The following is a 141,645-nucleotide window of genomic DNA, read 5'->3' as shown; positions in this document are numbered from 1 at the left end:
ACATTAATGACAAAAAACAAGCGGTTACACCCACAATGAGTTTAATTATAAAAGCACGCAATTAAATATATAATCCATTCTTAGATTATCTATACATATATAAAAAAATAAAAATTATAATTATAATTATATTAATTTTTAAAAATATGTTTTGCACGTATACCCTATATCTATTCTAATTTATATGCAAGGACGGCTTTGTATGTAAAATGTGGGGCATGTGAAATCTCTATGTAATATTTTATGTATACATTTTCTCAAATTAACATAATAATATTTGTTTGCATTCATACTATAAAATGGCTAAATTGTGTAATTTATCTACAAGACTAGGACTGTTTATGTGTTTGAAGTTTTTAGGGATATAATTCATCCGTTTCTATTTTCATATGAATGTCATGTGGTAAGGTCAAAATGACATAACAATTCCGTGTGGAATTTAACGAAATGAAAAATGAGTTGGATATGTCCAGAACACCAACCAATTGCCCTAAGGGCATAACTGGGCGAAAAGTGGACGACAAAGGCATGAGTGAGCCAAACTTTAAACAGAATGTATATCTACACATTTTTAAATAGTTTTAGGGCATATTTGACCCTTTTACCTTTATTTTATAATTTTAAAAGTCAATACTATATTATTATTTTGATTTTGACTTTGTTAAAAAATTAGAGAAATAACCAAACAAAATTGATAAATTATATGCATATCTTTTTATGATTATGTGTATATAGTTTTTTATGAAATTTTAGATATCTTATATATGTTCTCATCAAAATTATTTATAATATAATGATGTTTAAGTAAATAGAAAAAGACTTAATAGTCCCTGAAGTTGATTAATCATCCCATATATACTCGAAGAAGACATCCAATCAATAACGCTGCTGTCAACCATCCCAATAAGCATTGTCGTTCTTACCACGAATATCATCGTCAAGTTAACTATTAATATCAACCAACTCCATCATAACAATCATAATCAATTGTCATCATCACACGAGTTAAAGAGTGTACATGGATCGAATAGATTTAAATTCTTTTAAATATCAAATTAAATTATTTGTGTCGAACCTTTTAATATATAAAACAAATCAATAAAAGTAATTGCTCGAATAATAAGCACTCCTCACTTTCAAACACGAAGGCCGTGAGTTCGAATAACCTAGGAAAGAGAAAGCTCAAGCTCAAAATACTTGTGAGATGCAATTAGGGACAAATATAGGTGGGTGGCAAGTTTGTTTAGTTGTGAGATGGCATCAAATTGCATACAGTCCTTTCCATTCAAAAACACACTTAAAGCTTTATGACAATGAACTAGCTTTAATTGTTTATATATAATATAAAGATGACATTATTTTATGCTTGTTAACAACCTTTGACTATTTTTGAGATGACATCAAATACTTTACACAGTACTCTCCATTAATAAAATATAATCCATAAGTAAAGCATATATATTTTCCTCAATTGGCTAAAATATTTCATCATCTAAATGCTTGCTCCTTACTACAAGAGGAGAAATCCGAGGAGACACAATATCTCATGAACTAACTAGTTCATGTGTTTTAGTGTATGCTGTGCCATGATTTCACTTAGACATGTTGGATTAGAAATAGTTGTGTTTAGAGATTAGAGTTCATAAAAGACAAATAATGTTGAAACATTTGTAAGAGGGGGTGGTTATAGCTCTTTCTTGTCCAAGTTGTACACTGATGTTTGATGATGGTAGGGACCTTAACATTGCAAGAGAATATGATAGTGGAACTACAATATACACAAGAAAAAAAACAGTTGAATTGACCCTCTTCCATTACAAGTGCTGCTGGATTTATCCAAAGAGAGTAGCAACCAGCATGACCTAGTCAATAGCCATGTTCTTTTAGGAGGAAGTTGGAGGCGTTAGGCTGAGATGGGACATCGCGGAGCTGATGGGACAATGTCTCTAAAAACCAATTTCACTATTAGAGACAAATCTAGGGTTTGAATACGATCATGACACCACCAGCGATAGACGCATGTACACTAATGGAAGTGGTATCACATGACACTGCTTTTTCAGTCTATATTGTATAGATTGAAAGGGCATGTTTGATAGAATGCTTCGGAGGTGAGTTATACAGGTATTAAATTCTTCATAAATAACAGAGATCCAAATAATATCACGTTTGGTAGCTAATATATTCATCATGCATAACTCTTACCAGCTACCAAACTACCCACTTTTTAAGGTGTTGGGCAAATCCAATAATAACCCACTTTGCTGAACCTTGTATGTCATTGATACAACCAAATTAAGCTCAACATTCTCTAAGGTAAAGGCATATAATCAAATTCATCACACTTGCAAGTTGACCAAAACGAGCCCACTAGCCAAACACACATTTTAAGCTGTAAATATTCCAGGATTAAATTCCCCATGTTACAACATGACTACCTAAAGCACCTTTTTTTCCTTTTTGGATAACTTTCCAACCTTCACTGACAAGTTTACAGTGATCTATTGGAGGTAAATCCAGTCACAAGATTCCCCATCAATCCAGAATATGAACAATGACATCCACATTTTTCCCATATTGCATCCTTTTCTTGAACTAGCCGGAGCTAAAACTAGCTCTGGAATCTTGTACGCTATATGGAGCCAAGATTTCAATCAAGAAAACCTCTCTTCGACTCCATGTTTGCTTACTAATTTTGATCCTCCCTTGGATCAGCTTTTTCATGTTTGGTCAGTTCTTTTCCAGAAAGCTGGTACCTTGAAGAAGTAATTCATCAAGCTGTTTGGAGGACAAGTTTGACTACTTATCCCCAGACAAGCTGAACTAGCTCCGTAGTACAGCAACATATAATTATTACATCATAGGAAACTCCATCGAGCACCTCATTTCATCATGACCGATCCTTGTTCTATGCAACAAGTGAGTTCTGGAGAGGGTAGAGTGTACACAGACTTTATTACCTCTACCTGAGGTTTCCTAGAAGACCCTCGGCTCAAAGAAAGCATTTAGGTTAGCGAGGATAGGGCAAGCTACAATAGTAAGATAGATTCAACCTTAACATTAATGTGGTGTTGCATGGCTACCTTAAGCAAAGGTCCCATGCCTCCATGGATTTCAGGAAATGCTGGCATAACAGTATGTTATTCATGATGTTTATAAGCTGAGACATTCTATCAAATTAACTATCACAATAGTAAAATTGATTAAATAAGCCCTCCCTATATAATTTTTCTTAAGAGAAAAGGAAGCCCTCCCTATTATATGATTAACCTTTTGAAGCATGGTCTTCAAAAAATGCACAATAACGCCAAGGAACAGATTTTAGTATATAAAACTATGAAGATCAGAAAAACAGATGCCCAAAAATCTCACAGGAACCATCTGAAATAAAAGACTAATCAATATAGAAGGAACTCGAGTGATCCCACAAAGATGCCATCACCAACAGCCAGTACGAGGCATGGGAACTGTCATATATTCTGGAATAAAATGTCTAGAGCATGTATCTCATTTATTACAAATTTAACAAAATTTCTAGGAAGAAACAAAAATTCTAGGTGCTGCAGCTTTCGATTGATTAAATACTCCAATCATCAGATAATTATACATAATTTACATGATTTTAGTTCTGGTCCTCAGAAAACTACAGCTACATGCAAGCCAAATGAGGATGAACCATGCATCACGTAAAATTCAGAAAGAAAGTAAGTGTCCAACCTACTGCAACTGTCACAAGAGGGCTTCTGCTATGCAATTGTAGTTGCAGATATCTATGCCCTCATGTGATGACAGTAGGCTTTTCTCTTCCGGTGAAGTCCTTTAGCTTTGATATAGAAAGCGCGAGATCTGCAAAAGATATCTAGATAAATTTTCAAGGAAAATGGGAATATTTCACAGTTGACCTCATAGATGAACAATCTAACCTATCAACGGTTTCAATGCAATTTGAGCATCCATGTCGTGTTTGGAAACATCCGGCTCAAACTGTTCGATATATATTCTGACTGTTGCTCCAGCAGAGCCAGTACCCTGCAAAATTGAGATCTCCAGTTGATTCCACGTGATAACTACAGCGTGCAGTTTCCAGATAAAATAAAAGAGAATGGCCACAAGAACCCGCATATCATAATAAGATATTAGTCCCTCTGTCAACTGGAAAGTCTCATTTACCCCTTTAACATGCTTTTAAAGATGAAAATTTGATAGAACACTAGTAAGAAATCATACAGATTTTTCCACGTAGTAGTTTGAAATAAATGGATTATGGCGTTCGATTTAGTTCCAGTTATTTAGACTTCAGATTATACTACTCCTGTTTTCAGAGATTTAACATAAGGAGTCGTAGCATACCGATAGTCGAAAGATGATCCGTGATCCATCACTAAAAACAAAGCGAACCCCCTGTTTGGATGCAATACTTCCATCGACCTGAGAAACACGCAACAATTAATTAAAAATTTCAGGAAGATGGTTAGACATTCTCATTCCTGAAAAATCTCAGAACTTACAGGATCAGTATAGGCGAAGTCATCAGCAAAATCTAGGCTATAACTTCCTGCAGGAGAATCTTCAGTACTTAAAGAACTTAAATGATGTGAATCCTGACAGCTTTAACTTGAAAATGAGAACCTACCATACTTATCACCAGCCTTGCTTTTAGAAATCAAATCCCGAAGATGCTCGATCATGTTATTTGCTCCTTCTGATTCACATTCCTGGTCAGAAATTACGACAAAGTGTTGCAGTTATTTATCTGGCCAATCAGTAATCCACAAATCATTCCAGAAGTCAGAAACTGAAATAACTGCAATAAGGTGTTCCACAGACACAAAAAAGTGGTCACATAACAAAATGTGCTTACCTCATAGTCATATCTCGAAAAGAAGTTCCTTCCATAGGTGGCCCAATGCTCCTTCACAACATCAGCAACAGAAACCAATATCTCCCCTGATCTTTTGTCCTTGTTCCGATATGCAAGTATTGAAAGCCAAGCTAAAACAGCCCTGTCAGTTACAAGTTCAAAAATTAGGACCACAAAGAGTTGATAGCTGTTATATTATGCTAAAGTTTACAACGTAGCAAAGAAGAGACTGAGAAGAGCAACAATTCATTTTGGTAATGCAAATTAAGAGAAGAATCTCTTAAGACGAATAAACTCTCATATTGCAAGGACTCCAGCAATATCCACTGGCATCATTTTAAATGAAATGGAAGAGTAAAGAAACAGCACTTTCACAGGATGAGGGTTGAGAAAACAGGTACAATCAACAATATCATCACTATATTACAAACAACGTAGGAGATAAATGTTCTCATTCTTATTTGCCTTTTGCCAAAGCATCAAAATGAAGCAAGGAAATGAACCTATCCGAAGCAACGTTTAAACCAATTTGGCAGTCGCAAACTACTTAAAGAATCACTGGTGAACATGTTAACATACCATATACCATCTTTTTCACGGATGTGGTCAGAACCAGTCCCAAAACTTTCTTCGCCACAGATAGACAATTTTCCAGCATCCATTAGATTACCAAAGAATTTCCAACCAGTTGGCACCTGAGGGGCATAACTTGAGAAGTATAGTTGAACATCAAAAATTAAAGAAACAGTAAATAAGTTCTAACCTCAAAAAAGGGGAGGTTTAGCTTTTGGGCAACGCGATCTAGAGAACCGCTAGTGGGCATTGATCGAGCCAAACCCTACGAGATAAATTTGTCAAATTTGAGATGTGTAAAGACCAAAGCCAGAGTTGCATAAAAGGCTTAAGTGCTTCATACCTTAGGCCCGGACTGGAAATATGGAATAGCATCTTGGGCATTGGCAGCAATAATTGCAACAGAATCAGATGGAGTAACAAAAAAGCTTCTTCCAAGAATCATGTTTCTATCACCATCTCCTGTGTAAGTGTACAAGTGAAAATCAGACTTCGGTTGCAACTTCAATATGGCAGAACAACGTTGTGTTCTGTTGTTTTAGCATCAACAGAAGAGCTATGGAGGATGAGAAGATTGCACAATATAACCACCAACTTGGCGTAGACATGATAAGACTTTCTTATTATTTAAGATGCGAAAAATAGAAAGAAGTTAATGTAGAACTCTTAACTTACAGCTAGGAAATAGATAATTAGGGCACAACTATTTAAGTAAGCTGACATGAAGCTCAAGACAATGCATCATTATGTTCTTTCTCATCCCTCAATATCCTCCATCTTATTTCTTGTCAACATGAACAGTAATTAATCAAATTATGCCAGATTTGGTTCCATGCCTGCTTTACCTTCATGCTGACTGGGTTTGCACAACAAACTATTTCCCCTTTCTCTTTACAAATGCTCTTCAACAACAACAAATGGACACTTCAATGCTACTTATCGTACTTAATTCCTTAAGGAACTACTCCAAATGAAACACCCCACACACAAATCTTAGACTAATTAAAATTCCTATTTATATTTTCCATTTTATGAATACAACTTTCTGTTTGGCATTTTTATCCGCATAAAGAATCACAAGCCCCACAACGGAGGCTCAACATTCAAACAAATAAAGATAAGATTCCAAGTTGAATTTATCTCTTTTGTTTAATTTATGCAAGAGAACAGAATAAAGTTTCTTCATTTCAGTTACAAATTTAACATTGTTCTGTTTTTCGTTGTATTAAAGGACATTGCTTTTAATTCTTTTTTGGAGTTAGAATATAAACAAACAAAACATCATGATTTAGCTTATGAGAAGCAAATGTGTTTTGAACTTAATTATATAAGTTATACAAGGCCCTTTTGTATAACTTATTAGCTAGAAATACAAGTTAAGATATAGTTGAAATATTAAAGAAAATGTCTTAAGGAGATAAATAAGAAAAACTGGAATAGTTGGTCTTCTAAAAACGCTTCTAAATCATTTCTAAACAACAATACGAGGAAATCTCCAGAGGCATTATCATGTTCATGTGTAATAGAATTAGAAATTAGAACTCCTAATTTGTTTTGATCAGAACATTTTCATTTTCATTCTCCATATAGAGCCATGCGCAGACTAGTGAAAGAAAGAAGCAATCATTGTAACCAAGCTCTCAGCAATGGTATAAGCATGCAATTGAAAGAATATGACCACTCAATGTTGTTGAGGCTAACTTCTAATTTCCCTCCTTTGTTCCTGGTCTCTTTTCATTTCAGAGATTTTGAGGTGGAGTGGGGTGGGAAGAACGGATGGCCTCTAACTTTAATTCTCTTTTCTAATTATTTTCCTTTCATTTAAGATTCAAGAATTTAACTTCAGCCAAGCATATTATATATGTTTTCTGAGACAATCAGGTGAAGTGTTGCGGCAGAAGGTTTTTGAGCATACCATCACTTGCAGCACCAAAGTCTGGTCCATTCTCTCCATACAGGATATTCACCAAATCCTCAGCATACCTTGACCAAAATAACTAAAGTATCTTAGTTCTTTTCAAGAAGTTAAAGCACAACTACTTCAATAGATGCTCGTTACTTACGTAAGGTTAGGGTCTGGATGACCATGTCCGAAATCTTCCAGTGGCACTCCGTTTGCAATAGAATCCTACACGACATACATAGATGATAAAGCTATAATCAAGAACAAGCAAGATAGTTCAATACCTAAAGAAAAAACTCCAAAGCATACATACCAGGCTAGCTCCTAGTTTGTCAACAAAAATGGGCTTTGCATAAGCCCCTGTAACTGCATGCATGGCATCAAATACAAACCTGTCAGCAGCATCAGACATTAACAATGCATAAGCATGAGCAAAGACATCCAGCGGATGGGGGAGGATAGGAAGAAGGACAGCCTAATCCCAATTTACTAAGCATTGAGATTAAGCAAAATATCCAGGAAGTTATTGTGCTTGCACAAAATGCAATACCTAAATAATCACATTTGAACTAGTACAGTCAGTTAAACAGTGATCAAAAATAATTACGTTATAGTTCCATATTACCTTAGGAATATAATTATGCTAACCGAAACTAAATTCAGTAATTATAATCTTGTAAAAGAAATTAGATATCTGAATAAAAGTGACTAGTACCAACAACAGTCATCCATTTGGAAAACAGTATAATAGAAATCATTATGAAACTAGGGATGAATAAAATCCAAAAATAATACAGGGAAAATATAATTTAGCAAATTAAAAAAAAAATGAACAAAAACAGGGTAAAACAACACACCTGAAATCTGGTCGTGAAACAAGACTTCTAATGAGTGAAAAATCAAATACATTCTGCACGTTATCAGTGAAGTTATACATATGTATCATGGAGTTCATTTAAAAAAAAAAAAAAGAAATTTAAACTTTTTAGGTTACTCACTTCCATTAGTTCCAAATAATCAGCCACAGGGTCAACCACCTCCACACTAAAATTTCCATATTTTGTAACTCCAAGTTGAGAAAGATCAACATCAGGAACGTCAGCAATTTTTATTTCAGAAATCTGCATAGCCCTTATGAAACAAGGAATTCAGATGTTGAATCATTTACCAATGAACTATAACAAATTTCATACAGCTACCTATATTGTGTATGTCTATGCATATATACCACTACAGAACCTTGCGTTGAATCATAGCAACAGTATGTCTTCTAATGCGGAATAAGAATAGCACATTATTTAGCACAAGGTGATGGAACCGTACAGAAAGGGTGTTCCCATAGATCTTGTCTGTGATAGACTCGGGAGCTGGTTGGCCGCTGCTATAATTGAACTGGAAAAAAGAAAATGATAATTAGAAATATTAGGTTCTTGGAATATTCAATTTAGAGAGGTCGCATATCAGAATTCAGAAAGAGTCAATCTAAGAAATTCAATGTGGAACTGGCTTTTTGTAAAATAATAAAACAAAGTTTAACTGTCTATTTCAGCAGTCAATGAGACAGGTAAGAACAAGCAGTTCAAGATATCTGATACATGTTTTCTAACAAGATATTTTACCTTGATACCCCAATCATACTCAGGACCACCAGGGTTATGGCTTGCACTCATTATAAAGCCACCATTTGCCTGCGGATTCAACTTTAAGTGTCATTCAATAATAGCAAAGAAAAAGCAAACAAAAAAAGAAAGCAGAATTGTCACCTCTCTTTTCCGTATCACAGCAGATACAGCTGGAGTGGACAGTATACCATCCCTGCCAAACACAGATTCTTCATTTATATATATCAACTACTTTATTCTCATTGTTTGATAAGAGCACAAAAACATGCATAGAACTATGCAAGAATAAAGGAAACCCCAAAAAAGAAACGAAACAGTTCTTCCTATATGCTAACACTTGAATAAAAAGTGGAAGGATATGGACTCTCTGAACAGATAGCATTATCGAATATTATCATAAGGATTAATTGCAAGAATATATGGCTCATGGAGACTGTTATTTATTACCACATGTGAGTACAATGAGCTAAGCATTTCAAAACTAACATTCAGAAACACGTGGAAACATATAGCAATAAGTTGAGAAAAGAATTATTTCAAGCAACAATATCGCTAAGATGTGAAATTTGAAGAATTCATTCGTGCTAAAAGTGTAACTTGGGACACTCACTTGCCAACCAATATTTTACCAACACCGTTACCAGCAGCAATTTTAATGATTATCTGCATTGTAGCTTAAGATGCATTAGAGATCAGAAAACCTTGCATAGTCTTCAGGAATGAGGATACACATGAAACACGAAACATATACAAACTTGACCACTACCTGTGCAGCTTCTCGATTGAAATATCGACCATCACCTCCTAAGACCAAGAGTCCATTCTTATAATCCTCTAACGGCAAAGAATTAAACAATGCCTGTATTGAAACATCACAAAACAATTGCACAAAATTGATTACACTAGGAATTCAATATCACCACAAGCTCAAAGAATGAGAGGAACCATACCTGTATCCAATTGGCAAGGTAATTGTCCTGCATAAACACTTTAACCTATAGACAAAAAGAAGCACAAGTCATCCAAATGAACAGTAAGCAATAGAAAATTAAATAAACCAACAACAATACCAGTGTATTTGCACAAGAATGGTAAAATATATGCAGCCTTACCCCTACCTTAAGTGGTAGAGAGGTTTTCCTATTATTTTGGCACACCTTCACCTAGGCGGAGTTCACTCTGTTAGGATGGTTGTTACGTATTATTTCATAATGTATCATATTGTGTTGTATTGTATGGTACAATACTATTTTAATAAATACAACATTTGGATAGATTGTATCGTTCTCCATCATTGCAATATATCATATATCAACAATTTGAATGATAAGCCTCCAAGAAAAGTAAGACACGGGATGTAGCTACTATGAAAAAATAGGATAAAGGATAATACATTAAAATGTGATAGATGAGAAGAAAGTATTAAAAGTACACACCAAATCAGTCCTTACACAAAATGGGATGAAAATGAATTTAAATGATACTACTATACAACAAAATCTATCGAACAATCAATATTTGAACTAACAATACAGTACAACCGGTAACAATCATCCAAACAAAGCGTAAAATTTTAATAAAGCCAAAAGAAACCGCACCTTTTTGCGTAGACCACTGGTACCGGTCTTTTGACCTTCAATAGGCTTGGTAGGAACTGATTTGATCTGGCATTCAATTAAATCAAATTCACCATCAAATCACAATAAAAGTATATACACATTATATAATATAGGTGTAATTAAATACCTTGAGATCCTGAGATTGGGCAACGGATGTAGAAGGAGATGATGGAGAAACAGAGGATGCACTGACAACGAAAGGAACAGTTGAAATTGTTCGAAAACAATATTTGAAGGAACACAATTTGGGGAAACTGAGAAATGACAAGGATCTATGGTGATGATGAGATGAAGTGATCCCTGAACACAACGATGGAATTGAAACTCGTGTGGATGCTAATGCACTCTCCATAGCCATTACTGAAAACAGAAGAAGAAGAAGGAAGAGGAACTATTGTATAGTGAGCTCAATTTAAAAATTAAAAATAAAGTATTCAGTATAGATGAAAATAGGGGATATTTTTAAAAATCTAATGAGATTCAGCAGAATTGCATAGCCGCCACATGCTTTATAGATTGCTTATCGGCACAATTACTTATGCTTTATGCCACCCGCTTCACGTGAACTTCCTCTTTTTTCTCAAAATTTTAAAATTTGCGAATAATTCCTAAATAATGAAAAATATTAAATATTTCAACTTAAATAGGAATAATTCCTTTTTCTTCATAGAATTTTTCTCTTTTTTTTTTCATTCGGTTTTTCCGGTAATTGGGACTGATTCAGATTTATAAGAAAATATAATTATTTTTTATGTTTAGCATTTAGTATTAATTTATTTGTTTTCAAACACTAATTAATATAAGAGAATTATATTAATCATTATTTCTTAAGAAATGTGTAAAAAATCAAATTTAAGAGGAAATTTTTCAAAAATATATAATTTTTAAAAATATTTTTTGTCGAGTAATTCGATATAAAATATATAGAATATTATACCTAGAAAAATTATTTTATTTAATGTATCAACCTTGTGTAAAATTATTTTCACATGATTTTTTTTTCTATGTATAAATCTTTTGCTTTTTTTAAAATCAAATATATGTTCGAATATAATCTCAATTTTTAAATATAATTATATTAGAAATAAAAAATCAAATGTTGGTTGTATCAAATAACTGTTTTTATACCTAAACACTTAATAAATACTGTCAAATTAAATAAGTTCGTTGTTCATATTTTATAAATCAATTGAGAAGACATTGCAAATCTTTTTTTTTTCCTATATACATGTACTATACAATTTATATTTTTTTGTGTAATATTATATGAAAAAATTTATTCAGATTACATTAAAAAAATAGCGATTACAAATTTATTGAGATTTCAAAAAACGTTAGGTAATTAACGATCCATATTTTTCGAGGGAATGTTCCAAAATGTTGACATTGTCCACTAATGATGTACAAAGTGAACGGTCCATATATTCACAACCCAAACATTCCAAATTGCCAATATTCTAATAATGATAACTATAATTATTTATTCATAGTTTACAAATTACGATAATTAAATCATTTTAACAATCAAAAATAGTAGCAGTAGTGACCAAACTGGTTATGCATGCAGTAGTTAATAAGTATGTTTTTTCTATCTCCATTAGTAAATAAAATACATGATATCTTAATTTTCATGAACAATCAAATGATGTTGAAAATATACTATATTTAACACATTTTAGTTGTTTACAAAGCGAAGTCACCTTTATAAGAATTTTTCCAATAAAAATATAGATGAAAATTTAATTATAAATAAAAATAAAATTATATTCATTTTTTTTATGTGTTTCGAAAGATATGATAATGAAGAGACAATTTTCTTGAAAATGAGGGCATATAAGTGATGGAAACTTGGTGAACCACTTGATTTATTTGCCCGGTGATGTGATTGTTTTTGCCCCGTTTATTATTATTAAATATTATATTGTAAATTTCATATAATTAGTCACATTCACAGTTAGTTAAGTAGTTAATTAAACCTATCAGAGTTAGTTAAATTTCCTTTTTTACTGTGCAGTTAGATTAGATGTTTTTCCAATTGATTGTATATATATAATATACACTGATCAATAGAAGAAGGTTAAGCTTCATATTTCACATATCAATTTCATCTCTCATTTACATATGCTAGAAATTCATACTCTTCACATGGTATCAAACAATTTTGAATCTGAGGTTCTCGTTTTCTACTTCTTTGCTTGTTTATAGTTTGCTATGTAATTTCTGTTTTTTCTGTTTTGGATCCATGGAAGTTGCTGCTAATTCCAATCTATCTGGTCTGGAGCCTCACATCATATGACTTTTGATCGATCCATCTTACACAATATTACCTTGTTGCCCTACCCAATGTTAATTGTTTTACCTAATGGCTATAAGGTTAAGGTGAATCAGATTGATAATGTAACATTAAAACCTATGATCAGTTTATAAAAGGTCTTATTTGTGCTATCTTTTAAGTATAATTTTATCTCCATTCACACCCTAGCCACACATTCAAATTGACCCATCAGTTTTAACAAAACTCTCTGTCTCAAACAGGTCCCTTTAATGAAGAGGTTTCTGGTGCTTGATAATGATGATGATGGTCTCTACTTCTTATGTCCAAGTTGCTTGAAGAAAACTTTTACTTCATAGTAGTGTTTTCCTCCATATAATTTGCAATGATTGTAAAGCCAACAATTCTTTTTCTCATAAACAATGTACTACTTCTGTTAATAAAAATATATCTTCTTTATCTGTCAATCATTCATCCAATTCTACTTCATATGGTTTTAATTCTCATACTTGTACTAGAAACAATATGGATATTATATGGCATAACAAATTAGGACATGTTCTTTTTGTCAAGATGAAGGATATTTCCAACATTCATGAAATATTTTTCTCCAAACAACCCTTTATGTGTTTCATTTGTCCCATGGAAAGGCAGGAAAGATTAGCCTTCAAATCCAGAACCACATTTACTTCACACATTTTTGAACTACTCCGTGTTGATTTGTGGGGACCATATCACTTAGTCACATACAATCACTTCAAATATTTCATCATCATTATAGATGATTTCAGTAGGTCCACAAAGACTCAGTTGCTCAGTTCTAAGAGCAATGCATTACAGGTTTTAAAAACTTTTATTATTATGATGGAAAATCAATTTGAAACCGTTGTGGAGGCAGTAAGAACAGATAATGGCCTGGAGTTTGTGAATTCAGAAACAACCAATTTTTTTCAAAAAAAAAGGATTTCTCCATCAAAAGACTTGCCCTTACACACCACAACAAAATGGAGTGGTGGAAAGAAAACATAAACATTTACTTGAAACAACTAGAGCATTACTTTTTCAATCCAAATTCCTTGTCCAGTATTGAGGGGAATGTCTTTTGTGTGCAACATACATCTTCAAGAGAATTCCCTCAGTTGTGCTAAACAATGTATTTCCTTATGAAATCCCATACAAAAAGAAACCTATTTACTCTCACATGAGGTGTTTTGGCTGCCTTTGCTATCACTTTGTACCCATTTCTCATAGAGCTAAATTTGAACCAGGAACTACTCCCCATATTTTTGTTGAGTATCCTTGTGACACAAAAGGATATAAGATTCTAAATATATCCACAAAAAGAATACATGTTTCTAGAGATGTTATTTTTCATGAGAATATTTTCCCTTTCCATGATACTTCTACTTCTAATTCAACTCCTTGTTTTATTGATATCTTAGATACTACTAATATGCATAGCACAACACATGTTCAGACTGTATGACAGTTCAAATGTTATATCTGATCATTCACCTGATCCCATAATTTAAATCCTTTCACCTTCTGTACATGTTAATACACCCTTTGTTACCCAAGATCAGGCACCTAGAAGGTCCACTAGGTGTTCTAGACCTCCTATTACATGAGTGATTATGTTTGTTCCATCCCACAACTAAAGTCATATGTTTCCCCTACCAACACTATAACTATTAACGCTACCACTTCCCTCAAAGCCCTTTTCTCCAATCACCACCACATGGCTCACAATGTTCTAATTCCTGACAGTCAAGATTTTATAAGAAATGTTTGTCTTGACAGGAAACCTACTTTATATGAGGAGGCTGTTGTTGATCCTGCATGCAGATGACTATGACATAAGAGTTTGATGCCTTATACTCTAATCATACTTGGGATTTAGTTCCCCTTCCTAATGGAAAGAAAGTTATACTCTAAAAATATTCATATTTTCGTAATTAAAAAAAATCAGTTTTTGAAATAACTAGATGTGTCATCCCGTTTATCCCATTCCGTTTCATTTCGGTCTGTTCCGGTTCCATCACGATATATAGTGGAACGAGACGGAACCGAGTATCCGTCCCGGTAATTCCGGTCCGGTTCATCCTGGTACTGGTCAACGAACCGGTCAACTCGTTTCGTTCCGGTTCGGTACCGGTTCGTTCCGGTCCGGTGGTCCCGCTCCGATCCGTTGCCCAGTCTTAGGTACTACTAGAGGTGTCAAATGGGCGGGTTGGGTCAACATTGAAAATATTAAAATGGGTTGAATAGAAATCAATAATTTAACATATTGATATTTAATTTTTATAATTACAATTTCAATTTCCGCTCAAGATTTTTTTGTTAAAAAAGGTAACAAATGGATGGATAAATAATAAAGGATGTTAAACAGATAATAATTCATACCTTCAATATAGGAAAATATCTTAATAAAAAGTTTTAAAACGGGTTGTAATTGGAGATTGAATTGGGCTCGATTGAGAATTCTCTTCAAATGAGTTGAGATTGAATCCAATCCAAATTATCTTGAACTCACCCCTTAAAATTCTGGACGGATTAGGCGAATTACCTATGTTTGGATTCATTTTTGACATCCCTAGATACTACTATAGGTTAAACGAACAAATAAAACAACTTAGCAAAAAATGGGTTGAATTTGTTCTTTGATCGGTTATATAACTCGTTACCTAAACTATTTTCACTCAAATAAATTCAAATTAATTTGGATCTTGACCTGATTATTGTCTTAACCTATAATAAACAACCAAAAGTTTAATCTAAGCCCCAATTGTCCCTTAGTTCCTAAACTATACACAAATAACACAGACCTTTTCGTGTACTAGCAAAAAGAAATTTTTATGAACAAATATTTTGGTAGAAAACATTTCTGGGTCATTGTTGGCTTGCATTAGGACAAATAATTAATATCCGGGGTGAAATATCGGAAAAACTAATACGCATGACTTTTGAATTGTAGCATAACATTTTAAATTGCTAAGTTGATTTTATTACGTTTAATTAATAGTATTTATACATGTTTGGTTCCTAATGTAGAAGTCTACGAAACTAATGCATAGTTTAATTTTATTTGGCGCATTCAACCCTTCAGTGTTATGCTAAGTGCCAACATAAACTTATATATTGTTCTTTTAATAATAATAAATAAATAAATAGAATATGAAATAAAAGTAGCTGTGACGCTCGTCTCCACCGCCCTGTTTATTTTCTTGTAGTACTATGTTTAGTTTGACCATTTTTATTTTATTAATTATTATTTGTGAGAGATAATAATTTTTAAGTCTAGCAATAGTTTAGAGATAAATTAATAATCTGCATCAAATTAGAAATATTTTTAGTATATTTTTTTTATTAATAATAAAAAAATAAAAATTATCGTCGGTTATCAATTACGAAACAACATATGCAAGGTGGATATTGTCCTTTGAGTATACATTTTTAAAAGTAAAAAAGAAACTAAATTGGAATGGGAGATCGGAGAATTTCGAATCATGTTTGTTATACGAACTTGTAATCTTTTACCTAATTGATAAGTGTTTAATTTTTCATCTTTTAATCCTCTCTCTATTTTTCCTACTTCATATATATAAAAGAAAAACTCAATAAATAGCTTGTAGATAATAAATTTTGTAATGATTCATTGCTAAAAAAATTAATAATAAATTTTGTTAGTTGATGAAATTTATGCTGCAAAAAATATATGTTGCAGTGAATCAGATTACTTTTTTAATTAAATGTTTCAAATTAAAATGTTACGTAATTGACGAGTAATATATGATTGATATTAAAAATAAATAAATCAAACACCACTCATGTCCTTATTCCTAACCAATCTCTGTTTATAGAAGTAAAATGCGATTTGCAGAAATTTGAGAATATTGATCCTCATTCTGCATAAGAAAATTCCGGTACATTTCATGCCGTGTCGGTGTCAGCAAGGTACACCAAAAGTAGTAAACAGGGTGGCAAAAAAGAGGAGGATTTAGCAATTTGTTGATTTTTCCTTCTTTCTTTCTTTCTTGTCAACTTCAAAACCCCATCGGCTCTCTTTCAAGGTTCCCCTTTCTTTCTCTATTAACGCCTCTCTCTGAGTTCTTGTTGATATTTCCAAAGACCCCATTTTTAACACTGCTCACAATATGGCTGGCGAATCCATTTCAGGTTATGCATCTTCTATCTCGATGACGAATGCATGATTTGACTTTTTTCTTTGTTCTTTCAGAAGTTTGGGTTTTTAGTAGGCTTATTTGTCACTATCTTGAATCTTGTTTAGATATTCCATCTTTGTTGTTCAATCAGGATGGTAGTTAGGTACATCATACTTCATGTAGTTGACAATGAATATTGGCAAAATGGGTCATATTTTTTTTTTTTCTCTTTAAGTGTTCTGTTTTTAACTTTTTTATGGTGTATCTTTGCAATGACTTCAGATATTCACAAGATTGGACACTTTCTGCTAAAAAGAAAGAAAAATGCATTGATCTAATTCTGAACTACTTGTTATAGTTTATGAAAACAAGGATTTATTAGCTACAGTTTGGTTAATGCACGCCTAAAGTGAAAGCTGCTACCTGCCTTCCTTTTCTTGAATGAAATTAGTGATTATATTTGTTAGCTGGTGGGGCTGTATTTTATTTAAAAATAAAACTTTTGATGCTTTCAATTTAGAAGCTTTCCTCATTTGATTTGTTTCAAGAGAGCTTGATCATTTGATTGTGTGCTCTATTGACAGAAGAATTTGGATGTTTGCAGGCAATTTAAAAGACCTTTCCTTGAATAGAAATGGTGCGGTGTCAAAGAAGTCTCATTTAGTTGTTTGCTTTGGGGAGATGCTCATTGACTTCATCCCAACTGTTGCTGGAGTTTCACTTGCGGAAGCTCCTGCCTTTGAAAAAGCTCCCGGTGGTGCACCTGCTAATGTTGCTGTGTGCATCTCAAAGTTAGGGGGTTCATCTGCTTTTATTGGAAAGGTATAATTTTTTCATACTGTTCTACTCATCAGATGCAGTAATTGGATCTTGTTTGGACGAAGATGCTCCTTTTCTTTTTTTTGTTGGGGAGGGTGGGTGATATGCTTGCTCTAGCTTTCTGAATGTTCTATAAGCACATGAGTGATATTGGAATACAAATTTCTCATAATAGAGGCGTACCTACTTTGAATTGTTGAAGTTGTCCGTGTGCTTTTTTGTTTAGTATACACAGAGCAAGAATTCTTTAATTAATAGGTGAGTAAATATGTACAAGAACCACGCAATGCATGAGTGATTTTGGAATACAAATTTCTCATAATAGAGGCGTACCTACTTTGAATTGTTGAAGTTGTCTGTGTGCTTTTTTGTTTAGTATACACAGATCAAGAATTCTTTGATTTATTGGTGAGTAATATGTACAAGAACCATGCAATGCAATTGTACTGTGTAATGTATAGCATGAGAGCATTGTTTCCTCTTCATGTACTTGTGTCATAAGGATACTTAATTATAGTTTGAATCAGTAATTGTCTTTCAATTGTTGAATTTTCAGGGATCGTGCCTAAAAAATTAGATTTTGCTCACTCTGAAATAGAAAACTGAAAACAGATTTCCTTATCAGTATTTTATGCAAATCGCTATGCTAACTTCTTTTTTCTTTCGTGTTATGTCAAGAACAAAATATTCATAACAGAAAAAAATTCAAATCGCTATTTTCTATTTTTGAGAATGTTAAGAATTCTTACCATTCTTTCTTAGAAAATGATTAAATCCTACTGCTGCCTTCTGTGAGTGCATACATGTATAAATGATCTTTCATACTATTGGTTAGGCTAGCATACAGTCTGCTTAGTCATATAGATACAGGAAGCTGATTCGGTAGTATGTTGGTATCATCATGCTTTACGTACATTTTGCTATCCAACTAGCTCTCACGAGAAGAAGTTGGGATAGTGCTTGCATTACTATCTATATGTGTTGAGACTCTGTCTATGTTATTCATTAATCAATAACTGGATCATCTTAGTCATGTTATATACTACTTTTTTGGCTTATTCATCTTGTGGACTGAACCTTTTTTTCCTTGCTTCTGTACTGATTGCATAATTCTTATTTGAAACCTTTGCTAAGCCTTAATTGGCAATGACTTTAAATGTGGCCTATGGATAGCTTTAAGATCTGTGCATCTTTAATTAGGTTGGTGACGATGAGTTCGGCCGTATGTTGGCTGACATTTTGAAGCAAAACAATGTTGACAATTCCGGCATGCGGTTTGATCATGATGCAAGGACTGCACTGGCCTTCATTACACTCACAGCTGAAGGTGAGCGGGAGTTCGTGTTTTTCCGTAATCCTAGTGCTGATATGCTTCTTCGGGAGTCAGAACTCGATGTAGATCTTATTAAAAAGGTGTAGCTTCCTCCTTATTACTTCAATGCATATACGTGTTTTTCATTTAGCTTCAATGCAAAATCTTACTAAAGGCATATTAATCATGTCCAGGCCACCATCTTCCATTATGGTTCAATTAGTTTGATCGACGAACCTTGTAGGTCAACACACCTTGCTGCAATGGACATTGCCAAAAGATCAGGTAGCATACTGTCGTATGATCCAAACCTGAGATTGCCTTTATGGCCTTCAGAAGATGCTGCTCGAAGTGGAATAATGAGTGTATGGAACCTAGCAGATATTATTAAGGTATTACTTTTTCACAACTCGTAAGTGCTTCACCTGCTAAGTTCACTTTGACAATAAAATCTGTATTTCTGCATGCAGATAAGTGAGGATGAAATTTCATTCTTGACTGGAGCCGACGATCCAAATGATGACGAGGTGGTGTTGAAGAGGCTTTTCCATCCTAATCTGAAGCTTTTGCTTGTAACTGAAGGTTCAGCTGGTTGCAGATATTACACCAAGGTATTCTTATCCTATTTTGTCCACATACTTCCTTTAATTTCGTATGAAAATGAACTTATAATGCTTAAAGCTGATAATTTTACTACATACGGCTAACATCTTTATTACTCTGAAGATGAAAATGTCTCAGCCTCCCGGGTATTGAATTTTGACCAAATCGAATTTTATGTTATGTATACAGTACACTTTTGTACTTAAATATTACTATTTTTGAAGTTAAATGCATAAACTACTGAGATTTTGTTGACTTAGTAACTTTAGTTTGCCACTGGATTCTGACTCAATTGATGCAGGAATTCAAGGGAAGAGTAAATTCGATCAAGGTAAAAGCTGTTGATACAACTGGTGCTGGTGATGCATTTACTGGTGGAGTTCTCAAGTGTCTAGCTTCTGATGCTAGTCTTTATCAGGTGCATGAATTTTGATATGAGCAAAAAAGGCCTTAGTAGTTTTCACATTGTTCATGCAGAATCAAATTATTTTTCTCTTTGTCATACTTTCTTCCCATGTTAACCGTGGTCCACCATTTGGCAGTGTTAAGATAGGTAAATATAAATTGTTCTGTTCTTTCTAAAACCCATTGTGAAATCTTCAACCAATTGTGCACTCTTTTTTCTTTTATTCCCCTAATTCTAAAGTCTAATTACAAGTTCTTAAATAGGAAGAACCTCAGAATTTTGATAGTTTCAAATAGCTGCTTGCTTGCTTCATACCGACTGTTGCAATTTGAACTGTGCCCTCTGGCTGAGGGCGCAAAGTCACTGCTTTCACAGCTGTATAGTATTTTGATTGATGGGTGATTTGTCCGCTCATAGTTGATGGTACATCCAGCAAGTAAAGATCCTTTTTGCTTTTACAGGTTTCAATTGGTCTTTCTGAAGATTGTTTTGCTTTCACCGTGTAAATGGGAACATGGTGAAAGATACTAACATTTCCTTATACCGGTCACTTTTTCTGGTTATTGTTTCCATATTTAGATCTCATCATGTCAGCATTCACATGAGTACGTCCTAGGACGTGGAATACCGGGAGATAGATTGATTGCTTCACTTACATTTTAGTACATCTCATTGATTAAATTGAACGTCTAGTTCCTAACTCTAGAAATCCTTTTTTATATTCTTGGCAGGATGAAAAGCGGTTAAGGGAGGCTATCTTTTTTGCCAATGTTTGTGCTGCCCTGACAGTGACAGGAAGAGGTGGAATCCCTTCCCTTCCTACACAAGATGCAGTTCGACAAACTCTTGCCGAGGTCACTGCATGAGAAGGCAGAACAAAGTTTTGTTCTCTTCACACTGTATCTGCATTATTCTAGATTTATTTTCACAATGATCGATTTATTTTGTTTTCGTCTCTGGCATCTGTTGGTCGGTTCCTCTCTTTGGAAAGAAGTTGCAGCCAACGAGACATGCAGGGAAAAATAGGGTAGCGCGTCTTCTGTCAGTCATGCAAGGAAATGCTGGAAAGCCTTTTTCGCTAAGTCAAAATACAAGCTGTTATGTCTCCGTTACATATCTGATCCTTGTTACGGATCCATCAGAAGCCAAGATAGTGAAGGTTGTTAACATTGGTTATTGAGATTTACTGCGTGTAGAGAGAAGAACAAAAGGTGGACATGCATTTAACGACTATCCAGCTTTTGTTTGTTTTAATATGTTTCCTTTTCAAGAACCTTTCTGTTTTTGTTTCCTTTAAAGTGTCTGTATTATAAGGTGACTTCAATGCTGTCTTGATTAGAAATCAGCAGAACAAAAAATATTACTTATGCAGTTATGTGGTTTGATGTACTACTCAGAAATCAGAATAATATGAGTCTCATACTGTTGATCTCTTCCATCATTTGTGAGTAATTTCTTTTAACAACTTTATCAGATTAGTACATTGTATTTGTGCAAAAAATTGTTACCCACCAAATATCACCAAAGGCGGTGCGGGTCCGTTGGATTAAAGATAAAATAAAAAGAGTCATAAAATTTGAGAAATCACGTTTTATACAAACTAGAAACATTTGCTCAGTGCCAACAACGTGCATACGATTGCCATATGAAGCAGCAATCCCCACTAAGTATTCCCCAAATTCAGCGAAAGGGCGTACTCCAAAACACTTGTTTTTCGGAATTAGGATTCCTTCTACGTGAATACCTCTCGACAACTTCAACTGCCCATATCCCCTCTTTTAAGCAATCAGAGTGTTGTTGTTTCAATGGCTACCGACGCCAGTTCAGATCGGAATGCTACAGCCGCAGAACCTGTACTGCTACCGGAGATTGGGTCCGATGGTATTGCTAGGGAATCACCGGTTATTGCTTACACCGAGAAGGTCCGTCTCTAATTTATACACTCTAACAATCCGTTGCTTGCTTTTGATATGCTATAAGTTACTGTATTACACTTGTTGATTGTTGCAATGTTGTTTTCCAGATAATTGAGGCAGAGCAGCTTCAATTAAGAAAGTGAGTTGACTGCTTACTTCTACTCTTATGGATCTCATGTTCAACTTCAATAGTATTGCATTGCGTGTTCCTTGTGCCATTTTAGTAGTTAATGCCTTTCAATGTTACTCAGTTATCTTCGTCAGAATGAGTTAGTGCTGTTTCTTACTCTTCGTTCCTCACCATGTGTGGATATTAGTCAATGTCAAAAGTTTATCAAGGATTGTTAGTTAACAAATCTGAAGTAATTAATATAACACGGTTGGATTCGAGGAACACAAATGATTGTGGAAGAAATTCAGTGGAACATTCTGTGATCTATCACACAGCTGGATAGTAAAAGATTCTGAACTTGAACTGTACTCTAATGGATTTGACAGTTTTAACATCTGTTAAATGTAGATTCTGAAGGTGAATGTGATGGTAAACATGAAAAGGAAAACACACAGACAAATTATATTGGACCAGGCTAGTATGTAAAGCTCATTTATGGCTAATAAACTTGTGCACAAACATGATCCAAAAACCTTCTTTCTCAAAGAGAATTTTGATGAAAAGAAAAGAATTATTAAAATTTAATTGCATATAATTTCAAAAAATGGAATCCATGAAAGTGCTTTTCCTTCATTCTCCCAAATGAGAACATCATGGGATGGAGAGATCTTGAAAATTATTGTTTCCGTGCACAGGAAATCTCTTGCATCCCAGGAAATCCTTGTTTTACAGATTCTGTCTGTTCTGCATATTTTTAGTCCATGATCTTAGTTCCATATATCCAGTGTATAGATTGTCAGAGGTATCTGATTTAGACCAGAATGTAATAGGGACCTGAGATACTGTGGAAATCATGGTAGTGTATATTCGCCTGTAATCATGTTATCACCAGCATTAAAGTTCTTCTCACATCAGAGTACGCACCCTAGGTTTTCTATGCATAATGATTTTTCTCCTCTGGTATATCCTGCCAGATATATAGATGAAAATTACTCCAAGATTCGTGATGTTGAGAAGGAACTGGCAAACCTGTCAATGGAGATGAAACTTACGGCTGGGCCTAAGAAAGCAGGTCTGTGCCTTGTCTATGCTACTTATTTGTGCATTAGTATCTTATAATTGCAGCTGATTTATGAGCTTTCCTGTAACCTTCAGCACTTGAACACATGAGAAAAAAAATAGAAATGTCAACAGAGAAAATCTGTATTGCTAAGCAGAAGGAAGAACAAGCACGGAAGGTTTATCTCCTCTCTATATTCTTTTTGGTTTTACAATCTTTTATCTATTTAAAAATAATACTGATTGAATCCTTACCTCTCTGTTTTCTGTTTTTCATATTTAACACTCAAAAGAACTTTTAAGATATATTAACAAAACACCAACCTGTTTATTTGATAAAAGTGTTTCTTAAAAGCTTTAGCCAAACACAAATTACAAGTCTTCCGAAATTCCATTTTGAGAAAAAGTCATTTAAAGATTAGCTGATATTTGACACTTACCCAAATGTGTAAAGTTGGGTTTGTATCAAAACTACTTTTTGATTTTGAAAAACGTTACTATGTGGAGATTTCATGTTCTTTCTCAAGAGAAGTCGGGGAAGAAGCAAAAAAAATGGTGCCTTGGCATTTTTAAATTACTTGCATTTTAGTCCTTTCCTTTTCAAGCTTGCATTTTAATCAAAAGTGACTTTTTGTTTCTAAAAGCTTTTTTTTTTTTATAAAGGGTTTCTAAAAGCTTTTTTAGTGCTGGATTCTTCTATTCCTTTTCCTAAAAGGTCAGGGAACTAGCAAGATAACGCATGACGATGACTGGGTATTTTACAGCTTTGTTTCAACTTCCAGTTTGAGGGTGAACACATACTTAGCACTTGCAACATCTCTCCCTTTATCTCATCATTCCCTATCTCCTCAAGATAACGCGCTTTGTAGAGCCTCCAGTGACTACCTAACCAACTAACAAATCCTGCCATCTGTCTCTTTAATTATCACCCATTGACTATGGATTTTCAAATTATTTTGGATAACATTCAGATAAAATGCCACTTTTTGTTGGTTTGGCATAATTTGTTTTGCCTATTCTTTCATAGAAAGCTATGGTCTGTCGACAAGGTCAGGAGGAAACCACTATATGTTGTTTCCTTTTTGTTCCTTCTCAAATCTTGGTTCCTTCCTTGAACTTCATGGGTGTTTGCAGAGGAAAAAACCAGGCTGCAAACCGGTACTGTGAGCAATAGATGATAGTATCCTCTATAAATAACTAGTTATTCATTCCCAAGAAGATCAGATATAGGATAATGAGTGTCGAGTGAAGTCTGTTCTGAGGCTACTTCATATCCTGTACTTTCCTGTCTTAGTGATGACCTAGAGAAGGCGTTATCCTCCTCTCAGTTTCCTACATTTCAGCTTACAGTGAGTCTAACAAGTATTTGCTTGTTTTCATCTCTTGCAATGATTTTGCTTCCATAGTAGCAGCCTTTCTCCTGAATGTAATTTCACCAATCAAAAAGAAATAAAGAAAAGAAGGGAAAAACATAACAACACATAAAAAGGGAAAAATACTAAAGGGAGAGATGGAAGACGAGCATTAGATCTGTTACTTAAAGGAAATTGTAATGGACTTCTAAAATTGGTATGTGATTTGCTTCTTCTTATCTGATTTTATCTCTAGGCATGGGAAGCAGCATTAAAAGCTGTTAAGAATGAGGAGGATTTCAAGCAAAAGCTTTGCGAGGACTTGAATAATCTGGTATTTTGCTTTTGTATGTTTCTTGTTTTCATTTACAGTGTTAGATTGTGTGAATCGTTTCAAGCATCGTTACTTTTATAGGTTCGTGAAAGTAGCAACACTCAGCTGGCTAGATTGGAGGAACTGAAAAGGAAGCTGGAAGCTTTAAATCCGAGCAGAGCATCCACATCTTCTGCCTTGGTAAGAAATACTTAATTGGGAATCTTTATGAGGAGTTCACTTGCACTGTATTTCTCCTACTTATTTTCTAGATGGCTACTAGTTCTGTTAGCAGTATGATGTCACCTTTTACGCTGTTGTATTTTATCTCCTTTTAGATGTGTGTAAATTGAGGAGCTGATGATGTTCTTGACCTTCTATGATCCTCTTAGTAACTCAAAGTCTTCGACTAATTTAAGAGCCCAGTAACAAGCAACAAGATTAGTATATGTGGCAGCCAACGTGCTGATTCAATATAAGAATGCCTACAAGAAAAAGGTGGCAGAGGCGAGTTCTTCAAGCATTTGGAACTTGCTTCTCTATTTAATCAATATGGTAATCTTAGATTGAACATGTAGAACAAGTGTAAATTTTGGACTGGAGCCAAATTCTTTTACTTGATTTTCTCGTTGCTTATAAAAACTGATGTATTTTTCAACTGAATGTAGAGAATTATGAGTTGGTTCTTCTTGGTTTTTGTCAAAGCTTCTGCTGCTTCTTTGTTTCTTGATGAACCTTGTCATAGGTGGTTACTCTGTGAAAGCAGTATTTATTTTTAAACCTGAAGAAAGCTACTTGGCAGCACTCAAGATTCATTGAACCAAGTCCAACTTATTTGGGCTTGAAGGACAGAGTTCCCAAGCTGGGCAAGTTGGATGGACTATGAGATTGGATTAGCTTGTGCGTAGAAAAACAGTCCCCAGAATGCCCCAATTTGATCAATGCTTTAAGCCATTTAAACACTCCCTTGCAAGAGGGATGACAATGTTGAGGGAGAATGAGCACAATGTAGGCCAGATAACATACTACGACCCTGTAGCCAAAACTAGAAGCTGAAACAATCCCCCAACTGTTTGATTGAAATCTTTATACTTCAAGATAAAACTACCATAGTTCCTTGTGCTTCTTTTTGCTCCTTCCATGATCTTTGTTTTTGGAGCTACAAGACTAAAAGTGGCCCTGAAAATCTGGATGATATGATGCTTCTCGTGTTATCTGCTTAATAATGCTTCCTAACCAGAGCTGCATAAAACTGATGGCCCAAAATGTTCTTAGGATCTGAATTCCGTGGGACCTGCACCGAGCAGTATGAATCGAGATGTTCCCTCAGTTCAAGGTTCACAGGAATCATTAAATGGATCATCTGAAACTACATTTAAAGAAGGAAACACTGGAAACACTGCAGCAGAAAATGGACAAAACCAACAACGTGAAGCAAGAGGGAAGAAGAAAATTAATGCCCAAGGAAGAGGGAAGGGAATTGGCATAATACCTAAAAGTAGAGGTGCAGCACCACCTGGTTGGACAGGGGCTGGGTTTGATGTGGATGGTAGAAGTTGATCCAGTTCAGTTTCGATTTAAAAGGTACACTTGCTGATCTTAATTGGTATAATGTCTAGTACAAGCTTTGAAGTAAACTATCTTTACTCCCTTCTATTATGTGCTGTTTGTAAAATGATGATACACATATTCAATTCGGAAACATTTCTTGACATCCTATAACTAATACCTTGAGTTATAACATTGCTGGGACAACACTACACTCAAAGACGACAGAAAGCCGAAAGGCAGTCGATATCCTCTGTACAGGGTAGGTGAATCATGTTATTATTCTACATTGTTTTTAAAAATATACGGACATTCTCGAAGGCAAGTGATGCCCAGAAAGAATTCAAGTCTGAAATCCCAGTATTTGTCGGGAAAGACCTCACTCGCACGTAATATAGTAATATTTAAGGCTCTTTTTGCAATAGGCCGGCGAATAACCAATCTAATAAATCTTTCTGGTTGGATTTTATCAAAACCTCCCCCCCCCCCCCTTTTTTGTTGGGAAAGATAACAGCTAAGTCCCTTTTGTTTAAGAAATTTTCTAGTTTGTTCTCGACCTAGTTCAGCCATTTTGGAAGTCTAATTTTCTAGTTTGTTCTCGACCTAGTTCAGCCATTTTGGAAGTCTAATTTTCTAGTTTGTTCTCGACCTAGTTCAGCCATTTTGGAAGTCTAACTTCCTGGATAAGAAAGACAAAGAGAAGATTTGAATAGTTAGTCCCGACAATCGGATGGGAGAGGAAGAGGAGATTAATGATTTGAAGAATGTTGCAACTTAATCTCATTTGGGGTCGACTTTTTCTTGGTTAGTGTGGATGAGACAGAACTTGACTTCCCCTCTAGATTACTAGAGTAGTATCACTCATGATATAGGTGATAGATGTCCTTCAAATTGGGCTTGAAAGGGGGTTAACTGATGCATACAGCTCTTAGTCACTGATATTTCAGTATTTTAATTTACTCAACTTTGTTAGGAAGTATAAACCACAGAACACCATCTGCAATGTACTTTTAGATAAAAAGAACCAGATGATTTTTTAATCTAATAATCATGTAGCAAATACATTGGTAAATGTATGCAAACAAGACATTTATAGAAATTCATGACTCGAGATTTTTGAGTATATTATGGTAAAATATGTCTGATTATTGCATACATTTTGGTTAAAATATATCTCGCATGGATATTTGTAGCATGCCTGAATAAGTCCTGTTATTAGGACATATGCACCTATATGGCATGCAAAAGCAAAGAAGCGGTAATATGTATGGAGTAGTCATTCAATTTAATGAAGGTGATTGTTACTTTTATCTTCTCATTTTTCTCTTTATTGTTTTGTATTATTACTACATGCAGTCCATGATTTCATTTAATAGATGCAACTTATATATAATAATTGCATCTTCTGGTCAAGTAAAATTGTAAGACATTTGGGGTTGAATATAGAGTTAAGATGAGCTGAGCTCTGGAGATACAAACTCAGTTTGGGTATTTGTTACGCGAGGCAGGAGTTGAATTCGATTGGGTAAATAAATTTTTACGAAGTCGATTCAGTTCTAGTGCATGCATGAGGCCAGTTAATATTGAGCTCATCTATGAACTTGTCCTTGAGTTTGTCTAAGCTCCAGTCCAAAATTTACACGAGTTCTACATGTTCAATCTGAGATTACCATGTTGATTAAATAGAGAAGCAAGTTCCAAATGCTTCAAGAGCGCTTTCTGCCACCTTTTTCTTGTAGGCATTCTTATATGTTTGTAAATATTTGTGAAAAAACATACAAGTATATTAAATGGAACCTGTAATATAAGCAGCTCTGGGTGCCACTGATTCATGTAGTCTGTTAAGGACTCAAGGCTCTTCATTTCTTTATGTTCTGAATTCGATTCCCAGTGCAGGCATTCAAGTAATTAACTGATTTTATCACCAACTTCTAGGCCCTCACCTCACTTTCCTCTTCTTGTTCTTTTAATTCTCCATTATTGCTGCTTAAAAAACTTCTCCAATTTCTCCTACTTCTTCATCATATTTTCTTTTTAATTTATTTATACCAACCATATTTTGTTTCTACAGTTAAGGTTACTTCATAAGAAGCTTCTTTTGACAAGTAAATATGAATTATTTTATCCAACAAATAATTTTTTGTCCTTTTGATGACGCTACATTGATATATCTTGGAATATAATTTGAGTTCTCTTTCTGATGACGCAACAGGATATATAGTTTGAACAGTATTTTTTTTTGGTTAACTTTTGAAAGATCAAAACAGTTTGTTTACCAGACGTGTTGGGTTGATTCTCTCATAGATTGAAAATATGAAGCATTTTGTTTTGCTAACTTGATAATTAAGTTTAAGGTAAAATAATCTAAGCCAAAATTAAGCTATATTTTTAGCAAATTATCTAAGTGGATGCACTCTTTCATGAGTTTGGTTTTTGCAATTTTCTTCTACTCTAGAACTTAAATATTTAAATCAGGTGTAAATAAAAGCTGAATCAGACAAAACTTATTTGTCTATGTACGAATAGAAGAGCTAATCCAGTTAATCCAAAATTAATTGACCCGACCCATCGTCTATGTATTGCATACATAAAATAGTGATGCCCGCAACCTCCAAATCCTGAATCGGCCTCCGGTCACATGCAATAGTGCCACAATTTATTTTCTTGAGAAAACATCCTTGGCTTTCTTCAATTGTCTCAGGAAATCGATGTTTTGGTTTCCAGAAACTATCACAACCTTCTTTTTGTTTTCAAAACCAAAATAATTGATTCCAGAATTGAAGTGCTTTAGTTTTGTTGGAAAAAAATAAAAACAATGGGTCCTTAAGGGTTGTTGGGAATTGGAAACCTTTGGTTAGAGAGTAAGTGACATTTTTTATGCTTGCAGAGGAAAAAGATTGGAGGCCATGTTCATGACTGAATGAGTCTAGTCGAGCTTTGCTGAGCTAGATTGTGATTTCAAGTGCAGTTTGTTTAAGGACTAAACTGGTTGAGTCAAGTGGTACAGAAGGGCCATCCTTGTGAACATGGTTCCCGAGATGAATAATATAAACTTTTAGATGTCACTCTTGTTCGTAGCTCATTATCTACGGATACAGTTATACTTGGAAAAATCATGTGACACTAGCTAGAAGAACTGCTCAGCTTGTTCGCCAGTAGAGGCTTGATTATATGAAGGTGTCAAATAAGACTGCTAGTAAGACTCTATAATATGCCGTTAGTAGCTGATAAGTAAGATTATGCTTTGGTCATGCCACAACAAATTTCTTCTCCTTGTTTTCTATTGATTTTGAGCTATCAATTCTTTTCTTTTTTAGGTAATGGTGGTACTATGATATTACACTATAGTGTAGTTTTTTGTTTAAGAATATCAATGCATGACAAGGCTCTGTTGCTACCCACTCCTGCTGCAGCTGTCCTTGTCCCATTTATTATAGTGGTCACGTGCAAGTACATTGCATTGTTTTTGTTTCTGTTCTGCAGCTTGTGAGGTAAAATCTCGTCAATTTAGTTACTATTTGTGTAAGCTAGTTATTGAATTCCTAGATTGGTATACCATGGTGGAAACGATTTGGTAAGAAAACTTAACCTGACTCTAGGTGAACCTTGCATTTCCAAGATAAAGGCTAAATATGAATCTTGAAGTCCATATCTTGAGTAAACTGATTAGTCCTTATTCCGGGTAACTTATAGTCAAGCCCACTGTTTTCTAATACCCAAGTGGTGTTATGACTCATATGAAGAGTGGACACAGACCAATGCTTAATGACGTTTCAGGCAGTTCTCCAGTCTAGTAATTTAGTGATCCCAGTCAGATGTTAGTTGGATGTGACAGTAAACTTTGTCTTATTTGGGTTGGGTTGGTTTGTGCATTTACATAATAGTACCTTAACTAGTAAATTCATGTGGTACGACTAGAGTAGAAGCTGAGCATATACATTAACAAAAGTCAAATGTTTGGCCTGATGGTAACAACATTTTGTTTTTGGTGTTTGAAGTTTGCTTTTGGACGGACGACTTGTTTTCTAATTTCTTGCAGTGATGGTTCTCAGTAGGGTTCATTTCTTGACTCTTGTAAATAGATGTTTGCTTTTGCTAATATTTGTTGATCTTTGTCACAAGGCAGTCTTTTTACGATTTCTTACTGGCAGGGCAGAAAAATTAGGATTAAGCTTCATTACCTCCATTTCATAACAGTGTTTATTTCAAAAAGTTTTGACGTTTCAAAAAAAGAAAGACACTATTACTTGCTGAATTCAGTTGAGGGTCACTCCCTCCATTATCTTAAGCTTTCAGTCCTTTTTCATTTTTCAAATTAACTTAAGTTTTTAATTTTTAAAATATTCTTCTAATTTTATTCTTTAAGTTAGTATTGGGATTAGCTATTATAATTAAAGTTTAGTTATTTTTTACAACAATTAATAAGGGTAAAAATGAAAAATTATGTTCAATTTATACCCTAATCCACTTTTCTTAAAGAGTGTGAAACAACTCAAAGATGAGATTTAATAGGAACGGAGGGAGTACTAATTAAGACACGTAAGAGAGAGAAATGATAATTTAGATAACTATTATCTAGGTAGCAAAATAAGTGTTATCACTAAAATTCCCTTTTTATTAGATTTTTTCTTTTTTTAGAATTGAGCACTACACTATTAAGATTTTAGTTCTTTAATGTAAGGGTATAGTTAGAAAAATTATGTGTATTGAATTTATAAGACGACATTTATTTTTAGACTATATTTTTACAAAAGCGACACTCATTTTGGAATGAAAAGGAAGTATCTTTACTAACATATGTGTTAATTAGTCCATACACTGGGTGAGAAATTAAAAAAAAATACTAATTTCTTTGTCTTATTTTATATGTTAATTTTTAATTTATATTTGCATTAAGAAATAATGTAACTTTATCTTTCTATCCTTATTTAATGTTTTTTAAGTTAATATAATAAATGATGAATGCTTTTTCAAGATCAATTAACTATTCGATCAAGAATATAGTAGGCAAAATATGCTAATTTATACATAAATTTACAAAATGACAAGTATTGTGATTCAATTATTTATAGAAAGGGATGATATATAAAAAAAATCGGAGGGAATACATAGTTTTGCTAGCTAAATTTCATAATAATATTTCAGTGATGGTACCTCAGTATAGTTTTGGTAGATAAATTTCATAATAATATTTCAGTGATGGTACCTCAGAATTCAAATTCACCCATCAATTACTGTAGCACTAGAAAATAGAAATAGTTAATGCTTTATAATACAATAAATAAGATTGTCCTTTTTTATCTACAATCTTAGCTTCTGTTGCTGCCGATTATGATGGTGGCTGCCAATCTCCCGCAACTCACGTTTTTTGGCCTCCCTAACAGTAGTGCCTGTTCTCTGCTCTGCAAATATTTCAACATCATTACTGAAAAAAAACTTTAAACTGCAACTGTTTCTCCAAAACTATCTCATTAAATTGAGCCTAAAGCCATAGATACAGGTATGAAAAAATATATATATTTGCCATGTGCCTCTAATTCTTTTTTTTTTTTTAATCTGGTGTACGATAATGCTCCTTCTTTAAAAAAATGAATTCAAATTTGAGATGTTTGATTAGTGTTCGTGCAGTCTCATCCACACCACCATGTGCCTCCAATTCAATGAGCCACTTCTGCCATCTGCATTTTGCATTTAATTAGACGGTTATTAGTGCAGTTGTTTAAGGTTTCTCTAATCTCCCAACGTCTTTATCCAAAATTTGATTAATAATTGTTTGATGAGGAATCATTAGTGCTCTAACGTTCACTGAAAGAATTAATTAGGTTCAAATAAAGAGGTCATTTTAATTACTTTGTGAATTAGAGATTTGTTGGTTGACTGAGCTAGGATCTGTGTCACTAGTCACTACTTGTGTAGTAAATAAGTTTGGGTATGAAGTGGAGTTTCTGGTAAGGTTGGATTTTTTTTTAATTTTTTGGCCTGTTTGGCCAAGTTAGCAGGGTGAGAAAGTCAGTTTTTGAGAGAAAATAAATGTTTCTTAAGACTAGAAGCTAAGAAAATTAATTTTTCCTTAAATATATTTTTTAAGGGGAAGAAAGTTTACTCAACAAATACGTACCTGAGTTCACTTTTGATTGTCATGATTTTTTTTTGTTTTTAATTAAGCTAAAGGGATTTTGACTAACATTTTTAATCATATTGATATGTCATAATTATAATTTATAGTATTTTTCATATAGTTTTTGAATATATAATTTTTTTGCTTAAAATATCGAAATAATATAATCTAATTTAACTTTAAAAATTAACTTTCAAATGTACAATGACAATTAAAAGTTAATAAAGAGAGTATATTATTGATCAACTTTTTACAAAAAAATTATTGATAAAAACAAATTGTTTCAACCAAGATATGAACTTAAAAAGAAAAAAGAACACTAAATTTAGAAGGAAGGTTACAATTATAACCTAGAAAATGTATCCTTATCTGATAGTATATAAATTTTCCAGAAACTTTAATTTATTTAATTGTTAGTGATCATTTGATAGCGCAGAGAGGTGGGATGAAACATTTCATTTTGAATTACAGAAGGAGAGTGAACCTAGGAGATCCTTGTATTTATTTATTTATAGTTTAAGTTTTTTTTTTGTGTATTTAAAATTAAAGTACGTAAATATCAAATTAAATGATTTAATAATATAGTTTGTAAAATAAACATATGAGATCCTTGTAAACATAATATTTTACTCAAATAGTAAATACACATGTGAGATTATTTCCTACGGGCAAATCTAGAGTCAATTGAAGTTATATGTTTGGTAAAACTTAATTATTTTTGGCAAATTCTATACGTGTGTAAATAATATATTCAGCATTCAATAATAAAAAACCGTTGTGATTTTCAAAATTAATAGTTGAAAAGGTACTTGGTAGAATATTTATTATGTATCAGCTCATTATACTGACACCTGGTAGTGCACTTCATAAATAATTTTTTGAAAAATGTAGTTAGGTTGGTTATAGATTTTCTGGTTTAGTCCAGATTACTCGATTAAAGTTGAATTTCACGCTAAAGTGCTCGTTTAAGGATAATGTTTTTCACAAGATTATTTTTTATATATATTATAATTTTTAATTAAGAGTGAAATAGTGTTATCACTATATCATAACCATTAACTATAGTTATGCGATTATATTGACTGCTGATTTCGTCTTTTATATTTGTCTTCATTTAGAAAGGGGAAAAGATGGTCATACATAACTCAAATTTATTGCGTAAAATACCCTCTTTGGAGTCTTCGCCAAAACTGAAACTCAAAAATGTCAAATAAATTCCTTTTTGGTACTATTTGTTTATTATGAGTGTGGGGTGTGAGCACATAGGGACGAATTTTCACATGAAAAAATGTCACGTGAAAACAGATTATTCGGGTAAATTCGATATGTTATTATTAGTATAATTCAAAAAATATATTTATTATTATTATTATTCATAATTGAAAAGGATTGACTGGTAGACTGATTGAAAGCTAATTTTAATCTCACTTATGCTACACCTTTGATAAGTTAAATTGTACATATTGTTTCTTAAATCACCATCATAATTAATGTCAAATTGATATTTCGTTCTTATCTTAAAAAACAACGGTACATTCTTTTTTAAATTCTGAATTCATCTTTATATATTATATAGGCGTATATATAATCGAATTGGTTCGAATTTTTTAAATATCAAATCAAATTATTTGTGTCCGATTTTTAAATTTATAAATCAAACTAAACGAATAAAATTCGGATTATGCAACTTTGGATTTTTTAGGGTTTTTTTCGAATTTTTGGGGTTTTTTTGATTGATTATTCATAGAACTTCAAATATTTCTTCAGTTCTATCAAAATGCAACTATCTAAGGTGTTTTCTCAAGTAAATAACAAAAAATATGATATGATTAATGACCATAAAATATCCAATAAAATAATAATAATAAATCGCGTAAAACAAATATTGCAAAAATTAATAAGTCATAATGAAATTGATCATAATTTAAAGTACTAAATCATGCTAAAAATAAGTTTAGTAAGTAAGAGTTACATGACTAAATATTAAAAGAAAGTAATATTAGATCATGTATTTTAATGTCTAAATCTATGTAAATCTAAAAACAAATGTTCAATATTATTGTCATTTGTAGTGTTGAATTGATTTTCTTTTTGCATTAGTATTAATTTGATTTTTATTTAAACTTTTTTATAATTACCAACATGTATGGACTATAATCTTTATTAGATTATTAAGAATTTTAACTTCCAAACATAAAATAAATATATTAAAAGATAGAAATTATGAAAAAGTATAAGCGATATTTAAAAATTATATCAAAGTAAGTATTTTTACGCATAAATTTTTTTTAAAAAATTATATATATAATGTCGGGTTGATTTGGTCTCGGATTGATTTTTTTTAGTTGAAACCAACCTAATCCAAATATAATCAAAAAAAATTTTCAACACCAAACCAAATCACTAATTGAATTTTTTTTTTTAATTTAACTCAATTTACGATTTAATTTAATTTTTCGATCGATCTTGTACACCTCTAATACCATACATGTTATAAGTTAAATTCCTTTTTTGAAAACTGAGGCAAGGGAGATAGCAATTTGGAAAAAGTTAGAAAAGGAGGAGAAAAAGAAAACCTTAAAGTAATCACAATTTTTTTTTTTTTTTTAAGAACAAGGACAAGAAAGTATATAGAATTGGCTTGTAGTGGTTGATTGAGGAATTTCATTTTGAAAGAAAGATGAGTGTACTGCTGAATTGGACCTATTTCAGGAAGAAATTTTCTTCTATAGTATGATGAGCAATTTCTTTTCACTTTTGACAGATTTAGCCAAAAAAAAAAATAAAAATTGACAGAGATAGTTGATGAAAAAACAAAAAGCTTTTTTTTTTTTTTTGTTATTTAAATTTTCTTTCTGTTCTCTTTTGGCAAGGCTAGGACTATGTGTGTGGGTCAAATATCAGGTCCTTGAGGACATAATTAGTGTAAAAATTTATTGTTTTCTGCTATCACATCTCTATTTAGGTACACTAAAGTTTGCTTGGGTGTTTGTACTTTTGTGGCAAAAGTTTTTAGGGGAAATATTTTTGAAAGAAAAATTGCATCTTCACAAAAAATTATAGGAGTTCTAATAATTCGAGAAACACTTTGGTGGATTAATTAGTAAGTACTTCTTTTTAGTTTCGTCTTGAATTTGAATCATTCTGGATATGGAGTCGCCTTAATTTGATAACACGATAACTTTTTGATACTAATTCCAGTTTAGTTTAAGTTTTAATGTGCATACCGAATATCAAATAACACTGACACACCATCTTAAAAGCAAACAATTACCCTACCCTTTTTGTAGTAAATCTTTTCTAGAATAAACATATATATATATATATATATATATATATAATAAATAAAAGAGAACCTTCACTAGAAAAAACTATTCTAAAAAGTTGTCAAAGTGAAAGTAAAAGTATATTGTGTTTCGGTGAAGTGAGCAAGAAAGTGTAGATGAAATTAAAGTTTATAAAGATTTCAACTTTTTGTAATTCAAAAGCACATTTTTAATTATAAAATACCGTATTAAAAGAAAATTTTACGTACTACCTTTTTTTTTTTTTTTAGGGAAAGCAAACACAAAGTGAACTTTAAAGTAAAAACTGTGTTTGTGTTTTGACCTACAGTACAAGTTCTTATTTAAAATCAGTATATAAAAATAAAATTCCGAATTATGATTTTAATTTTAAATTTTCAAAAAAAAAGAGAACTATTCGAGATTTCTAAATTTTTTAAATGTAAAACTTCGACTCATAGCTTTATATTTTGTAAAGATTGCATACGACTTGAAAAAGGTTACTCCTTTATAAAATTATGTATATTTGAAAGTTTTTTAAAAGAATATGAAAATACGTGATTTATCAATATGATGTCTTGAAATATTCTGATATACATCTTAATTAGTAGTATTAGGTTTTTTTCTTATACTAATTTTATACTAATTAATGAATTGAACTTGTACATATTAGTTGTAGTAGCTTAATTGTTGTGTTATTATGAGAAACTTTAAGCTCATCTTTCCATAAAAAAAGATTAAGAATCATATCATAATGATTTATGATTTGATTTCTCTTTTTGATGCAAAAGTGAGTGGCTTTACCAAAAGTAATGACGTAACCTTTTACTCCTTGTCTTGTTATTTTTGTCTTCAAAATTATCTATTGTACCATGCAACTCTCCTAATGAGGCCCCCCTAATGAAATATTTAAATTTTTAAATATCAAATTAATATTAATCAAATTTAACTTTCGAAAAATTAAAGGATTATTTTGGAACGGAGGTAGGGAGTAACTATCAACCTCATATGGTCCCATTATAACGTTTAATATTTGGACTAAATCGTCTGGGTTTTTTTTGTTCTTTTAGCGTGTATTTATGTTTTATCCCTTTTTAATCGAAAAAAAATATTTTTCATAAGAATTTCTGTATTAATTTTTTTCTCGAAAGATTATCGTTCAAGAAAATCATATTTGAATAAGGAATAACAAATTTGCAACTGATAAAGATCTGGTGAAACTTGTAGGTCATTGGAATTTGAACAACATGACAGTTTGAAACATTTTGAATTTAAACTATATTTTACTGTCAAAACAATTTTTTGAACAATTTAAAAAGGATTTCCACTTGACACTGTAAGCTTTTCATTATTTTATACATATATTCAACAGAATCAACACTTTTAATCTAAATTTTATATTCATATTAAATAAAATAAAAAACTCATATAACAGTCATGAGGTAATATAGGATGTGACTAACCACTATAGAAGATTGTAATAAAAGCAAATTAATGAGTTGTTTATTGAGATATAGTAATAGTAATTTACATTAGAGAAAAAAGTAAAAAAAAGCAACAACTCCTATTATTTTAGTTTTAATCACTACACTTCATTTACTTTTTTTCCAAGTAGAACGAGTCAATTTATATTGGTCCCCTGACCCTTAAAAAATGAATTGGCATCTCATCACGTGAATTACCCATGTGACCCAAGTCAGACCTTGTTCGTTTTTTCTACATCATTACACAGCACCATCATCATGCAACACTTCTTCCATAATCTCACGTTCAATCTCACACACTATACTTTCCACTTCTTCCTCAAAAAACACACTTCCACCAATTTTCATATCTCTCTCTATCAAAGCATCAATATCTTCAAGAACTTGACAATTAGCTGAGGGAAAATCTTGTATTTTCGAGCACAATGCGTCAATCAGTCCCTCCCCGTTCATCGATCGATGCTTGAGATTGTTGTTTTTGATCAAGATATCGACGAGGAGCTCGTCGACGAGGTGGAAGATCAACTTTCGATTGGATCTGAGGGTGGAATTATGTGTGGTGGAATTGAAAAGTTCCAAGTAGTGGAAAATGGAGGGGTCTAGTGGGTGAGAAGGGGAGTACCATTTGGCTAAAGAGATTGGACTACTTTTGTCGAGACCCGTACGTTTTAGTATTCTCTGAATGTACTGGTGATGAAAATTGAGCCCATCAATGGAAATAGCACCGTTACATTTGTCGCGGTTTTCTTGGAGGGTGGTGAGTTTGTAGTAGTACGAATTATGGCTCGAACTACTAGATAACTCTCTGCTGCTGCTGCTACTGCGCCTTTTCGATGGATAAGTATCTGATTCCTGAGACTGTCGCACAAACAAACATGACAACCAAATTTACAAAGAATAATTTACGTACAAATTTAACTACTGTACATTTTGAAAATCTGGCTTAAAATTGGAACAGAGAGAATACTTGATATTGAAGTAAAGAAGATTAATATTAATTTAGTACCTGCTTGATGAGTAACTTGGTGGTTGGAGGAGAAGGGTCTTTCTTTAATGGCAAAATAGTTGGAACAGTACTGGTGTTAACAAGTTGATTTGACAATGGAGTTTTCAGCTTGCATTTCTTCTCTGAGAAATTTGCTTTATTTGTTGCTGCTGCTGAACGAACAAATAGCTCTTCTTTCTTGCTCCGAATGGCATCGCAAGCTTGCGGTGGCTTCTTTGGAACAAATTTGTCGCACTTTCTTTGTTGCACTTGGACTTTTGGCGAACTTTGAGGCTTAGGCTTAGTGACAATTTTTGCAGGTAATGATAATGTGGTAGTCTCTGAAAGCGGAGATAATGGGGAAAACTTGGGTGAATGAGAAGTTTGATGTTTAGCACTAGTACTCTTGGGTTCCAAGAATCTGAACCTAGGTGAGCAAGAGGGAGTTGTTTGTTTGCTTGATGGAAAATCATCGTCATTTCCATTGGATGGTTTTTTTGGTTTGAGCAACACAACTTGATCATATGTAGCAGCTAATTGATTATCTTTTCTCCTTATACTACTACTCGTGTTGGTAATGTCATGACCAACTTTTCTGCTGCTGACACTTTCTTTAACTTGCTTCACAATCTGCCTAGCATAGTACCCTGGACTTCTCGTTTGGTTATCATTCTCTTGTTGATGAAAACTCCTCCTACTGTTCCTCCCCATTTTCGCAGTAGACGAAGAATCTGAAAATTCAAATGCGTCACCCATGTTCTCTTTATTAATTTGAAGAGATAACCTGTGATGCTGGTGGCGATGATGATGATGATCTACATCTGACCTTCTTGCTAAAGATATTCTCGGGGTCTCTGGTAGTGACAGAGTACCTGTAGCGATATCACTACTTTCAAAGCTACTGAATCGTCTTCTGTTTTTACTGCTGTTATTGTTAACCAACACATTCTTTGACTGTGACTTTGTATTGCAATGCGTTGAAATTGAAATGCGAGGTGAGTTATTGTTTTCAGGGAGGAGATCAAGGCCCATTAGCCTAGCTACGAGTGTTGGGGTCTTGGTCCCCGCCGGTGAGCTGCTGCTACATTCTGATGATATACCATAATCTGTCCTTGTTCTTGATCCTGATGTTGACACTCGCGGTGATCTCGAATCACAGCTTGTTCTGATTTGAATACCTACCTGAAATATAATTATATCTCTATTTTCAAATAAAATAAAAATTTGCCTCAACTGAACATGAATGAATTACAAAAATTAAAAAAAAAATAAAGTATCTTCTCTCTCTCACTACAACATTGGGAAGTGAAAAGCTTATTATAATAATATTTTTAAAGAAGATAATGAAGGTAACGGTTACAATTAGACTAACCGGGATATTCAAATTTTGTTCGTCCACTTTCATGGTTGATGAAGATGACAATGAACTTGATACTGATTTCCGTTCCGGAACAGCCTCATCTAACTCCAAGCTGTTTCTTGGTGCTTCAACTCCTGAATTGATTTATTTATCGATAAAAGTTGAGATTAATCAACTTAAAAGAAAAACAAAAAAACTAGAGAAACAGAAAAAGCATGAATATAGTCAAAATTTCTAGATTCGGTAGTAACGATGTATACCTTTGAGTAGAGAAGGGTCTTTGTGATGTTGAAAGAAAGAAGGATGATGATGATGTTGCTTGAGAGAGCGAGATTGTTGGTTCAAAGCTACTTGAAAATGGGGTAAATCGAAGATTTGGAAACACATGCAACCAGCCGGAGAAGGTGCCGCAGCTTCATCATTAATAATATTATTCATGACTTGTTCTTCTCCTTTTGTTTTTCTTCTGCTACTGGATTTACCACTCCCACTGCCCCAGTATAACCACTCTCTGCCCATTTTGTTTTTCAAAAAAAAAAAGAAGCTGGATACACAACGAGTAATAAGAATAAAAATGACAATACTAGAGCGGAAAATGCGGATCCATGAAAGGGATGAGATTTGAGTATATACCTGGTGGATTGAAAAAAAATGCTTTGTAAGAGGGGGTTTGCAGTAGTCACTCACTCCCAAGCAAAGAAATAGAGCAGGAGGAGAGAAGACCAAAGACCAGAAAAAAAAAAAAAAAACTAACTCTATCTACTCTTGGGAATAGAAATTCAAAATCTCTCTCTATGGAGGAGTAGTAGTAGTATTGGGTGAAGAGAACGATATGCGGTATAACGAGGCAATGGCCACTATTCTTCAGTTGCGCTTTGTGGGGTTTTAAATACCCGAGGTTTATTGGGGATCTGCATCTAATCTAATAGAGTAAACTCCCTCTTTCTTTTTCTTTTTCAAAATTATGACCTACTTTATTTATCGCGCATAAATCTCGTAGCGTAAAGATCTAAATTATATTTTATCCCTCTTTTTCTTTTAACCATGGTTAACATAACCTCATATCTTTAAGTTCTTACGATATTTGTCTACTATTGATTTTATTTGCTTTTTACTTGTTTCCTTTAGTCTCAATTTATATGATATATTTTATGTTTTAAGAGTTAAATAATTTAAGTTTGATAAAAAATATTGTACATGAAATCTTCAATCTTTTTAAATGAAATTTATGTATTAAAAAGTATTACTAATCACAATTATTGATAATTCAAAATGTTTATACGATCTATGAAAAATTTAAGATCAAAGATTAGACTTGTTTGACTCTTGAAATTCGTAAGATGACATATAAAAATGGGACGGAGGTACGTAGTACTAAATTATAAATAGAAGGGTGATTTATTATATCACCTTTTTTAAATATTAATAAATAGATTAATGCTAAATGGACAAAAGAATTTGGTCAAAAATTTAGAAAGTATATAATATTTTTATTATTTTAAAATAAATTGATTTTTTTTCATTTTTAATTGACATGTATTAAAGTTAAAAGAATAAAAATGTTTAAAAGGTAAAATAACATAATGTGAAATATGTTATTTCATCATTCTGGTCAAAATGATTTTTCCTAATAATTATATTATCTTGAAAAATATAATAAAAAAGTATTCATTAATTTCATAAAGACGACAAGTCTTATCCCGAAATAGGATAATGAATATTTATTATTGGGCGGAGTACTAAAATGAAATGAAGGCAGTATATAAAACTCTTTTCGTTTTAATTTATTTTTGTGATTTTGACTTGATATAAAATTGGAAAAAAAACTTTTGAATGTAATTTTAAATTTAAAATACATAGAATGTATTAAAATATCTTTTAATTTTATAATTATAAATATATCAGATAAAAAATAAAATAAAATAGTAATACAAAAACTGAACTTTTTTTTAAAAAAATCAAAAGTAAGACAACCATCTTGAAACGAATAGAGAAATAATTTGAGAGAAAAAAAATGTAGGATACCAATATAATTTTAAAAACATACACTTCCATTGTAACTAATTGGATGTACTAAAAAATATATTCTATTGCATCTGGGAAGGAGCTGAGAGGAGAAAAGTGATGGGGGATGTCATATGCTACTTGCTTCTTTACTTTTATTTATTTATTTATATTTTGAACTTTATGAGTTACCTGAGAAATATAAATTGTTTATTATATTTATTTTTGTCTACTTTTAATTGTTTATATATTTTTAGAGTTGAATTATAAGAATTTTGCTAGCATTTTATAATATATTTTTCATTATATTAATATACAAAAAGTTATAATTTATAATGTTTTTCACAAGTTTCTGAATATCTAAATTATGCATTCAGATATAGATAAGTATATTTTAAATTTATTGTATATACCATTTTTTTTAATTTTGTGCAGTACAAATATATATTTCGTATTGAGATTTTGATTATTCAAAACGGGGTCTAAAATTTATCTAGAAGAAGACAATGCTCATAATAGGATTTGTTTTTATCCAAAATACTAATAACAAAATACAATAAAATTTATATGATGGAGTTTATACAGTGTGCACAAAGTGTTCACCTGAAGAATAAAAATTATAACAGAGATTATAGCCTGCACAAAGTGTTCACCTGAAGAATAAAAATTATAACAGAGATTATAGCCACTTCAAATTGTATTTAAATTTAAAAAAAAATACAATAAATTATATTATTTTATCATAATCCTTATCAATTAATAATAGTTATTTAGAATAATTATTGGATAGTTATGTGGGGAAGGGGAATTTTATCTCTTACAACAACTAGCATGAATATAATTTTTGAGGTTACTTATGTGAGACATACTATTAAAAGTTGCCTATTATAATAATTATAATAATGTAGGTTGTCATTTTTATCTAGTGTGGTAAAAAATCTACACTATCATTGTCAAAATTCAAACTGTATAAATCATTTTTTTTTTGGGAATAATAATCCAAATTCCAAACCTTAAATAGATCGTCTACTTGGGCGTAGTTTTCGAGTACTCTGCATCAAAACAAGTATACACTGTTCTTTTCAGAATATTCAACAAAATAAATTGAATTTCTACACTTGTCTTAAATAATATAAAATTATATTTATAAAAATAAATTTTAGAAAGTTACATAAAGTGAGGGGAAAAAAAATAAACCTACTTATCTTATGCATGTACACTTGATATTTAATGCTATACTATTTTGAAAAAAAGTTTAATTTCAAGAAATGGGACCAAAACTATGGGACTTGAGATACGGACTAGTTATTAAATTTTTCAAATTGAATAAGAGAATTAATAAATAAATAATTAAAATGATATTCATAATTAACCACATAGTGTTTTTCCCCTTCACATGTTATATATATATATAATCATTATAATCATATATAATTTACTCCAACTTGTAGAGTTTGCCATGAATGCTCTCTTCTAAGCAAATACATGTTGAATAAAATTCATAATAATTGTGTCAAGTAACAAAGAGAAATCATAATTATCGGCGTGCCTAACATTTTTTTTAATTTCGATTAAAAGGAAAGATAATTGCATTAACATGTGTGACAAAAAATTATTTTTTCTTAAAATTAAGCAAGATATTCACGTCTAAATCTGAATAATATTTTAGTCGTTAATTTTATTTCAACACCTAAGGCATATATATATTTTATATATAAATAAATATTTATTTATGTGAATACTTTTTTCATTGTTTTCTTATTATTAATGCTAAATTTTATTCAAAATATGAGAGGAAGATAAATATTTTTGTCACGTTTTTTTTAGCATAATTTAACATGTCATTGTTTGCAACAAATTTTAAAGTGATAGAAAATAAATTAAAATCACAAATAAAATATGAATAAACATGATTGCAGGTACAGTTCTGTTGATCAATTAATTCTACTCTTCTAAGATTTATCCATGATTCAAGACATTGATTCTACTCCTCTAATATTTATTCATGATTCAAAAACCGTTAGTGACCTATTTCTCAAACTAAGATAATTTAAATTTGACCTCTCTGTATGAATAATCCATCAATTTGTTATTTTTGTCGCGTTAATCCCACAAAAATGTATAGTAAATAAATTATGATTTATGAATATAGATTAAGCTGACACGTTTGCATGTGAGATTCCCGACAATTTCTAACTTTTATAATGACAAAAGTGTCCCTGTCACAATGATGGGCCTTGGCCCACAAGTTGCGAAGACTACTGATGTGTGTGGGCTTATTCTGGGCCTCTTTGGGCTTCTACCAATAAACTTCCAAAAGGCCCACTTAGGACCACAGCCACGTGCTTGTTTTCTATACTCCTTTCATAATTGCGCTCCTCCAAATTATCACCGCCTTGAAAATAGAGTGAAGGAGTGTTAATAATAGGGCCGGTGCGAATTTATTGACGATGTAATCTCTTTGTAAAATTAGATATTTTATGTATATATAATTTTTTTTATATGAGTATTATTTTGTTTGTTGATAACATTCTTATAAAAAGATTATCTGATTATTTGTAAAGTTATTAAGAGCTAATTCAGGAGCACTCGTCGTCGAAAATTAAATTGTATGTATATGATAAATTCTATACTTAAAGGATATATTTAAAGTTGGATACACTTGACATAAGTATTGCGTAAACATGTCAAATTTTATATTTAAAGAATATATATTTAAAATTTGACACTCTTGACATAAGTTATGCCTTTAACGTGATATTAGTAATGTTCAATTAAATAAAAGAGTACTTTTAGATACCCTTAATAAAATTTGTTGTACGCGGATGTTTTTAGAATTGCCTATGGATGGAAATTACTATGAATTCAACAACAAATAATGGGTTCTTTCAAACCCTATATTCATAGTAAAACATTCACCTAATTTTTATAAATATTTTGATAAAAAAACTTATCATTAAAATATCATAAAATTTAAAAAATTTGACAATCTTCTAGATCTTCCTTTAATCATATCATCAAGAAGAAAGATTAATCAAATCTCTACTATAAATCTTCTAGATGGTTTTTTTAAATATATCAATTTTATTTTCAAAAAACTAAAATTGAAATTCTCATATTTTAACGACAAATCTGGAATAAATAGTTTTTGGTGTAAAATTTTACTGGTACCTATTTATAATCCTTTGAGGAATAATTAGCTCTGCAGCTTCAACATGCTCCATACGATATTCTTGTACTATTGGATAAGAGTATAAGATGTGCACAATAATATCTTATATTTTTTTGAAAATATAATGGTCGATGATTAAGATATATAGATAATTAATAATTAGGTAGTCAAGTGATTTCTTCCTCTAATATAGGAGAGCGTGGTTCTAGATTATTAGAGTTATGCTATAAAAAATTTACTCGCATTGAGTGTTTACGTCATATTAATTTAATTTTTATTATTATGTGATTTAGTAAAGTAGGACATATGTTAATTATTTAAAATTAAGTAAAATAAATTATAAAATTAAACACATGGCATGCATATATTGGATTGGTGTAAACACCCTGTGAGGATAAGTTTTACCGGTTATACTTTGTCGTCTATTTATCAATATTATTATTGTTATTCTATATTTATTCTTTAATTGTATTACTATCAATGTTGTATATTTTTTTTGTTGCGATCAGTATGTATTTTTTTCTACGGTATGTTCATCATAGCTTTTACTTCTTTTTTTTGGTCTAATTAACCTATTCTTAAAAATATTATTCCTGAACTTAGGGTTTATCGATCGTAAATAACCTCTCTACGTATAACTATCTCATTTGCAAAATCGCATTGGCTACATTGTCTTTGAAGGACAACTCTAACTATATAAGCTATTTTTTTTTCTTCTTTCAACTTTTTGCTAAAAGAAAAATTAAGAAACTTGATCAATTATGCCGCGAGAAGAAACTACATGAATTTAGGTTTTTTTCTTAATTAATTATGATTACGATAAAGCGAAAGAGAAAACAATTTTTTACATTGAATAATAATTAATCATATTTTAAAAGAAAGTATCAAACACATAATTTTAATATTTTGTACTTCTTTTTTAGTACTTGATTCAAAAACTTTATGATAAAAGCCTAATCTAGGTTGGAACAAGCTAGATAAGCGCCCAATTCAAATAGAAACAGACACAAAGCTCCAAAATTTCATACTATAATCCGTTGAATCTGGAAAAAACTTTGAAATTATTTGACTTAAAAACAGTAGTATATATATAAATAATTAATTTGGAACCTTATTAGGATATTTTTTGTTTTTATATATATTTATATATATATATATATATATATGTGTGTGTGTGTGTGTGATATTAATATTAGATTTGACATAACGTTCAAATTACAAAATTCTACCGACATACGAGGATGAGATTTGACGTCTTCACTATTTGATCTTTTTTAGCTATCTATGGACCATCTTCTTTGTCTATTTCAATCACTATACAAATAAATAAATTAAATTAATTTAATTAATAAATATCAACTATAAACTTGAAACTTCATAGCTAATTCATTATTAATTAAATAGTATATAGGTAACAAGTTTTTTTTTATATTGCTGAATAGAATTAGCAATCAATTTTGTTGTTTAATTATAAAATTTAATTTATCAATCACTAACGGAGTTTTAGTGAACCTTTATCGAGCTGCGATGTTAAATTATACGATATTTTTGAAGGGTTTAGTGTGAATAATGTTGAGTAATTTCCCTTAATTTTTTTAAAATCATAATTGATTTTTCTTTTTTCTAAAAGAAAATACAAAGTTTTGTATTTGACTTACATTAATAATGCAAGGCTTTGAGGGGTTTTGTTTAGGAGAGGAATTTGTGTAAAACTCTTTTAATTTCGAGTAAATTTATTTAGAGTTATTTCTTTCGATATTGTGTACTTTCTTTTATATAATGTATTGCTCATCAATCTTCTCTTTTTATGGATATATGTCAAATTATAATAATGTTTATAGCTTTTTTGATATATTTTTCATTATCTTTCTACTTATAATTTTTCGAAATTTGCGTTGCTATTTGCTAACTTATCCATATATGATATTAAAAAGTAATACTCCTCCATTAGTCCCTTTTTCAAATCACAAAATTGTTAGTTGTACAACTCCTTCTATAAACAAATGATTCATCGGTTAGAGTAACTCATTTCTTACGTTACATTTACGTTTCCATTTTTTTTGAATTAAGTAAAATATTAATTAAAAAACAAACAAACGTTTGATGAGTAAAATGTATACTGTGGGATGTTTGTTTTGTTGGAATATGTGAAAGTAATCATAATTCAACATGAAACTTTAAGATGAAGCTTGTACGTGAATCTTTACAAACTTTGTTACAGCTAAACATTAGCTTATTATAAAAAAAAATTTACGTGTCTAAACATTAGGGTACATTTCAGAAGAGAATCTATGTATATTCAATTACTTTCATCGTTTTAAAATATGTGGGCGGTTTTGAGCTTTTTTATTTATTTTTTAAAACAAGTGATACTTCACATTATTAAAAATGAATTAATGATGTCTTTTTAAAATTTATAGATAATTGTATACAACCAAGAAACTATTTATAAGAAGTTATATTTTCATTTGTTTTACTTTCTAGTAACGAATAAAGGAATATATGCTCAAAAACTAAAATTGATCCCTTATTTGAAAGAGGTGAAATATACAACTATTTCTATATGATATTGATAATTACAATAAATTTTTTTGAATTATCCTTTTATTTATCGTGAATGGCGAATCATTACGCATAGTATACCCGATCGACGTATTTATAAAAATTTGAAATAGCTACTCTTTATGAGCAAATAAGATATATTCTCACTCTCATGTGTAAAAAATTCAATTTAAAAGTTATTGACTTGAAAATCAATTTATAAATTTTCTTAATTCTTATGAAATATTATCTGTTACAACTGCTCGACTACCCATCAAGTACAATTTTTACATTGTCAATTTATTGGAAATAGTTATGGGGTCGCTCATTATTAGTTTGTCCTTCCCCAAATCCTATATATATAACATATAAATATACTATTACGATTGTAAAATGTAAATATGTTTTTTCACTATATGATATATATGGCCATTAGGATTTATAGAGAAAATATTATGTATTTTTTCAGAATATATTTAGGCTGTGGACAGTGAAAATTTCTTGCTTCATGAGAATTCCGACAATTACATGAGTAATTATTACCCACTAAATACTACAAATTGTTTAATTGATACTCTCTGATATTATTTATGATAATTTTTATTTTTAGAGTTAAATTATAAAAAGTTTGACTAACATTTTAAGATGTATTTTTTCATCATATTAATATGCAAAAAATTATAATTTATAGTACTTTTTATATAGTTTTAGAATATCTGATTTTTTTTAAAAATATCAAATTAATGTAATCTAATTTACTTTTGAAAATTAATCAAATTGACTTTCGATAAGCACAACTAATTCCGAACGGAAAGAGTAGTGACGTATCACTTGCTTTATTTTTCAAGCTGCTGCTGCTGCTAATAATAATAATAAAAATGTTTTGGTAACCAACCTTTTTGAAAATTTATTTTTTAAAGCCTATTTATCAAGTAGGAAATATCTATCTTGTTTCCTTCCCCTATTATTTAATCCAAGAAATTAAGAAGAAAACAAAAAATAGAAACGTTGCAAGATCCATCTTTACTTGCATTTTGAAATTTGAGAGTTTGATTCCCAGTAGAGACTCAGATTAAAATTTGAAAAATTAAAGAGAGTATATTGGATAGAAACTTGTAGAGGGAAATAATAATGAATATCGAAACAAACGTCAGGATCATAAATAGAGACGACACATTCGAATCTGAATATGAAGAAAAATATATGTGATCTTTAAAAATAATTCATTTAATATTTGAATATGTATTAATTGGACTCCGATATAAATATTAAACATTATTTAAAAAACTTTTTTTTTAAAAAAAAAAAATTAACAGAAACAAAGAGAGACATAACATATCTGACATATTATAAGAGAATAAATTTATATATAGGAGGAGCGTCCGCTACAAAGGGGTGTCATAGGGAGGGGCAAACAAACTTGTCGTCATTTGAATCATTGCTTTCTTAATGTCAGCATATAATTCAAAAAGTAGGCCACATTTTAATTATTAACCTTACACCATGGAATGAATACAATTTTTTTTTATTAATAATATTTTTCTTTTTTTTAAATTTTATACGAGTATATACGAATTAGTTATATATGAATTAGTTGAAGTTTAAAATTTTGATAATAAAATAAAAAGAAAGTGTTTGAAGTGGGGTGGGGGCTATTTCTTATCACACAAAATGACAAATGGATCATTTTGATTATGTTGATCGGTGTTATAGATCGATGATTTGCAACTCTTTCTACATTTATTAGCCATTCTCTTTTAGAACTTTTCACCATTTTAGCCAAATTTGATATAGAGTTAGTTCCTTTCTTTAAAATTCAAATTCGTTTATTATAATAATAAAGTTGCTTATCAAATGTTTAATGATTCTATTTGAGACAATGCACAGGTATCCCCTTCAATCTAGTCCAAAATTTCAATAAGATTTATTACCTCCTGGGCTTATTTTATAAGTAATTTTCTATCCTTTTTCGGCCTATGTGGCACTACCTTGGAAGAAAAAGTCAACTAGCGATTGACCCACAAGGTAGTGTCATATAGGCCGAAAAGGGATAGAAAATTATTAATAAAATAAGTTCAGTGGTAATAGGATCTTAGTATAGTATAAGTGTGTCGAGATTTCGAGTATAAATTGAGGGGTACTTATATATTATCCATTGCATTTTAGTTTGGTTTGATTTATAAATTTAAAAATTTGATACAATGGTTTGGTTTGGTATTTGAAAAATCCGAACCAACCCGAGGTTGAAAAACCCAAAAAAATCTGAGTTTTATTAGTTTGATTTGATTTATAAATTTAAAATTTTTGCACGAATGATTTAATTTGATATTTGAAAAATCCGAACCAACCCGATCATATACACCCCTCCCCCGACCCTAACCCAATAGACATTCAATGCTGAGAAACCACACAAAAATGCCGTATACAGAAATTGAAGAATGAAGAAATAACAATCAAAAGCTCCAATATTGTTATGTATTAATTATAAATGATAATAATTAAAATATATTGCCAAACTCAGTAATTATTTATTAAAAGTAGTTATTCTAGTAATTTTTTTCTTTAAAAAATATGTAACAATTGGACCAAATCGGGCAAATTTAGCACAACTGGGCTAAATATGGTGAGTTAGATTGTTGGGTGCGGCCCACTTACCGTTAAAATGGATGTCCTTGTAAAGATTTGGGTACTATTTTTTGTTTTTCATTTAGATCTTTTAGGTTGCATTTTACTTACTGATCTTCTATATATATAAAAAATGATATAAATAAAATAATATTTGTAATGGACAGTAAAAAATGTCATTAAATATGTCTACATATTCTTCTGTATATTATGTATAGATGTTGCTTATATATATATATATATATATATATAAAGAAATTTACGTAGTATTCATAAATAATTAATTATGCACCTAGTTATTATAGAAAAGTCATTACAAAAATCAATAAATTTTGAATTTTGAATTCACCTATAAATTTTATAATCCATTATAAACCAAAAACAAACTTGTGATACACTCAAAAACAATTGAGCTGTTTAGAATGTTTGAAAAATAGAAAGGAAGTATACTATAAATACATGAAAAATAGAAAGAAATAGGGGCAAATATTACACTCTTATTGTAAGGTATTATTTATTGAATTTTGCAACTCCTTATGGTTGTAAATAACTGAGAAATCCTAACCTCTTAGTCTAAATAACTGAGGAGAACCATAAACAAAATATGAACAAATGGTCCCATTGTCCCGGTCGGGGCGGAGCCACGTAGGATTGATGGGGTGTTTAACTGATTTTCCTACAGCGAAAAATAATATTATAACATATATAGTTAAAATTTATCTTTTAATTTAGTGTAATATAGAGTAGAGATTGAACCCATTTTGCCTTCTCTGTGTACTTCTTCGAGGTTTAAATTCCTTTGACCAAAAAAAACCCTAGCTCAACCACTGATCCAAGCTACTATAAGCAGCGCGTTTGAGGAAGGCCAATAAACAATTCAGTCTCCACTTCCCAACTCTTTGTACTTTGGCTACAATTTCCCCTTTCTTTTGATTGAGCTGGTGGTGTTGATGGTGGTGCTGGTATGGGTTCGGGTGCAGATGCTGACTCTGATAGCATTGGCCTAAGCCCGCACTGGATTGAGAAATATTTTTTAATGTAAAAAAAAAAACATAAATACAACAATTAGCGTAACATATAGTAAAAGGAATAGTTTGAATATCCTATAAGATAAATGAACATATGTAAATCATAATGACTCTTCGATGTATGTTATTGGTATGTATATATAAAAAAAAAAAGGTTGAAATTTGTGTTATTAAACGTGTTCTAAAATATAAAAATTTCTAGAATTCACATTATATTTGATTAATTAAAATAACAAATATGAGAGAGTTCACCTTTTCACGTAAACTTGCATTTTGTTGGAGCAATAGTCTCTCCTGAGAAATTGCATTTAGTTCATAGAATTAACATTATACCAATTAGTAAAAGGCCTAAAATGCATTAAATTATATAATTAATTGTCAATGATCATACCTTTGCTTTTAGACTTTCTATTTCCTCTTTGAACAATTGAGTCTAGAAATTAAAATGAGAAATTAAAGAATTAAGGATAAATAATTAAAATTAGTGTCAAATATTGAATAATATTGAATTTAATTAGTACCTTTCTAGCCCTGATAATTTTGAGGGTCCTCTCCAGTTGGCTGTCAATGTCTTCTAGTTCATCCATTGAACATGACCCTAATCCTTGCCCCATTAGCTTCCTAATCAATTAAAAATTTCCCAATTTAAGTAAATAACTAGTTCTTCCGTTCTAAAATAAGTGTTACGAAAGGAGTAGTAAATTAAAAAAATGGAGAACCGTTTAGAAATTTCGAGGATCTCTATCTTCTTCGCCATATTAGCTGTTTCATGCTTCAAGTTCTGCAAAAATGAAATCAATCAATGGTGTATCATTATCGGATTCAAAATCAAGGAAGGTGTCAAAGAATGACAAAAGTTCCATATCGGTGATAAATGAGATGGGTGGACTCCTTATAAGGCTTGAACAATCCTCCTCCTTCTGAGCTAGCTTTTGGGGTGTGAGTTAGGCCTAAGACCTAATTTCACATGGTATTAAAGCAGGGTCTGTCTCACCTGATGTTGGGACCTCAAAATCAAATTACCCACGCACCAGATGCTAAGCACTGGGCATGAGGTGGGGTGTTAAAGAGGGATTCAAGGGTTTAAAACCAACTAACCAAGAAATGATTTATGAGGTTTAGAATTTTCCTAGAGATGATTATTGATTGAAGCAGAATGGGACATGTACATATAATTTCATTTCATTCTTTGCTAGCTCTACTATATGAACTTCCTTGAAGAGATGCACATATTTTTTTGACCATTTTAAAATATATAAGTCATGGCTTTTCATATTATTTTAGACTTTTCTTCACTAATTACAAATATTCTGATATAGCAAAATTTTAACAGTCCATCTTCAACTCAATGTCATGGATATATTTGTTGTAAATTGTGATTTAGAGAATTTCTTGTGTGTAAAGTCTAGAACAGCGCATCTTCATAGATGCTTTTATTGCATAAAGTTTGAGTAGTCTAGAACTACTTTTGTACTTAAAGGCTAATCATATTCAGAAATCAAAGATCACTTCAATTCTCTAATTTTGCATTTTCTAACCGAATATCACAAACTAATCAAAAGTGTGCTCGCTCTAACACCTTAAGCTTAAGCTGGTAGATGACACAGTCACAGACTTCAACATGGTATCGAAGTACATATAATAAAAAGAACTTCCACATGGATTTTTGAAAGATTTTCCTTTCTCTGAGGAATGAGGAATGCCGGTTTATCGGAATCATCTCATTAGCTTTAAGAGTCATCTAAGTAAAAGAACAACTACCGACACCAACTCTATCTTAACGATCGGTAAAGCCTTCTCTCTAGGATATGGCACTTCACTGCTCGGAGAGGAATGAATTCTTCTCCAATCCATCTCTTCCTTTATTTAAGTTGAGAAAGAAGTCAATCACGTACACGAAGGTTGTGTAGTCCCCTATATTTACATCCAGATGAGAAAAACAAAAACCTACTTAAATCTTCTCACAAGGAATCAAATAGATCTCTAACTCCTCCATTAAGCTATGTCCTTTCTCTTTCATGTAGCTTCCAAAGTCCCACTCCTCCTTAGACTGCATTGTCGTACTTCCATACCTTCGCCTCCATACCATGTCTTAAGGTCGATCGCCCCTTAGGCTACTAGTGGAAGCAAGCTAACCCTTAAGGCTGAGATATATTGGAAGAATGATCCAAATAATCTTTAATATTTTGAATTCAAAAATGTTTTTGACCTAATTGTCAATATCATAGCATTAAGGACACTTAGTGATATCCAGTGCTTTTTTTTCAAATGACCGAACTCTCATAAATGATGCAATACTGTATTTTCTTCAAATGACCGAACATTCATAATGCAATACTAGGGGTGATGGTAGTAGAAGTAGAGAGTATTGGATTAATATATAGAGGTTTTGAGCAGACACATCGGTTCGTGAAAGAACATGACTATTATGAAAAGTCTTTTATTTACGAAAGAACATGACTCTTATGAAAAGTCATATGTTCACGAAAGAATATGACTCTTATGAAAAGTCATATGTTCATTAAAGAATATGAATCTAAAATTTTTGTCAGACCTTTTGTAAAATTTTGTTTCAAAAGATGTAATATTATAAATGTGTGAACAAATAAAGGTTAAGATCCTTAAACTATGCTTGATATAACAGGGGCATAGCAACAAACTCCATAATGCAAATTATTACACAGAGGTTGAGGTAATTCTTAATGTAATAAGTAAAAGTATATAGTAACAGGACATAGTAGCTAATTTCACCTATATGTATATTCAAGTGGTGGAGTCAATTCCCTAAATGGTCAACCAAGTTAAAGAGAATTATTTTGAAATATCATTTATGTTTCATTTAGCACCAAAATATCATTCAACTATCACTATTTTCCTCCAAATATACTTGATACTTTAAAATCATCACTCTATCCTAGTTGACATGACATGTTATTAAATTTTTTTTTTAATAATAGACTAATTTAATTCATTGAACCTATTTAACTAAAATAATAATCATATTATTACTTTATTTTTAATCTATTAAGAATAAATTTTTCTACTTAAAATCTTTTATCAAAATTAAACTTTTTGTTTTTTATGTTATGAAGAATACATTTTTGAAATGTACTATATTTTTTTAATTTTGAATACTTATAAACACATACATTCAAAAAAATATTTTTATACAAATTACTCATTAAATCTAATTTACATCAATTAATCATAAGTTGTATAATAAATCAATAATATCAAAGGTCAATAACTATTACAAGAATATTAATTGTATATTTTGCAATTCATGCTTCCGATACTGCTTTTTTTTGAAAAAAAGAAGAAGAAAGTGAATAATATTATATTTTTTTATCCATTAGAAATACTAAATACCTCAAAAATCTCCTTAAATTCTAGTTGATATGCCCTGTCATTAGATAATCAGTTTAAAAAATAATAGACCTCTTTAATTCATCAAACTTATGTCTCTACAAAATAAATATATAAATTACATGAGAATTTATGAAGATTATAAGAAAAGTAATTTAAAAAGTCTAGTAATTTTATATATCGTCACCAAACAAAATTCTATGAAAAAATCTCTGTATGCAATTATTACCTGATAATTTTAAAATTCCTAACTAAATTATCTGAAAATTTCAAACAATATTTTTAATAAAAGTATTAGATAGATTTGTAAGTTTGACAAAAAATTAGTAAGAAAAAGAAAATTATTATTAACTTTTTTTAATTGAATTTATTTTTATTCTTTTATTCTATATTATATTATATTATAACTTTTCATACAATTAAACATCAATAAATAAACTAATAATTAATTGAATTTACTAATTTAATTCAATAGTATGCATATTATATGAGATTAATATACTGATAAATAAAGATCAAAATTTCATATTCTATAAATATTATTCACTTATTATTTTCTTTTAAAAAAGATATTATAAGTATGTATTGATTTCAATGTACCCAAATAACTATTTTTTAATAATTAATTAATTTTTAATATTATTGATTTATTATACAATTTATGATTAATTGAAGTAAATTAGCATTCATGAGTGATTTGTATATCAATATTTTTTGAATCTATGTGTTTATTAGTATTTAAAATTAATGAGATTATAGTACGTTTTATAAAAACGCATTCTGCATAACATAAAAACATAAAAAGTTTAATTATGATAAAAGATTTTAAGTATGAAAATTTATTCTTGATAAATTAATTAAAAAAATTAAAAACAATATGATCATTATTTTAGTTAAATGAGTTTAATGAATTAAATTAGTCTATATTAAAATAAGACTTCAATGACATTTCATGCCAACTAGGAGAGAGTGATGCTTTTGAATTGTCAAGTATATTTGAAGGAAAATAGTGATAGTTGGGATGATATTTTGATCCTAAATGAAACATAATTGATATTTTAAGATGATTCCCTTAACTTGGGTGACCATTTGGGTGATCATGAAAGAACATGACTATTATAAAAAGTCTTTTATTCAGAAAGGAACATGACCTTTATGAACAGTCATATGTTCATGAAAGAACATGACTCTTATAAAGAGTGATCTCTTAAGTTCTATGAATGTAAAGACTTTCTAGAAGTAGCCTATGAAAAATCTGTATGTATAAACAAAGAGTTTTGTTGTATCCTTGAAGAGAATTGTTTATATTACTCCAATGTGTATACGAGCAATAACTCAAAAAAAGTGATTACACGCCTCAAAGCCATCTTCTTCTTCTTTAATTACATTTTCTACTATTATTTTTCTAAAAGCTAGTATGAAATTGATTGGACACTTTGATCGCCTGCCTTCTTTCAAGCCCTACTTAAAAGGCTTGCTTTCTTAAAAAAAGTTTTCTTTATTAAGAGCCCTTTAAGAAGCTAAGCTCCTTCTTTCTTCCATGAGAAAACACTACTCAGTGTGATAATGTAGTCAAGTCAATAACAATCAAAGTAAAAGTTTGATTTATAATGATAGTACAACCTTCTTGTGTCAAGCCCCCCACTCTTTCCTTTCCCTCTCTCCATGGCAACTCGAATAGCAGCCATGGCTGCTTCGCCCTCTCCCCAGCCTCTGGCCGTGGGAGAGACAAACGTCAACCTTGATATAAAATCACCCTATGCAACGATCCTTAAACCACAAAAAACTATCCAAAACCTGTTAAAATCATACTAAAGCCCATTGAGTTTATCAAATTTGCTTATGGAAAATCGTTGTTATCCGAGTTGCAAAAGCTTTTACCAAAGCAATTTGATGTTAAAGGAAATTATAATATTGGACCAACTTGATTTTCGTCACCTTTTGATTAGGTTTGATTCATATGAGGACTTTGTACAGGTTCTATCAATTTTTTACGAATATTTTGAGTTTGATGGTGAAGAGTATTTCTTCAGAATTTTTCTGTGGACGCCATCATTCAACCCTAAAGAGGAAACACCTAAAGCCTGGGTACGAATTTCATTGCCAGAGTTACCTACAGATCTCTTTGCGAGGAGGTCCTTATTATCGATTGAAACAAAGACATGAAAGCCTATTGCAGTGGATAAAGCAACACAAGATCGAATCAGGCCAAGCACTTCTAGGGTTAAGATAATCCTAGACTTACTAGATAAGCATCCAAATCGTGTAAGATTACAGTTTTTGGAGAAAGAATCGGGTAAAATTATTGAACATTATCAGAAAATTGTCTATGATATTCTTCCACTGTATTACACTCATTTTAAACATCAAGGACATGAAAAAGATATGTTTCGTCAATAAGTCGAAGTAATTCTTCAAGTCGAGAAAAAGGTGTGACTGAGTGCATTGATCCTAATTTAACTTTATCAACTCAAAATGTATTTGAACCATTGTCAGCTACTAGAAAAAATCAACTAGAGCGATGTATGGAGAAAGGTATGTCATCTCTCTCGTGCTAAATCGACAAATGATTTGATTATCTCTAAGAAAAAACAAGGAGAGATGAATGTTTCTAGGTGGTCTGATTTGGTTGATGAAGAAGAACAAGTTTCACCTACTCCTTTGAATAGCAAATTAAGCACAGAGGCTCCAACATTTATGCCTAAAAATGTGATCTCAAAGAAGAATGAGTCAGGAGCCTTCGCATAAGGAATTAGCCAATATATTGATTTGGGAGAGGAATTCTTTTAAAAAGATGATGATTTGGGAGAGGAATTCTTTGAAGAGGATGAAGAAGATAACATGTTAGATATATATTTTGATAAAGTGGCTAGGGATGAGGATCTTTCACCTAGGCAACAAAGAAGCGAAAAAAAAAGACACATGGAAGATAACATAGTTGGGATGGTAAGGGGCTCTGAAGAATTTGTTCCAAAGGCAGGTGCCTATGCGATTGGTAAAGCAAAATCATATAACAATTTCAACAACTTCGACAAGATCCAATAAGTCCAAGAAGAAGTGATGAACTATCAAGTGTTATTGGACGGATATGAAGAAGAAGACAAGAGGAAAATACTTCAGGTTACTCTAGATGGACAAACTATCGTTTTTAGTTCATACATATATAAAAAGAAGTTTGAGGTTGATAACTCAACCTTCTTCTTGACGTATATATTGTTGCATTATTTAAGTATCTTCATTTGTCATAGAATACTTGATTTTATCTAGCTCTTATTTTCTTCATCCTTATTAATTAGTAAAGGTTTGTTACCTCATTAGTATTGATAAGGTAAAACCTAGCCCCCCTTGTTTGTACTTATTCAATTGAGATTTTTATCTTATTATTAATAAAGGCCGCTAGACATTCTGTCTAGTGATATAAAATTGTTTGAAAAAAAAAACCTTGTTGTGTCATAGACTAAAATGATTTGAAAATTCTCGCAAAGTAGCTCTTCTACGAGATATTCTACCAGTAGACTTTCTTGTATTTAATGTGAATTGCCTAAGTCCTCTTCTTTTTTTCTATTTACTTCAAAAATGACAATGAAAAGGGATGATAACAGAAAATGCACATCGCTATCTCATGATAGAATATGGCCCCTTTGGCTTGTCAGATCGAAGTGGTTGTAAATTCAGGAAGAGGCACCTTTTGGAACAAGGGTAAATTCTGTCCCTAAAGCTATTTCCTACTCTTCTTTTAGTATGAGACTATTCTTAGTTCATTTTACATGACATTTTCGATTGCCTAGTGTCCTTAACACCTAAATTTTCGATTGCCTAGTGTCCTTAACACCTAAATTTTATGAGATGATGTGTATTAACAAGTAGTTTCAAGAATTACATTTACTACATCCCTCCCCTTAGTGGATCAACAGTAATGACTCTTCCTCTTCTTTCTAATTATCCACAAGGATTTCCCTTCAATTATTGCTATGACATTTTCAAGAGTTTCAATTATTGCTATGACATTTTCAAGAGTGACTCAATAATAAATTTGTCAAACCTTTTTCTAGCTGTTTCATTAATAAATATACATTTTATTCCTAAAAAACTAATTCATTAGTCACACAAGTATTGTATTTATTTTAAACTATAAGTTTTAATATAATTCTTTCTTTAAGCCCAAACATATCATTTTTAAACTACATCACACAAACTAAATCGATAGGAATCAATTGTTTTCCTCATATACTTATAACTTTTTGGTTATTGTTTGATGCACATAAGAGAAAATACTTACCTCCATGTAGTGCTCGAGTTCAGTGCTTTTGTCCACCGTCGTTGTTTCTCTTGCACGTCCTCGGTATCTCTCAATTATCTTCTGCATGCTGAATCATTCCAAAATAATTATTGTAAAAGCAGTAATGGATCGTCATGACTATATAATTATATACTAGTTCTGGAAACGTGCCTTGCACATTTGATTTCTGTTATTGTTATAATTTATATAGACTCAAGATATAGAATTGCTCGATATTGTCTGATGTACTCCTATATGTGTTTTTGTGCATATAAAATAAACTCTTTTTAGTATTTACTTTCTGTCTAGAACTTAAACATCAACGACTTGAAAAAATGATGAGCAACTTGTAAGGCTAGAACTAAGCCCCACGGCTCTGAAATTTCTTGGGACATAAATACTCCAACAATCATTAAAATAAAAAAATGAATGAAGCGCACAAACTAAAGGAAAAATAGTGACCAATAAAAAAAAATTACAAGAACTATTAGATTATGTACTTCTCCAACAACCATGAAAATAAAAAATGAACGAAGGCACAAATCAATAAGAAAAATAGTGACCAATAAAAAAAATACTACTTACATAAGAACTATTAGATGATGAAATACAAAGTGGGGTGGATTAATATTTTTAATTCAATTTCTAAAGGAAAAATTAAGTACATGAAAGGTTTGTGCATGAATATGTTTAATGGTGGAAGCTAAAAAAATTTAACAATCAAATTCATTAAGAAATGAAAAATGATAAGTTGTAACATCTAATCATGTATTTGGTCTAGTTTTAATCGTCATTATTGATTTAATTTTAAAAATTAGTAAATAAAATTTTAATTTTAAAATTAGTGAAGGACATTTCTGTAATCTAACTTTGAACTTAAAATATTCCCACTTATATACATCTGAAAATATTTAATATTCTCGAGGGTTGCTCAATTGTATCTTAATCAATATAACATGTTTTTGATAAGTTTGTATTCCACAACATTAACATTTTCACCTGATCTAACAACAAACAAGTTTAAATACTCATGATCGAGCTGCTAATAGTCTTTTAGTTTTAATTTATTTCGATGGGATGTAGGGATAAAAGTTTCACATTGATAACTAGAAAATAATTTTGTATAGTGCAACCTTCTTGTGAGCCTTAAGTCATATTTTATCGTCAGCAGAAAGACTATTTACATTATCGTATCACTTATAACTTATTAACATTAAAATAAATAACTTATCTTATTTTCAGGATTAAGAATCATATTTTTTACAATGACTTCCATATAAATATCTTTTTGATGACATAAAAACTCTTTGATACACAAAATATAATAAGCAATGATATTTCATGGGAGTAATCCTACCATTTTAGTACATCCAAAATTAGTTAACATTTAAACCAAACATAAACAAAATTAATCACAAAATTATTATTCTTATTTCACGTAACAAATAACCTCTTTAATTCAGTTGAAGTAATCGGTGGGGAGATACATGAATAAAATTAATCTCAAAATTATTATTCTTATTTGACGTAACAAATAACCTCTTTAGAAGTAATGGGAAGTAAGTATCTCCAAAATAATCTCACTGGCCCTGCCTAGGTTAGGTAATAAGATCTCTTGGAAAATGTAACTTTTATTTTTCTTCATCAACTTGTGATTATGTTCTCCATTAATTAGTAGGTTTTTCCAAACACAACCAAGTAGACTAATTTTAGTTGTATTTTAATTATTTCCCCAAAAAATGAGAGTACGTACTAGAGAAATTAGTAGGACGGTGACCTAACATAAAAAGATGCATATATAGCAGTAGCAATCAACACTATCTAGTACCATATATACTGCTCAAAAAAGATTTAAAAGCAACCAAATATATGTACCTCCACACCCACTCCCCACTCTCAAGAGAAGACTTTCCTAAGTATACAACAACGTACTCAATGAAATATGTTCGATACATGTTATAACTATCTCTTTCTAAAATAAAAGAGATTGTTTCAAAAAATTCTCGACTTAAATTTTCCTCATGATGTAGAAGAAACATACGTTGTATAAGTGATATCATACTCTAATAAATTAAGAGGACCCCTTTTGGACATTGCATAAAATAACACATATGCATCTAGCATCTCAACCTTCCAAGTCTCTTACCAATATGAACTTCAAATTAAATTTGTTTATCTCTCATAAATCCACTTGAATGATTATCTTAACTTTAGTTTTTTTGATGAGTGTTTAATTAAGTACACATTTAATACGAGCTTGATTCTTTTATGTGTTGAACAAGTATGTTGTTAAATTTTTGTTTCATTGTGCTAATGGAGTTGATTCAAAAACAAGATCAATGCCTAGTCTGATATCATATTTAAGTTCTTCCAATAAAATAGTAAACACACTTAACAATTAAGTTCTATTTCCCTTCTCTAATCACATTCCCCTCCACATGATTCTATAAAACGAAATATTGTTTGTTGTATAATTATTTATATTGAGTAAAAGATCAACATATATTTTTTAAGGTCGTACATTAATTGGATCAAACTTAAATCCAAGTGTTTCTCTGAATTTGAAATCAAAGATAGGATTAAAAAAAATACTATTAATCATCCGTAGAAGCGGAGATAAAATTTAAAGATTATAGATTATCTTAATCTATTCAAGCTACTTGGTTCTAGATCAAGACAAACGCAAGGTTTGAACCAAAGTTACTTAATTAGCTCATATCTTAGCTCCACCCATGATCATTAGCTCTGTAAAATTTGATCTTAAGCCTAACTCACACCTCAAAACTATCTAGACATATCCAAACATAATATATACTTGATTAGTGGATAAAAACACAAATTGATATAGACGAGGTTAACTTCAAAAAAAAAGAAGAAAAAACAGCATCATCGTACTTTCAAAGTACATTAAGCCCACGCCTATTGACTTTGAAATTAGAAGCAAATAAGAAAAAAATGTATACATTGAATAGAGTGAAATGAATCAAAAATTAAGATATTCTTACTTGGAGCTAGCAAATTCATAAAGTCTTCCTTTATGTGAGAAAATAATGAAAGCAACTTCAGCATCACAAAGAACTGATAATTCATAAGCTTTCTTCGTAAGTCCATTTCGTCTTTTCGAAAACGTCACTTGCCTGCTCGTTGAATTTTCTATTCTTTTCATTTCTACTTTTCCTCTCACCATTTAAATTCCTGCAAAAATTAATTAATATGGATTGAATACAAAAAAAATAAAAAATAAAAATTACAATGAAGAAACAGATGGTGGACTATAAGTACACCTCAAAAACATATTTTAGAATTAATTTCAGCAAAAAAAAAAAATTGCAACTGAAAAAACAAAAGGACTTTGGAAAACCCTAGCTATGAAAATTAAGCTGGACGGCAGTCGCAGGAACAAAAAAATAGTACTATAATGGCTTCAAAATCACAAAACATTAAACTAGATAAATTAAAACTCCAAGACATTAAGGATTTCCGTACCGATTTTCCGGGAAAAAGGAAAGAGGATGGAAAAGAAAATAGTTAAGGAATTAGATTCCTAGAAAATATATATATATATATGAAGGATCTTTATTTATGGGATTGATGTATGTATCTCTTCATTTGCGGACCACAAAACCAAAAACATTAACTTACTTTTCCCATATATTTGTGTTAGTTAATGGGGTCTGGATTAACTTATTTTTAGTAATTTTCGATTTTTAAGCTTTTTTTTTTTTTGAAAGTGTTTGGATTATATAGAGAATGTATATTTTTAAAGCCGAAAAGGTACTAATTTCTTTTATCTCAATCTATGTGACATATTGATATATTTCATTTTGGAGAGTTAAATGAATTAAGTTTGATTGAGAATTTGTTTATGGAATTTTTAATTTTTTAAAAATGAAATTTATATATTTGTAAACTACATAAAAAGTATTATAAGTCACAATAACTGATAGTTCAAAATATTTAAAAGATATAAAAAATTTATGATAATAAATAAACTTGTTTAAATCTCAAAATTTGAAATATATCACATAAATTAAAACAAAGGTCAAAGTCATATGCGGCCACTCAAACTTGTCCTCATTATTCATTTAGACACCTCAACTAGATATACTACCTATTAAACACTTCCACTATTCTGAATTTGAATCATTTGAACATTTTTTTGAGAATAAACTAAAAATAGAGAATGTGTGAAATACATTCGCGCTGACATAACAATTTGACAAATATAAATAATGAACATTATATTATAAAGTAAAAAAAAAGAAAATTATTTTAAAGTAAAAAAATGAAGAAAAAAAAACTTAAACTTAAATCACCCAAAACATACATTTCCCTTTAACTCCATTAATAGCGACCCTCCCCCACCCTGTACAATGCCATCTTCATCCCGACAAAATTACCTTTTCATCAGCTTTTTTATTAATTATAACTTTTTACTTCATCTCGTTTTTTAGGTAGAGAAAGATGGGGGGGAAAATCTCACCGAAAAACTTCTAAGTTTCATTAGTCATTGTTGGAAAAAAATGGAATTATTTTGATTTTTTTTAAGTTTCATAATCGATTAATTTTTTTGGATGAAGAAACATTCTTACATTAGGCCAATATACATCAATTTAAAGTCAAAACAACACATATACAACAAATTAAAAACTTCAATAAAAATTTGAGCAAAGTAAATAATTGATAGAAAAATCCTCCAATAAATTCAAACAACTGGACATCAATTTAACACCAAATTATTAAATTAATAGCAAAGATACAAACTCCAAACTTAAAGCCTTTACAAATTAAACATGAAAGAAAATGACGATAATAATGGTGGTGCAGCCAATCCTAATATGGATGACAATGGGGCCAAGAATATAACAACAATTGAGCTAAAAAGGTTAAGTATCAGGAGAAAATAAGAGGAAGAAAAAGGGGTGTGTAGCGGCGGTGATACTGGTAAAATGTGGTGTGATGGAGGAAGAAGTGCCAAAGAAGATGAAGAAGAAATAATATTTTTTTTCCATAAAAAAAGGGCCCAATTTAATACTTTCACGCGCCTAAAGGGTGTGGATTACAAACAATGTGTCACGTAGATAAAAAAAATGTTCAAATAATTCATATTAGAAATAATTAAAGTGTTCAATAGGTAGTATGTCTAGTTAAAGTGTCTATTTAAACTAACTAATAAGCCACCTAAAAAAGAGTCAATTCAAACACGTCTTAATTTGTTCTCTTATGTATGTCTTTTTCCATCACTCTTATTAGTCACTAACTAAACCAAAAACAAGGGGGGAAAGAAAAGCACAAAAAAAGTAAACCTTATTTTTTATCTTGTTTTAGTAAATCCCATCTTATCAGAAAGCAACATCATATATAGATTTTTTTATTTATTTAAGAAAAGGATAGAGAGCGCTAATTCAGGACCGTAGAAATGGGATTACACTTTTATTTTATTAAAAAAAAAAAAAACAGTTGTTAGAAATTAATTTATATTTTTCTTTATAGTAATATACTATTTTTTTAAAAAAATATTTAAATAAGAGATTATTGTACATGAAAACCTTAATTAGTAACAAGCTAGATTGGGAAGTAATAGGAGGGTCCACATAAATATATAAAGTTGTAATATGTTGAGAAAAATTAAATAGCTTTATAATATAAAGTTGGGCAGACTGAATTATTGCATTTTGAAAGATTTGGTAGAAAAATGGCCAATGGTAGCAAGCGTTGTCACGTGGCTCACTACCTTAGGCCGAGTCAGCTTCTTGCCAACTGGTATTTATAAAACCGAAAAGTAAATTTATTTGTATCGGATGTTTACACCAAAATTCGTTATTATATGATTTAATGAAGTAAAATACATGTCAATTAATAAAGAATGAGTAAAATAAATTGTAAATTTGAACACGTAGTAAACATATATTGATGTGATGTAAACACTCGGTGCGAATAAGTTGTATCCAATATGTCTTTAATACTTGGAGAAAAGATTCATTTATGATATTTGTAAAAGGTTTGGATTATATGGGTCATTTTCATTGAAAAAATTTATTCAAATTAATATTTGTTAACCGAAAACAATTTTCATTTATAAAATCAATTGTTGTACATGGTCAATTATGATCCGCTGACATCATTAATTAGTTTATTTTTGAAAGGGAAGAGGCTCAATTATATCAGCAAACTTTGTGAAAAGACTCAAAATATGTCATTTATTAAAAAATTGATTCAGCTATGTTATACGTTAAAATTTAATTTATTTGTGCTTATTTCATTTAACAAATAATGACATGGATAAAAATTTTCTCAAAAGTAAAATACTATGGATGGGCAACTTTTAACGCATGACCTTTTTTTCAAAATTTAATGGCATATGTGAATCTTTCCTTTACAAATTGTTGTTATTCACTTTAATCTGTTAATTATTTCAAAAATAGTTTTTACCATATGTATTGTTCTTACATAATAAGAAACATAATTATTTTTTATATTTTAGCATTAATCACTTATTCTCTAAAAAAAATCAAGATACTAAATATCAACTAATAAAGATACTGTAGTAAAATAATCTTAATAATTAGCATTCTCTTTTAATGAGTGTTCCGAGTCCGAATGTAATAAGTTAAAGTTAATTAATGAAATACTCTTCTCGTTTAACTTGACTTCTGTATCGAAAACAAGTATCTCATTTTTCATGTTTATTAGGAGAGTTTTTTTTTCCATACTACCATTAGAACATGTTTGGTATGACGGATAAAGGGATGAATTTTTTGTACCTATTAATTCCATGTTTTGTTACAAAGTTTGAAATAACTTAACTCGGAATAATTTAGTACTAGTATACGTTCTCTTTGCATCTGAATTGAATAATAATCTTGAAATAACATATTCTGTAGTAAAATAGTGAAAATGACAATAATAACACCCTCAAACTCTTTTTGTACATCACTTTCACATTAATTACACTTATAGAGAGTATCTTTGAAAATAAAAAATTGCTCATAGAAAATGTCATTAATTAACAAATAATGGCATGAAAGAACTTTTTCTCAACGATAAAAAGTTATAAATGAGTCAAACTTTTAATGGATGATTTTTTTTCTCAAAGTTAGATGACATATGTAAGTCTTTTCTCCTTACAAAATGTTGTTATCCTAAACTTTCTTCGATTCGCTTTTTATCTAGTTGATCATTTCAAAAATATATTTTTACTTTATGTATTATCTTTAGTATATAGAAAAATAATTATTATTTTTATATTTCAGCTTTAACATTAATTACTTGTTCTCTAAAAAAAACTTCAAGATACTTCAAATGATTTCTAAACACCTAAGAATCGACATCTTTCACCTAGTTTTCGTAGTTTAGCCTATTAAGTCCCAATAAAGTGTATTAACACTTCACGGTAATTCTATATACTTCAAATGATTTCTCAACACCTAAGAATCACAAAACACGCGAATCAAAACCTTGAATTCATAATTTTATTCGAGGAAAGCTAAGAGTCAAGTAAGAATTAAATCAAAATCAAGAGTCAAATCAAGTGAAAATCATCAAAGTTTTCAAGGGTCTTTTGGAAATCTATGAAATACAAAAATACATAATAACTATAACAGTCTCAAAATTTCATATACATTTCCAAATCTATGAATACAAAATACATTAAATCTATGAAATACAAAACTACATACTAACTATAACAGAATCAAAATTCCATATATACTCACAAACTTATTCTATAATAGTAAATAACACAATCAAACGCATAATATGTGTTTCATTGACATAACTAACACACAAAAATAATCAGAATACAAAATACAATAAATATATGAAATACAAAAATACATAATAACTCTAACAAAATCAAAATTTCGTATACACTTCCAAATCTATTCTATAATAGTACAAACGCATTGTAACATGTATTTATTTGAATCTTTAAAGTTACTAAGCAAATTCAACTAAACATGCAAGACACAGAACATGCAAAAAAATAAGATACCTCTTCTCTAACAATTTGGTCTTCTTCAACTTTATCGTTATGAATTTGTGTGGAATTTAGCACATTGACGGAGTCCTTCAATTTTCCACATCGTCTATCCTCCATAAATTTAGAAGCGGAACCTACATTATTGTTTATTTCTTGAGTGAAAAAAAGATTAAATGATGAAAAATCAGAAGAAGTTCGATTATTTTGTCCGACACCTTTAGTAACTCTTTTGAAATCATCCATGGAAGAGAAAATTTGGGATTATCAATCCCTAAAAGAGGTTTTTAAGAACAACAACAAATCAAAAAGACTTTAAAAACTGTAAAATCAATAAGCAAATAATAAAGAATATGATAAACTTGAATACTCAAATCAATGTTAATCTTCAAATCCAATCTTGAAACAAAAGTAAAGGAAAACAATCGAAAATAAAAATATATTGAATCTGAAAATCTGGGTATATTTGATTTGGATTAATTTTTTAGAAAGAGAAATTGAAAAAAAACCCATAATTTAAGGACTTTAATATCTAGCCAATTATCGAAATATATGGGCCCGTGCAATTTAGGAGAGAGAAAACATGATTCGCATCATCATATTTTTTTATTTTTAAAATAATAACATTTTTGACATGTTTATTATTAAAGTACGAAAGATATCACTAAATAAGTTGATTTTTTTGACTAGTTTAGCTAAATTTTTCATAAAATAATGTCAACTTTTCCGGTACCTTGGTGAATCGGTTTCGAGGTCCAAATTGTTATCGCGGCCCAAGAAACTTTTAAGCCCACCAAATTGTCATATTTTGCAGACATTAATATAGGCAGAGGAAGAAAAAGATGAAGGTGTGAATGAAGAGAAAAATGGCAGAAAAGAGGAAGAATGACGGGAAGAAGGAGAAGAGAGAATCAGGTTGGCCATCAATCAAACTCAAATTGAACCTTGAGGTCAATCGCCTCAAAGATAACGATCTCATTACTGTACGAATTCATTCTTTCCCCCTTTTTACACTAAAAGTTGTTATATATTGTGTGTTTGGCCTGTATTTTAGCCGAAAAATAAATAAAATTATGTTCGTGTTTGTTTTGACGAGATATGAGACTTTGGAAAACTACTATGTAACTTGTTATTTTGATAATTGAAGCATAAATTTATAATTGGAGATTTTGCACCCTGAGTGAATAGATTCATTTGTAATTGTTAATTTGAGCTTAATCTGCTACTGCTTTATTTGTTGATTTAGCAAAAAAAATTTCTTGCATTAGAAGTTAATGTTTTCATCTTAGCTATATTGATAAAGGACTCTCTGCCAATCCTTTTCCATAACAAGGAAGTTCATAGTTAGTTGGATAAGAAATAAGATTATGTAGCTACAAAATTAGCTTAGAAAATGCTACGTGAATCCAGAAAGTTGGTTAAATTGTCGAAGGATACAGGTGTGTGTCATTTGTAAGAATTTTCAGTTTGATTGGATGAATCCATCTTGGATCATTGTTGTTTTGTAGGTTTGACAATCTGAGAAATCTCAAGTGGATCAAATAAATTGAGGTGACAGGGTATTTTGTTTTGTTGAAGAAACCTCTTACCCCACTAGAAACAATTTAAGTTTGCTACTTTCACCATGTTCAATTAAAATGGAGAAATAATAAGCATCCCTTATGAGCTTCAATTAGGATTTCTTCTTCATGTGATTATCAGAACAGAGAAACTGAAGTGAATTTATCGGGGATAAAATCAACCAACATGTCTATTTGACAAGAGTCGAACCGGACACCTTTTTGCTATCCCATTAGAAATAACAATCTCTCATCTTTGCTTCAATCATGATGTCAAATGAGAAGACCTTCATTTAACGATGAAGTTATTATTGGCTTCTAATAATTCCTTTATTTGCTTATATTATTCAGGTTGAGAATTTCTTTACTCCAGCTGAATCAAAGGCTTTTGTCAAAGCTGCAGAGTCAATTGGGTTTGTTCACCAAGGAAGTCGTGGTCCTGCATATGGCGAAGCATATAGAGACAATGATCGTGTATCTATGCATGATCCTGATCTTGCAGATGCAATGTGGAGAGCTGGACTGAACAGATTGTTTTCTGACATCAAAATTCGAGGCAAAGTTGCAGTTGGATTGAACCCTAATATTAGATTTTACAGGTTAGATGTATTTTCGGCATTAAACTGTGATATTATTGACATAAAATGTGAATTTCCATCTTAGGCGCATATATATATATATGTGTGTGTGATCCTTTGCCCTGCTGTGTGGTAAACATAATATTTGGATAAAATGTGGCATAAATTAAAATATACTTTATTGAGTTTGATAAACATTGACTAGATTGAACAGGTCATAACCAACCATGTCGTTTACCTACATGGTGGTGGTACTGATCATCAGATGTAGGAGGAGATAGTGAATATCCAAAATACCATAGGGCAGCAGAACAAAAACAAATTGAATGCTGATTTTTTCCTGGTCTTCTGGGGAGTATTGATAGTTTCTTTCTTTGAAGGGTCATGAGGTAGTCAACATATAGGTGATCGTTTGAAGCTTATGAGTTAAACAGGAGTGTCCATTTGGAGGAGCTGTTTTTGGGATTGGGAAGGGAGGCTGTGAATTTTATGAAACAATTACATTTTTAATAAATGTGGATTGGTAACCTAGGGAGTAAACTAGGCTTGGATAGTTATTTTTGCAATAAATATACATCTTTTCTTAAAGCAAATTTTAACATTATGGAGCAGGGTTTTAATTTTAAAAATCACAATTTTAAACTAAAGTAGAAGTTTAACATTTTAATTTTTACTTTTCATGTGACATATCTAAGGTTGCAAGCTTAAAAGGGTATTTTTATACGTTTGACATAAATTTAATTTTTTCAAACAATCAGTAGCATACATCTATGCTAGAAAGACAAGCAAACCTTGGGGTGTCTATTCTGCTTAGCTAGAAGAAAGTGTAGCATACAAAGTTATACATTTTACAAGATTCTACTTTTGGTTGTAGCTGCTGAAATAAAATACATGACATTTGAAAGTGAAGTTTGGAAAGAATAAGAAAATAACAAGGAATAGAGAAGTAAGTGCAAAAGGGATGTTAAAAGTAGCAGTAAGAAGTTGCAGGGGAGGAGACAAGAAAAAGACAGAAGTTGCTTTGGTGGTGGTGGTGGGGGTTGTGGGGGGAGGGGGGATGTTGCTGGATGAAAAAACTAGTGCTGTGGTGTTTGAGGGAACTGTTGGGACAAGGAGGAAGAGGGTTGGTGCGCTGGTGTTGCGCTTGTGAGGAAGAAAGAAGAATTAAGTTCCTATTTTGTCATGAAAGCTTAAAAATTGAATTCCTACAATATCCCCATAAAGTAACTGTGTAATTCATGAAAGTTGACAGAAGGAGAAGCCTACAATGTTATGTAAAGTTGACGCTTGATAATGATAATATTGTTGAGTTAAAATATCCACAAATTAAATAGTTAAGGGCTTTCATAGCACTACTCCCTTTATATTAGTTACCAAATTATATACTTCACTTATCTACAGTTTGATGATGACCAACAGAACAATTAGTTGAGATCTGTTAAATAAACTTTTGTATACTATTACTGTCGCTTGTTTAAAAAATTCTATTAGTTTTCCTCTGATGTCATGGCCTTTGCAGCCATTTCTTTCCTTTTCTCCACATTTGTGATTCTCATTTCCTTTTCCTGAGTACATGGTAAGGTGGACATTGTAACAAATATTCGGTCCTCATCAAGTAACTATTGTTGCTCTCTAGGTACAAGGCTGGTCAGAGATTTGGACGGCATATTGATGAAAGTGTTGACATTGGAGAAGGGAAGCGCACACACTACACTTTGTTAATATATTTAAGTGGTGGTCCCAAATCCAAAACCAAAGTTGATAAGGATTCTCAGGATTCATTGTCTGAGAGCCTTGTTGGAGGGGAAACTGTCTTTTATGGTCCAAGAAACACTTTGGTTGCCGAGGTACTATTCTCCCCTTCTCAGAAATGCCACTCCCATTCATTCTTCAATGTTCCCATTCTCGATTTTCTTTCACACGTGTAGAGATGTATACTTATTTTAGATGTGTTTTTTCATATTTCAATTACATCCATAGAAGGCAATCACTCAGTCATGATTTGTTATGCTATATATCCTATTGTAAACTGCATAATGTGGCATCAATTAGAGAATAATGGCATGCTTTTCTTGAGTAAATATCTGATTTTGTTTTGCTATTTATTCTTGACATTGTATAGGTACCTCCGACCGAAGGAATGGCTCTTGTTCACATTCACGGGGATAAATGTATGTTGCATGAAGCTCGGAATGTCACTAAGGGTATCAAATATATATTACGATCTGATGTTGTATTTGCTTGAACAAATGCTAAACCCAAATGAATCATCTTTGTTTTCTAAACTCCCTTGAGTTTAATGAGCACAAAATCTCTTCAATTTGTTGTAGTTCACCTACTTCTATTTCTTAACTTCATTTTATGTCAAAGTACTGCTGTATTCTGCCATAAATCTTTTTGCTTCTGGCATTGCCCTGTAAAGAATTTAAGTTATACTTCTGCATCACACTGGAAAAATCACTTGAATTAAACATTGAATCTTTCATGAGTATGGACTAGTGATAGGATTACTTTCATTAATATTCACAGGTAAAAGTTGTCTGACATTCTAATCCTTTATAATTTTGTTGTTTGGAGGGAGTTGAGTTGGTTGCTTCTTACGTAATTGGCACTGTTAATCATAGAGCACAATTATTACTTTTCTTGATTGAACTGCCGTGAAATGCTTGTACTTGAGCCGAAAGTCTATCGAGAACCTATGTTGCTCAGACTCTTTGTTTCAGATTCTCCAAAATTAGTGTGTTTCTGGTGAATCCAACAGGAGTGCGACATCGCAAGTGAAGAGTTTGTGCAACTTAGTCGGAAACAACTTCTCTACTTCCCAAGGTAGGGGTAAAATCTGGGAACATTCTATCCTTCCTAGACTCCATTTGTGGGAGTACGCTAGGTATGTAGTTGTAGTAGTCATAGAGTACAACTAATGTCTCCATTGCAATCTATCGAGATACTTAAGAAGAAGCTAATAGTTGTAGGTGGAATACATTCATATGTGGAGACTTCCACCCTACCCCATCTTAGAATTTACGAGCTTGTATTATATCTCAATTTTGAAAGAAACTATATGTGTACGGTGAATACAATTTAGAGGATGGATTATGAACAATAAGCAACATAGATGATATTATTTCTTCCTCTGCTACCTCTTCACCTTACAAGGGAATTATACAAGGTGCATAGATATTTCATACTAGTATTTCATTAAGCCTCAGATTATTAGACAGCAAAAAGAACAAACATAGGTACAAACACACTCATTTTTTAGTTCACAGCTCTGCAGTTGAGTCTAACTTCTCCATGTTCAAGGACACCAACATTTCCAAGCTTGATCATTGAAGCAGCAAATTCCCTGAAGAACGTAGCTTGATCATTGGCAAATGCCTTAACAATCAATCCAGTCCTGTAGTCATTCAACAAACTCTGGTCTGATGCAAAAACACCTTTGCCTGAAATAATTTGCTTGTAATAGTTGTTGTCAAATACTGATGAAGTTGGGTCCAACAATTGTCCTGCATTGCGATCACTGTTGGGTTTCGGGCATTTCTGCTTTAAGCTCTGTGCAAATACTGCATTCAAACTCGGGTCAGTGTCGTGCACTGAGCTGAAGTTATGAAGTCTGCCTTCAAATGAAGAGCAGTGTGAGAATCCAAGTGTGTGTCCACCAGAAAGGGCAACCAAATCTTTCACTGCCAGTCCCCTGTTGGCAAAGCTCTGAATGAGTTGGCTTGTGTTGAAAGATGGAGCAGGTAAGTTTACTGTCTCATTAGCCCTTGACACTCTCCCGTCTTTTCTTCCCTTTAGTACATTCCAGTATGGACCTCCAGACTACAAAATTGATCAAACATGAAGTATTTATGAGCTTATGATTGCAGTTTAAGCAGTGGAATTTAACTTATATACACTGACAACGCCTTGGTAGCTAGTAGTATATTTTAACGGGTCATATTGTATTATTTACTGCACATTGATTGACTATTTAGTAGGGAGGATGATGGAGTAGTACCATGGCGACGACGTCTCTAGCTGCGATGGCAACTATGTCAGCACAAGAAACAGTTGTTGGGCAAGCCTTTTCGAGGTTAGTTTTGACAGCATCAATCACATAGAAAGCTCCAAGAGAGAGGTTAGGCTGACCATCTTTCTCTGCTTTGTTTTCTGGTGTTGAATCCAATAGAACTGATGCATCACATCCCTGTAAATAGTCATTAACAAAACAGTTTCAACTTCCATCTCTTACATGCATCTATAATATAATGACTTGCCTGATGCCCAAAATTTTGTACATAGAGAAAGAGAGATTACTCTAATGAAACAATCATGAAAGAACATCCTGAGAAGACGTGCAGGGACTTTAGAATCAAAAAATGAAGCGTTGCGAATTGTTTGATAAATAATGTCTTCAGCATGAGGACATGTTTGATCATAGTATTGAACTCCAAGAGTTGCATTGCATAGAGGGGCTATTAACAAAACAAGAAATAAGATAGTAGAAAAAGGAGCCATTAGTTAAGGTTAAATTGGTAACTAAGGATTTAATTAATTAATTGCAACTTGAAAGGAAGATGAGATGATTGTGCAACAGGATTTTGGGTATATATAGCATAGAATGAGCAAATAAACAAATAGTATTTTTGGTGTTTGGTGCATGGAGATATTACTAATATGTACTTTCAAGTCACTCAATTAGTAAAAAGTGGGAAGTCTTATGAAGCTTATTTTGTGCTTTGAGACTAAGCATTTCCAGCAATGCTTTCAACAACATTACTAACAACAACTCCAAGAATAGTACAAATTTCTCTTCTTTCAAATATATATGATTTTGTTTCACCTGTGATGATTAAGAGATGAGTGGTTATTCCTTACCGTTTGTCTCAAAATTCATTTCTTTAACATGATATCAGAACATGGCTACTTGTTCTCCACTTTACATTTATGATATTGGACTCTCATATATCAAATATAATTGTTCCCGCACCAAATGTCTGGTCCTCACTAACGCCTTGTTTGGATGGTTGTTACACGTTGTATTATATTATTTTATATTATATTGTTAGTTTAAATACCATGTTTATTTTGATTGTTACTAAATTATATTGAATTATATTTTTCAAATATCGTTACGTAATATGACGAAAAGACTCATCTGATGTGATTTAATGTGATTGCGTCGTTAGCTTAATATATGCTTCCCATTTTGTCTTTATCTACTATTTAATAATTACATTTTATCTTTTACCGTACCTTTTTATATTAACTCTATCTTGTACCCTACTTTTCTTTAAAAAATACAATGCAATATATTTTGAAATAATACGTAACCAATCATGCAAACAGCGTGTATGTAATACAGTTAAAATTCAAATAATTAATCAAACAAACAGGTAAATTCATGTTATTATGTGTGGAGTTTTTCTTTAACGTAAAACACAAAGAAGATAGAAGTTTTCTCTGTTTTAGTCAAAGATGGAAAGAGTAAGAAGCACATCAATATATATATATATATATATAACATGAGAATATAGTTTCACTAATTAAGTCTGAGGAGGATAACGTATACAGTCTTATTAAGTTGCTTCTACTTTTTTATGCCATTTTAAGTGAATTATTATTGGGATTTGGTATACTTCTTAAGAAAAAATATTTAACGGCATGAATTTAAGACTATTTTTTATTATTATCCTTATAATTATTTTTAAATTATGTTACTTAAATTGTCATGTAAATAAGAATCTCATTAAATGAAGAATAAATATTACTGAAAAAGATCAATTCTCGTAAATTTTTAGTTAATCTGTTTCTTTCAGGTTGGTCTAAATCTTCAAGGCAAACAGTTGGTAAGGACTAAGAGGTATACACGTATATACATACATAAAAAAAAGAAAAAAAGAAACTTGTCTGTCCTGGATTCAAGGGTAAGAATGAATTTTTTTTCATTTTCCTACTCGATGTCTGGTGGCTGTATTGAAGTTTCGATAAAATTCAGACCGTGCATGATCTATTTGGAAATGACAATTTTCTCCATAATTCACAATTCAAATTCGAAACCTCTAATAATTATGAATGGAACTGTTCCACCACTAAATTAAACTACTAACTTTCCTTATAGTTGGCGTACTTTATAACAACAGAAGCTTTAATTATTCCAGGGTTTGTTGAATTAATTAAGAGTATATTGTGCACGTTTTACACTATATATCAAGTTAAGCTAGTATATAATAATATTCAGTAGGTAATTAGTTTCACAAGAAGTCTGATATATATGATGACTTCTAAAATAGTGTAATAAAACGTAAGGTTAAAATTGCACTAATAATATAAAAAAAGATAAGTACTGTGATAATGTTTTCTCTTTACTATTTTACTTTATACAATTTCTTTCTTCTCATTCCTTCGATTCCTCCTTAATCTTATCCATATATTCAAGTTACAAATTTCAAAATCCTCTAGCATGTCCTCGTCAATTTTAAAACTACTTCAAAAATTTCAGGTACCGTCAAATAATTTTTTGTACTTACAATCCATTTCTATAAGTAGGTTCGCCTCTGTGCGCAACTCAATTCTTTTTAGATTTTGTACATATTTATTCTTTAATTAAATTTGTTTATGCTAATACACTTATAAATGTGCAAAGAAAAAAGGCCCTAAGTAAATATTAGGGGAGTTAAGATGATATCCATTATAACAGTAGAGTACATCATATGACACGTGTCAGCTTTAGAGAGGTAATCCCCATATGACCACTAAGAGTACGCCACGTGTCAGAATATTGCCAGCCTGTTCTCTCGACCCCACCCCCCAAAAAAGCAGCAAACCTAACGACAAACCTGAAAGGTAGTCTTATTAGTAGCCAGTAGACCTCCTCGATTACTGAGCGTGGGGCCCACTCTCCTAGAACTGGGTCCCACTCTTCAAATGACATAAAATCTGCCCATAATTTTTATTTTTATTTTTGTTTGATGGTCGTTAACAAGTTTTATACGAAAAATTTTGAATTGTTAATACAGAATAAAGAAGTAAAAATCACTCTATCATAATCGTTGGTATGTGCCTAACACTTATACCCTCTATTTACCATTCTTATTTATCAAGAGAATTTAATTAATAATCATAGCCTTTGAATTAAAAAACCATATTTTAAAAAAAAAATTAAATTTTTGTATTGACTAGTATTCATTGACCCACACCCCTCTATCCATCTTTAGTGGGCCCTACTCTAAAGTCACATGTAATTTATGAAGTAATCCAAGTGCACGGGCCAAATGGACCCAAAGATAAGAACCACAGTACATACACAGTTACAAAAATAGCTTATATGTATTCTTTATTTATTGAAAATATATATTATATATTACTTTCTCTTCCGATATTGTTTGTCATGATTTCTATTTTTAGAGTCAAACTATAAAAACTTTGACTAACACATTTTTTCATCATATTAATATGTAAAAAATTATAATTTATAGTACTTTTCATATAGTTTTAGAATATCTAATTTTTTTATTTAAAATATCGAATTAATATGATCAAAAAATTAGTCAAATTGAACATGACAAACATTTTCTAAAGGATCGAGTTTATGTTAGTACAAAATTTACTTTTTTTTTAAGAAAAAACTACTAATGGATAGAGCACATTAACAAGCACTATAATGCAAAGAAAAAGTTGAGTGCCCCAAAACTAAGAAAACAGCAAGTTGACATTTAACATTGACGAACCCATGTCACAGCAGAGCAACTTCCTTTCCTAGATGCTTACAAGCAAAATGTTAAAATAATCTTTTGAAAAAACTAGATGCTTATCCAGAAGAGATTAACAAAAAAAGATAAATTAATGGGTCTTAGAACCCTAATCAGGATTTAGATGAGGAAGTTTGATCAATTTCACTGGAACCAGAACCAACCATAAACTGAAGCTCTCTCTTGTCATAAATCTCCAGTGAGAAATCTCTAAGCATCTGTGTAGAACTAGAACTTGGAGGCATAGCTGAAGCAACTGTGCTTAACTTGCCTCCATTGTTATCACTTTTTGACACACAAGCAGCAGAGACCCCTGTTGCTGCATAAGGTACATTAAGTATTGGAGTGGCCCACAACTGAGCCCCAGTAGCAGCAACTGTTGTATTAGTGCCTGGCGGTAGCATATAGAAAGTTGCCCCACCGGTAAATGCTGTGGTGGGAATAAGTCCATTCCCAGAGCCCACTGGCCAAACAGGAACAAGACCTTGTGGGGCAATGGGAGCCACCGGTGCAAAATTTGACGCCTCATAAAACTCGCTATTTGCAGCCCTTTTCCTTCTCTTCCTCGAGCTTTCTCCCTCGTTGTTTGACGTCGGTATTTTCAGCGTTCCGTTTACTGATACCGCGATGGCCGGAACCGTACCCGTTCCAGTAGCGGCAATGATGGCTGGCTCGGCGCGTTCTAGAAGCCATCTTATAGTTTCACCTTCCGATTTATGACCTAGTTCCCGCGTTAATTGGAAGATTCTAGCAGCACAAGCCGCCGGCATACGGATTCTCCGACCACGGCCTTCCACTTTCGTGTGCCGGTCCTTTGAGGATCTTTTCACCGGTTGTTTCTCTACCTTCTGCAATTGCATATTCATCCCAACCGACGTAGAAACTCGCAAATCATTCTCCTCCGGTTCTTCCTTTAACAACAGCACCCTATCAGTGGACGCCGCCGGAGACGGATCCACCCCTTCCGCATCGGTGACATTCCCTACCGCTGCAATGGTGTATTCATGAGAATCACCAAGTAACGGATCAATCTTACAGTCGTTCACCTCGTCATCTTCTTGTTCAATGTTTTGGTTGTTCTCAACCCTCGCCATTTTTCAGAAAAATCCCAAACACAGCTGCAAATAGCTGAAACCCAAAAAAATTTAGAGCTTAAAAAAATAAAAAAGGAGGATTGAAATAACTACAGTACCCCACTGTGTACTTAATGAAAATTGACACAAGGAGAAATTAATATAGAATTACGCGACGAAATTAAAAATTTTATTTGGACATATGATATAGAATTTTAATGTTGTGTATTTTTTTTTAATATAAATATAAGAATCTCATAAATTCTAAAATTGTTAAAATAGCTTTAATTATTTATTTTATATTATTAAATAAATAAAAATCATAAAATTGTATAATAAATTATTGCAAAACTATTTGTTCTTCACTTAATTAATTGTTTCATCAATATATTTGAGTTAAAATGAAACATGACGTGAAATTATATTGGTGAAGTGTGAGTTAAAGTGACTTATGTTGATGAGAATTAAATTTTTTTATGTCAGTGAAATTAATAAATTTTAAAACGTTATGACGTGATTATAAATTTTATTTAAATGTGAAATAATAGTTAGTATATAGAAATGTGGGGTTGTTTGAACAAAATATAAATTCGTGAATTAATTTTTGTATTTAAATAACTCAAATCATGATATTGTATTCTCATATGATTCTATACCATGATTTTTGAAGAATATGATATCAAATCTCATTATATGAAATCACGAGATGTAATCAGCATAAAATCATATGTCTAAATGCTGATTTCATCTCACGATACTATATCACATGGCCAAAACGCCAACTAAATTTAATTAGAACTCTAAGAAAATTATGTTAGGTAAAAAGTTTGACAAGACAAAGATCAAACTAGAGCTTAATATATTGATGTTATTTTATTTTGATGCCTGATATTTTTTAGGTGAAATAATTTATAATATAATAATTAAAGATATTTATTTTGATAATTTAACCCTAAATTGTGAAAAAAAATAGTGTGAAGTTCAATAATGGGCTTCACATGACGAATAAAATCTAAATCTATCAATTGTTATTTTCTTTGCTAGGTTCTCTTGCTCTTTGGATTTCTTTCCTTTTATTCTGCCCGATTTTCCCACATAATTATTAATAGAAACAAACACATGAAAAATAAAAAATTATGATTGAGTGTTATAAAAAATTATTACATGATATTTATAAAAAATTATTTGTTCATTAAAGAATATAACTTTTAGGAAGAGTCACCTCTGAAATTTTATTAATATAAAGCATTTCGGGAAGTAAACTAAAAAAGATCTCCGTAATAAACAAAACGATTTGTTGTATGGAATTATTTATACTTAACCCACTATTTACATGAGGAATATCTCTTTAAAGAACGCAATTAGACACTTCAAAACCATCTTCTTTTGCAATTATATTTCTTACTATTTTTTTTAATGACGATATAAATGTTAAAAGAATCAAAATAAAGTAACACCGACCATTTTGATAGTTTTTTTTTGAACTAAAGTTTATATATCCACCGATCAAATTGTTAAGGCCTTTTTGGACATTGCCACCTTTATATTATCAAATTATATTGTTGGTTAGATGAGGTCTTAACATAATGCAAATAGTTCGACATGTTTAATAAAGTTTGGTATACTGTTATGGACTTTTGATAAAAGTGCATTAGAAAAGAAAATGCGTATAATTTTGTATATTATTCATATTTTGTGTTAAATCATTGTATATGTATTTGGAGCAACATAAATTGTGGTGCATTAATGAGAATGTTTTTGTCCTTAATCAGATGTCTCGGGTTCGAACTTTAGATATAGAGAAAATTCTATCAGGAGGATCACCCCCCAAATAAGCCCTGTAGTGCTCAATCTAAATTTAGTCGAGACTTCAATATGAGCGTCGAACACCGAATGAAAATTTTTTAAAAAATTATCTTTAGTTGATATATTAACATTAGATATACATTCTATTTTGTATTTGTTGTGTAATTAATACATAAAAATTTATGATATTAATCTATGAAATTTAATGCAATTATTACCACGGTTAAAGAAATAATTATCCCTATATTTGAAAAAATCTTTTCTACCGTATTGTAGATAATATTATTTTTGTAAACTAATATTCTTTAATTTTCTAAAAGAAACTTATGCATTGTATATTATTTTTAATGTCTCCAACTTTATAGTGCAAAAAAGTAATTTCAATACTAATATCACCATTATTTGTACACATGCTATATATATACTTAAAATTTATATATATATATATATATATATATATATATATATATATATATAATTGATTTAATTCAACTTTTTATTGAATTCTCTTTTAATTAAAATAAATATCATCAATTTTTAAATTTATATTGAGATTAAATCATCAAATTGATTTGATTTTTCAATTTGGGTAGCTGTAGCCAGTGGACCACCACGCGGCCGCCTGGAAAAGTGTGCTGGGGCCCATTCTCCTAGAAGTGCCCCACAAGTACATTTGTATGTTTGATAAAATAATTTTTAAATTAAATTTCAGAAAAAATTAAATGCAATTTGAAGTATTTATTAGGTAAATTACTTAATTATTTGAATAAAGTTCTTTTTAGTTATGCACATCACTAAAATGCCTAAAATTTTATGAATTATTGAGACTAGCTGATGTATTGAATAAGGTAAGTAATTAATATGTACTTGATATTGAAGATCACACTCAATTATTGTTTTATTTTTTAAATTGAAGTGAAAGTAAGGAATAAAATGTTTTATTATATATTCAGATATTTAATTTGAATAAGTCAATATTTAAGTGTTTAAATAAAATTGATGGTAATTTAACAGGATATTTGTGTCCTAAGCCATATGATGAATTACACCCAATGACCTTATAAATTGGTGATCTCTACGTCAAATTTTAAAATTTTACTTTCAAATATTTACGCTTAGTCATTAAAATTTGATTTGATTTTCAAATATTTTAATTTTCCAAAAATTTGCTCAAATAACTTTTCAATTTCGAGACTTTCAGTTATAATACCCTTTTTAATTAAAATGTATATTCAAACACAACTTTAAATTTCATATTTTTATTTTTTTTAAAAAAAAATTCTAAATTTATGGCCAAATGGGGCTTAACCTAGGACCCTTTGCTTGTTTCATGGGCTAAACTCTCCGTTTAAAAGGGATAAAACTACCCATGTATATATAAATATTTTACAACAAATTTAATATTCAATAGTTAATAATTCACGTATTGTGATTTCTACGTAATTAAACTTAACATAACTAAACCCTATACAATTAATACCTGCATAAATAAACAATGCATAACTAATACCTGTATAACGAAACTCTGTATAACTAAATCCTACATAACAAATACTTGAATAACTCTAACTAGTAAGTTTTCATCACCCAAGTATGCCCTTTTATTCAAGGAAACATGTTGATAGCCAAAAACTCTAGAAATAGTTTTAACTAATTAATATAAAATATTATAAGTATTATTCATAAAAAAAATAGGACTAAGAAATACGTTACCTGTTATAGCATATTAAAATACACTGTAAATTGTAATATAAAATTTTTTAAACTAAATCAATAGATAGATCAAGTATAAATTACTTAATGACAATATGGCTCAGTGCTTTTCAAAAACGTTTTATGCATCCATAACATATCCACAAAAAATATAATGTACTATTTTTGAAGGATCGAATACACATATTATTAAGTCATTATTAATAACTAATTATTCATAAAAAGTAGGACTAGTAATTAACCAAAAAAAAAAGAGAGATACGCTACCTGTTATAACACGTTAAAATACAGTACTGATAAATGTAAAAAAATCTTAAACTAAATTAATAAAATAGATCAAGTATAAATTACCTAAAGATTACATGGCTCAATGCTCTTTAAAAACGTTGATGCACCACGTCAGATCCACAGAAAATATATTGTACTACTTTTGGAGGATTCGATACGCACTTACCGAGCATGTTGTGCAGTAATAGAAACATCATTTACAGAATTTCCAATACTAGCTGATGATGAATAAGAATTTCTTGATCTGAATACAAAACCAGGTTGTCCAGGATTAGACAATTTTGTGTCATTGCAAAGCATGAAGACAACTTGAGACATCATTGGTCTTTCATTTGCATATGATTGTACACATAATAGTCCAATTTGGATGCATCTCAAAACTTCACTACTTTCATACCAATCCCCTAATAAGGGATCAACAACATCCATAGCTTTTTCATCATTCCATGAATCCCAAACCTGAAAAAATGGAGAGCAAAGTTAACATTTCTGGTTAGTGCCGGAATCAGGATTTTCAATCAGGGGATTCAAGGAAAATACAAAAACGTCGTGTCCAGGGTTAAGGGTGTCCAAAATTTCATATATGTTCAACGAAAGAATGTGTTTCTATTGGGCTAAAATTACTCGAAGATACTTTTAGCATGATGTGATAGTTTGTCTGCGGACATTATAAGTTATCTTTTTTCTATTTTTCATGTGGGACTTTGTTCAGACACAACCAATAGTTTCTATCATAGCTTTCTAAAGAAAGAGATTCAATTGAATCCCCTTCTAATGCATGTAGCGGGTACAGTGTAATGGTCGAAGTATGCACAAGCCAGCCCTGACTCCACCTTATAAGGAAAAAAAAAATGAACATTTCCACATATACTTTTCTAGAGCAAAACAAGATACATACTTTTAACTAAAGGTGAGTTCTTAATGAAGAGATGCCTTACATTTCCAACTAAATTTAAAGAATGATCCTGATTATGTGTAGTGTTCTTCCCTCCAGTAATGATCTCCAACAACAGAACACCAAAACTGAAAACATCAGATTTCACAGAAAAATGCCCTTCCATTGCATATTCTGGTGACATATAACCACTGAAATGAACCAATAGCTATGTCAACATCCACAATTTTAATATAATATAATACATAAACGTATGATTTAACTTAGCCTCAACTGACATCTATGAGGTGTGCACAAGTATAGACAGTTAAATTTGTATAAAGTTGAACAAGTAGACACATACGTCCTACATGATATAATACAAATCAGTTCGAGTGTATCTCATGAGAATCGTCATGTAGGATGACTGGTTTGTACTTGTTCAATTTTATACAAGTTTAAGTGCGTACTTGTGCACACTCGAAGTCAGAGGACAGAGATGCTAGCTGAGGGCACGTTGCCTTTAAAGAAAAATACACACATGTTCATACATAAAAGTGATGCTTACTATGTTCCAACGACTCGATTCGTATTAGCTTCAATTTGGTCACCACCAAATATCCTAGCAGTTCCAAAATCTGATATTTTCGGGTGCATTGAGGCATCTAGTAAAACATTGCTGGCTTTTAGATCCCTGTGTATGATTCGTACTTGTGAGTCGTGGTGAAGGTATTGTGGAGTTTTATTTGCTCTAAATTTCTTACCATAAATAGGTTTTCCTTGTAGGAAAAGATTTTGGATTGACTAATCCTTTTCTTGTAGGAAAATGTTTAGGTCCATAAATAGAGGCATGTTCCTTCTAACTTAATTAACATTCACAATGCAGTTTAAAGGGCTTTGAGAGTTTTGGTTAGGGGGAGAATTTGTGGGTCACAAGCTTGATATGTTATCACTTGTGTGAACCTCCCATGTATTCCGAGTGAATTGGTTGAGGTTGTTTCTCTCTGTATTTTGTACTCTCATATTTATAGTGGATTGCTCATCTCCTTTTGTGGACGTAGGTCGATTGACCGAATCACGTTAAATCTCTGTGTCTTTTGGTATATTTCTCGTTGTCTTCTTACTCGTGGTCTTTCGAGGTTTGTTTTGCTAGCTTCCGCATTTACACCTGCTTATTTTCGATCCTAACAGATATGACAATCCTCGTGCTATTCCAACGATGATGTCAAATCATTTTCTCCAATCTAACAGTGACCCTTTAGTCTTATCTGAAATACACGATTCGAAATGCATAGTTTAGCAACCCATCAGTAACATGCCTATTTTTTTAAAAATATTTGTTACACTATCTGGAAATGTATGTATGTACCAAAGATAAAACTGTCTAAACCTTTGTTTGACAAGTATTCATAGATCAACATTTTCTCTCCTCTTTGTATACAACATCCAAAAAGCCTCACAAGATTCCTGTGTTGTACTCTCGCGATTAACGTTACTTCATTCTTGAATTCCTCCACTCCTTGCCCTGAGTTTTTCGAAAGTCTTTTGACTGCTATCTCTTGGCCGTTGCTTAGCTGACCCTGAAATCAAAATGTAAGCTAATTGGCTCAACAAATGAGTAAGAAGTCAGTAGCTATTGTACCTTGTAAATGCTACCAAAGCCTCCTTCTCCGAGTTTGTTAGCATCAGAGAAATCATCAGTGGAAGAAATAATAGTGCTTAGATCGAAGATTAACACATCGACTTGTTCACTTCCATCCATCTCATTACCTCTTGAAGAGTTCTCATAGGATGCTAAATTCTTTGTCAAAGTGTTCAAACTGGTGAATTGGTCCTCCTTATCTGTACATTAAGTAACTCAGACGCGGAGCCAAGTTTTTACTAAGGGGGTTCAATAAAGAAGTATACACACGAAGAAATTAAGGGGTACCCTTTACCTCTTTTCCTTTTCCTTATTACCAAACAACAAGCAAACGAGAGCGCCATGAGTATTGCAGCAATGAAGATTGTCACAATTGCTATGGTTCTTTTCATGTTATAACCACTGTTGTTCTTCGAGAATTGAGCTGAAAGAACAAAAATGTAATACTTTGTGTAACACAATACCATAAAACATTAACAACTGGTTGACGTGTATGACCATCTTATTTAAAAACTCAACTGGTTAGAGAAAACACACACTATTATGTACTTAAGCTTAGTATCAGAGCAGATAATAGTCATTCTCACACACGAAAGGATGTATTACAACAACAACAAAAAAAAAAACCAATACGTAGATCTTACCTCTACCTTGTGAGGAGGGTAGAGAGATTGTTTCTGATAGACCCTTGGCTCAGGGAGATACAAGAACATAATTGAGTAAATAAAAGTATTAATCTTTCTAACCGCTTAAGTACTTTTTAGACAGGATGATCACGCGTTATTAACTCGATATAAATTTTACCCAAAGTAGATGCAGATACTCTGATATACAAATCTTGTCCTCCATCTGTAAACTCCCTTGTGTCTATCAAGTCACCATACCAAGTGATGCATCCAATTCCCCCAATACTAACATTAGCACTTGCATAAGCAGAGCAAGAACAATTACTCAAAACACAATTTCTCACATTCTTGCAACCCGATACTCATATTCAATCGCGCATTGTAAGTGTCTGGAACCTTCACATTACTCAATTTAGCAAACCCCTCGTCATTTCTGCACACGTTCTCGTCTTTCAATCTCAAGCACCCTTGTGAACCGTCTCTCAAGTACCATGACCGGTTTTCCCTTGGCTCGTACCCAACAAAACATTTACATTCGAATTCACCCAAGTTGTACAAGTTGCAAGTACTAAATTTTCCACAATGTACATAGTCATCACACGAGTCTTCAGGGGCGGACCAAAATTGTACCCATTTGTTCACACCCTCTTGCCAGTTCAATATACTCATCATCCCCGATTCGTTCAGTACTAATCTCGAGATAACAGAGTCCTTCATAGTGAATGTCACAGATACTTCACTTTCATTGTCAACATATTTGCTGCTAAATATAAATCCAGGCCTCATTCCAGGTACACCACTCCAACCTAGACCGGTCCAGGGTCCGGTTCGCCATATCCTGTTTGAATTTTTATACAGGAAAACTTGAGGTACTAGTCCATTTATGTCAATCTTGTAAACATACTCCCCTGAACCAGGATCATTCATCGATTTCCACGACGTTAAAGACCGGTTCAAACCGGTTTTTTTGTCATTCCCAAATTTCATATCAGGAAGTATAGTATTTGTAGGATAATCAAAGCTTTGCCATACAACAACTTCCTTTTTCGTGTCATGAAAAAACAAGAAATTCCCTGAATCCAATAGCTGAGCAGAGGAAATATTGAATTTCCAGGAGAATATTTTGGTATTTCGATTTAGTATTACAAGATTACCTGTTGGGTCGATAGAGAGAACCCCGTACAGGGTTCTCTCTATTAGAGACCCAAACGACAGTTAGTTCAGGAATGTTGTAGTACCAAATTCCAACGTATCGATTGTTGGAGTAATTTCCAGGGCTGAAGAAACCAAGAGCAAATAATTTTCCTGAAGAAACTAACAAATCTCCATCTTTTACAGATTTGTTTAAAGAAATTGTATCATTGGAAGTACAAAATTGGACATAAAATAAGATGAATACTACTACTAAAATGAACAATTTTGTCTTATACATGATATTTAAAACAAGTAATGGTTCGATCGATCGACCCAAACAAGTATCAGACTCATAAAATTCAAATCATGAATCGAACCACTAGCTTTAGTACATGAAATCCATGATTATAATATTTTGAGCTAGCCTAGTTGAAGTAGTACTACCAAGGTAAAATAAAAAAAAAGTTAGTTGTAATTAATGAAGCACAGCTACCCTCAACGTAGTGAATTTAAGTGTTATTTTTGTACCACATGTTGTTGTTATCTGATTTCTGTGTGTAGTTAATTGTTGACGTAGGAGACTCGTGGGGTCCTAAAGGCTTTCAATGTGTGTTGTAATGGATTTCGAAAAATGTTTTTCAATTTCTTTTTTATCGTTTGGTTGGTTGAGATGTTCTGGAAAACGAGATTTTTAAAAATTAAGAAAATTGTTAATATCTTACGAAATTTAGCCGTCTAAATTAGACATTTTCTACTAGTAACACAGAGTGTTTTTCTAAGTTATATATAAAAATATTTGAGAGATAATATTTTCGTTTTAGTTACTTGTCAACCCAGAAAATAAGTGTTCCCACTCCGGTTAACATTTGGGACTGCGGGGAGTGTTAACAAGTCCTACACCGGTAGAGAGTTGACCTCCCCTTGTAAGCTAGTTTTTGAAGTTGAGTTAGCCTCAGATGTCATATCTTTACGGAGTAAACACTAGGAGTGTTAACAAGTCCTATACCGGTAGAGAGTTTGTCTCCTCATATAGACTTGGACAGATCTCCCCTCGTGAACAAAAAGTACTCAACAATATCAATAAGTTGAATCATAAAAGTAGTTAAAAGTTGACATTATATATACCATGTAATTTTCAAAAAAGGAGAGTTGATAAAGTTTTAGTTGAATTTACTCTAAAAATGCAGAACCTCAAATAGATACTAGCTCTGAAATCTATGATCAAGAAATATTAAAGGAACATTTCAATCTTTTTATTCATATATAACAAGGTTTATGTACAATAGCAAAAAAATCACCTTTTTTTTTTTTTTAAAAAAAAGACTCATCTATAATGAAACTTCACAATTTCATAAAATGAGAAAGAAGACTACTTATATAATTAACTACCAAAAAAAAACAATTCTTTTTGTAAAACAAATCAAGGTAAGTGTACAAAGAGAAAATTGTTAACCACTTGTAGTACTAATGTACTATACGAGGGTAAGTTAAAACACTATTGATCCTCCTGATGTTGTCGACTAATGTACTATATATACATTTTTGCCAGCAGGGGTCCATCATCCATGTATTGGATTCATTCGTCGTGGAATCTCTATGTTCACACTCCCATCAGCAGAATTTGCCTTGATTTCTGTTCTGTCACGTAGAACCGGGCAAGCCTATGATCTGTCTGAACGTTTAACTCTACCGGGGATCAAGCATGGTAATCGTAACTTGATTCACAGTGAAAGTTTCTTCGTAAATAGTTTCCGAGTGTTCATCAACAGGTCTTCTTCCGAGGCAAAAACCAGGGTGTTTAGGCTGAGGCATTGTCGCGGTTTCACTTCCTAACATCAATACAACGGTTGCCATGTTCGGTCTATCCTCTGCTTGCTCCTGAACACACAATAACCCGACTTGTATGCATCTGATTACTTCACATGGAGAAAATGATTCACCAACTGATGAATCGAGTAGTTCTGAGGCTCCTCCTTCTCTCCATAGTTTCCACGCCTGCATAGCGATTATACATTTAGGGACGGACTAGAGAGAAAGTTATAGGTTCGACAGAACTCAGTAGCAACTTTAGTAAAAGCCTTGGGGATTTATGTTATGAAATCTACTTAATATGCATAAACAATTTATCGAGAACCCACCAATTCAGAACGCATAAACTCAAAATTTTGTTCCGTCTTTGTTAGAAATGATGACTAAGTTGGTGTACTTACATGGCCAAGAAGGTTTCTTTCATTGTTCTGAAAATAAAATCCTCTGTTTTTCTTCCCTGTTACAATTTCCAACACTAGAACTCCGAAGCTGAAAACGTCTGATTTAACAGAGAATAGACCATCCATCGCGTATTCAGGAGACATGTAACCGCTACAGTAAGAGAAATAAAAAGTCGATTTACTAACACTATTTCGAAGTGTTTTTCATGAATGATTTATAAGGAATGATGTAATTCTACTTACTAGGTTCCAACTACTCTCTTTGTATTTCCTTCGGTCTCATCGCCTCCAAATATCCGTGCCATGCCAAAATCTGATATTTTCGGGATCATTTCCTTGTCAAGGAGAATGTTGCTTGCTTTGAGGTCACGATGGATAATCCGAAATCTTGAATCTTGATGAAGATACAGAAGCCCCCGGGCAATCCCACAGATAATGCTAAATCGTCTTTGCCAATCTAGCAACGAGCTTTTTTGCTTATCTGAGACGCGTATATTTGTTAAATTTGAAGTCCAATAGCACATATACAACATAGTTACTGATCATAAGAATGTAATGAACGAAAAACGACTTACTGAATAAGATTGAATCCAAGCTTTTATTTTCCATATATTCGTATATCAACATTTTCTCTTCCATCTCAACGCAACATCCAAGAAGACGAACGAGGTTTCTGTGTTGAAGTCTTGCGATCAACCTTAGCTCATTCTTGAATTCCTCTATTCCTTGGCCTGAATTCTTTGACAACCTTTTCACTGCTATTTCTTGACCTTCATCTATTATTCCCTGATTTAAAAAAAAGATGTTCTTTTGTTGAATGTCTTCACACTTTCCAATAAAACGGAATCCATCTTTCCAAATGTCACTGCACTCGTGTCAGGTCCTCCAAAAATGAAGCATTTTCTCGGAAGATCCGACAAGGGTGCAATGATATTTTTGTAGGATACGAACAACATACGTTGTTTTCACATCTACCTTGTAAAGGCAAAAAGGACTAGTTTTTCATATGTTGCTCATATCCTAAAAAAATAAATGTTGTTACACTCGTGTCAGATCCGACATAGCTTTTGTCACATCTAGTTGAGCTTCACATTGTAAATGCCAAAAAAAAAAGGACTAGTTTTTCATGTATTGCTCAGATCCTCAAAAAATGTAATTGCACCCGTGTTAGATCAGTCATTCAAAGTGACGTATTTTTGAAGGATCTGACACGAGTGCATGCAATCACATTTTTGTCTTGTCTGAGCAGCATAGGTTCTTTTTACTGATACATGATCAGCTTTAACTTGTAAATGCAAAAAAGGACTACTTTTTGATGTATTGCTATGATCCTCGAGAAATGTCACTGCACCCATGTTACATCCCCCGTAGTATAGTATTTTTGGAGGATCTGACATGGATATGACGACATTCTTGACTAATACAAGCAACATAAGTTTTTGTTTTTTTAGCGTCTTTACCTTGTAAACGCAACCAAAACCACCCTGGCCTAGCTTGTTTGCATCAGAAAAATCTTCAGTAGCTACAGCTAAGGTACTGAGATCAAACAATGGCAATTCAAACTCGTCCGCGACAGTTTCCCCGGAAATATCTCTCTTACTTGGAATAATAGCTGTGTTCACTAGAAGATCTTGACTTCTTTCAATAGAGCCTGGTTCAAAAATAGTGTAAGAAATACGAATGCACATCGATAGACACCTTAACTTAACCTCAACTGACGACTGAACACTCTAACTTTGAGTAACGTATATTTCAACTTACAAAATGATCATTCAGACATAGTGAAGACGAGTCGTGGTGTGTATAGATGTGCATTCTTTATGTATTATGCCTTAAAAGTAAATATCGAATACATACTGAAATCGAAATTATGGGCTTATAATAACATACCTCTTTGTTCTGTTTTTTTTCTTATTGGACTTTCCAATAATTTTTTTCTCTTTGATAAAAAGCATATGCTAACAATTCCAATTAGAACAAGAACAACACCAGCTGTAATTCCAGTAGCCATAGCAATTCTTTTTGTTTTGCCAGAACCATCTTCAGATCCAACATTTCCACTTTTTGCTGAAAATTAACATATAAAAATGAGTCTTCCATCAATGTTGTGATTTTTTTTTTTATAGTAAAGTCATAAAATTATTTATTTATCGCGATTGAGTAACTTAAACTAGGTGTGAATTGAACGAAAAATACAAATGAACGGAAGGTCAAGTTTCCTTTCTCATGAATCCGAAAACATTAGTGCACATTACATAAATTAATAATTATTACATTTTTGGAATAACAGATAACAATCACGAGATGAAATGTGACATTATATTATTCTGCATGATTAAAAGTTCGATTATGAGACTAGTCGTTACATGGTAATTGTGAACGGCCTTTAATGCGGATAATAATCTCCGAATAAAATACAAAAAATGACCAAAATACCCTTTCAAGGTCCTTTAGAAAATCTAAGGATGAAATTCAAAACAATTATTAATCCTAATTTATCCAATGTAAAGTCAATACATATATATTAAAGAAATTTATTTTATTTTTATATTTTAACTTGTTCACTATTCAAAATGACCTAAAGACTTTTGTCCTTCTCAAAATTATTTAATTTATATTTACAATATGAAAGTAAACCTTATGAAAAATTAAAAGTAGAAATACTATTTGTAAATTTGAAAATTAATCGGCCAAATGACTATTTTGGAATATAAAGTGGGTCCAAAAAATTGATTTCTTCTTATCTATTTCAAAAAAGAATCTTTTGTGTGAACTTACACCTAACTTTTAGGACCAATTGTTAACCAATTTTAGTTTTTCCATCATTATCAAGATTTTAAAAATAATTAATAATTCAAAAAAATATGAAATCCTGATGAAAATATATCAATAAAAGCAGCAAAATATTAATGTATTTTTTCATTATGTCACGCAACAATTTGCGTTAGCAATACAAAATACAAAATTAGAAAAGGTAACACATCCTTTGTTCACTTTATGACTATGTTTTAATTTCAAATCCCTTTCTCACCTTTTATTTTTTTATAGGTAAGCATTAAATTATAATGAATCGAATTTAAGATTTAAAATTTTCTAATATTTATGATAAGAGTTGAAGCTAAAGTTTTAATATTTATGATAAGAGTTGAAGCTAAAATTTTGAATTTATGAATTATAAATGTTAGAAAAAATAGCTTGTTGAGTTCTTCATAAATAAATTATACATGATTAGTGAATTTTTAAACAAAAATAGAGTATAGATCAAAGCTATTATGTTATATCAAAACTTGCCTACAGACTTATTATAGCTTCACCCCAACAAAAACGATGGTCTGAATAAAATCTACTAAATTTATGTTAATCAGTAATTGATCTTACATATTTATAGAATTTGAATACAAGCTACTAAGTTCACGTGAATCTGTAAGGCTGTAACTGTTCACATCAAACTAATTACTAATTAATAAAGATAGGCATGTACCTTTATACTCGTTTTTTTTTATTATTATTATATCAACTGCTAAAAAGTTTTTTTTTTTTAAAAAAGGGGGGCCCGGGGGGGGGGTTGGTATTAGTAGAATTTTCTTTTGAAATGGAAAATAATTAATTCTAGAGGCCTAAGATATAGGTACTTTATTTTCTAACTAATAAACTATCCCAATCTAATCAAAAAGGAAAAAATATATCAAACACCTAATAGTAGGTAAATCATATAATTAACTAATTTAGGGCTTTTGAGGGTATTTTTCATATATATTGGTTTATGTTTTTTTCTATTTCAATGCATAATAATTCAAAAAAAGAAAAGGAAAATTATGTGAAAATTAAAACGTGCCTACCACAAAGAATATGTTTTGTCTCTCTCAATATCAAATAAAATATATTGCAAGATAATATATATGAATATATAGTTGGCTGTTTTCAAGTCTTTGTCGAGAGTCAATGGACTTTAATTAATTATAATTTGCTTATTCCAATGATAATATGTACTAGCTTCTTGTTTTTTCAAAGTATAGCACCTAACTACTTTCATATTAATTACTCACATTAAATATATAATAACAAGATTTTTTTAACAAGCATCTTTTTTCTCATTACAAAATATCGAACTCTATCGTTTACACGATCATTTTATAATCTCCTAAAAGTAAAATATCAAACTCCACTATTTATCGTTCTAGAATTTTCTAAAAATGAAATATCGAACTCTATCACCTACAGAATATCCTAAAATAAAATATTGAACTACTTCATCTACACAATCGTTCCAGAATCTCATAAAATCTCAACAAGGGCGCACTAACAACCTAGTGTGACGTGGCGAATCTTCACATGTCCAACTCAATATATTACTTCAAATTTCTAAAATAAAGAGATAAAATTACCTAGACAATCATTTTTTTAATCAATTAAAAATATGAAGTTCGAACTCCATGAAAAATGAGACGGAATTATTATTAATATTATTATTCAACCAACAAATACGTAAAAATTCCATATATATCTCTACCAACACCCAACCACTCCATTAAATTGAATTCGACTCAACTCTCTCCTACTAAATTAAGATAAGAATAGTCATAAGATAGTACTCTTTCCTCTATAATCAGAGGTCTCAGGTTTAAGATTAAACAAGAAATTAGATCATATTTTTCGCAATTATGAATATGCAGTACTATTTTACCTCAAAAAGGTATTTTTCATAGCAATTTAAAATAATCGAGTCTCGAAATGAATATCAAACATCAGATGAAAATGAAAAACGTACCAGCATCAGAAGAAGCAGCTCTAACATAGAGAAATTGTCCACCTTCTGCTGCGGAATATTGGCGCATATCGACTAATTCCTTAGTCCAAATGACACAACCGGAACCGGAACCCGTGACGTTCGCGGTGGTGTACGCCGTGCATGAACAGTTGTACCTACACATTTTTTCACATTCTTCCAAATTCATCTTAGTATCAACAAATGAACTTGAACTTTGCGGCAATTTCATGTTCTTCAATATGTTAAAAACATCAGTTTCACAATCCAAATCATGATATCTAACACATCCATCTGATCCATCTCTTAAATCCCATGCCACTTGATTTTTGGGCTTGTACCCTACTAGACATTTACATACAGGCGATAGATTCGCGTTACAAATTCCCGATACACCACACTCTTCGTAAAAATCACATTGATCCTTCGGGGCATACCAGAATTTGTTCCAAATGTTACTAGTCGGAATCCAAGTATACCTCTCTAAAAAACCGTTATGCCTCACTAACAATCTCGAACATATTTCCTTGTCAAGCACCTATCAAAAACATAATTAAATAAGTAAAAACACGTTTTTACAAAATGGTATCAGAGTATATATACATCTGTTATTTAAGAAATGAATGTTAAAACTAACTCAACTCAAAAAGCTACCTCATAAGGTGAAAATTACTCAAAACAGTACAAAAAGACATAAAGTCCCCTAACCTCCACTAACATCGTATAAATGAAGAATAAATCCTACGAGTCAAACTCTCACACCGAAATAAACATCGAACCTAAGTTAATTTCAACAAGTGAAGATTGCCCCCATCCCACTGCTAACATGAAATTCAACATAACGCTACTCGTCGTTACTTAAAAAAAGAATCAGACTCACACGTGAAGAGACATATATACCCCAAAAGTTATAAGGTGAAGATTACACAAAAATCGTTATAAGAACACAAAAAAGTCCGCTAACCCCACTAACATCATATAAACAAAGAATTGATCAAACGAGTCTGACTCTGATACCATGTTAAGAAATAAACATTGAACCTAAGTTAATTTCAACAAGTGAAAATTACCCCCAATCCATCCCACTACTAATATGAAACTCAACATAACGTCACCCATCAAGAATCAGATTCACACGTGAAGGAAACGTATATTACATACCTCAAAAGTGTAGTAAACTTCATCCTTATTCATTTGAAACTCGAAAACTATAATATCTGTTGGCTTCATTTCTGGTACACCACTAAATCCAACTCCATTCCAAGGTCCACTTCTATAGAAAACTTTATCTCTATTTGTCAAATAAGCTTCAGGCAAACCATGAACATCAAGTTTAAACGTATAATTACCACTGGAAGGATCAAATGGCGATTTCCACGATGTTATATTCCTATTAAGCCCTGTTTTCGAATCCCACCCAAGTTTCATTCCAGGTAACAGAGTATCCGTTGGATAATCAAAACTCTGCCACACCATAATTTCTTCATTCTCTGTTAAAACGACGAAATTACCTGAATCCAATAACTTAGCGATAAATGTCGTATTATTTTTTGATAAGTTCAACGACCATGTATAGTTTCCATCTCCGTCATCAATAACTAGACGTCCATCCTCTGTTATTTTCAACACAGGGGACGTCGATGAATTGATGACGGGGTTTTCTCTGTTTGCAACCCAAACGATAGTCGTTTCTTTGATTTCTTTGTACCATATTCCGACGTACCATTTGTCTGAATTTGGACCACCAGGAGTGAAAAATCCTAATTCGAATTTTTTTTTTTGAGAGACTAAAGTTTTCGATATGGTAAGGGGATTTGTAATCGTGATCGTATTATCTGTTGTTGCTACTGTTGCGACGATTTGTGAAATTAGAAAAAAGCAGAAGGAAGAACGTAGATGAAAAATGTGTTTTTTGGTGTTAATGTTTGTCATTGTTGACTCCAAAAAAAAAATTGGGTTTTTGTTAGCTTATGTATTAGTAATTGTTGTTTATAAAAAAATTATTTTTTTAAAATTTTGTTTGTTAGGAAAATGGAAAGGAATATTAGTTTTTTTTTTTTTTGAACACCTAATCCACAACACTCCACGTTTTGATTCTTTCTGGATTATTAGTGGTATATATATATAACTATTATTTTCTTTGTTTTAAAAAAAATAATATCATTTCATTTTTCGTTAATATAAAAAATAATGAACTTTTTCTTTTTTTATAATATTTTAATTTCAGTTTTCCACGTAGTGATATGTTTAAGTCACAAGATCAAAGAGCAGTTTTGTATATTGACCTAATTTTAATTTAGGACCACAAGATTCAAGTCTTTTTTATATTCTTAAAGTCCGTGCCAAGTCAAACCAGGTCATTCATTGTGAAACAGAGGAAATAGTTATTTTGATTAGGCGTAATTATACATTCATTTTATACATAAATAAGTATAAAACAATTATATTTAGATATTTTAATTTGGTTCTAATAGACGGTTAAACACTTTAACTTATTTTTAATGTGTCTCGTGGACATTAGGTGCGGTGACAAGACAAATGAATTTTCGAAGTGTTTAGATGATTATTTTTTAAGTTGAAGTGTTTAACTGACATAATGAAAATGAGTTGAGATGTCTAGATGGTATATTCGGAATTAGAGCGTTAACTTTTAAGCAGTAGCCAAATTTGAAGTGTCTAGATTTGTTTATTTAAAAATATTGTTACTTGTTCACTTTTTTCTAAAGTGAAAAAATTCAAATTTTATATCAAAAAATGTCCAAATTTGCATTAGATATCAATTAACTAATCATTATAATTATAATTTGGACAACATCACTTATTTTAATTTGCCGATTGATGCTAGTAAATAATTTTTAAAATTTAAAAAGTACTTATGAATTATTGTATGCAAAATCATTATAACAACTAGTTACTTTAAATATTTTTTCGTTAAAAACTTTTTAGGCATTATATATATAAAATCAACCTAATTAAACTCCACTTGGAGGAGAGGGGTTTAAAGCCACAATAGATTAGACCCCACTTTTCAAAGTCAAATTGGCTTGTTGTAATTTATAGTGGGTAGGTTAAGTTAGATCAATTCAGTTAGAATTGATATTTATTTATTTATTTTAAAATCGGAAGTCGCTATTATACGAGTGTGCGTTCTCTGAACAATTTTAATTGAAAAAATATACATGTAATGAAAGAATTTTAATACATAATTCTCTATTGGAAATATTATCTGCTCGATTAACTTAATCGTCCTTATAACTGGTATCTTATAGAAGAGTTGATACTTAACAACACTATAATTATATACTATCTAAATTATATACATTAATTTTCTAAAAAGAAAAAAAAAAGATGAAACTATTAACGTGTAGATATAAATAAATATTTTTTCATTCTTAATAAAAGATTTTAGGTTTCAGTCATAAATATACTATACTTTGATATAAAGTGTTTACTTTTAAAATAAAAAATTTAAACACAAATCTGAATAGCTAAATTAGTTAAATCCCAAATAAATATAAATCCAAATAAGAAATTAAAAAGAAAGTAATTAAGTGGATGGAAAAATAAATAAATCATATAGTCCAAAACAAAAGTTTGTGAACAAAGTAATTGAAATTTAAAGGTCAACGAGAGTAAGTACATATATAAATATAATTTAGAAAAAAAAAATTTCCACGTCCTTCACGGATTTTATTTTATTTTTAAAGAAATTTTGGCATTGGAAGTTCCCACACAAATAGCTCATAGAAGCGGCTCGATAAAATTAGTGTTATAAAATTAATTTTAATTAGTGAACGTATTCTTATTATTTCATATATATTTTCTAAAATGTAAATTTTTATGTGGTTATTTTTTTAAAAAATAGAGATCTTAAATTTGAATCTCAAAAATGAAACTTATAATGTATTAATTTTCTAAAAAATTGAAGATCTTATATTTAAATCTAAAACAAAATCTTACCAAAAAGTATTTTTTCCCTTAATTGATCTTATATGTCTCAAAAATAAATTAATAAAAAACATTCAACACGAACACAGATAAAAAAAACAATGGGGTCTAAAGCCATCATTTTGGTGTCTTTGTTCTTGATCACTTAATTAGTGATAATTATATTTTAAAATATTATTAATTTTATCTTATAGTAGAAAAGTCACTCGAATAATTTTATCCAGTATTTTCTTAAATCAATGCTGCTATAGTTATTTTTTTTATAAAATATTAAAAGCTATATATTTATTTTGATTAATCATTAAATTAATCTTTTTTTATTTTTTCGAATCACTTTTTTGTTTGTGTTAAATTAATTGAATTCAAATTTTAATACGAATATCGAGTTAGTTTGTTTTCACATTAATTCTCCTTTTTAAAATATTGGTCCTAATCCATGACCATGCAGACTTTAAAATGATTTTAAATTTGCTTCTAAATAAATCATTTAAATAAACTAAACCATTTTTCTTTTTGGAAAATATACACTGGAGTAATGTTTTATATATATGTTGACTTTTCTCCAGAAGTTAATCAAAAGAATTATAGTTCACATGAATATAAAAGTAATATATTTAGCTATGAAATTTATTGGATTTTTTCACTAAATAACTCGTAATTAATATAATTTTAAACAATCCGTTAGAGAATGTGTCATTAAATAAAATTAGCATACAAAACTTTTTAATATTTAGCTATACAATTGCTAATTCTTATATTTTAATAGTGGTAGGAGGATGAATATATTGAACATTACACAAAAGAATGGAGATATTTCAAAATAAAATAAATTTTAACATTAAAAATTTTGTAGCTTATTTATCCCTATAAAATATTGGTTTGGTATCGTTAGATATGGAAACAGAAAATAATCTCTATTCTTTTAAACTTTTTTGAATTATTTAAATTTATGAAGAAAATTAATGGTTTTGGTAACCAAACAAATTATTTTTTTTTTAAAAAATAATCTTTGTGGGCCAAACATGACTTAGTCTTCTTAAATGATCTGTTTATTATTATTTAATTTTTTTGATATTAGACCATATGAAATTCGATTACTCTTTCTCCAAGGCGTGTCATAGTGGTGTTACATGTGTAACAGAATCGAATTAAAATTTAAAATTTATAATTTTTATTTTATAATTGAATTTATGAATCGATTTAATTATTGAATATATAATTAAAAAATTATATATATTTAATAAATTTTCTGATATGAATACAGAATCACAAAAATAAAAATTATTGAATTCATAAATATTCATATATAACATTATAAGTTTGTCTCTGATCATAATATTTGAATGATAACTAGCCAACTCCATTTTTAAAAAGATTAAACAATATATCTTATATTTAAATATATAATATATATTGAGCATGGACCATATATTATAGAATGAGTCGAAATTAAATTAGTTAATTTGCCAATAGTGAGAGCAGACTGTTGCTACTTTTTACATTAATATTTCACAATATATTATATCTGCAGTGGTTTTTGATCAACTGTTTTTGTTTGACACCTTATGTTTTTTTAAAGAAAAAAAAAAGTCATTTCTAAATTACTTTAATTTTCTTGAATTTATTCTCACTTTTAGCTAGTAAACAATTAGATAAATATTTTTATGATTAGATTATAAAATTATTTCACTTAATTTATTAAAAAATGTTTTCTTTTAGTGGGGTCATCAACTCATTATCCATTGATTTGGTGAGGTTTGTGTGGCCTTGTTTTTCAAAAGTCAAATCCAATTTTTACCTAGACGTACATTTTTAAAGTTAAGTTATTCATCTGACATATTCGTATCAAGTTAAAGTATTAAACTGTTAGTTCACGACAAAAGTTAAAATGTATATCTAGCCTTCTGTCTTTTATATATAATGTAATTTTATAACAAAAGATTTCCTCCAAACCCCCTTCGGCCACCCTTCTAGCTCCAACCCTGCCTATAGGGGCATCATGGTATAAAACATAATAACTACGTTTCATTTTATTTGGCTTATTTTTTTTAGTTTGTAAAAAAGAATATTTTTTTTCTTTTTAAATAACATAATCTTTAATTTTAACTTTTTCATATAATAACGTTTAAGACCACGAAATTGTGTAAAATTAAAGTATAACAAACAAATTGAAACAAAATAAGTAAAAGCGTACCTACCTCACAAAGACTTTCTTGAAAATTGAAGTGAGATACACATGAACATTTAATTCAAGAAGATTAAATTGTAAAGTGAGTAATGTCCTTGTCAATTTCTTTTGACTTCAACCAAATCTCTGGTGTCTAAAAATTTATTATTAGTATCATGTCAATCAAAAGTCATTTTTTGAATAATACAGGTATTAATTCTTTCACACTGAAGCACACTTAGCAATTTTTTGATCTAAATCACATAGTTTTCACATTATTAATAGATATTATAGCAAAGACAAATCAACTTACAAAATATTCATCCAAGACATATTCAAAATTTACGTGTCACGTCAGTATTAAATGTCAAATAGGCACAATGTGAACAAGTTGATGTGTCTAAAATATGCATTCACAATGTTGGGATTTTCAGTAGTAAGTTGAGGCCAAAACAAAATCAACTTACAAAATATTCATCTAGACATCTCCAAACTTTATATGTTTTGTCGATGAGACACAACAGAACAAGTTGATGTGTATAGGATATGCATTCTCAATGTTGAGTAGTTCAGTTCTCAGTTGAGACCAAGTTAAGGTGTTTATCTACGTATTAGGAAGCTTATTAGATGAAACTAATCTCCCTTCTGCTATCGAGACAGTAACATCTGGTTAGCATACGAACAACATCTGACATTGATGGCGTATACACCGCGTGGTCCTGGACTCAAAACAGGCCAATATGTATGCATCTCATCACCGTTGCAGGGGAAAATGAGCGCGAAAGTGCTTTATGCATTAAATCTAGTGTCTTATTCTCAGTCTAAAAGATGTTGTTCCGAAATTGTAACATGAAAACAAGTTTATAACAAATTTGAATTTGTTTCAAAACGTTTGAACTAGTTAACATGAGATACACATGCAAAGCACGTCCATAAGATCGTGAACTAGATAAAACAGAACGAAATATCAGAAATCCATCTTGTATCCTACATCACAGTGCAAGGGATATGATCAATCTTGGACAAGTCACATTTCTGTTCACTCAAGGGACATTCACTTATCTCAAGATAAGAAAGCATTGGTGGCATGTCTTCCTTTGGCAACGAAAGAAGCTTTCGACAATCTTTGACCTTGAGATTTTCGAGTGAAGTGAGATTTTTTGCAGCCAGGGAGAAAGAGATTCAAGATTTGATAACTGAACTATATTGAGTGTTTGTAGAGTTGATGGAAGCAACCATTGAGGAAAATGAGAAAGATTTGAACTGATCCCATGAATTGTCAGCCTTCTAAGAGAGGCAAGCCTATGCAATCCCCATTCAGACATTGGCATAAGATTCTTGCAATCTTTGACATCCAAAGACACAAGGGTAGTAGGAAAAACGCCCTCCGTGAAAGATGTGATTAATGGACAGTTCGATAGCTGAAGTTCTTGAAGAGATGTAAGATTCTGCATCCACTTTGGAAGGAACATCAGATTCTCACAGTCGATGATTAGTACTTTTGTAAGGTTTTGTGGAAGGATATCTAGAGGAAAGCATTCGATACAATGGCAACCGTCAACTTCAAAATAACTTAGATTCAGCAGCTTGTTCAAGCCATGAGGTAAGTGTTTCAGACTTGTACAGTTCCCAACTCGTAAAGATTCAAGAAGCATTGTTTCGGTTCTGATATCAGGTAATGCCTCGAGATTGAAGCAGTTCCAAACTGTGAGTGTTTTCAAAGTGTCTGGCAGTTGGCCTCCAGGGAATGATGATATAGAAGAACAATCGAAAATCTCCAATACTTTGAGAGATGTATCGTTGATGTGCATCATCCCTTCAGGCAGAAACTCCAGATTCGGGCATTTCTCGATTGTCAGATGCTGAAATGTGGTTGGAAGCAACTCACTATCTCTTTGAAAAGAAGCTAGCATTAAACACCCGTGGATGGACAAATACTCGAGAGATGAGATACTGTTCATCATAACTTCAGGTAAAGACTCAACACTGCATCCTTGAATGGCAAGGTCTTTTAAGTTTGAAGGAAATATCTTTCCTGCAAAACATTCCAGCCTTGGACAATTTGTGATTATTACTACTTCAAGGGATGTCTAAGTATGAAGTAACTACGGTAACTTCTGCAGATTATGACAGTTCTCCAGTTCTACATACTCCAATCTGCGAGGCAGATTCTGCCCTTCCTCGGAAAGGGACACTACTAAGTCATAATGCCTAATCACCAGATGCCGAAGCGATGCTAGGAAACATTCAGGTAGATATTCATTTGAAAGATTAGACAGTTGTAATGAAGTGAGTTTTGTTACCACACGCGGGCGGCTAATCAACCTAACATGACAACTCCTTAAGTCCAACTCATTTAGTTGTGCAAGTCGGGGAAGAGAAGAATCCAGTTGTTGACACTCGCAAATCACAAGCTTTACTAGATAAGGAAGGACGTCAGGTAATTCTCCCCGCAGTTTAGGACACTCCTCCAAGTGAAGGTCCAAGAGAGTACAGAATGCTTCTCTGTCCCCATCATAACCGAGTAACTGATCTTTCCAATCCAACATATCCGTAAAGGATAGAGTCTCTAAAGATGCAAAAGGGGTCAATATGGTTGAAGTATAGCCGAAAAACTCATCACCGATGCTTTTTACCTCACTTAGTCCTTTAACCATGAGATTTTTGAGTGAAGGAAGCTGACCTAGTGACAGGTAGGAATCGACAGCCTTTGCAGTTGATTAAACTCAACGAAACCAGCTTGTGGAATGAAGGACTCGCCGTCCAAGTAGGGAGTTGTGTACCACTGTAACCCTTGATCGTAACATTCTCTATATTATGATGGGGTCTTAACAGCTCAAGAACATCAGTTTCCATTCTAGCCTTCTCTGAGTCCTCAAAACTATCACTCCGTTGAAGCAATAACTCGCGAAGGTGTTTCTTAGTGATCAAACTAGCTCCGTGCGGATCCCAAATGTTATCCACATTTTCCAAATTCAGTATTGAAAGTGAACCCTCAAGGTGAAACAAGTTACTCAAAACACCTATACCAGAACCTTTACTTTCTTGATTGAATGTACCACCATTATTAGTATCTACTGTGAACTCTGTTAATGTCCTATTACTAGAAACATTACAACCCACAACAAACTCTGGTAATGTCCTGAGGCACACCAATTTGTCCAGACCAAGCAAGATCTTTTGTAAAACAGTTCCACTAACATCAAGGTAACGAAGATTGAGCAGTTTCCCCATGTCAGCAGGCAACTCAATGAGATAATAACAGTTGCGTAGTAGCAACTTTGTAGATTGTAAAGATAACTGATTGACTGAGGAAGGTATTTGATTTCTGTGTAGGAAAAATTGAGGAAGCGAACATGTTTCAAAAATCCAATGGATTCTGGAATCTCAGTGATACAATAATAGCTCAGAGATAACACCGAAGGCAGCTTAGCTTAGGCAAAATATCAGACAGTACCTTCTTTGTTAAATAACAGAATTCAGCTCCTTCTGATGATGCTAAAGGTAAGAATGTGCGTAAACGCTTCATTTCACTAAGCATTTCAAATTTTCTGAAAACATCGTATTTACTACGAATGCATGAGCCTTCTCGCAATTCTCATAAAATTTGCATTTCCAATTTTCCTCCAGCTGAATACATGTTCTCCTGGAAACACTAAGTGCCAAATCATGTACTAGATCATGCATCACAAAGAGAGATCTATTTTGCGTGGATTCTTGGAAAAAGCACCGCGATTGCAGTTCAGTAAAATTTCCATTTCCCACTTCCTCCATAGTTATCTGCGCCATTGGCTGCAAGAACCCTTCTGCATCCAGAGCAAGATCAAATCTTTCTAGTTGAACTCATACCCTTTCGAGAATATTGAACAGTATGCAAAGCATCTTCTTAAATTTGGCGGAAGATGATGGTGGCTCAATCTTAAAGATGGTAGAACAGAACATTTCTTGGAAGGCAAATACCATAAATTGCTATTCAGGACTTCAGTCCAATAAGTAATGTCCAATTTCGAAGACAACATACCTCCTAGAGTCTTGATAGCTAAAGGCAAGCCTTTACACCTCTTAACAATCTCTTCTCCAATTTGTTTCAATCTCGGATTCATCTCCATGCCTCGAACACCAAAAGCATGATCATGTGACATTTCCTGCAAATGGTAAGGTGCAAGCATTCCAGTGATTGATGCAACTCCTTCATTTTGTGTTGTCGCGATTATTTTACTTCTTTTATCTCCCTCGAAGAAAGGGATTAAAAGTTCATTCCAGTCATCACAGCTCTCACACCATACATCATCCAAAACAATCAAAAATCTCTTACTGCTGAACAGATTCTTCAGACCATTCTGAATAATTTCCAAACTATTCGTGTCGAAGGGTTTTGCAGTAGCAGATTCAAGCAATGACTTGGTTATACTTGCTACACTGAAATCATCAGACACCCAAGTCCACACTTTTACGTCAAACTCCTCACAAATTCTCTTGTCATTATAGACAATCTGAGCAAGAGTTGTCTTCCCAATCCCTCCCATACCAATAAGAGGAATAACACAAAATGGAGCAACTCTATTTGTATCATCACAAATCCAAAACCAATAACTCGATTAGTTCCTCTTTTTCAGTATACCTTCCATAAACATGTGATCTAAGTAACAAAGGAGTACTTGGAGTACCCCTGCACATCTTTCCATAACAAAACTTTTTGTTACTTTATAAACCAAGAACATCTTTTTGTTTTGCAATATATTCTAGTCTAGTTATAAGCTCTTCTATTCTTGATTTCATACCGATAAAGTTCCAACTATTACACACCTGCTGAGAAAATTTTTGAGAATCTGGCTCTAGTTTGCATCTCAAGGCTTCAGTAGCTAGTTCATCAAGAATATCCTCAGCTTCAAAGACAGCATCTCTGAGCATATCGATCCAAGTCTCGACCGCTGGATTGAGGTACTGTTTTTCTTCTGCATCATCAAGAACAGCTGTATTGATAAAGTAAGAAATCTTAAGTTTGTCAAGTAACATTTCATTCACATTCCATACTTTAAGTATGTTTAAGATATCCCCTGAAGCTAATTTGTCAAAAAGAACCTTCAGAGCTGGAAATAACACTGCCTCGCACCAAATCATGGCTACCTTTATCAGATTGAAATTAGAGAAAGATTAAGACAGTGTTAAGAGAATTTTGAAACTGTTAAGTGTTCAGAAAGGGTATTGGATGAACTTTGTTTTACAGCAAAGACTTTTACTAAGTAGTTGGTGAGTCAACTTCATGCTGGACAAAATGAAAGAGACATACTAGCTACCAACATTTATGTGGCACTGGTTCGGAGTTTAAGAAAGAAACTAGTAAAACATGTGATCAAAAACAAGTCATAGGAATTTTAAAGCAAAATCGTTTCTAAATAAGGAAGTATGACAATATTTTCATAAAAAAGGGATGACACATAAAAGGGAATTTTAACTATCCTCCCTCTCCTGCTAAGTACTGCATATTTTCCTCAATTATGCACTTTTAGGACTGGACAGAGCTCGGTTAGACTCCATTTTAGCTCGGTTCCCCTCAGTTACCATGTAATGATATGACACCTCGGCCTAACTCAATCCTTAAAGCTAATGTGGGACTCTAAACCCACTCTAGCAAAGATGATGAATGAGTCTGATGCTTGTTTTATGGCATTTTTAACAAATAAGACCAAAGTCTTCTGGCAAAATCTTTTAAGGTTCACTTTCTGACAAAAATCATCAGAAATTTATTAGCAAACCAAACAAGACAAAGAATGAGTTACAACAAATCCAAACAAGAGGTTCATCAAGCACCATAGAAAATGTCTCTTCATACATTCCATAAAGAGAATGACCTAACTATGGTAACTACATATTCAGACACTAAGAATCAGCTTTATTATCTGTACACATTATTATACAGATTCGGTAAGTAATGTTATTGCATCAGTTTTCACATGATCAGAAACATTAAATTGATTATCGGCCTTCGGCCACAGAGACAGTAATATCATTAACAGACTGAGCTTTGCTGATTTGCGATTGAGTATCAGAATTCAACCATCTTTGAAATATAAATGTAGGTTCCTTAGGTAGAGGCAGATCCGTCTCACTGTTTAGCATAAGAACAACAGACGGCATTGATGGCCTATCAACAGCATGATCCTGGACACAAAGCAGGCCAATATGTATGCATCTCAGAACTGTTGCAGAGGAACTTGAGTCCAAAATTGATTTATCCATTAAGTCTAACTCTTTGCTTTCGGTCTGTAGCTTCCATGCCTGAAATCATTTATACTGTAAGTTTGTGAGAATAACTAGTGGCAAGATATCCTGCTGATTTTTCACTTACATAACTGAGAAGGTTGAGATGATTTTCATGGTCATAAAATCCGCTGTTTTTCTTTCCACTGACAATCTCTAGTAGCAATACGCCGAAGCTGTAGACATCAGATTTTTCAGAAAATAGTCCTCCCATTGCATACTCTGGTGACATATAACCGCTGCAAGAACGTGTTAGTATTTTCGATTATGATGAACTTGTTTGACGAAAGAAAATGCAGGAACTTTGAAAATATTTTGTTAGAATTAGTAGAGGTACTTACAATGTTCCTGCTATCCGGTTAGTGTTTGCTAGCTCTTGAGTTACTTGAAAAGTTCTAGCCAATCCAAAATCTGAAATTTTTGGATTCATTTCATCATCCAAGAGAACATTGCTTGCCTTCAAATCTCGGTGAATGACCCTTAAACATGAATCACGGTGAAGGTAAAGAAGCCCTCGAGCAATGCCTTGAATCATGTTGAAACGTTTCGTCCAGGGAAGCTGATAACTTTTTTTTGAATCTGACAGTATCATTTACCATTGTTAATGTCACTATGTTTGTATGATGCACACCTATGATTGGAACCACTTACCAAACAACAAAGTATCTAAGCTTCTGTTAGCCATGTACTCATAAACTAGTAACTTCTCTTGCCCGTGAACGCAATAGGCCAATACTCGAACGAGATTTCTGTGCTGCAGTTTGGAGATTAGCAAGATTTCATTTTTGAACTCTTCAATTCCTTGTCCAGAGTGACTAGATAATCTTTTGACAGCTACCAATTGTCCATCTTCTAGTTTTCCCTATATGATTTGCAATAGTTTTCACATTAGCAGTGTTAGTTTTTGTTTGTGAATCACCTCAGAGACTGGAATTACCTTGTAAACAGGACCGAATCCTCCAGCTCCAATCTTATTAGTTTCACTAAAGTTGTCAGTTGCAATTCCCAACTTAGCAAAGTCGAGAAGAGTTAGCAATGGTTGTTCTTCCAACAAATTATCTGTAGATGCATTCTCTGAATTCTGAGAACTAACAGCTGGAGTGAGGTCATTAACCCTATTTCTTCTATTTGCTGAAAAGGTAAGCAACCTGAATGTTAAATGACAAACCAACATCAAAGAAGAAAAGAAAGGGAAAACACATTTTTGTTTATACCAATATAACTAATTTCACGGCCAAGCTTGAGACTACTGATCTACATAATTACTATGGTCTGTAAATCCTGAAATCAGGAATATAGTTTACCTCTTTGCTTTGCTTTCCACCTGTAGAAAATGCATCCGAAAATGGCCAATATGAGAACGCTTGAAACGGTTGTGAAGATGATGATAAGTTTAGCCTTCGTTGTAACTTCATCTAAAGCTATGTTATGTCACAATTCAAATCCAAAAGAAAGGTCAACAGAAATCAACTGTAATCTTCTTAACATAATGGTAAGAACTGAATACCTAGTTCAGAAGAAGCAACACGAAGAAACAAATCCACACCATTATATGGAAACTGCTGAACATCTATAAGTTCTGAAGTCCAAACCATGCACTTTACTCCATCTGGATATGCATAGGCTGCACAGGAACAGTTATTCAGGCACCACTCCTTGCAAATCTGAGCCTCATAGTCATAAAAATATGTGTAGTGATCTGGCAGTTTCATCTCTCTCAGCTGCAAGAAGTTGTCACTTTCGGACCCCTTTATAGCATTGCCACTTGCACTGATTTCACATAGAAGTTTAGTTCGCCTCACACAGCCACCAGTCCAATTTCCTCTTATCCATTCATCAGTTGACTTTGGTGCAAATCCTCTCAAGCAATCACAGACTGGAGACTTACCCATGTCACAAACACTGTAAGGACCACAAGTTCCATAAACATCACATGGATTCGCTGGTGCCTCCCAAAAGACGTGCCATGCATTCAGGTCTTCTAGCCATTCCATCATATTCAATAACCCTGATGGTTTTAGGACCAGGATTATAACATCAGAAACATTGAAATTATTGAAACTGAAGAAGGCAGATTCCTGTTGCTTGTTTACTATTACTTTTATATCACTTGCATACCCCTTTTCGTCATCAGGTACACCTAAGAAGTTCCCTCCATCCCATGGGCCACCTCTCCAGTAAGGCCTCGAGTAATTATTCCAAGTGAAGATTTGAGGTGGCATTTCTACCGAAAGTCCAATAGTAAACTTTCCAGGTGATGGATCATTTTCAGCCTGCCAGGACGATAAAACAAGTTTTACTCCTGACCTGGTGTTGTATCCAATATTCATTCCTAATAACAAAGTATCACAAGGATAATTAAAACTATCCCATAAAGATGTGCCTGAGACACTGTCTTTAAGAATGAATTCCCCTTCGTCTGTTAGTAAAACAGTAGTCTTATTAGACTGAACAGAGATATTTGTAGACCAAATGATATTTTGATTGCCATCCATAATTCTGAGGTTCCCATCACCTCCAATCTTCAAGAATGCAGCTGAGTCAGAAGCTGGGAGTGGGTTTTCTCTATTTGCTACCCATACAATCCTCTGACGAGGAATATTCTTGAACCAAATTCCGAGATATAGACTCCTCGAGTTACTTGGACTGAAGAAGCCCAGCTCAAATATTTTCCCAGCAGAGACAAGTGTCTGATTTAGTGACAGTTGTTGGGATTGTGTTAAGGTATCACTTTCAGCAGAGACTTGTGCTAAAAGCATCCTTCCGAGCATCAGAAACAGAAAAAAATCCCATCTTGGCCATGCCGTTTTCTTTCCTTTTTGGTTCATTCCCAGCCTGAGATGCTCTAGAAATTCAAACAATTAGGCTTTCTATAAGCATCCCTCTGAATCCTTTGACCAATTCTATAGTGGAATTAGTTTAAGATTTTTGTTAAAAAGTATACCACTAGTTTGACATCATCCTTGTTTCAGTTGTCACAGAACCTCCCATTTATTGTTTACTTCATTATTGTCTACTCAAGATCCATCAAAGAAAATGACATTTATTCCCTTTGACCTAAAACTCTCTAGTATATATTATCTAAAGATATTGTAGCTTTGACAAGATAAAAAGAAAATACTTGTGAGAATTCATTCTCACAGTAAGTACCAAAACAACACAACATATAACAGTAACAGGTAACCAATAAGTTCGCTCGCAGAGCATAAAGAAAGGAAAAGGCATTTCCAGTTGTAACAATCCAAAGGATTTTACGCTAGACATTACTACTGCGGTCTGCGACAGAATCTGGAAATTAGAAGAATTGTTTACAGAACTATGTTATGTTATATTACAAAAGGTGACAACATAATACAACTTTAATCAGCAACAGTGAGAACTCAAAGGAAGACTTGATAAAAATAATTGTCAAATTTGTACAACCTGTCTATTTCAAGGGTATGCTTAGACAAAAACTCAAAGGAAGACTTGATAAAAATAATTGGTGATAGAAACCAAAAAAGAAAAAAAGTCATTTATAATATTCAGATAAGAGATTAGACCAAGACCAGTATAACATGTACCGAGTGTGCCAGTATAAACAAACATCAAAACACCAGTTTCACAAGAATAAGGAAGAAAATACAGATTAAAGAAAAGGAAAGAACTCAAACTGAACTATAATTTCAATAACAAAACTAAATTTACAACTGATCCAATATGGTCATTTAACAAGGAACCTCCTCTAACTATGGCAATTGAGCACATGTAAACTTCACAAGCTACAAGTATTTTAAGTCCCGCATTGCCAATCGTCACAATTCAATCACTGTCATTGTGTTTTTCAATGTCAGGCCTATGTAATCCACACTATAGTTTAGTGGTCTCTTTATATGGCATTGGGAAACCCTACCCACATAAGATGTCTTTGACGGTAGAGTTTGGCCCAATAGCCATATCTTCCCAAGTGGTTTCTGCAATTTGGCGGACTGTTGCACAAGAACATGTACTGGAGGAAATCTCCTTTATTATTGAATGCAGTAAAGACACAGAGTAAGTAAACAAAGAAATGATCAGATGATGTAGTAGCTTAGACAAGCTGTGTACACGTATTAAAATGGTACATGCAACATCTTCAATTGGTTATCGTCCTTCTGCCACAGATACAGTAATATCATTAACAGATTGAGTTTTGCTGATTTGCGATTGGGTATCAGAATTCAACCATCTTTGAAATATAAATGTAGGTTGCTTTGGTTGAGGAAGATCCATCTCACTACTTAGCATAAGAACGATAGACGGCATTGATGGCCTATCAGTAGCATGATCCTGGACACAAAGTAGGCCAATATGTATGCATCTCAGCACTGTTGCAGAGGAATCTGAGTCCAAAATTGATTTATCCATTAAGTCTAGTCCGTTGCTTTCAGTCCACAGCTGCCACGCCTGAAATCATTTTGAAATGAACACTATATGTTTGTATGAATAACTTGTGGCAAGAGATCCTGCTGATTTTGCACTTACATAACTGAGAAGGTTGTGATGCCTTTCGTGGTCATAATATCCACTGTTTCTCTTTCCACTGACAATCTCTAGTAGCAATACGCCAAAGCTGTAGACATCAGATTTCTCAGAAAATAGTCCTCCCATTGCATACTCTGGTGACATATAACCGCTGCAACACATTTGATATAAGAATGAACTTGTTTGACGGAAGAAATGCAGGAACATAGAAAAATATTGTATTACAAGAAGTAGAGCTGTAGAGATATTTACAATGTTCCTGCTATCCTGTTAGTGTTTGCTAGCTCTTGAGTCACTTGAAAAATTCTGGCCAATCCAAAATCTGAAATTTTCGGATTCATATCATCGTCCAAGAGAATATTGCTTGCCTTCAGATCTCGGTGAATGACCCTTAAACAAGAATCTCGGTGAAGGTAAAGAAGGCCACGAGCAATGCCTTGAATCATGTCGAAACGTTTTGGCCAGGGAAGCTGATGACTCTTTTTTGAATCTGACAGTGTCATTTATACCATTGGAAATGGTTAAGTACTTGAAGAACAAAAATATTTACCATTCTTAAACGGAAAACGACACTATGTTTGTGTGATGCACGCCTTTGAAGGAACCAGAATGTTAAACACCAAATCCAAGGAACATGCACTAAGCCACTGGTCAGTGCCTTCACTGTGCTTTTTTTTTTCTGAAGTATTTGTCTGATATCTTAGAGAAGAATCGCATAAGCTTCTTACCAAGGGCACAACAATTTATAGTTCTGAAACATGTCATAATTTCCATTTCCATAATTTTGACGTAAAGAATCACAAACTATAAAAATACAAGGATTAGAAGTAAAATATGCTGATCAAACCATATGCCATAACATAAATTATAATTGGTACCACTTACCAAACAACAAAGTATCTAAGCTCTTGTTAGCCATGTACTCATAAACTAGTAACTTCTCTTTCCCGTGAACGCAATAGGCTAATATTCTAACGAGATTCCTGTGCTGCAGTTTGGAGATTAGCAAGACTTCATTCTTGAACTCTTCAATTCCTTGTCCAGACTGACTAGATAGTCTTTTGACAGCTATCATTTGTCGATCTTCCAGTTTTCCCTGTATGATATCCGTTATGATGGCTTTAGTTTTCACATAAGCAGCAGTTATTTGTATGTAAAACACTCAGCAGACTGGTCTTACCTTGTAAACGGGGCCAAATCCTCCTGCTCCAATCTTATTTATTTCACTGAAATTATCAGTTGCAGTAGCCAGTTTAGCAAAGTCAAGAAGTGGTAATTCTGATGAATCTTTTGGCAGTTCTTGCTCTTCCCACAAATTGTCTGTAGACATTTCGCTTGAAATCTGACACTTATCAGCCGGAATGTGGTGTTCAACCCTATTTCTTCTATTTCCTGTTTTTTTTTCCGGATCCACATGAGTAGACATAAAAGTTTACAATGAAAACTGGTAATGTCAAAGAAGACATCCAGAATGTTTAACTTGTGTAAAACTGCATGATCTTGCCAATTCCGAGCTTTATTACTTTTTCCGATTTGAAAAGATATATCAGATTAAAGAATTGTAACAGATAGAAAGGTTGCATTTTGGTATTACTTATCAAAAGAAATCTTAATACTTCACGCGAAGATACATACAAAAGCCTAACATGATTTTAACAGAAAGCTTGATAGGAATGTAGAGAAATGTGAACAAATCAGACCATGCTTTGAAATACAAACTCTGCATCAAAATTAGAAGATGGAAACGAAGGTTGAACGGATAACGACAAACTCACTTCATAGAAGAAAGCAAGGAAAAAGGCATTTCCAGTTATACCAATCTAAAGAATATTATGGTGAAGCTCGACAAGACTAGTGTACATAATTACTATGTTGGCTATAAAATACTAATATCAAAAGAATAGTTTACCTCTTTGATTTACTTTCCACCTGCAGAAGATGTATCCCAAGATGCCCAATATGAGAATGCTTGAAAGGGTTGTCAAGCCGATGATAAGCTTTTTCTTCCTTTTATCTTCATCTAAACTATGATCTGTTATAATGCAGAAAGGTGACGATATACAACAATTTTAATCATCTAAGCATAATGATGAGAATTGAATTTTTACCTAGTTCAGAATAAGCAAGACGAAGAAACAAATCCACACCATCAGATGGGAACTGCTGAACATCCATAAGTTCTGAAGTCCAAACCATGCAGTCAATTCTATCTGGATATGCATATGCTGCACATGAACAGTTATTCAGGCACCACTCTTTGCAACTCTGATAATCATAGGCATAAAAATACGTGTAGTGATCTGGAAGTTTCATCTCTCTCAGCTGCAAGAAGTTGTCACTTCCGTACCCATTTGTAGTATTTTCACTTGTACTAATTTCACATAGAAGTTTAGTTCGCCTCACACAACCACCAGTCCAATTTCCTCTGATCCATTCATCAGTTGACTTTGGTACAAATCCTTTCAAGCAATCACAGACTGGAGATTTATTCTTGTCACAAACACTGTTAGGACCACAAGTTCCATAAACATCACATGGATTACCTGGTGCCTCCCAAGTGACTTGCCATGCATTCAGTTCTTCAACCCATAATATAGTCTGCAATAACCCTGATGGTTTAAGGACCATGATTATAACATCAGAATCATTGAAATTATTCAAACTGAGAAAGCCAGATTCCTGTTGCTTGTTTACTATGACGTTTATACTACTTGCATACCCCTTGTCGACATCAGGTATGCCTATGAAGTTCGCTCCGTCCCATGGTCCACCTCTCCAGTAAGGCCTTGAGTAATTAGTCCAAGTGAAGCCTTGAAGTGGCATCTCTACCGATAGTCCAGAAGTAAACTTTCCAGGCAATGGATCATTTTCAGCCTGCCAGGACGATAAAACAAGTCTTACCCCAGCACTGGTGTTGTATCCAATATTCATTCCTGATAACAAGGTATCGCAAGGATAGTTAAAACTATCCCATAAAGATGATCCCGTGACATCGTCTTTAAGAATGAATTCTCCTTTGTCTGTAAGTACAGCAGATGTCTTATTAGACTGAATAGAGATATTTGTTGACCAAATGATATTTTGATTGCCATCCATAATTATGAGGTTCCCATCACCTCCAATCTTCAAGATTGTATCAGAATCAGATGCTTGGAGTGGATCTTCTCTATTTGCTACCCAAACAACCCTCCGACGAGAAATATTCTTGAACCAAATTCCTATATATAGACTCCTCGAGCTACGTGGACTGAAGAAGCCCAGCTCAAATATATTTCCAGCAGAGACAAGTGTCTGATTTAGAGACAGTTGTTGGGATTGAGTTAAGGTATCACTTGCAGCAGAGAGTTGCGCTAAAAGCATCCTTCCGAGCATCAGAAACAAAAAAAAATCCCATCTTGGCCATACCATCTTCTTTCCTTTTCTGATCATTCCCAGACTGAGCTACTCTCTAGAAATTCATATAAAAGACTTTCCAAAAGCATCCCTCTGAACAACCCTTACTTTGACAAATTCTATCGTGGGAAATAGTTTAGTATTTCTGTTTAACTAGTTTGACATTGTCCTTGTTTCAGTTGTCACAGAACCTCTCTATTGTTTACTTCATTATAGAGGGAAAAGGACATTTTTTCCCTTGACTTCACTCTCTACTATATTATCTGATAGATAAAAAGAAAGTACTTTTCCTTCTCAGAGTAAACATCAAAACAACACAACATGTTACAGTAACCAATAAGTTCGCTTGCAAAGCGTAAATTATGAGATTAAAAAGTATCCAGGTAGGGTAATTCTGAACTAAATAAGCACACATCTAATATGTATCTCAATTAAAGCATAGTTGTATTTAAATATTAAAGTCAACATAATTTGTTTATCTACTCATCCAGTCACAAAGTAGAAAGCACATCATTGTGTTGTCATTGCTAATCACTCCATTTAATGTCAAAATCTTGGAACCTCAAATGTTCTTCCAATCCATCTCTTTTCAAAGAAATTTGACTAAAAAATTAGGTTGATTGCAGTGTACACACCATCATATTTGCTTGGAAACTTTGATGAGGGGAAAAGTTTTAGCTTTGTTTAGGTGAAATATAAGACTTGGGAAGGTGCGTAGTTAAGCAAGAAACCAAGATCAGGCAGACCATAGAGTTGTAGAGTTTACCACCCTTTTAACTTTACCAGATATAACAGTAAAACAACAACTAAGCCTAAATACTAAACAAGTCGCGGTCAGCTATATGAATCTTCATTTCGTTATTTAAGCTCAACACATGTCATATCATCAACACTTCTCTATTTACATCAAGAGATGTAAGAAACAAAAAAGAAAAAGTCGAATCAAGTGATGGAGCTATCTGACCTAAAAAGGAGAAAGAAGTGTTGGAACCTTTTTATCATGCTATACATAATTCAGTACAGATAAAATCTTGAAACTCAATTACATAATTCTTAGTATTTTCCGATTGGTTATCGCCCTTCTGCTGAAGATATAGTAATACCATTAATGGACCTTGCTTTACTGCTTTGTGATTGGGCATCAGAATTCAACCACCTTTTAAATATAAATTTAGGTTGCTTTGGTTGAGGCAGATCCATCTTACTTCTTAGCATAAGAACTACAGATGACATTAATGGCCTATCAACTGCATGGTCCTGGACACACAGAAGGCCAATATGTATGCATTTCAACACTGTTGCAGCGGAACGTGAATCCGATATTGATTTATCCATTAAGTCTAGTCCTTTGCTTTCAGTCCAAAGCTTCCATGCCTAAAATTGTTTTATAATTAAAAATGTAAAAAAATAAGTGAATACCCTTGCATAATGATTTTGAACTTACATAGCTCAGAAGATTGAAATGCCTATCATTGTCATAAAAGTTGTTGTTTTTCCGACCACTGACAATCTCCAGTAGCAAAACGCCGAAGCTGTAGACATCAGATTTCTCAGAGAACAGTCCACCCATTGCATACTCAGGCGACATGTAGCCGCTGCAATGTATTTGTATAACAAATGAGTCAGACTTGCTACTATGAACTCAAAAGAAAATATTTTGCTTGCAAAGGTAGAGGTATTTACAATGTTCCCACTATCCGATGAGTGTTTGCTAGCTCTTGAGTCACTTGAAAGGTTCTAGCCAAGCCAAAATCTGAGATTTTTGGATTCATATCACCATCCAAGAGAATATTGCTTGCCTTCAAATCCCGGTGAATGACCCGTAAACAAGAATCACGGTGAAGGTATAGAAGCCCTCTAGCAATGCCATAAATCATGTCTAAACGTTTTGGCCAAGGAAGACGATGACTTCTTTTTGGATCTAACAGTGTGATTAACAACACATCTAAGATTGTTATACAATTGAAGAAAACAATGAAGCTTCTCAGCCTAAACGTTACTTAAGCGAATTGTGTTGATCAAGCAATAAGCCATTGCAGAGACTATAGTTGGAACCACTTACCAAATAACAAAGTGTCTAAGCTTCTGTTAGCCATGTACTCATAAACCAGTAACTTCTCTTTCCCGTGAACGCAATAGGCCAATATTCTGACGAGATTCCTGTGCTGCAGTTTGGAGATCAGCAAGACTTCATTCTTGAACTCTTCAATTCCTTGGCCAGAGAAACTAGATAATCGTTTGACAGCTATCACTTGTCCATCTTCTAGTTTTCCCTGTATCATAGCAAGAGTTTCCGCATTAGCAGCGTTATTTTCTGTGTGTGAATCACTTCAGAGACTGGCATTACCTTGTAAACTGGGCCAAATCCTCCTGCTCCAATTTTATTTATTTCATTGAAATTATCAGTTGCAACTGCCAATTTAGAAAAGTCAAGAAGGTGTAGTTCTGATGAATCTTTTAGCAATGCTTGCTCTTCCCACAAATAGTCTGTAGCTTCACTTCCTAGTGTCAATGATAATATTAGACTTATCTTCACACATATAAGTATACATTAAGAGAGTCAAACATATAATAACAAGTCTCGGATATGTCATCTGAACATATAATTTAGATGCTCGAGACTACTGGTATATATAATTACTCTGTTTGCAATAGAATCTTCAAATCAGGAGAACGGCTTACCTCTTTTATTTGCTTTCCACTTGCAGAAAATGCATCCAAGGATGCTCAACAAGAGAATGCTTGAAACCGTTGCTAAGCCGATGATAAGTTTAGCCTTCCCGTTATCTTCATCTAAATCTATGTTATGTTAATAATCCAATCCAATCGTTCAAAAGAGAAGTGACAACAGACCAATTTAATCTTTCAAGCATAATGTTGAGAAAAGAATTTACCTAGTTCAGAATATGCAAGACGAAGAAACAAATTAGCTCCATTATATGGAAACTGCTGAACATCTATAAGTTCTGATGTCCAGACCATGCAGTTAATTCCATCTGGATACGCATAGGCTGCACAGGAACAGTTATTCAGACACCACTTTTCGCAGTTCTGAATCCCATTTTGATCATACAAATATGTGTAATAATCTGGAAGTTTCATCTCCCTCAGTTTCAAGAACTTGTCATTTTTCGATTCCTTTGGGGCTATATCACTTGTACTGATTTCACATAGAAGCTTAGTTCGCCTAACGCAGCCACCAGTCCAATTTCCTCTGATCCACTCATCAGTTGACTTTGGTACAAATCCTCTCAAGCAATCACAAACTGGAGACTTATTCTTGTCGCAAACACTGTATGGACCACAAGCTCCATAAACATCGCATGGATTATCCGGTCCCTCCCAAGTGACTTTCCACACATTCGATTCCTCTTCCCAATACATAATCTGCAACAGCCCTGATGGTTTTAGTACCACAATCGTAACATGGGAATTGATGAATGTATTGAAACTGAGAATCGCAGTTCCCTGATGCTTATCTGATACTATGTTTATACCACTAGCATACCCCTTGTCGGGATCACGTATGCCTATGAAACTCCCACCATCCCATGGTCCACCTCTCCAATAAGGCCTTGAGTAACTAGTCCAAATGAAGCCTTGAGGTGGCATATCTACTGAAAGTCCAGCAATAAACTTCCCAGGCGACGGATCATCTTCAGCCTGCCAGGATGATAAGGCAAGTTTCACCCCAGTCCTGGTATTGTATCCAATAACCATTCCCGATAACAAGGTATCACAAGGATAGTTAAAACTATCCCATAAAGATGACCCTGAGACATTATCTTTCAGAATAAATCGCCCTTCATCTGTAAGCACGGCAACTGTGCAACTAGACTCGACAGCAACATTGGTGGACCAAACGATATTTTGAATATTGCTATCCATAATTCTGAGGTTCCCATCACCTCCAATCTTCAAGATTGCAGCAGTGAGTGGATTTTCTCTGTTTGCTACCCATACAATCCTCTGACCAGGTATACCCTTGAACCATATTCCGAGATATAGTCTGCTCGGGTTACTTGGACTAAAAAAGCCAAGCTCAAATATATTTCCAGCAGAGACAAGCGTCTGATTCAGCGACAATTGTTGCGATTGAGTTAAGGTATCATTTTCAGCATACACTAGTGGTAAATGCATAATTCTAAGCATCAGAAACAAAAAAAAAATCCCATCTTGGCAATGCCATTCTCTTTTCATTTTTCGATCATTTTTTCGGAGAATGTCTTGCTTATAACATGAACTCTTAGCCTTGGTGCTTATTTATCATTCACTTCATTATTAAAAGTGACATATTCTATCAGAGAGTAAATAACAACACAAGACAACATGTTCCATGACAACCTGAACAAATAAGCTCACTTCCAGGACATGAAAAAAGATATTAAAAACCATCCAAATGGGGTCACATCAGACATTATTCTAAGCTAAAAGAAACAAACAATTTATATATGTGGCTCAATCACAAAGGCACAATCATATTAAATATCAAAGTCAACAGAACTTGATTACTACTAATTTAATCGCAAAGAATCAACTAATCCAAATTCGTACCATATATGCCCGCTCCAAAGGAAGATTCTTATTCTCATGACTTGAATTCGATATTTCAAGTTTAACAATGTTTCACATGTTTAACCATTTTGGTATCCAAAACTGACCACTCGACTAATCTAGATTCACACCAGGAATCCCACTCCAAAGGATAAAGTGTCCCCACTGAAAGATTCTCTTCTTTCACATACTCACATCTCGAACCTGACATTTCTGATGACAGAATAAAAAATCCCAATGTGGTGGTTAATCAATGCTGGTTTATCTAAAATTGCAAAGATTCAATCTTTCAAGAATTGATTATACTATATCACACGAAAATCGTCGAAATGAGGGGTATGCTCGCTTCGGGGCTCGTTTGACCTTCCAAATGGGTCGGACAAGCCGTGATGACCAACCGTATGCATAGACAAGGTCTTGACGGACGTCCACGAAAAAATTTGGCATTTTTGACGTCGGAATCCGGATCACCCAAAAAATCGTGTGCTATAGCACACGAAAATCGTCGAAATGAGGGGTATGCTCGCTTCGGGCTCGTTTGACCTTCCAAATGGATCGGACAAGCCGTGATGGCCAACCGTATGCATAGACAAGGTCTTAACGGACGTCCACGAATAAATTTGGCATTTTTGACGTCGGAATCCGGATCACCCAAAAAATCGTGTGCTATAGCACATGAAAATCGTCGAAATAAGGGGTATGCTCGCTTCGGGCTCGTTTGACCTTCCAAATGGGTCGGACAAGCCGTGATGGCCAACCGTATGCATATAGACAAGGTCTTGACGGACGTCCACAAAAAAATTTGGCATTTTTGACGTCAGAATCCGGATCACCCAAAAAATGGTGTGCAATAGCAAACGAAAATCGTCAAAATGAGGGGTATGCTCGCTTCGGGGCTCGTTTGACCTTCCAAATGGGTCGGACAAGCCGTGATGGCCAACCGTATGCATAGACAAGGTCTTGACGGACGTCCACGAAAAAATTTGGCATTTTTGACGTCAGAATCCGGATCACCCAAAAAATGGTGTGCTATAGCACACGAAAATCGTGGAAATGAGGGGTATGCTCGCTTCGGGGCTCGTTTGACCTTCTAAATGGGTTGGAAAAGCCGTGATGGCAAACCGTATGCATATACAAGGTCTTGACGAACGTCTACGAAAACATTTGGCATTTTTGATGTCGGAATCCGGATCACCCAAAAAATGGTGTGCTATAGCACACAAATCGTCGAAATGAGGGGTATGCTCGCTTCGGGGCTCGTTTGACCTTCCAAATGGGTCGGACAAGCCATGATGGCCAACCGTATGCATAGACAAGGTCTTGACGGACGTCCACGAAAAAATTTGGCATTTTTGACGTCGGAATCCGGATCGCCCAAAAAATCGTGTGATATAGCACACGAAAATCGTGGAAATGAGGGGTATGCTCGCTTCGGGGCTCCTTTGACCTTCCAAATGGGTCGGACAAGCCGTGATTGCCAACCGTATGCATAGAAGAGGTCTTGACGAACGTCCACGAAAACATTTGGCATTTTTGACGTCGGAATCCGGATCACCCAAAAAATTGTGTGCTATAGCACACGAAAATCGTCGAAATAAGGGGTACGCTCGCTTCGGGTCTTGTTTGACCTTCCAAATGGGTCGGACAAGCCGTGATGGCCAACCGTATGCATAGACAAGGTCTTGACGGACGTCCATGAAAAAATTTGGCATTTTTGACGTCGGAATTCGGATCACCCAAAAAATGGTGAGCTATAGCACACGAAAATCGTCGAAATGAGGGGTATGCTCGCTTCGGGGCTCGTTTGACCTTCCAAATGGGTCGGAAATGCCGTGATGGCAAACCGTATGCATAGAAAAGGTCTTGACGGACATCCACGAAAATATTTGGCATTTTTGACGTCGAAATCCGGATCACCCAAAAAATGGTGTGCTATAGCACACGAAAATCGTCGAAATAAGGGGTATGCTCGTTTCGGGGCTCGTTTGACCTTCCAAATGGGTCAGACAAGCCGTGATGGCCAACCGTATGCATAGACAAGGTCTTGACGGACGTCCACGAAAAAATTTGGCATTTGACGTCGGTATCCGGATCACCCAAAAAATGGTGTGCTATAGCACACGAAAATCGTCAAAATGAGGGGTATGCTCGCTTCGGGGCTCGTTTGACCTTCCAAATGGGATGTACAAGCCGTGATGGCCAATTGTATGCAAAGACAAAGTCTTGACGGAGGCATTTTTGACGTAGGAATCCGGATCACCCAAAAAATGGTGTGCTATACCACACGAAAATCGTTGAAATGAGGGGTATGCTCGCTTCGGGGCTCGTTTGACCTTCCAAATGGGTCGGAAAAGCCGTGATGGCCAACCGTATTCATAGACAAGGTCTTAACGGACGTCCACGAAAAAATTTGGCATTTTTGACGTCGGAATCCGGATCACCCAAAAAATGGTGTGCTATAGCACACGAAACTCATCGAAATGAGGGGTATGCTCCCTTCGGGGCTCGTTTGACCTTCCAAATGGGTTGGACAAGCCGTGATGGCCAACCGTATGCATAGACAAGGTCTTGACGGACGTTCACGAAAAAATTTGGCATTTTTGACGTCAGAATCCGGATCACCCAAAAAATGGTGTGCTACAGCACACGAAAATCGTCGAAATGAGGGGTATGCTCGCTTTGGGGCTCGTTTGCCTTCCAAATGGGTCGAACAAGCCGTGATGCCCAACCGTGTGCATAGACAAGGTCTTGACGGACGTCCACGAAAAAATTTGGCATTTTTGACATCGGAATCCGGATCACCCAAAAAAGGGGTGTGCTATAGCACAGGAAATCGTGGAAATGAGGGGTATGCTCGCTTCGGGGCTCGTTTGACCTTCCAAATGGGTCGGAAAAGCCGTGATGGCCAACCATATGCATAGACAAGGTCTTGACGGACGTCCACGAAAAAATTTGGCATTTTTGACGTCGGAATCCGGATCACCCAAAAAATGGTGTGCTATAGCACACGAAACTCATCGAAATGAGGGGTATGCTCCCTTCGGGGCTCGTTTGACCTTCCAAATTGGTCGAACAAGCCGTGATGGCCAACCGTATGCATAGAAAAGGTCTTGACGGAGGTCCATGAAAAAATTTGGCATTTTTGACGTCCGAATCCGGATCACCCAAAAAATGGTGTGCTATATCACACGAAAATCGTCGAAATGAGGGGTATGCTCGCTTCGGGGATCGTTTGACCTTCCAAATGGGTCAAACAAGCCATGACGGCCAACCGTATGCATAGATAAGGTCTTGACAGACGTCCATGAAAAAATTTGGCATTTTTTACGTCGGAATCCGGATCACCCAACAAATGGTGTGCTATAGCACACGAAAATCGTAGAAATGACGTGTATGCTTGCTTCGGGGCTCGTTTGACCTTCCAAATGGGTCGGAAAAGCCGTGATGGCCAACCGTATGCATAGACAAGGTCTTGACGGACGTCCACGAAAAAATTTGGCATTTTTGACGTCAGAATCCGGATCACCCAAAAAATGGTGTGCTATAGCACACGAAACTAATCGAAATGAGGGGTATGTTCCCTTCGGGGCTCGTTTGACCTTCCAAATTGGTCGGACAAGCCGTGATGGCCAACCGTATGCATACACAAGGTCTTGACGGACGTCCATGAAAAAATTTGGCATTTTTGACGTCGGAATCCGGATCACCCAAAAAATCGTGTGCTATAGCACACGAAAATCGTTGAAACGAGGGGTATGCTCGCTTCGGGGCTTGTTTGACCTTTCAAATGGGTCGGACAAGCCGTGACGGCCAACCGTATGCATAGACAAGGTCTTGAAGGACGTCCACGAAAAACTTTGGAATTTTTGAACTTGGAATCCAGACCACCCAAAAAATGGTGTGCTATAGTACACGAAAATCATCGAAATGAGGGGTATGCTCGCTTTGGGGCTTGTTTGTTCTTCCAAATGGGTCGGACAAGCCGTGAAGGCCAACCGTATGCATAGACAAGGTCTTGACGGACATCCACGAAAAAATTTGGCATTTTTGACATCCGAATCCGGATCACCCAAAAAATGGTGTGCTATAGCACACGAAAATCGTCGAAATGAGGGGTATGCTTGCTTCGGGGCTCGTTTGACCTTCCAAATGGGTCGTACAAGACGTGATGGCCAACCGTATGCAGAGACAAGGTCTTGACTGACGTCCACGAAAAAATTTGGCATTTTTGACGTCGGAATCCGGATCACCCAAAAAATGGTGTGCTATAACACACGAAAATCGTCGAAATAAGGGGTATGCTCGCTTCGCCGCTCGTTTGACCTTCCAAATGGGTCGGACAAGCCGTGATGGCCAACCGTATGCATATAGACAAGGTCTTGACGGACGTCCACGAAAAAATTTGGCATTTTTGACGTCGGAATCCGGATCACCCAAAAAATGGTGTGCTATAGCACACGAAAATCGTCGAAATGAGGGGTGTGCTCGCTTCGGAGCTCGTTTGACCTTCCAAATGGGTCAGACAAGCCGTGATGGCCAACCGTATGCATACACAAGGTCTTGACGGAGGTCCACGAAAAAATTTTGCATTTTTGACGTCCGAATCCGGATCACCCAAAAAATGGTGTGCTATCGCAAACGAAAATCATCAAATGAGGGGTTTGCTCGCTTAGGGGCTCGTTTGACCTTCCACTTGGGTCGGACAAGCCGTGACGGCCAACCGTATGCATAGACAAGGTCTTGACAGACGTCCACGAAAAAATTTGGCATTTTTGACGTCAGAATCCGGACCACCCAAAAAATGGTGTGCTATAGTACACGAAAATCATCGAAATGAGGGGTATGCTCGCTTCGGGGCTTGTTTGACCTTCCAAATGGGTCGGACAAGCCGTGAAGGCCAACCGTATGCATAGATAAGGTCTTGACAGACATCTACGAAAAAATTTGGCATTTTTGATGTCCGAATCTGGATCACCCAAAAAATGGTGTGCTATAGCACACGAAAATCGTCGAAATGAGGGGTATGCTTGCTTCGGGGCTCGTTTGTCCTTCCAAATGGGTTGGACAAGCATTGATGGCCAACCGTATGCATAGACAAGGTCTTGACGGACGTCCACAAAAAAATTTTGCATTTTTGACGTTGAAATTCGGATCACCCAAAAAATGGTGTGCTATAGCACACGAAAATCGTAGAAATGATGGGTATGCACGCTTCGGGGCTCGTTTGACTTTCCAAATGGGTCGGACAAGCTTTGATGGCCAACCATATGCATAGACAAGGTCTTGACGGACGTCCATGAAAAATTTTGGCATTTTTGACGTCGGAATCCGGATCACCCAAAAAATGGTGTGCTACGAAAATCCTCGAAATGAGGGGTATGCTCGCTTTGGGGCTCGTTTGACCTTCCAAATGGGTCGGACTAGCCGTGATGGCCAACCGTATGCAAAGACAAGGTCTTGACGGACGTCCACGAAAAAATTTGGCATTTTTGACGTCGGAATCCGGATCACCCAAAAAATCGTGTGCTATAGCACACGAAAATCGTCGAAATGAGGGGTATGCTCGCTTCTGGGCTCGTTTGACCTTCCAAATGGGTCGGACAAGCCGTGACGGCCAACCGTATGCATAGACAAGGTCTTGACGGACGTCCACGAAAAAATTTGGCATTTTTGACGTCGGAATTTGGACCACCCAAAAAATGGTGTGCTATAGTACGCGAAAATCATCGAAATAGGGGTATGCTCGCTTCGGGGCTTGTTTGACCTTCCAAATGGGTCGGACAAGCCGTGAAGGCCATCCGTATGCATAGAAAAGGTCTTGACGGACATCCGCAAAAAAATTTGGAATTTTTGACGTCCGAATCCGGATCACCCTAAAAATGGTGTGCTATAGCACACGAAAATCGTCGAAATGAGGGGTATGCTATCTTCGGGGCTCGTTTGATCTTCCAAATGGGTGGGACAAGCCGTGATGGCCAACCGTATTCAAAGACAAGGTCTTGACGGACGTCCACGAAAAAATTTGGCATTTTTGACGTCGGAATCCGGATCACCCAAAAAATCGTGTGCTATTGAACACGAAAATCGTCGAAATGACGGGTATGCTCGCTTCGGGCTCATTTGACCTTCCAAATGGGTCGGACAAGCTGTGACGAACAACCGTATGCGTAGACAAGGTCTTGACGGACGTCCACGAAAAAATTTGGCATTTTTGACGTCGGAATCCGGATCACCCAAAAAATCGTGTGCTATGGCACACGAAAATCATCGAAATGAGGGGTATGCTCACTTCGGGGCTCGTTTGACCTTCCAAATGGGTCGGACAAGCCGTGATGGACAACCGTATGCACAGACAAGGTCTTGACGGACGTCCACGAAAAAATTTGGCATTTTTGACGTCGGAATCCCGATCACCCAAAAAATCGTGTGCTATAGCACACGAAAATCGTCGAAATGAGGGGTATGCTCGCTTCGGGGCTCGTTTGATCTTCCAAATGGGTCGGACAAGCTGTTATGGACAACCGTATGCATAGACAAGGTCTTGACGGACGTCCACGAAATCATTTGGCATTTTTGACGTCGGAATCCGGATCACCCAAAAAATCATGTGCTATAGCAAACGAAAATCGTCGAAATGAGGGGTATGCTCGCTTCGGGGCTCGTTTGACCTTCCAAATGGGTCGGACAAGCCGTGCTGACCAACCGTATGCATAGACAACGTCTTGACGGACGTCCACAAAAAAAATATGGCATTTTTGACGTTTGAATTCGAATCACCTAAAAAATCGTGGCTATAGCACACGAAAATCGTCGAAATGAGGGGTATGCTCGCTTCGGGGCTCGTTTGACCTTCCAAATGCGTCCTACAAGCCGTGATGGCAAACCGTATGCATAGACAAGGTCTTGACGGACGTTCACAAAAAAATTTGGCATTTTTGACGTCGAAATCCGGGTCACCCAAAAAATCGTGTGCTATAGCACACGAAAATCGTCGAAATGAGGGGTATGCTCGCTTCGGGGCTCGTTTGACCTTCCAAATGGGTCGGACAAGCCGTGATGGTCAACCTTATTCATAGAAAAGGTCTTGACGGACGTTCACGAAAAACTTTGGCATTTTTGACGTCGAAATCCGGATCACCCAAAAAATCGTGTGCTATAGCACACGAAAATCGTCGAAATGAGGGGTATGCTCGCTTCGGGGCTCATTTGTCCTTCCAAATGGGTCGAACAAGCCGTGATGGCCATCCGTATGAATAGACAAGGTGTTGAAAGACCTCCACAAAAACATTTGGCATTTTTGACGTCGGAATCCGGATCACCCAAAAAATCGTGTGATATAGCAAACGAAAATCGTCAAAATGAGGGGTATGCTCGCTTCGGGGCTCGTTTGACCTTCCAAATGGGTCGGACAAGCCGTGCTGGTCAACCGTATACATTGACAAGGTCTTGACGGACGTCCACGAAAAAATTTGGCATTTTTGACGTCAGAATCCGAATCACCCAAAAAATCGTGTGCTATAGCACACGAAACTCATCGAAATGAGGGGTATGCTCGTTTTGGGGCTCGCTTGACCTTCCAAATGGGTCGGACAAGCCGTGATGTCCAACCGTATGCATAGACAAGGTCTTGACGGACGTCCACGAAAAAATTTGACATTTTTGACGTCGGAATCCTTATCACCCAAATAATCGTGTGCTATAGCACACGAAAATCGTCGAAATGAGGGGTATGCTCGCTTCAGGGCTCGTCTGACCTTCCAAATGGGTCGGACAAGCCGTGATGTCCAACCGTATGCATAGATAAGGTCTTTACGGACGTCCACGAAAAAACTTGGCATTTTTGACGTCGAAATTCGAATCACCCAAAAAATCATGTGTTATAGCACACGAAAATCGTCGAAATGAGGGGTATGCTCGTTTTGGGGCTCGTTTGACCTTTTAAATGGGTCGGACAAGCCGTGATGTCCAACCGTATGCATAGACAAGGTCTTGACAGATGTCCACGAAAAGATTTGGCATTTTTGACGTCGGAATCTTGATTAACCGTATAATCGTGTGCTATAGAACACGAAAATCGTCAAAATGAGGGGTATGCTCGCTTCGGGGCTCGTTTGACCTTCCAAATGGGTCAGACAAGCCGTGATGGCTAACTGTATACATAGACAAGGTCTTGACGGACGTCCACGAAAAAATTTGGCATTTTTGACGTCGGAATCTGGATCACTCAAAAAATCTTGTGCTATAGCACACGAAAATCATCGAAATGAGGGGTATGCTTGTTTCGGGGCTCGTTTGACCGTTTAGATGGGTCGGACAAGCCGTGATGTCCAACCGTATGCATGGACAAGGTCTTGACGGACGTCCACGAAAAAATTTGGCCTTTTTGACGTCGGAATCCGGATCACCCAAAAAATCGTGTGCTATAGCACACGAAAATCATCGAAATGAGGGGTATGCTCGCTTCGGGGCTCGTTTGACCTTCCAAATGGGTCGTACAAGCCGTGATAGCCAACCGTATGCATAGACAAGGTTTTGACGGACGTCCTCAAAAAAATTTGGCATTTTGGACGTCGGAATCCGGATCACCCGAAAAATCGTGTGCTATAGCACACGAAAATCGTCGAAATGAGGGGTATGCTCGCTTCGGGGCTCGTTTGACCTTCCAAATGGGTCGTACAAGCCGTGATAGCCAACCGTATGCATAGACAAGGTCTTGACGGACGTCCACGAAAACATTTGGCATTTTTGACGTCGGAATCCGGATCACTCAAAAAATGGTGTGCAATAGCACACGAAAATCGTCGAAATGAGGGGTATGCTCGCTATGGGGCTTGTTTGACCTTCCAAATGGGTCGGAAAAGTCGTTATGGACAACCGTATGCATAGACAAGGTCTTGACGGACGTCCACCAAAAAATTTGGCATTTTTGACGTCGGAATCCAGATCACCCAAAAAATCGTGTGCTATAGCACACGAAAATCGTCGAAATGAGGGGTATGCTCGCTTCGGGGCTCGTTTGACCTTCCAAATGGGTCGGACAAGCCGTGATGGCAAACCGTATGCATAAACAAGGTCTTGAAGGACGTCCACGAAAACATTTTGCATTTTTGACGTCGGAATCCGGATCACCCAAAAAATGGTGTACTATAGCACACGAAAATCGTCGAAATGAGGGGTATGCTCACTTCGGGCTCGTTTGACCTTCCAAATGGGTCGGACAAGCCGTTATGGCCAACCGTATGCATAGACAAGGTCTTGACGGACGTCCACAAAAAAATTTGGCATTTTTGACGTCGGAATCCGGATCACCCAAAAAATAGTGTGCTATAGCACACGAAAATCGTCGAAATGAGGGGTATGTTCGCTTGGGGGCTCGGTTGACCTTTTAAATGGGTCGGACAAGCCATGATGGCCAACCGTATGCATAGACAAGGTCTTGACGGACGTCCACGAAAACATTTGGCATTTTTGACGTCGGAATCCGTATCACTCAAAAAATGGTGTGCAATAGCACACGAAAATCGTCTAAATGAGGGGTATGCTCGCTATGGGGCTTGTTTGACCTTCCAAATGGGTCGGAAAAGTCATGATGGACAACCGTATGCATAGACAAGGTCTTGACGGACATCCACAAAAAAATTTGGCATTTTTGACGTCGGAATCCAGATCACCCAAAAAATCGTGTGCTATAGCACACGAAAATCGTCGAAATGAGGGGTATGCTCGCTTTGGGGCTCTTTTGACCTTCCAAATGGGTCGGACAAGCCGTGATGGCCAACCGTATGCATTTCTAAGGTCTTGACGGACGTCCACGAAAAAATTTGGCATTTTTGACATCGGAATCCGGATCACCCAAAAAATGGTGTGCTATAGCACACGAAAATCGTCAAAATGAGGGGTATGCTCGTTATGGGGCTTGTTTGACCTTCCAAATGGGTCGGAAAAGTCATGATGGACAACCGTATGCATAGACAAGGTCTTGACGGACGTCCACAAAAAAATTTGGCATTTTTGACTTCGGAATCCAGATCACCCAAAAAATAGTGTGCTATAGCACACGAAAATCGTCGAAATGATGGGTATGCTCGCTTGGGGGCTCGGTTGACCTTTTAAATGGGTCGGACAAGCCGTGATGGCCAACTGTATGCATAGACAAGGTCTTGACGGACGTCCACGAAAACATTTGGCATTTTTGACGTCGGAATCCGTATCACTCAAAAAATGGTGTGCAACAGCACACGAAAATCGTCGAAATGAGGGGTATGCTCGCTATGGGGCTTGTTTGACCTTCCAAATGGGTCGGAAAAGTCATGATGGAAAACCGTATGCATAGACAAGGTCTTGACGGACGTCCACAAAAAAATTTGGCATTTTTGACGTCGGAATCCAGATCACCCAAAAAATCGTGTGCTATAGCACACGAAAATCGTCGAAATGAGGGGTATGCTCGCTTTGGGGCTCTTTTGACCTTCCAAATGGGTCGGACAAGCCGTGATGGCCAACCGTATGCATAGAAAAGGTCTTGACGGACGTTCACGAAAAAATTTGGCATTTTTGACGTCGGAATCCGGATCACCCAAAAAATGGTGTGCTATAGCACACGAAAATCATCGAAATGAGGGGTATGCTCGCTTCGGGGCTTGTTTGACCTTCCAAAAGGGTCGGACAAGCGGTGATGGCCAACCGTATGCATTGCTAAGGTCTTGACGGACGTCCACGAAAAAATTTGGCATTTTTGACATCGGAATTCGGATCACCCAAAAAATGGTGTGCTATAGCACACGAAAATCGTCGAAATGAGGGGTATGCTCGCTTCGGGGCTCGTTTGACCTTCCAAAAGGGTCGGACAAGCGGTGATGGACAACCGTATGCATTTCTAAGGTCTTAACGGACGTCCACGAAAAAAGTTGGCATTTTTGACATCGGAATCCCGATCACCCAAAAAATGGTGTGCAATAGCACACGAAAATCGTCGAAATGAGGCGTATGCTCGTTTTGGGGCTCGTTTGACCTTTCAAATGCGTCGGACAAGCCGTGATGGCCAACCGTATGCATAGACAAGGTATTGACGGACGTCCACAAAAAAATTCGGCATTTTTGACGTCGGAATCCGGATCACCCAAAAAATAGTGTGCTATAGCACACGAAAATCGTCGAAATGAGGGGTATGCTCGCTTCGGGGCTCGGTTGACCTTTTAAATGGGTCGGACAAGCCGTGATGGCTAACCGTATGCATAGACAAGGTCTTGACGGACGTCCACGAAAACATTTGGCATTTTTGACGTCGGAATCTTGATCACTCAAAAAATGGTGTGCAATAGCACACGAAAATCGTCGAAATGAGGGGTATGCTCACTATGGGGCTTGTTTGACCTTCCAAATGGGTTGGAAAAGTCGTGATGGACAACCGTATGCATAGACAAGGTCTTGACGGACGTCCATAAAAAAATTTGTTATTTTTGACATCGGAATCCAGATCACCCAAAAAATCGTGTGCTGAAAATCGTCGAAATGAGGGGTATGCTCGCTTCGGGGCTCTTTTGACCTTCCAAATGGGTCGGACAAGCGGTGATGGCCAACCGTATGCATTGCTAAGGTCTTGACGGACGTCCACGAAAAAATTTGGCATTTTTGACATCGGAATCCGGATCACCCAAAAAATGGTGTGCTATAGCACACGAAAATCGTCGAAATGAGGGGTATGCTCGCTTCGGGGCTCGTTTGACCTTCCAAATGGGTTGGACAAGCCGTGATGGCCAACCGTATGCATAGACAAGGTCTTGACGGACGTCCACAAAAAAATGTGGCATTTTTGACATCGGCATCCAGATCACCCAAAAAATCGTGTGCTATTGCACATGCAAATCGTCGAAATGAGGGGTATGCTCGCTTCGGGACTCGTTTGACCTTCCAAATGGGTCGGACAAGCCGCGCTGGCTAACTATATGCATAGACAAGGTCTTGACGGACGTCCACGAAAAAATTTGACATTTTTGACGTCGGAATCCTGATCACCCAAATAATCATGTGCTATAGCACACGAAAATCGTCGAAATGAGGGGTATGCTCGCTTCAGGGCTCGTTTGACCTTCCAAATGGGTCGGACAAGCCGTGATGGCCAACCGTATGCATAGACAAGGTTTTGACGGACATCCACGAAAAAATTTGGAATTTTTGACGTCGGAATCCGGATCACCCAAAAAATCTTGTGCTATAACACACGAAAATCGTCGAAATGAGGGGTATGCTCGTTTCGTGGCTCGTTTGACCTTTTAAATGGGTCGTACAAGCCGTGATGTCCAACCGTATGCATAGACAAGGTCTTGACGGACGTCCACGAAAAAATTTGACATTTTTGACGTCGGAATCCTGATCACCCAAATAATCGTGTGCTATAGCACACGAAAATCGTTGAAATGAGGAGTATGCTCGCTTCAGGGCTCGTTTGACCTTCCAAATGGGTCGTACAAGCCGTGATGTCCAACCGTATGCATAGACAAGGTCTTGACGGACGTCCACGAAAAAACTTGGCATTTTTGACGTCGAAATTCGAATCACCCAAAAAATCATGTGTTATAGCACACGAAAATCGTCGAAATAAGGGGTATGCTCGCTTCGGGGCTCGTTTGACCTTCCAAATGGGTCGGACAAGCCGTGCTGGCTAACTGTATGAATAGACAAGGACTTGACGGACGTCCACGAAAAAATTTGGCATTTTTGACGTCGGAATCTGGATCACCCAAAAAATCGTGTGCTATAACACACGAAAATCGTCGAAATGAGGGGTATGCTCGTTTCGAGGCTCGTTTGACCTTTTAAATGGGTCGGACAAGCCGTGATGTCCAACAGTATGCATAGAGAAGGTCTTGACGGACGTCCACGAAAAAATTTGACATTTTTGACGTTGGAATCCTGATCACCCAAATAATCGTGTGCCATAGCACACGAAAATAATCGAAATGAGGGGTATGCTCGCTTCAGGGCTCGTTTGACCTTCCAAATGGGTCGGACAAGCCGTGATGTCCAACTGTATGCATAGACAAGGTCTTGACAGACGTCCACGAAAAAATTTGGCATTTATGACGTCGGAATCCGGATCACCCAAAAAATCGTGTACTATAGCACACGAAAATCGTCGAAATGAGGGGTATGCTCGTTTTGGGGCTCGTTTGACCTTTTAAATGGGTCGGACAAGCCGTGATGTCCAACCGTATGCATAGACAAGGTCTTGACAGATGTCCACGAAAAGATTTGGCATTTTTGACGTCGGAATCGTGATTAACCGTATAATCGTGTGCTATAGAACACGAAAATCGTCAAAATGAGGGGTATGCTCGCTTCGGGGCTCGTTTGACCTTCCAAATGGGTCAGACAAGCCGTGATGGCTAACTGTATACATAGACAAGGTCTTGACGGACGTCCACAAAAAAATTTGGCATTTTTGACGTCGGAATCTGGATCACTCAAAAAATCTTGTGCTTTAGCACACGAAAATCATCGAAATGAGGGGTATGCTTGTTTCGGGGCTCGTTTGACCATTTAGATGGGTCGGACAAGCCGTGATGTCCAACCGTATGCATAGACAAGGTCTTTACGGACGTCCACGAAAAAATTTGGCCTTTTTGACGTCGGAATCCGGATCACCCAAAAAATCGTGTGCTATAGCACACGAAAATCATCGAAATGAGGGGTATGCTCGCTTCGGGGCTCGTTTGACCTTCCAAATGGGTCGTACAAGCCGTGATAGCCAACCGTATGCATAGACAAGGTCTTGACGGACGTCCTCAAAAAAATTTGGCATTTTGGACGTCGGAATCCGGATCACCCAAAAGATCGTGTGCTATAGCACACGAAAATCGTCGAAATGAGGGGTATGCTCGCTTCGGGGCTCGTTTGACCTTCCAAATGGGTCGTACAAGCCGTGATAGCCAACCGTATGCATAGACAAGGTCTTGACGGACGTCCACGAAAACATTTGGCATTTTTGACGTCGGAATCCGGATCACTCAAAAAATGGTGTGCAATAGCACACGAAAATCGTCGAAATGAGGGGTATGCTCGCTATGGGGCTTGTTTGACCTTCCAAATGGGTCGGAAAAGTCGTTATGGACAACCGTATGCATAGACAAGGTCTTGACGGACGTCCACCAAAAAATTTAGCATTTTTGACGTCGGAATCCAGATCACCCAAAAAATCGTGTGCTATAGCACACGAAAATCTTCGAAATGAGGGGTATGCTCGCTTCGGGGCTCGTTTGACCTTCCAAATGGGTCGGACAAGCCGTGATGGCAAACCGTATGCATAAACAAGGTCTTGAAGGACGTCAACGAAAAAATTTGGCATTTTTGACGTCGGAATCCGGATCACCCAAAAAATGGTGTACTATAGCACACGAAAATCGTCGAAATGAGGGGTATGCTCACTTCGGGCTCGTTTGACCTTCCAAATGGGTCGGACAAGCCGTTATGGCCAACCGTATGCATAGACAAGGTCTTGACGGACGTCCACAAAAAAATTTGGCATTTTTGACGTCAGAATCCGGATCACCCAAAAAATAGTGTGCTATAGCACACGAAAATCGTCGAAATGAGGGGTATGTTCGCTTGGGGGCTCGGTTGACCTTTTAAATGGGTCGGACAAGCCATGATGGCCAACCGTATGCATAGACAAGGTCTTGACGGACGTCCACGAAAACATTTGGCATTTTTGACGTCGGAATTCGTATCACTCAAAAAATGGTGTGCAATAGCACTCGAAAATCGTCTAAATGAGGGGTATGCTCGCTATGGGGCTTGTTTGACCTTCCAAATGGGTCGGAAAAGTCATGATGGACAACCGTATGCATAGACAAGGTCTTGACGGACATCCACAAAAAAATTTGGCATTTTTGACGTCGGAATCCAGATCACCCAAAAAATCGTGTGCTATAGCACACGAAAATCGTCGAAATGAGGGGTATGCTCGCTTTGGGGCTCTTTTGACCTTCCAAATGGGTCGGACAAGCCGTGATGGCCAACCCTATGCATTTCTAAGGTCTTGACGGACGTCCACGAAAAAATTTGGCATTTTTGACATCGGAATCCGGATCACCCAAAAAATGGTGTGCTATAGCACACGAAAATCGTCGAAATGACGGGTATGCTCGCTTCGGGACTCGTTTGACCTTCCAAATGGGTAGGACAAGCCGTGATGGCCAACCGTATGCATAGACAAGGTCTTGACGGACGTCCACGAAAAAATTTGGCATTTTTAACGTCGGAATCAGGATCACCCAAAAAATCGTGTGCTATAGCACACGAAAATCGTCGAAATGAGGGGTATGCTCGCTTCGGGGCTCGTTTGACCTTCCAAATGGGTCGGAAAAGCCGTGATGGCCAACCGTATGCATAGACAAGGTCTTGACGGACGTCCACGAAAAAATTTGGCATTTTTGACGTCGAAATCCTGATCACCCAAAAAATTGTGTGCTATAGCACACGAAAATCGTCGAAATGAGGGGTATGCTCGCTTCGGGGGCTCGTTTGACCTTCCAAATGGGTCAGACAAGCTGTGATGGCCAACCGTATACATAGACAAGGTCTTGACGGACGTCCACGAAACATTTAGCATTTTTGACGTCGGAATCCGGATCATCCAAAAAATCGTGTGCTATAGCACAAGAAAATCGTCAAAATGAGGGGTATACTCGCTTCGGGGCTCGTTTTACCTTCCAAATTGGTCATACAAGCCGTGATAGCCAACCGTATGCATAGAAAAGGTCTTGACGGACGTCCACGAAAAATTTTTGTATTTTTTACGTCGGAATCCGGATCACCCAAAAAATGGTGTGCTATAGCACATGAAAATCATCGAAATGAGGGGTATGCTCGCTTCAGGGCTCGTTTGACCTTCCAAATGGGTCGGACAAGCCGTGATGGCCAACCATATGCATTGACAAGGTCTTGACGGACGTCCACGAAAAAATTTGGCATTTTTGACGTCGGAATTCGGATCACCCAAAAAATGGTGTGCTATAGCACACGAAAATTGTCGAAATGAGGGGTATGCTCGCTTCGGGGCTCGTTTGACCTTCCAAATGGGTCGGACAAGCCGTGATGGCCAACCATATGCATAGACAAGGTCTTGACGGACGTCCACGAAAAAATTTGGCATTTTTGACGTCGGAATTCGGATCATCCAAAAAATGGTGTGCTATAGCACACGAAAATCGTCGAAATGAGGGGTATGCTCGCTTCGGGGCTCGTTTGACCTTCCAAATTGTTCAGACAAGCCGTGATGGCCAACCGTATGCATAGACAAGGTCTTGACGGACGTCCACGAAAAAATTTGGCATTTTTGACGTCGGAATTCGGATCACCCAAAAAATGGTGTGCTATACCACAAGAAAATCGTCGAAATGAGGGGTATGCTCGCTTCGGGGCTCGTTTGACCTTCCAAATGGGTCGGACAAGCCGTGATGGCCAACCGTATGCATAGACAAGGTCTTGACGGACGTCCACGAAAAAATTTGGCATTTTTGACGTCGGAATCCGGATCACCCAAAAAATGGTGTGGTATAGCACACGAAATTCGTCGAAATGAAGGGTATGCTCGCTTCGGGGCTCGTTTGACCTTCCAAATGGGTCGGACAAACCGTGATGGCCAACCGTATACATATATTATACATGTACATACATATATTATACATGTATATACATTTATTACACATGAGCATACACATATTATTTGGTAATTTGGGGGTCAACATAGTCGGTTGACTAATTTTCAAAAAATCATGGACTAACACACATTAAAAGTTAAAATCATCAAAATTTTAAATTTTTATATCAGCAGGCCACTAAGCAACATTAAGATTCGAGATTTTATGAGATTAGTTGAAAGGGAATAAAAGAAAATACTATACTAATTAAGAGTAATCATTAGCTTGCTATTTAATTATAGTGATGGATTTTTGTTAGCTGTCATTTCTTGTTGATTTATAGTTTAGTAGATCTTCATGATATATTAGAAAGAAAGGAACAAAAAAAATGAGAAAACACTGTAACAAAAATAATTTTTAGCGGTATTAAATATTGACACTAATAAAGAGTGCTAACGTTTTTATCAACATTAGTTAAGTGTCATTAAAACCAATGTCAACTAAAGACATACAAAGAATGACAATTGCCGCTAAAAATACGTGTTTAGCGGCAATTAAGAATTAAATATCGCTAATGATTATTTTTGTTATAGTGAAACTCGAGTAATTTTGTACAATCTCAAAAACATTATTCAATTATCAGGGATTTCAAAAATTAGCTCTAGTATTAGGCTTGAAAATAGTTCAAATATAGGCTAAATAGAATGTGTCAAAGTTTCGGAGGACCTTTGTGCTCAAATAAAATAGAAAAAAAATCAGTTAATTGACTATCTGAATTTTTACTTTGTTGGTGATGGTTCGATTCTCCCCGCTTCGTTTCCCCATACCCTACTCCCAACTTTTTTTTTTAAGAAAAAAATAAATAAATACCAAATGAGTACTTACCTACACATATATAGGAAACTCCCTTTCATTATCTAAAACTTTTATATTTATTTCTTTTAAGGAAAATGCTCTCCATGACATATAGAATCCTCCCAAAAAATATTTAAGAAAATAGTGTGGTGGTACCCTTCCATGCAACTTCCAGGAAATGTTATTTGCCATCAACCATAATTCTATCCTTCCTTTACAATTTTGCATCTTCTTGGACTCTTTCCACCAAAATTTCCTCTCTTATCTATATATACAAATATCCCTTTGAACTCATCACAATTCATCCATCTTGAGTAGTTTAACTACATCCAATAATACTTTTTGATTCAATAGAGGCATAAAGAGGTTCAACTCCATACCTTTCTTTGAAAAATTATATCGTGTAAAGAAGGTATCAAGTTCAAATCCTAGTAGTTGCAACTTGCATTGTTACATTATTATTTTTTTTTAATCCCTAGTTAAGATTCATAATTTCTAGTCTATTAAGGGCAAGAAGGGGATTTATTCTTTCGTTGAAAAATTGTACTAGTGAAAGAGAGCCTCGCGTTCACATCCCAGGTTGACAAAATTTCTGGCTCCACCACTGATCTGATCATATCAATAATGGCTCATGCATTGGGGCACGACGTGGTGTTTGAGGATTTTTTCCCTTCTATGGTGGAGAAACTTGGAGGTGAGGGATTCTTGAAGGAGCTAAGCAATGGATTTAGGGTTCTAATGGATGAGGAGAAGGAAGTCATAACATTTGAGAGTTTGAAGAAGAATTCAGAGTTGTTGGGATTGAAGGGTAATATGAGTGATGATGAGTTGATGTGCATGTTGAGTGAAGGTGACTTAGATGGTGATGGTTGTTTGAATGAAATGGAGTTTTGTGTATTAATGGTACGTTTAAGTCCTGATTTAATGGACATTTCAAGAATGTGGTTGGAGGAAACTCTTGCTAAGTTGTAATTAGAGCTTTAATTAATTAATTAATCCCTTTGAGATGATCATTCTTGTTATTTAATTTCATTCCTTTAGTAATTGTTCAATTCTTTTTTTTCTACTCGGTGGTTGATATTTGGTATTTGTTTGTCTCAGACCTCAATAATTTGGATTAGCATAGAAAAGTCTTATTTTGATGGTTAATTTGAGGTACTCAATATCGAGTAAATCGATGAACTCGATGAAGCTGCTCTAATATCATGTTAACGTATTAAATTGAATCAAAATGTGGTGATCTAATAGATATCGCCACGAACGGAAAATAAATAAATATATATATATATATATATATATATATATATATATATTAGCCTTATTTATTTATATATAAATACAAGTAGGCTAACTAAGACCAAAAAATGAACTAGAGACTAACTAATGCAAATTGGACTATAAATGGAATCATTGTCCTTTAGGTGGGCTTTCACACAATTGGGCTTTTGGATAATTTTGAGGTTCCAATGGGCCAAGTACTCGAATATCCATTTTAGGGGCCTCTAGTTTTACTTGAGCCCGCTTTTCAACAAGGGTCTTTCGCAAATAGCCACTATAATAAATTTAATTATGCCTATAGATATAGTTTACATATTTGACCGTTGTAGCTACGGTTTAAGTTGTCTAATTTGTATAATTCACACATTTGCGGGTACATTTGTATAATTTAGTTATTTTTATATAAACTCGAAATAACGAATTTATACGATTACTATCAGAAGTGAAAACAATTATACAAATTTCGAATTATATACAAAAGTTATACAATTATATTGTAAAAAATTATGAGTTGTACAAACGAATGAATTATACAAAACCAAAAGGCTGAGCCGCATAATTATAACTAAAAGTAGGTTACGAATTATAATTTAGACAAATTATAGTTATGTTAATTAACTAACTAGTATATGTTTACTTATATACCTTATTTTTCTTTTTCGAGTATTCTTTGTAAGTTAAACTATTTTAATTTTCCTTGACTAGTTAAGACTAACTTTATATATATATATATATATATATATATATATATATATATATATATTGACTAACAAATTATGTAGAAAAACAAATGATACTAAATATATGATGTGACATTTTATCATATTATAAATTTAAATTGTTCCACAAGAACTTCAAAATGTTCATAATCGAAAGGGAAATTTAAAAAGTCAAGCGGACAAGATCCAATAGTTCAAGATTTTGAGCACCAAATGAGGGGTAAAACCTATATTGTCGTATTTGTGTTAGATTTTTTATAAATATATACTCTTTACAAATATAAAAGTATATGCTTTTTATATATACTCTTTTCATTTCAAATAGTTTTTGCCGATTTTGACTTAGTAACATTTATGAAAATAAAGAAGATTTCAAGAATTTATGTGATTGAGTGGTTTAATTGAGTTCGATTTCATATTATTATATAAAAAAAGTTTAATGTATATTTCTGAAAAATCGACCATATTTCATTGGTTTTGACCTTTAGGATTATAATCTAGTAGCTGATTTTCAATTAGCAGCCATACAATTTGTAGCTATTTGTCAATTTTATTCCAAATTTTATCATTTTACCTACAAGAACAAGACATTTTTACTATAGGTTAAAAAGTTGATATTCACAATAGAAACTATTTTTAGAAATATTATTTCCTCTAAGGTACAATGAATATATCTAAACTTTTCAACTAAACAAATAATTCATTTGTGGAAAGTTTAGTACAAGGAACGTGCTTAAAAAGGGTCAAAGAGGAAAAATATGAGCATATAGGAAGAGTCCATTACACACTCAACCACTCTTAATAAAATCATATCTATTAGCAAAAAATTGTGTGTTCAAACGTTGACCTATTAACACGAGTTGATTCAGAATTTAAAGTTTATAAATTTTTCTATTAATCTCAATATCAACCCTTGTCTATAGGGGCCAATGCAAAATCGATATCAAGTTCATTAGACATTCAGTATTTTTTATGTGGAACAAAAATTTATGTGTCTAATCTATAAAACTTACGACAAATAATATGTATGAACCTTGGATTATAAAATGGGGTTCAATATTAATCATTGAATTCATAGGTTTAAATTTTGAATTTGTCTATGTCGGTATGCGCTACGGGCAATCCGAATTTCAAACTCAACCACTCTTCATATAATCATATATTTACAAGCAAAATAATGTAGCCAGAAATTGATCTATACGTGAAGGCAGATTCAGAATTTGAAGTTTAAAGATTTTTATATCTACCTCAAATTAATTAAAAGAAAATATTAATAACAGATTCACAGTCAAATACTTATTATATTTAGTAAATATTTTAATACATATATATAAAACTAATCTAAATAAAGCTACTGAATTAACGTGAATCCGTAAACCACCCATGCGTATAGGATATGTGTATTACAAACCTAACCACTCTCATTAAAGTCTTTTTCTTGCAATATCATGTTACCCAAAAATTGACCTATAGGCAATCTAAATTTCCTATTTAAAGGAGCCCAAAGTACACAACAAAATCATCCCAAAAAAAAAAAAGCAAAGTTATTTCCAATAGAAGTCTTTTAGTTATTTGATCAATTGTATATCAATTAATCAAAAATGGCTTTTGGTGCAACTCATTTGAGCTTGGCATTTTGCCTTATGGCTCTAATTGTTCTTGTAAAAGCAGATTTTTATGGTAACAAAGAGCCAATTAACAATATTTTGGAGAAAAATTCAGAAATGTCAACTCAAGATTTTTGTATTTTCGCGGCGGTTGGATCTGTTGTGACGGAAGCTATTGCAAGGGAGAGGCGAATGGGAGCGTCTCTCATTCGCCTCTTCTTCCACGACTGCTTTGTCGATGTAAGTTCTTCATCATCTTTCAAAGATTATATTGATCACTCGTTCCGTTTCAATTTTGTATAACTTTTATTTTTTACTAAACATGAAATTTTATGGAGTACTTCATAAGCTCATAACTATTTGTTTAATTAATTAATTACCTTATCTTCTAGTATAGTACACATTAATGTTTGTTGGCCTAACATTATATTAATTTGTGTGTGATTTTATTTAATTAGGGATGTGATGCTGGAATTCTTCTAGATGATATTCCTGGAAGGTTCCAAGGAGAAAAAACATCACCACCAAATAATAATTCAGTGAGAGGTTATCAAGTAATTGATCAAGCTAAACAAAGGATTAAAACTATGTGCCCTGGGGCTGCTGTTTCTTGCGCTGATATTCTTGCCCTTGCTGCTCGTGACTCTGTTGCTATGGTAAGTTTATTATCATCGAGTTTAAGTATTATGTACTCGTTCAACTTAAAAATCACACGATTTAAAAGTCATGATCTTCATATTTATAATATTCAGTCAAATTAAGATACACAAAATAAAACAAAGGGAATTTATCTATATAATTGATGCAATTACGTTATGTATAGGATAATTACAAGTGATTTGTGTTACAAACGTAAACTGATAACCTGATAATGTATAATAACTAACATGTTATAATAGATTAATTAAATTATATATACTAACATTATCGATGTATATAACTTAAATTCTACTAATAGAATATGATATATGTGTCATAATTAAGAAGTATCATCAATGTGTCAACATTTTTCCTTTATAACACTTGTCTACAATTAGCATACATTGAATTAAAGTAGGTGTTAGTGGGTGTGGTGAAGCCAATTGTATAATAAAATAAATAAATAATGCACATTTACCTACTCCAAGAAGAAATAAAATAACAAATCAAACTTGTGCAAGTCACAAGCAGCCCATTATCTTTTAATTTTAACCAAATGTCAAAATCTTTGCCTAAATTTTCTTCATTTCAAAAGTGGACACACAATTTCTTGATGTTGATTTATAGTGTTCTTATCTTCAAAATCAATTTTTTTTAGAGATATAATTAATTCATATAATTTAATTACAACAACCATTTTCATGTTATATTTATAGTTCAACTACTTGGAGAAGAATATTTCCTCAATTGGAAATACCATATCTTACTTATCAAACAATTACAAATACTTCTCCGTTCATTTTTACTTATTTATATTTGACTTAACACGCTTCTTTTAAAAATAATGAATAAAAAAATAATTTTATCATACGATCACCCGCAATTATAAGTAATTTAAATATTGAAAATGACGAATATCTAATAGCAGTGATAAAATAGACACAAAATAATAAAATTTTCCGAACTAAACAAGTTAAGTTAGACAACTATATAGTCGCTTCATTTAGACTCATTTTTAATATATTATTGCATATATGCCCTCCATTACTATAAATTAAGTCTATACATTAGATGCACCTTATGCTATATAATTTTTTATATCGCTCTATTTAAGCTCATTTCATATCAACAGTTAGGGGGAATTCCATACCCTGTGAGTCTAGGCCGGAGAGACGCAAGGACCGCAAATTTCACCGGGGCGTTAACTCAACTTCCAGCCCCATTCGACGATCTCAACGTCCAATTAAAAAAATTCAGCGATAAGGGAATGTCTCCTCGGGAAATGGTTGCGTTAGTCGGGTCCCACACAGTAGGATTTGCACGATGTGTGACATTATGTGACGACAGAAACATCAACCCGGCCATGAAATCAACACTAAAATGCGGTTGCCCTGTTAGTAACAATAACACAAACTTAGTACCATTGGATTTAATGACTCCTGATTTTTTCGATAAGTTTTATTACGAGGATTTAATTCGAAATCAAGGACTTCTTTTCTCAGACCAAGTATTGATGGGATCTACCGCGACTAGTGATGTTGTTCGGACCTATAATAGTAACCCTACTCTATTTTTACGCGAATTCAACGATGCCATGATAAAGATGGGGAACTTGCCCCCATCTCGTGGCGTTCAATTGGAAATTCGCGATGTTTGTAGCAAGGTGAATAGTAATTCTATCGCGGACATGTAAAATAACAAGAAAAAAATATTTAAATGTTTCGAATTTCGTGTTCCAAAATAAACAAATGTATGGGTGATTGACCATGTAGCTTGTTGTTTTATGTAAGTTTTTTGGCTTTCTATATATATATAGTATATAAGTGTATGTAACCTTTGTTGGTGCACACATGTAATACAAAATAATGGAATTGTATCTTTCCATAGTCCCATTATCTTATAGTAATGGTATATATATCTCAAGCTGATTTGAAGTTTACGAGTTTCTAGTAAACGCGTAGAAACCTTTGACCATTTGTAAATGGTATGGCTCATATAACAATCTTAGATATGACCAAATCGGTGAGAAATTGTAAAAACAGATAAATAAGAAGAATGCATATCAATTGTGACAAGCGTGGTAGTAACTTTGTGCCAACCTAAAGTATATTCTCATCACGGGTATGCATCGATCAATCGGTTTTATTTTATATTTTATCTGTTCGATTTTTTGGTTTTCGATTTTTAAATATGGTAACACAATAACAAATCAATAAGATACTCTTTATCGATTTTTGGTCGTTATTGGTTCGATTTTTGGTTTACCCAATACGAAAATATCCGTAAAATATTATATGACTTCTCACTTCTCTAAATTCTTTGATATAGTGACACAAGAAAAATAATAAAAAATTGCATCAATAAGATAAAATATAGTTCGAAGGCGATAATTACATGTTACTG

General features: G+C 33.7%; 18 protein-coding genes and 1 pseudogene across 23 annotated transcripts; 5 read left to right on the top strand and 14 right to left on the bottom strand.

Moving 5' to 3' along the window:
* Window positions 1-3,433: 3,433 nt before the first annotated feature.
* LOC101267287 (phosphoglucomutase, chloroplastic) lies at window positions 3,434-11,273 on the bottom strand. The gene is made up of 22 exons (XM_004234096.5): window positions 10,706-11,273; window positions 10,558-10,623; window positions 9,910-9,954; window positions 9,726-9,818; window positions 9,570-9,622; window positions 9,101-9,152; window positions 8,957-9,025; window positions 8,661-8,729; window positions 8,336-8,458; window positions 8,195-8,247; window positions 7,651-7,729; window positions 7,498-7,562; window positions 7,350-7,417; window positions 5,778-5,896; window positions 5,625-5,699; window positions 5,441-5,556; window positions 4,862-5,003; window positions 4,634-4,715; window positions 4,509-4,555; window positions 4,351-4,428; window positions 3,924-4,029; window positions 3,434-3,846 (listed from the first exon to the last, which is right to left on the bottom strand). Exons 1-22 carry the CDS (start codon window positions 10,934-10,936, stop codon window positions 3,779-3,781), a joined length of 1,899 nt encoding a protein of 632 aa, XP_004234144.1. The 5' UTR covers window positions 10,937-11,273; the 3' UTR covers window positions 3,434-3,778.
* A 5,223-nt stretch (window positions 11,274-16,496) lies between these two features.
* Window positions 16,497-21,589, top strand: FRK1 (fructokinase). 3 transcript variants are annotated; one of them, XM_010319082.2, is made up of 8 exons: window positions 16,497-17,026; window positions 17,618-17,835; window positions 19,033-19,245; window positions 19,339-19,536; window positions 19,615-19,755; window positions 20,049-20,165; window positions 20,885-21,033; window positions 21,154-21,589. In XM_010319082.2, exons 1-7 carry the CDS (start codon window positions 17,005-17,007, stop codon window positions 21,017-21,019), a joined length of 1,044 nt encoding a protein of 347 aa, XP_010317384.1. In that variant the 5' UTR covers window positions 16,497-17,004; the 3' UTR covers window positions 21,020-21,033; window positions 21,154-21,589. The 3 variants fall into 3 exon arrangements, with proteins under 3 accessions (XP_010317384.1, XP_069150943.1, NP_001233893.1); XM_069294842.1 differs by having other exon boundaries at window positions 21,148-21,589; NM_001246964.2 differs by having other exon boundaries at window positions 16,670-17,026; window positions 20,885-21,587.
* A 4-nt stretch (window positions 21,590-21,593) lies between these two features.
* Window positions 21,594-29,889, top strand: LOC104646098 (uncharacterized). 2 transcript variants are annotated; one of them, XR_740247.4, is made up of 9 exons: window positions 21,594-22,075; window positions 22,177-22,208; window positions 23,156-23,253; window positions 23,337-23,419; window positions 24,849-24,926; window positions 25,008-25,106; window positions 26,181-26,489; window positions 27,673-27,747; window positions 29,341-29,889. XR_740247.4 is itself a non-coding variant. In XM_010319154.4 (8 exons), exons 1-7 carry the CDS (start codon window positions 21,959-21,961, stop codon window positions 26,463-26,465), a joined length of 792 nt encoding a protein of 263 aa, XP_010317456.1. In that variant the 5' UTR covers window positions 21,594-21,958; the 3' UTR covers window positions 26,466-26,489; window positions 29,341-29,889. The 2 variants fall into 2 exon arrangements, 1 of the variants encoding a protein (XP_010317456.1); XM_010319154.4 differs by lacking the exon at window positions 27,673-27,747.
* Window positions 29,890-37,330: 7,441 nt separating this feature from the next.
* Window positions 37,331-40,630, bottom strand: TRM25 (TONNEAU1 recruiting motif 25). Of its 2 annotated transcripts, NM_001372248.1 has the most exon segments (5): window positions 37,331-38,197; window positions 38,346-39,506; window positions 39,697-39,818; window positions 39,945-40,228; window positions 40,318-40,590. In NM_001372248.1, coding segments are annotated over 4 exon segments (2,160 nt in total). In that variant the 5' UTR covers window positions 40,204-40,228; window positions 40,318-40,590; the 3' UTR covers window positions 37,331-37,579.
* Window positions 40,631-50,505: 9,875 nt separating this feature from the next.
* Window positions 50,506-62,297, bottom strand: FYFL (MADS-box protein SOC1-like). The gene is given in 8 exon segments (NM_001289900.2): window positions 50,506-51,040; window positions 51,307-51,348; window positions 51,446-51,487; window positions 51,576-51,675; window positions 51,774-51,835; window positions 58,700-58,787; window positions 61,705-61,894; window positions 62,186-62,297. Coding segments are annotated over 7 exon segments (690 nt in total). The 5' UTR covers window positions 61,887-61,894; window positions 62,186-62,297; the 3' UTR covers window positions 50,506-50,866.
* A 5,050-nt stretch (window positions 62,298-67,347) lies between these two features.
* On the top strand, window positions 67,348-71,292 carry LOC101266392 (uncharacterized). Its single transcript, XM_004234093.5, has 4 exons — window positions 67,348-67,660; window positions 68,588-68,835; window positions 70,451-70,661; window positions 70,937-71,292. The coding sequence occupies exons 1-4, from the start codon at window positions 67,532-67,534 to the stop codon at window positions 71,057-71,059; spliced, it is 711 nt and encodes a 236-aa protein (XP_004234141.1). The 5' UTR covers window positions 67,348-67,531; the 3' UTR covers window positions 71,060-71,292.
* A 615-nt stretch (window positions 71,293-71,907) lies between these two features.
* On the bottom strand, window positions 71,908-73,382 carry LOC101266098 (peroxidase 66). The gene is made up of 3 exons (XM_004234092.5): window positions 73,114-73,382; window positions 72,815-73,003; window positions 71,908-72,636 (listed from the first exon to the last, which is right to left on the bottom strand). The coding sequence occupies exons 1-3, from the start codon at window positions 73,312-73,314 to the stop codon at window positions 72,073-72,075; spliced, it is 954 nt and encodes a 317-aa protein (XP_004234140.1). The 5' UTR covers window positions 73,315-73,382; the 3' UTR covers window positions 71,908-72,072.
* A 3,110-nt stretch (window positions 73,383-76,492) lies between these two features.
* Window positions 76,493-77,682, bottom strand: TCP21 (TCP transcription factor 21). Its single transcript, NM_001246897.2, has one exon. It carries the CDS (start codon window positions 77,639-77,641, stop codon window positions 76,661-76,663), a length of 981 nt encoding a protein of 326 aa, NP_001233826.1. The 5' UTR covers window positions 77,642-77,682; the 3' UTR covers window positions 76,493-76,660.
* Window positions 77,683-81,467: 3,785 nt separating this feature from the next.
* On the bottom strand, window positions 81,468-83,091 carry LOC138337068 (G-type lectin S-receptor-like serine/threonine-protein kinase At1g11410). The gene is made up of 3 exons (XM_069296131.1): window positions 82,870-83,091; window positions 82,366-82,513; window positions 81,468-81,886 (listed from the first exon to the last, which is right to left on the bottom strand). The coding sequence occupies exons 1-3, from the start codon at window positions 82,956-82,958 to the stop codon at window positions 81,590-81,592; spliced, it is 534 nt and encodes a 177-aa protein (XP_069152232.1). The 5' UTR covers window positions 82,959-83,091; the 3' UTR covers window positions 81,468-81,589.
* Window positions 83,092-83,386: 295 nt separating this feature from the next.
* LOC101253059 (G-type lectin S-receptor-like serine/threonine-protein kinase At1g11410) lies at window positions 83,387-86,152 on the bottom strand (annotated as a pseudogene).
* Window positions 86,153-86,934: 782 nt separating this feature from the next.
* On the bottom strand, window positions 86,935-94,770 carry LOC101252749 (receptor-like serine/threonine-protein kinase SD1-8). Its single transcript, XM_019212763.3, has 8 exons — window positions 93,840-94,770; window positions 92,682-93,216; window positions 89,804-89,980; window positions 89,374-89,564; window positions 88,489-88,699; window positions 88,157-88,394; window positions 87,914-88,064; window positions 86,935-87,698 (listed from the first exon to the last, which is right to left on the bottom strand). The coding sequence occupies exons 1-8, from the start codon at window positions 94,608-94,610 to the stop codon at window positions 87,390-87,392; spliced, it is 2,583 nt and encodes an 860-aa protein (XP_019068308.1). The 5' UTR covers window positions 94,611-94,770; the 3' UTR covers window positions 86,935-87,389.
* A 5,081-nt stretch (window positions 94,771-99,851) lies between these two features.
* Window positions 99,852-100,757, bottom strand: LOC138347336 (putative disease resistance protein At3g14460). The gene has a single exon (XM_069295455.1). The coding sequence runs from the start codon at window positions 100,755-100,757 to the stop codon at window positions 99,852-99,854; it is 906 nt and encodes a 301-aa protein (XP_069151556.1).
* A 141-nt stretch (window positions 100,758-100,898) lies between these two features.
* On the bottom strand, window positions 100,899-102,027 carry LOC138347335 (putative disease resistance RPP13-like protein 1). The gene is made up of 2 exons (XM_069295454.1): window positions 101,577-102,027; window positions 100,899-101,476 (listed from the first exon to the last, which is right to left on the bottom strand). The coding sequence occupies exons 1-2, from the start codon at window positions 102,025-102,027 to the stop codon at window positions 100,899-100,901; spliced, it is 1,029 nt and encodes a 342-aa protein (XP_069151555.1).
* A 291-nt stretch (window positions 102,028-102,318) lies between these two features.
* LOC109119695 (putative disease resistance RPP13-like protein 1) lies at window positions 102,319-103,914 on the bottom strand. Its single transcript, XM_019212599.2, has 4 exons — window positions 103,600-103,914; window positions 103,415-103,470; window positions 102,815-103,353; window positions 102,319-102,599 (listed from the first exon to the last, which is right to left on the bottom strand). Exons 1-4 carry the CDS (start codon window positions 103,912-103,914, stop codon window positions 102,319-102,321), a joined length of 1,191 nt encoding a protein of 396 aa, XP_019068144.2.
* Window positions 103,915-104,500: 586 nt separating this feature from the next.
* LOC109119694 (G-type lectin S-receptor-like serine/threonine-protein kinase SD1-29) lies at window positions 104,501-108,559 on the bottom strand. Its single transcript, XM_019212598.3, has 7 exons — window positions 106,562-108,559; window positions 106,359-106,475; window positions 105,992-106,185; window positions 105,706-105,916; window positions 105,396-105,633; window positions 105,143-105,293; window positions 104,501-105,072 (listed from the first exon to the last, which is right to left on the bottom strand). Exons 1-7 carry the CDS (start codon window positions 107,880-107,882, stop codon window positions 104,770-104,772), a joined length of 2,535 nt encoding a protein of 844 aa, XP_019068143.3. The 5' UTR covers window positions 107,883-108,559; the 3' UTR covers window positions 104,501-104,769.
* Window positions 108,560-108,701: 142 nt separating this feature from the next.
* On the bottom strand, window positions 108,702-113,880 carry LOC101252463 (G-type lectin S-receptor-like serine/threonine-protein kinase At1g61370). Its single transcript, XM_004234215.5, has 7 exons — window positions 111,666-113,880; window positions 111,467-111,589; window positions 110,738-110,949; window positions 110,443-110,653; window positions 109,810-110,047; window positions 109,558-109,708; window positions 108,702-109,479 (listed from the first exon to the last, which is right to left on the bottom strand). Exons 1-7 carry the CDS (start codon window positions 112,984-112,986, stop codon window positions 109,177-109,179), a joined length of 2,559 nt encoding a protein of 852 aa, XP_004234263.2. The 5' UTR covers window positions 112,987-113,880; the 3' UTR covers window positions 108,702-109,176.
* Window positions 113,775-117,310, bottom strand: LOC101252150 (G-type lectin S-receptor-like serine/threonine-protein kinase SD1-29). Of its 2 annotated transcripts, none has more exons than XM_069296130.1 (7): window positions 115,845-117,310; window positions 115,633-115,743; window positions 115,298-115,452; window positions 115,013-115,223; window positions 114,634-114,871; window positions 114,395-114,545; window positions 113,775-114,324 (listed from the first exon to the last, which is right to left on the bottom strand). In XM_069296130.1, exons 1-7 carry the CDS (start codon window positions 117,148-117,150, stop codon window positions 114,022-114,024), a joined length of 2,475 nt encoding a protein of 824 aa, XP_069152231.1. In that variant the 5' UTR covers window positions 117,151-117,310; the 3' UTR covers window positions 113,775-114,021. The 2 variants fall into 2 exon arrangements, with proteins under 2 accessions (XP_069152231.1, XP_004234262.3); XM_004234214.4 differs by having other exon boundaries at window positions 115,633-115,749; window positions 115,845-117,276.
* An 18,313-nt stretch (window positions 117,311-135,623) lies between these two features.
* LOC101265802 (calcium-binding protein KRP1-like) lies at window positions 135,624-135,971 on the top strand. The gene has a single exon (XM_004234091.5). It carries the CDS (start codon window positions 135,624-135,626, stop codon window positions 135,969-135,971), a length of 348 nt encoding a protein of 115 aa, XP_004234139.1.
* Window positions 135,972-138,389: 2,418 nt separating this feature from the next.
* Window positions 138,390-141,128, top strand: LOC101265511 (suberization-associated anionic peroxidase 2-like). Its single transcript, XM_004234090.5, has 3 exons — window positions 138,390-138,843; window positions 139,062-139,259; window positions 140,375-141,128. Exons 1-3 carry the CDS (start codon window positions 138,598-138,600, stop codon window positions 140,933-140,935), a joined length of 1,005 nt encoding a protein of 334 aa, XP_004234138.2. The 5' UTR covers window positions 138,390-138,597; the 3' UTR covers window positions 140,936-141,128.
* Window positions 141,129-141,645: the final 517 nt, after the last annotated feature.

Source organism: Solanum lycopersicum, chromosome 3 (genome assembly GCF_036512215.1).
Source record: "Solanum lycopersicum chromosome 3, SLM_r2.1".
NCBI lineage: Eukaryota > Viridiplantae > Streptophyta > Magnoliopsida > Solanales > Solanaceae > Solanum > Solanum lycopersicum.
This window is presented reverse-complemented; position numbering and strand designations above follow the sequence as displayed.

Excerpts from the sequence above, each read along its gene's own strand:
- LOC101267287 (XM_004234096.5), bottom strand. The coding sequence starts at position 10,936 with ATGGCTATGGAGAGTGCATTAGCATCCACACGAGTTTCAATTCCATCG. Across the intron at positions 9,026-9,100 it reads CTGTGATACGGAAAAGAGAG|GCAAATGGTGGCTTTATAAT; the intron begins GTGACAATTCTG and ends TTGAATCCGCAG. Across the intron at positions 7,563-7,650 it reads ACAAACTAGGAGCTAGCCTG|GATTCTATTGCAAACGGAGT; the intron begins GTATGTATGCTT and ends TATGTCGTGTAG.
- FRK1 (XM_010319082.2), top strand. The coding sequence starts at position 17,005 with ATGGCTGGCGAATCCATTTCAG. Across the intron at positions 17,836-19,032 it reads CATCTGCTTTTATTGGAAAG|GTTGGTGACGATGAGTTCGG; the intron begins GTATAATTTTTT and ends ATCTTTAATTAG. Across the intron at positions 20,166-20,884 it reads CTGATGCTAGTCTTTATCAG|GATGAAAAGCGGTTAAGGGA; the intron begins GTGCATGAATTT and ends TATTCTTGGCAG.
- LOC104646098 (XM_010319154.4), top strand. The coding sequence starts at position 21,959 with ATGGCTACCGACGCCAGTTCAGATCGGAATGCTACAGCCGCAGAACCT. Across the intron at positions 23,254-23,336 it reads GGCTGGGCCTAAGAAAGCAG|CACTTGAACACATGAGAAAA; the intron begins GTCTGTGCCTTG and ends TGTAACCTTCAG. Across the intron at positions 24,927-25,007 it reads GCGAGGACTTGAATAATCTG|GTTCGTGAAAGTAGCAACAC; the intron begins GTATTTTGCTTT and ends TTACTTTTATAG.
- TRM25 (XM_010319152.4), bottom strand. The coding sequence starts at position 40,203 with ATGGGCAGAGAGTGGTTATACTGGGGCAGTGGGAGTGGTAAATCCAGT. Across the intron at positions 39,819-39,944 it reads AGACCCTTCTCTACTCAAAG|GAGTTGAAGCACCAAGAAAC; the intron begins GTATACATCGTT and ends AAATCAATTCAG. Across the intron at positions 38,198-38,345 it reads CCAAGTTACTCATCAAGCAG|TCTCAGGAATCAGATACTTA; the intron begins GTACTAAATTAA and ends TTTGTGCGACAG.
- LOC101266392 (XM_004234093.5), top strand. The coding sequence starts at position 67,532 with ATGAAGAGAAAAATGGCAGAAAAGAGGAAGAATGACGGGAAGAAGGAG. Across the intron at positions 68,836-70,450 it reads CCTAATATTAGATTTTACAG|GTACAAGGCTGGTCAGAGAT; the intron begins GTTAGATGTATT and ends GTTGCTCTCTAG. Across the intron at positions 70,662-70,936 it reads GAAACACTTTGGTTGCCGAG|GTACCTCCGACCGAAGGAAT; the intron begins GTACTATTCTCC and ends GACATTGTATAG.
- LOC101266098 (XM_004234092.5), bottom strand. The coding sequence starts at position 73,314 with ATGGCTCCTTTTTCTACTATCTTATTTCTTGTTTTGTTAATAGCCCCT. Across the intron at positions 73,004-73,113 it reads TTCATGATTGTTTCATTAGA|GGATGTGATGCATCAGTTCT; the intron begins GTAATCTCTCTT and ends GACTATTTACAG. Across the intron at positions 72,637-72,814 it reads CTAGAGACGTCGTCGCCATG|TCTGGAGGTCCATACTGGAA; the intron begins GTACTACTCCAT and ends TCAATTTTGTAG.
- TCP21 (NM_001246897.2), bottom strand. The coding sequence starts at position 77,641 with ATGGCGAGGGTTGAGAACAACCAAAACATTGAACAAGAAGATGACGAG.
- LOC138337068 (XM_069296131.1), bottom strand. The coding sequence starts at position 82,958 with ATGCACCCGAAAATATCAGATTTTGGAACTGCTAGGATATTTGGTGGT. Across the intron at positions 82,514-82,869 it reads AATCGAGTCGTTGGAACATA|TGGTTATATGTCACCAGAAT; the intron begins GTAAGCATCACT and ends GGTTCATTTCAG. Across the intron at positions 81,887-82,365 it reads CTTTAAATTTAGTTGGAAAT|GTTTGGGATTCATGGAATGA; the intron begins GTAAGGCATCTC and ends CCATTTTTTCAG.
- LOC101252749 (XM_019212763.3), bottom strand. The coding sequence starts at position 94,610 with ATGACAAACATTAACACCAAAAAACACATTTTTCATCTACGTTCTTCC. Across the intron at positions 93,217-93,839 it reads AAGTTTACTACACTTTTGAG|GTGCTTGACAAGGAAATATG; the intron begins GTATGTAATATA and ends TGTTTTTGATAG. Across the intron at positions 87,699-87,913 it reads AAAGAAACCTTCTTGGCCAT|GCGTGGAAACTATGGAGAGA; the intron begins GTAAGTACACCA and ends ATCGCTATGCAG.
- LOC138347336 (XM_069295455.1), bottom strand. The coding sequence starts at position 100,757 with ATGATGAACAGTATCTCATCTCTCGAGTATTTGTCCATCCACGGGTGT.
- LOC138347335 (XM_069295454.1), bottom strand. The coding sequence starts at position 102,027 with ATGGGGAAACTGCTCAATCTTCGTTACCTTGATGTTAGTGGAACTGTT. Across the intron at positions 101,477-101,576 it reads TACGATCAAGGGTTACAGTG|GTCAGCTTCCTTCACTCAAA; the intron begins GTACACAACTCC and ends ACCTGTCACTAG.
- LOC109119695 (XM_019212599.2), bottom strand. The coding sequence starts at position 103,914 with ATGATTTGGTGCGAGGCAGTGTTATTTCCAGCTCTGAAGGTTCTTTTT. Across the intron at positions 103,471-103,599 it reads CTCAAAAATTTTCTCAGCAG|ATGTGCAGGGGTACTCCAAG; the intron begins GTGTGTAATAGT and ends TGTTATGGAAAG. Across the intron at positions 103,354-103,414 it reads AGATCACATGTTTATGGAAG|AGTTGCTCCATTTTGTGTTA; the intron begins GTATACTGAAAA and ends TGATACAAATAG.
- LOC109119694 (XM_019212598.3), bottom strand. The coding sequence starts at position 107,882 with ATGAACCAAAAAGGAAAGAAAACGGCATGGCCAAGATGGGATTTTTTT. Across the intron at positions 105,294-105,395 it reads AACCGGATAGCAGGAACATT|CGGTTATATGTCACCAGAGT; the intron begins GTAAGTACCTCT and ends ACGTTCTTGCAG. Across the intron at positions 105,073-105,142 it reads ATCTCAACCTTCTCAGTTAT|GCATGGAAGCTACAGACCGA; the intron begins GTAAGTGAAAAA and ends AAATGATTTCAG.
- LOC101252463 (XM_004234215.5), bottom strand. The coding sequence starts at position 112,986 with ATGATCAGAAAAGGAAAGAAGATGGTATGGCCAAGATGGGATTTTTTT. Across the intron at positions 109,709-109,809 it reads AACAGGATAGCAGGAACATT|CGGTTATATGTCACCAGAGT; the intron begins GTAAATATCTCT and ends AATGTGTTGCAG. Across the intron at positions 109,480-109,557 it reads ATCACAACCTTCTCAGTTAT|GCGTGGCAGCTGTGGACTGA; the intron begins GTAAGTGCAAAA and ends AAATGATTTCAG.
- LOC101252150 (XM_004234214.4), bottom strand. The coding sequence starts at position 117,150 with ATGAAAAGAGAATGGCATTGCCAAGATGGGATTTTTTTTTTGTTTCTG. Across the intron at positions 114,872-115,012 it reads CTTAGACACTTTGTTATTTG|ATCCAAAAAGAAGTCATCGT; the intron begins GTAAGTGGTTCC and ends TCACACTGTTAG. Across the intron at positions 114,325-114,394 it reads ATTTCAATCTTCTGAGCTAT|GCATGGAAGCTTTGGACTGA; the intron begins GTAAGTTCAAAA and ends AAACAATTTTAG.
- LOC101265802 (XM_004234091.5), top strand. The coding sequence starts at position 135,624 with ATGGCTCATGCATTGGGGCACGACGTGGTGTTTGAGGATTTTTTCCCT.
- LOC101265511 (XM_004234090.5), top strand. The coding sequence starts at position 138,598 with ATGGCTTTTGGTGCAACTCATTTGAGCTTGGCATTTTGCCTTATGGCT. Across the intron at positions 138,844-139,061 it reads TCCACGACTGCTTTGTCGAT|GGATGTGATGCTGGAATTCT; the intron begins GTAAGTTCTTCA and ends TTATTTAATTAG. Across the intron at positions 139,260-140,374 it reads CTCGTGACTCTGTTGCTATG|TTAGGGGGAATTCCATACCC; the intron begins GTAAGTTTATTA and ends TCATATCAACAG.